This window comes from Heterodontus francisci, chromosome 3 (genome assembly GCF_036365525.1).
Source record: "Heterodontus francisci isolate sHetFra1 chromosome 3, sHetFra1.hap1, whole genome shotgun sequence".
NCBI classification, from domain to species: Eukaryota; Metazoa; Chordata; class Chondrichthyes; order Heterodontiformes; family Heterodontidae; genus Heterodontus; species Heterodontus francisci.
This window is the reverse complement of record NC_090373.1, coordinates 114,788,583-114,910,478: the sequence shown is the minus strand read 5'-3', so window position 1 is coordinate 114,910,478 and position 121,896 is coordinate 114,788,583. Positions and strand designations below refer to the sequence as shown.

Below are 121,896 nucleotides of genomic sequence, written 5' to 3'. Positions count from 1 at the left end.
TGAATGATGCTGAAACATGGATGATGGTCCCAATGCCTATACCTTGTTTCCCTCCCTCGCCTGCACAGTCGCAGCACCGCGTGCCGCCCCACAGCCTTTGTCCCAGCGCGCGGGGGCGGGGGGGGGAGGGGAGAGGAGACCGGACTGTTCCAAAATGAGAAAAGAAAGGGAGATCAGGAGATCGACAGCAAACTGTCCTTACACATTATCCTTAAATAATAGAGACATCAATGCATCGGGAATAATGGCAGTATAAGGTTAGAGTGCAGCTTGTGATTCAAAGCTCTCTCTGTCACGCCCCTCTCCGACAAACACCTCCCCGCCAGGCCGGTGGGTGTTGGTCCCTTCCACTGTCACTCTCGTGCTGCTGTCATGGCGCTCGCTCAGGGAGGCGGAAAGAAGAAAGTTTGTTATTACTATGACGGTAAGAGAGGAGGATGTGAAGGAGAGGAGGATGTGAAGGAGAGGAGGATGAGGGGCTCGGGATCCATCTCCCAGGATCGGCCAGAGCAGCTGCTGCTTTTCCAAGGTGGAATCTGCCCCGGGCCCGGGGCCTCCCCTCGTCATTGACACCCGGTCCCGGCCCAGGTCTGAGTTAGTCTTTGGGCAGGGGGAGAAGGGGGATGTCCCAGGTCTGAGTTAGTCTTTGAGAAGGGGGGCGTCCCAGGTCTGAGTTAGTGTTTGGGCAGGGGGAGAAGGGGGATGTCCCAGGTCTGAGTTAGTCTTTGGGCAGGGGGAGAAGGGGGATGTCCCAGGTCTGAGTTAGTCTTTGGGCAGGGGGAGAAGGGGGGTGTCCCAGGTCTGAGTTAGTCTTTGGGCAGGGGGAGAAGGGGGGTGTCCCAGGTCTGAGTTAGTCTTTGGGCAGGGGGAGAAGGGGGGTGTCCCAGGTCTGAGTTAGTCTTTGGGCAGGGGGAGAAGGGGGGTGTCCCAGGTCTGAGTTAGTCTTTGGGCAGGGGGAGAAGGGGGGTGTCCCAGGTCTGAGTTAGTGTTTGGGCAGGGGGAGAAGGGGGATGTCCCAGGTCTGAGTTAGTCTTTGGGCAGGGGGAGAAGGGGGGTGTCCCAGGTCTGAGTTAGTGTTTGGGCAGGGGGAGAAGGGGGGTGTCCCAGGTCTGAGTTAGTCTTTGAGAAGGGGGGCGTCCCAGGTCTGAGTTAGTGTTTGGGCAGGGGGAGAAGGGGGATGTCCCAGGTCTGAGTTAGTCTTTGGGCAGGGGGAGAAGGGGGATGTCCCAGGTCTGAGTTAGTCTTTGGGCAGGGGGAGAAGGGGGGTGTCCCAGGTCTGAGTTAGTCTTTGGGCAGGGGGAGAAGGGGGGTGTCCCAGGTCTGAGTTAGTCTTTGGGCAGGGGGAGAAGGGGGGTGTCCCAGGTCTGAGTTAGTCTTTGGGCAGGGGGAGAAGGGGGGTGTCCCAGGTCTGAGTTAGTCTTTGGGCAGGGGGAGAAGGGGGGTGTCCCAGGTCTGAGTTAGTCTTTGGGCAGGGGGAGAAGGGGGGTGTCCCAGGTCTGAGTTAGTCTTTGGGCAGGGGGAGAAGGGGGATGTCCCAGGTCTGAGTTAGTCTTTGAGAAGGGGGGCGTCCCAGGTCTGAGTTAGTGTTTGGGCAGGGGGAGAAGGGGGGTGTCCCACGTCTGAGTTAGTCTTTGGGCAGGGGGAGAAGGGGGGTGTCCCAGGTCTGAGTTAGTCTTTGAGCAGGGGGAGAAGGGGGGTGTCCCAGGTCTGAGTTAGTCTTTGAGAAGGGGGGCGTCCCAGGTCTGAGTTAGTCTTTGGGCAGGGGGAGAAGGGGGGTGTCCCAGGTCTGAGTTAGTCTTTGGGCAGGGGGAGAAGGGGGGTGTCCCAGGTCTGAGTTAGTCTTTGAGAAGGGGGGCGTCCCAGGTCTGAGTTAGTGTTTGGGCAGGGGGAGAAGGGGGATGTCCCAGGTCTGAGTTAGTCTTTGGGCAGGGGGAGAAGGGGGGTGTCCCAGGTCTGAGTTAGTCTTTGAGAAGGGGGGCGTCCCAGGTCTGAGTTAGTGTTTGGGCAGGGGGAGAAGGGGGATGTCCCAGGTCTGAGTTAGTCTTTGAGCAGGGGGAGAAGGGGGGTGTCCCAGGTCTGAGTTAGTCTTTGAGAAGGGGGGCGTCCCAGGTCTGAGTTAGTGTTTGGGCAGGGGGAGAAGGGGGATGTCCCAGGTCTGAGTTAGTCTTTGGGCAGGGGGAGAAGGGGGGTGTCCCAGGTCTGAGTTAGTCTTTGGGCAGGGGGAGAAGGGGGGTGTCCCAGGTCTGAGTTAGTCTTTGAGAAGGGGGGCGTCCCAGGTCTGAGTTAGTGTTTGGGCAGGGGGAGAAGGGGGATGTCCCAGGTCTGAGTTAGTCTTTGGGCAGGGGGAGAAGGGGGGTGTCCCAGGTCTGAGTTAGTCTTTGGGCAGGGGGAGAAGGGGGGCTTCCCAGGTCTGAGTTAGTCTTTGGGCAGTGGGAGAAGGGGGGCGTCCCAGGTCTGAGTTAGTCTTTGGGCAGGGGGAGAAGGGGGGCGTCCCAGGTCTGAGTTAGTCTTTGGGCAGGGGGAGAAGGGGGGCGTCCCAGGTCTGAGTTAGTCTTTGGGCAGGGGGAGAAGGGGGGCGTCCCAGGTCTGAGTTAGTCTTTGGGCAGGGGGAGAAGGGGGGCGTCCCAGGTCTGAGTTAGTCTTTGGGCAGGGGGAGAAGGGGGATGTCCCAGGTCTGAGTTAGTCTTTGGGCAGGGGGAGAAGGGGGGCGTCCCAGGTCTGAGTTAGTCTTTGGGCAGGGGGAGAAGGGGGGCGTCCCAGGTCTGAGTTAGTCTTTGGGCAGGGGGAGAAGGGGGGCATCCCAGGTCTGAGTTAGTCTTTGGGCAGGGGGAGAAGGGGGGCGTCCCAGGTCTGAGTTAGTCTTTGGGCAGGGGGAGAAGGGGGATGTCCCAGGTCTGAGTTAGTCTTTGGGCAAGGGGAGAAGGGGGGTGTCCCAGGTCTGAGTTCGTCTTTGAGAAGGGGGGCGTCCCAGGTCTGAGTTAGTGTTTGGGCAGGGGGAGAAGGGGGATGTCCCAGGTCTGAGTTAGTCTTTGGGCAGGGGGAGAAGGGGTGCGTCCCAGGTCTGAGTTAGTCTTTGGGCAAGGGGAGAAGGGGGGTGTCCCAGGTCTGAGTTAGTCTTTGGGCAGGGGGAGAAGGGGTGCGTCCCAGGTCTGAGTTAGTCTTTGGGCAAGGGGAGAAGGGGGATGTCCCAGGTCTGAGTTAGTCTTTGGACAGGGGGAGAAGGGGGGTGTCCCAGGTCTGAGTTCGTCTTTGGGCAGTGGGAGAAGGGGGGCGTCCCAGGTCTGAGTTAGTCTTTGGGCAGGGGGAGAAGGGGGGCGTCCCAGGTCTGAGTTAGTCTTTAGGCAGGGGGAGAAGGGGGGCGTCCCAGGTCTGAGTTAGTCTTTGGGCAAGGGGAGAAGGGGGGTGTCCCAGGTCTGAGTTAGTCTTTGGGCAGGGGGAGAAGGGGGGTGTCCCAGGTCTGAGTTAGTCTTTGAGAAGGGGGGCGTCCCAGGTCTGAGTTAGTGTTTGGGCAGGGGGAGAAGGGGGATGTCCCAGGTCTGAGTTAGTCTTTGGGCAGGGGGAGAAGGGGGGTGTCCCAGGTCTGAGTTAGTCTTTGGGCAGGGGGAGAAGGGGGGCTTCCCAGGTCTGAGTTAGTCTTTGGGCAGTGGGAGAAGGGGGGCGTCCCAGGTCTGAGTTAGTCTTTGGGCAGGGGGAGAAGGGGGGCGTCCCAGGTCTGAGTTAGTCTTTGGGCAGGGGGAGAAGGGGGGCGTCCCAGGTCTGAGTTAGTCTTTGGGCAGGGGGAGAAGGGGGGCGTCCCAGGTCTGAGTTAGTCTTTGGGCAGGGGGAGAAGGGGGGCGTCCCAGGTCTGAGTTAGTCTTTGGGCAGGGGGAGAAGGGGGATGTCCCAGGTCTGAGTTAGTCTTTGGGCAGGGGGAGAAGGGGGGCGTCCCAGGTCTGAGTTAGTCTTTGGGCAGGGGGAGAAGGGGGGCGTCCCAGGTCTGAGTTAGTCTTTGGGCAGGGGGAGAAGGGGGGCATCCCAGGTCTGAGTTAGTCTTTGGGCAGGGGGAGAAGGGGGGCGTCCCAGGTCTGAGTTAGTCTTTGGGCAGGGGGAGAAGGGGGATGTCCCAGGTCTGAGTTAGTCTTTGGGCAAGGGGAGAAGGGGGGTGTCCCAGGTCTGAGTTCGTCTTTGAGAAGGGGGGCGTCCCAGGTCTGAGTTAGTGTTTGGGCAGGGGGAGAAGGGGGATGTCCCAGGTCTGAGTTAGTCTTTGGGCAGGGGGAGAAGGGGTGCGTCCCAGGTCTGAGTTAGTCTTTGGGCAAGGGGAGAAGGGGGGTGTCCCAGGTCTGAGTTAGTCTTTGAGAAGGGGGGCGTCCCAGGTCTGAGTTAGTGTTTGGGCAGGGGGAGAAGGGGGATGTCCCAGGTCTGAGTTAGTCTTTGGGCAGGGGGAGAAGGGGGGTGTCCCAGGTCTGAGTTAGTCTTTGGGCAGTGGGAGAAGGGGGGCGTCCCAGGTCTGAGTTAGTCTTTGGGCAGGGGGAGAAGGGGGGCGTCCCAGGTCTGAGTTAGTCTTTAGGCAGGGGGAGAAGGGGGTCGTCCCAGGTCTGAGTTAGTCTTTGGGCAGGGGGAGAAGGGGGGTGTCCCAGGTCTGAGTTAGTCTTTGAGAAGGGGGTAGTCCCAGGTCTGAGTTAGTCTTTGGGCAGGGGGAGAAGGGGGGTGTCCCAGGTCTGAGTTAGTCTTTGGGCAGTGGGAGAAAGGGGATGTCCCAGGTCTGAGTTAGTCTGGGCAGGGGGAGAAGGGGGGTGTCCCAGGTCTGAGTTAGTCTTTGAGCAGGGGGAGAGGAGGGCGCCCTATTTCTGAGTTAGTCTTTGAGCAGGGGGAGAAGGGGGAGCGTCCCAAGTCTGAGTTAGTCTTTGGGCAGGGGGAGGGGTGGGTGTCCCAGGTCTGGGTTAGTCTTGGGGGAGGGGGAGGGTGTCCCAGGTCTGAGTTAGTCTTTGGGGAGGGGGAGGGTGTCCAAGGTCTGAGTTAGTCTTTGGGCAGTGGGAGGTGGAGGGTGTCCCAGGTCTGAGTTAGTCTTTGGGCAGGGGAAGGGGGAAGGTGTCCCAGGTCTGAGTTAGTCTTTGGGCAGGGGGAGGGTGTCCCAGGTCTGAGTTAGTCTTTGGGCAGTGGGAGGTGGAGGGTGTCCCAGGTCTGAGTTAGTCTTTGGGCAGGGGAAGGGGGAGGGTGTCCCAGGTCTGAGTTAGTCTTTGGGCAGGGGGAGGGTGTCCCAGGTCTGGGTTAGTCTTTGGGCAGGGGGAGGGTGTCCCAGGTCTGAGTTAGTCTTTGGGCAGGGGGAGGGGGAGGGTGTCCCAGCTCTGAGTTAGTCTTTGGGCAGGGGGAGGGGTGGGAGTCCCAGGTCTGAGTTAGTCTTTGAGCAGGGGTAGAGGGGTTGTCCCAGGTCTGAGTTAGTCTTTGAGTAGGGGTAGAGGGGTTGTCCCTGGTCTGAGTTAGTCTTTGAGCAGGCGTAGAGGGGTTGTCCCAGGTCAGAGTTAGTCTTTGGGCAGGGGGAGGGGTGGGTGTCCCAGGTCTGAGTTAGTCTTTGGGCAGGGGGAGGGGTGGGAGTCCCAGGTCTGAGTTAGTCTTTGAGCAGGGGTAGAGGGGTTGTCCCAGGTCTGAGTTAGTCTTTGAGCAGGGGTAGAGGGGTTGTCCCAGGTCTGAGTTAGTCTTTGAGCAGGGGGAGGGGGTGGGTGTCCCAGGTCAGAGTTAGTCTTTGGGCAGGGGGAGAGGGGGGTGTCCCAGGTCTGAGTTAGTCTTTGGGCAGTGGGAGGGGTGGGTATCCCAGGTCTGAGTTAGTCTTTGGGCAGGGGGAGGGGTGGGTGTCCCAGGTCTGAGTTAGTCTTTGAACAGGGGGACAGGAGGGTGTCCCAGGTCTGAGTTAGTCTTTGGGCAGGGGGAGAGGAGGGTGTCCCAGGTCTGAGTTAGTCTTTGAGCAGGGGGAGAGTGGGGTGTCCCAGGTCTGGGTTAGTCTTTGGGGAGGGGGTGGGTGTCCCAGGTCTGAATTAGTCTTTGGGCAGGGGGAGAAAGGGGATGTCCCAGGTCTGAGTTAGTCTTTGGGCAGGGGGAGAAGGGGGGTGTCCCAGGTCTGAGTTAGTCTTTGGGCAGGGGGAGAAAGGGGATGTCCCAGGTCTGAGTTAGTCTTTGGGCAGGGGGAGAAGGGGGGTGTCCCAGGTCTGAGTTAGTCTTTGAGCAGGGGGAGAAGGGGGGTGTCCCAGGTCTGAGTTAGTCTTTGAGAAGGGGGGCGTCCCAGGTCTGAGTTAGTCTGGGCAGGGGGAGAAGGGGGGTGTCCCAGGTCTGAGTTAGTCTTTGAGCAGGGGGAGAGGAGGGCGCCCTATTTCTGAGTTAGTCTTTGAGCAGGGGGAGAAGGGGGAGCGTCCCAAGTCTGAGTTAGTCTTTGGGCAGGGGGAGGGGTGGGTGTCCCAGGTCTGGGTTAGTCTTGGGGGAGGGGGAGGGTGTCCCAGGTCTGAGTTAGTCTTGGGGGAGGGGGAGGGTGTCCCAGGTCTGAGTTAGTCTTTGAGCGGGGGTAGAGGGGTTGTCCCAGGTCAGAGTTAGTCTTTGGGCAGGGGGAGGGGTGGGAGTCCCAGGTCTGAGTTAGTCTTTGAGCAGGGGTAGAGGGGTTGTCCCAGGTCTGAGTTAGTCTTTGAGCAGGGGGAGGGGGTGGGTGTCCCAGGTCAGAGTTAGTCTTTGGGCAGGGGGAGGGTGAGGGTGTCCCAGGTCTGAGAGTCTTTGGGCAGGGGGAGAGGGGGGTGTCACAGGTCTGAGGTAGTCTTTGGGCAGTGGGAGGGGTGGGTATCCCAGGTCTGAGTTAGTCTTTGGGCAGGGGGAGGGGTGGGTGTCCCAGGTCTGAGTTAGTCTTTGAACAGGGGGACAGGAGGGTGTCCCAGGTCTGAGTTAGTCTTTGGGCAGGGGGAGAGGAGGGTGTCCCAGGTCTGAGTTAGTCTTTGAGCAGGGGGAGAGTGGGGTGTCCCAGGTCTGGGTTAGTCTTTGAGCAGGGGGAGGGGGTGGGTGTCGCAGGTCTGAATTTGTCTTTGAGCAGGGGGAGGGGGTGGGTGTCCCAGGTCTGAGTTAGTCTTTGAGCAGGGGGAGGGGATGGGTGTCCCAGGTCTGAGTTAGTCTTTGAACAGGGGGACAGGAGGGTGTCCCAGGTCTGAGTTAGTCTTTGAGCAGGGGGAAGGGGTGGGTGTCCCAGGTCTGGGTTAGTCTTTGAGCAGGGGGAGGGGGTGGGTGTCGCAGGTCTGAATTTGTCTTTGAGCAGGGGGAGGGGGTGTGCGTCCCAGGTCTGAGTTAGTCTTTGAACAGGGGGACAGGAGGGTGTCCCAGGTCTGAGTTAGTCTTTGAGCAGGGGGAAGGGGTGGGTGTCCCAGATCTGAGTTAGTCTTTGAACGGAGGAGAGGAGGGCGTCTCAGGTCTGAGTTAGTCTTTGAGCAGAGGGAGACGGGGGTGCCCCAGGTCTGAGTTAGTCTTTGAGCAGAGGGAGACGGGGGTGTCCCAGGTCTGAGTTAGTCTTTGAGCAGAGGGAGACGGGAGTGTCCCAGGTCTGAGTTAGTCTTTGAGCAGAGGGAGACGGGGGTGTCCCAGGTCTGAGTTAGTCTTTGAGCAGAGGGAGACGGGGATGTCCTAGGTCTGAGTTAGTCTTTGAGCAAGGGGAGAGGGGGGTGCCCCAGGTCTGATGTAGTCTGGGCAAGGGGGTCCATGCACCATGGGAGGAACCATTTATCTCATTGCATCTCTGCTGATTTTGACACTTGGTCCCCTTTCCATATCTTGTTAAGTTTTGTCTTTCCAAGTATTTGTCCGTTTTTGTCTTATGAATCCTATCTACTCTGCCCCACTGATAGCCCATTCTGGATGGTGATGCTGACCACTGATGGCTGGTTATTATTCTGAGATTTTATGTCCTACCAACCTTTGGAGTGGGGAAGTTTCCTAAGTTTCAGTTCACTGTTGACTATTTTAAACTTATACTGTCAAGTTACTGATTCATCAAATATTAAAAATAGTTTTTCCTGACTTCATCAAAAGCCTTACATATTCTGAACATCTATCAGATTGCTCTTTTAATCTTCTTTGTCAAAAGCTGTTTCAGGAGCAAGCTGAAACAATTTTAACCCCCCAGGAGAGAGGCACTTCTTGAGAGCAGATTACTCACCTGCCACTTACATGCCTACTTCTGCTTTAACAGAGAAGGGTCAGTAGTTTAATTTTGCTAATGAGAATGCATGTCTTACATTAAGCCCGTTAAAATGTAATGGCTGTTCGGATTTCCCAGAACTGGTGAAACCCTGCAGTTGAAGTGAGCCAGTACTACTTGTAGGCCAAGAGGAGCAGGAGTGGGTTACCTTGGACTTTCAAGCTTACATGGCTCGGTGGACCTTCCTTCTGCCCTGGCATCTGCTGTGCCCCTTCTGTTGCAACCCAAGTTGAGTTGAGGTCACATTTCAGTAATCATTGATTTCTGTTGAAGATGTCTTTGAATGTACATCTGTGGGATATTGCAGCCAAATCTAATCGTGTCCTCTCAAATGCATGTGTACTTTTGTTTGGGGTTGTTTGTTGGGGGTCAGGAGCAGAAATACTAGTTGATATTTTTTCCCACTTTTCCCCTCCCCTGCCTTTTTAAGGCTGATAGAGCCGAATCTAGTGCTCTATTTTCCTGCCTAAGTACAGCCAAGTCTCGCAAACAGGAATCAGATTAGGGGATAAAGACAGAAAATGCTGGAAATAATCAGCAGGTCAAGCAGAATCAAAGAGAGGGAGAAAACTAACGTTTCAGGTCAATGACCTTTCATCAGAACTGGGAAAACTTAGAAATGTAATAGATTTTAAGCAAGCGAAAGGGAGAGGGTGGAAAAAGAACAAAAGGGTAAGTCTGTGATAGTGTGGAGAGATTAAATGACAGAAGAGTTGGTGATGCAGTGCCAAAGGGAGCGGTAATGGGAAGAATCTGTGTTTGATCTCCCCAGTGCGGGTGACTGCTTTGCGGAACACCTCCATTCAGTCTGCAAGCATGACCCAAGCTTCCATTTATCAGCTATTTTAATTCTCCATGTTGTTCTCGTGCTGCCCACGCTGTCCTCTGCCTCCTGCAGTGTTCCAATGGAGTTCAACATAAGGAACATATGAACAGGAATAGGCCATTCAGCCCATTGATCCTGCTGCACCTTTTAATACAATCATGGCTGATTATCCACTTCAATGCCTTTTTCCCCACACCATCCGCATATTCCTTCATGTCGTTGGTATTTTAAAAATCGATCAATCTCTGCTTTAAGCATACTCAATGACTGAGCTTCCACAGCCCTCTGGCGTAGAGAATTCCAAAGATTCACAGCCCTCTGAGTAAAGAAATTTCTCCTCATCTCTGTCCTAAGTGGCTTCCCCCTTATTTTGAAATTGTGTACCCTGGCTCTGGACTCTCCATCTAGGGGAAATATCTTACCTGCATTTACCCTATCTATCCCTTTAAGTATTTAGTAGGTTTCAGTGAGATCACCTTTCATTCTTCGAAACTCCAGAGAATACCGGCCCAATTCCCCCAATCTCTCTTCATAGGACAGTCCCATCATCCCAGGAACAAGTCTGGTGAACTTTGTTGCACTCCCTCTATGGCAATAATATCCTCCCTAAGGTAAGGGGACCGAAACTGCACAGTACTTGAGGTGCAGTCTAACCAAGGTTCTAAACAATTGAAGCAAGACTTCACTACTCCTGGACTCAAATCCTCTTGCAATAAAGGCTAACATACCATTAGCCTTCCTAATTGCTTGCTGCACCTGCATGTTAGCTTTCGGTGACTTATTAACGAGGACACCCAGGTTCATTTGATTTGATTTGATTTGATTTAGAGATACAGCACTGAAACAGGCCCTTCGGCCCACCGAGTCTGTGCCGACCATTAACCACCCATTTATACTAATCCTACACTAATCCCATATTCCTACCACATCCTCACCCGTCCCTATATTCCCCTACAACCTACACTAATGGCAATTTATAATGGCCAATTTACCTATCAACCTGCAAGTCTTTGGCATGTGGGAGGAAACCGGAGCACCCGGAGGAAACCCACGCAGACACAGGGAGAACTTGCAAAATCCACACAGGCAGTACCCAGAATTGAACCCGGGTCGCTGGAGCTGTGAGGCTGCGGTGCTAACCACTGCGCCACTGTGCCGCCCCAAACGATCTGGGGTGTCAATCAAATAATTTACCTTACCAATTCTTTTGGTCACTTTATGTGGACCACTGCACTGTGGTTTCAGTAGTTCACCCTGAAAAAGGTAGTAATACTAACACCTCATCCCCTGGTTGAAATGTTCGGGTCTTGGCATGCTTGTCTGCCCATTTCTTCATGGTTGTTTGAGAAGCTTTCAGGTGATCCTGAGGCACTTTGCAGGCTCTCGTGAGCTGCTCCCAGAACACGGATACATAAGCTAACCCAGAAGATTCTTCCCTCTGTTCTGAAAATTTTTCTTTAATTAGTTTTGGAGGACCTCTTACCTCATGTCCATAAACGAAATCAAAAGGACTAAAACCGGTAGACTCATTAGGTGAATCCCTAGTGGCAAACAAAAGAAATTGTAGCCCTTTGTCCCAAACATGGGGATATTCATGACAGTCTGCCCTTATCATCGTTTTCAGGGTATGATGTTACCATTCTAAAGCCCCTTGTGTCTGTAGGTGGTATGCTGAAGAATTTAACTGCATTATATCCAAATTATTCATAAATTCCTGGAAAATTTTAGACATAAAATTGGAACCTTGTTCACGTCCCCCGAACTCACAGCAGCTTTTGTATTTAGCATTACAGCTGCAGTCAGAGCTACAGCCTGATCTGTCGTACTCTCGTTCAGGGCCCCTTTCTCTGCATTGGCCTTGTGCACCCCAATGAATCCCATGGATTTAACCCACAACTTTCAGCTTTCTGTACAAAGATTACCTTGTGGTAATGGTAACTCTTAGGCTTTCGGACCTCACTTCTATGCTCAGCATCTTCCTTTCTGGCCTGAAGAGGAGAACCCTGGGTGTTCCCAGCTGTCCCTTCTTGTCCTCGGCTACTTGCCTTCCTTTCACCCTCCCACCTTCTATCCTTCTCAGGTTTGTGGGGGTGACGGACAAAGGGTTTGGTTTGTAAACAAGCTCATAATCATCAGTGACCTCAGCTGCCTGTCTGGTTGTTGAAACCTTCTGGTTCTCTACATGGGTTCTTACCAATGGAGGAAGTGAATTTTTAAATTCTTCCAGGAGAATTATTTTTCTAACATTCCCTATGTTGCCTCTAGCTTTAGAGCCTGCATCCAACGATCAAAGTTAATTTGCTTTACCCTCTCAAATTCTGTATAAGTCTGCCCAGGCTGTCTCCGGAGGTTCCGAAATTTCTGCAGGTAAGCTTCAGGGACTAACTCATAAGCAGCGAGAATATACTTTTTGGATTTGTACGTTTACACTTTCTAATTTCTTACCATTTAAGAAATACTTTGTACATCTGTTCCTCCTACCAAAGTGGATAACTTCACATTTTTCCACATTATATTCCTTCTGCCATGTTCTTGCCCATTCACTCAGCCTGTCCAAATCCCCTTGAAGCCGCTTTGCATCTTCCTCAACACACATTCCCACCTAGTTTTGTGTCATCTGCAAACTTGGAAATGTTACGTTTGATCCCCACATCCAGATCATTGATATAGATTGTGAACAGCTGAGGCCTGAGTACTGATCCTTGCTGTACCCCACTAGTCACGCGAGAATGTCACGTTTATTCCAACTCTCTTTTCTGCCTGTTAACCAATCCTTAATCCATCCCAGCATATTACCTCCTATCCCATGTGCTTTAATAGCCAACCTCCTGTGGGGGACTTTATCAAAAGCCTTCTGAAAATCCAAGTATACTACGTCCACTGACTCCCTTTTATCAATTCTGTTCATGACATCCTCAAAAAGACTCCCAACAGATTCGTCAAACATGATTTCCCATTCATAAATCCATGTTGATTATGCCCAATCTGATCATTATCCAATTGTCCATTTATCGCATCCTTTAGAATAGATTCTAGCATTTTCCCCGACTGCTAATGCAAGGCTAACAGGTCTATAGTTCACCGTTTTCTCTTTCCCTCTCCCTCCTTAAATAGTGGGGTGACATTTGCTACAGAATCTATAGAATTTTGGAAGATAATTACCACTGTATCCGCTATCTCCATTGCTACCTTTTTCACAGTGGCGCAGTGGTTAGCACCGCAGCCTCACAGCTCCAGCGACCCGGGTTCAATTCTGGGTACTGCCTGTGTGGAGTTTGCAAGTTCTCCCTGTGTCTGCGTGGGTTTTCGCCGGGTACTCCGGTTTCCTCCCACCTCCAAAAGACTTGCAGGTTGATAGGTAAATTGGCCATTATAAATTGCCCCTAGTGTAGGTAGGTGGTAGGGGAATATAGGGACAGGTGGGGATATGGTAGGAATATGGGATTAGTGTAGGATTAGTATAAATGGGAGGTTGATGGTCGGCACAGACTCGGTGGGCCGAAGGGCCTGTTTCAGTGCTGTATCTTTAAATAAATAATTAAATAAACACTCTGGGATGTAGAATATCAGCTCCTGGGGACTTATCAATCTTCAGTCCCATTAATTTCTCCAATTCAACCTTTTTACTAATAATTTCCTTCAGTTCCTCATTCTTCCTAGTCCTTTAGATCTCTTAATTCTGGGAGATTTCTTGTATCTTACTCAGTGTAGAGACACACAAAGTAATCATTTCGCTTCTCTGTCATTTCTCTGTTCCCCATTATAAATTCTCCTGACTTTGCCTGTAATGGACCTCCATTTGTCTTAGCCAAACATTTCCTTTTTACATACCTGTGGAAGCTTTTACAGTCCATTTTTATGTTTTTTGCTTGCTTACATTGTTACGACCCCAATGTCTAGGGGTCTTTTGTTGTCTTCACTTGGTCTTATTGTAACAGGGTTGAATTTTTGTGAATCCTTGTTCACAGTTTCTAATTATCAGGCAAATAACTGAGCACAAACAGGCTTTCTTTGGTTTAAAGCAGAAAGAGGAAATTTATTAAAACCTTAAAATGTAAACTCTAATATGGTTCACGCGTACGGATATACGATACACTCATGCTAGTATGCATATGCAACAAACGTAAAAGAAGGGACAGAAAAGATAAGTAGGACAGTTTGAGGCAATATCTTGTTACTGTTTCTCGAGCTCGCTGTAGTCCTTGATTGAAGAAATAGTTTTGCGTTTCGTTGGGGCCCAGTAATCTTAAAACTTTGTTCACGTGGCAAACCTTTCTCTCTTTGAGTTTCACATGTTTTCACAAGATTCAGTTTCATGGGAAGAGATGAAGGCAGGCAGATAGACAGGCAGGCAGAGGAGATCTTCTCAGTCCATGAGCACATGGCATTCTGAGTTCAAATCCCTTTGAGGGAAGTTCAAATTCAAAAACTCCAGCCAGCTAGTCATGTCACCAAAACTTGCCCGACCACTTCTGTATATAGGAGAAACATCTGCTGGATCCCCTTTGTTTCAGCATTGTCTGTTACTATGGAAATGTCTTTCCAGTCAGGGCTTGCAATTTAAGTTTTAATGCTGATGTGGTGAAATAATCAGTCTTGGCAGGTGGGGTTTGCCTGACAATATTCATATTCTATTTTCCCTTTCTTTAACAGTTTCTTGGTCCTCCTTTGCTGTTTTCTCTCATCCTCCCAATCTTCAGGTTTACTACTGTTTGTCAACTTTATAGGCCTTTTCTTATAATCTTATACAATCCTTAACTTCATTTGTTGACCACGGTTGACTGCCTTTTCTTATGGGTTTTTTGTGCCTTGAAGCAATGTATAGTTGCTATAATCTATGTAATAATTCTTTAAAAACTATCTATTGCCCATGCACTGTCATACTTTTTAATGTATTTTCCCAGTCTACCTCAGCCAATTTGCCCCTCATACCTTCATAATTTCCTTTGTTCAAATTTAACACCCTGGCTTCAGATTGAACAACTTCACTTTCAAATATAATGTAAAATTCTAACATATTATGGTCACTCATCCCTAAAGGTTCTTTTGCCTGTTAATTATTATTAATTAACCCTTTCTCATTACATAATACTAGATCTAAAATAGCCTGTTCTCTAGTTGGTTCCTCAACATCCTGCTCTCGAAAACCATCCCTAACACATTCCAGAAACATGTCCTCCACAGCATTAGTGCTTATTAGGTTTATACGCAGTCTATATGCAGATTGAAGTCAACCATGATTACTGTATTACCTATGCTACGTGCTTCTCTAATCTCCTGATTAATACCATGCCCCACACTACCACTACTGTTTGGTGGCCTATAAACAACTCCTACCAATGTTTCCTGCCCCTTGCTGTTTCTTAGCTGCACCCAAACAGATTCCACATTTTGTTCTTCCGATCTGAGATCCTCCCTTACTAATGTACTGATCGCATCCCTTCTTATCAGCACACCACCACCTCCTTTTCCTTTTTGCCTGTCCTTCCTAAATGTCGAATATCCTTGATTATTCAGTTCCCAGTCCTGGTCACACAGTAGCCACGTTTCCATAATGGCAGTTACATCATACCCATTTCCCTCTATTTGTGGCTTTAAATCATCTACCTTGTAGCAACTGCTGTGTGCATTCAGGTAGAGTGCCCTTAACCTTGTCGTCTTAACATTATTCTGCATTCAAAGTCTAGTTGATGCTCGCCTTTGTTTTGCCTGCCTTCTAATGTCGCTTGCTACTTTTCTACCTCCTGTTACCAGCTTTACTTCCTTCCAATTTGAGCTACCCCTCATGTTCTCATCTCCCTGAAAAGTTAGTTTGAACCCTCCCCAATAGCACTAGCAAATCTCCCTGCGAGAATATTAGCTCTGGTCCTGTTAAGGTGTAGCCCGCCCATCTTTTACAGATCCCACCTGACCCAATGCCTCAGAAATCTGATACCCTCCCTCATACACCAATTCTCCAACCCCATGTTCCATCGATCAATCAACCCTCCTATTCCTATGCTCACTCACATGTGGCACTGGGAGTAATCCGGAGATTACTGCTCTTGAGGTTCTGCTTGTTAATTTCCTTCCTAACTCCCTAAAATCTGCTTTCAGGACCTCATCCCTCTTCCTATATCTTTCATTGGAATCAATGTGGACCACGACCTGTGGCTGTTCACCCTCTCCTGGAAGAATGTCCTGTAGCTGCTCCATGACATCCTTGACCCTAGCACCAGGGAGGCAACACACTATCCTGGAGTCACATTTACTGCTGCATAAATGCCTGTCTGATCCCTTGACTATCGAATCCCCTATCACTATTGCTCTTCCACTCTTCTTTCTCCCTTCCAGTGTAGCTGAGCCATCCATCGTGCCACGGACTTTGCACTGGCTGCACTCTTCTGAGGAATCATTGCCCTCACCAGTATCCAAAATGGAAAACTGATTAGCAAGCACGGTAGACTCAGGGGACTCCTGCACTGCCTGGCAGTCACTCATTCCCTCTCTGCCTGCATGCTCCTAATCTGTGATGTGACCACTTCCCTAAACGTACTATCCACGTAGTCCTCCGCCTCGTGGTTACACAACAGTGACTCCAGTTACCGCTCAAGTCCCGAAACCTGGAGCTCAAGTTTCTGCAGCTGGTGGTACTTCCTGCAGATGTGTTTGTCTCGGACACATGGTGTGACCATGATTTTCCACATACTGCAGGATGTACATTATACTTGGCCAAGCTGGCCTGCCATACCGTAATTTTAAAAGCTTTTTATTACAATTCTCTTTGGCCTCCTTGTCTCATGAGACAATGGGTAAGCGCCTAGAGGTGGTCAGTGGTTTGTGGAGCAGCGCCTGGAGTGGCTATAAAGGCCAATTCCAGAGTGACAGATTCTTCCACAGGCGCTGCAGATAAAATTAGTTGTTGGGGCTGTTACACAGTTGGCTGTCTCTTTGTACTTCTGTCTTTTTTCCTGCCAACTGCTAAGTCTCTTCGACTCGCCTCTCCTAAGCCCCGCCTTTATGGCTGTCCGCCAGCTCTGGCAATCACTGGCAACTGACTCCCATGACTTGTGGTCAGTGTCACAGGTCTTCATGTTGCATTTGCAGACGTCTTTAAAGTGGAGACATGGACGGCTGGTGGGTCTGATACCAGTGACGAGCTCGCTGTACAATGCGTCCTTGGGGATCCTGCCATCTTCCATGCGGCTCACATGGCCAAGCGTTCTCAAGCGCTGCTGGCTCAATAGGGTGTATATGCTGGGGATGTTGGCCGCCTCGAGGACTTCTGTGTTGGAGATACGGTCCTGCCACCTGATGCCAAGGATTCTCTGGAGGCAGTGAAGATGGAATGAGTTGAGACGTTGCTCTTGGCTGATATTCATTGTCCAGGCCTCGCTGCCATAGAGCAAGGTACTGAGGACACAGGCTTGAAACACTCGGACTTTTGTGTTCTGTGTCAGTGCGCCATTTTCCAACATCCTTTTGGCCAGTCTGGACATAGCAGTGGACGCCTTTCCCATGCGCTTGTTGATTTCTACATTGAGAGACAGGCTACTGGTGATAGTTGAGCCTAGTTAGGTGAACTCTTGAACCACTTCCAGAGCGTGGTCGCCAATATTGATGGATGGAGCATTTCTGATGTCCTGTCCCATGATGTTTGTTTTCTTGAGGCTGATAGGCCAAATATTACAATTAGAATAAATAGAATAACTTACCAGGTACTCACCAATCAGCTTCTTCTCCTGTGCCAAAGTAACAGCCAGCTGCTGGAGTCTGTAAAAAGGTAGAGGAAAGAAAGAAAGGAGTACCTCCTTCACTGAGCTCAAAGCAGCACTGAGAAAGCCCTGTTTTTACACTTTCTGAAAAACAACTGATTCAAGCTTCTGAAAACCAGTTTAATCCAGCTCCTAAGTAACTAGCTGCAGCTGCTCCCAGATAGCTTGTATACCCCCGTTTTAAGGTTGGAATAAAACTTATCTTCTCTTAACTCAAGGAGTAAGTTTTAGTTCACTGCTAAATTGAAGAAAAAACTAGACTTTAGATAGAAATTAACCATTAAAACCCCTTCTCACCAGACTTGCCGGACTCAACCGCTCTAAGTTCTAAACAAGCTCAGGGAACAGCACGTCATCTTTCAATTAGGTGCCTTACAGTCTGCCAAACTGAACATTGAGTTTTAAAATTTCAGACCCTCATTTTGTTTCCTTTTTAATTTTGGTTTTATTCTTGTTTTTGCTTTTGGACGGCAGCTGTTCATTCTGCCATTCACTTCTCCAAACCCATCTTTTGCTTTACTTGTCCCATTTCTACTCCTTTTGACCTTACACTACCAACTCGTTTGCCATTTCATCTGTTCTGCCTTCCATCCTATCACAGACCTTCCCTTTTGTTCTTATTCCACCCTATCATCTTTCACTTGTTTAAAACCTATTAAATTTCTAACTTTTCCTGGTTCTGATGAAAAGTTATCGATCGGAAATGTTAACTCTGTTTCCCTCTCCACAAATGTAGCCAGGACTGCTGAGTATTTCCAGCATTTTCTGTTTTTATTTCAGATTTTCTGCATCTGCAGTATTTTGCTTTTGTATCAAATTAGCGACCTTCCTGATCTGCGTGGATTTGCTGCTCACTTAGAGTTCTGTTAAACTTGTATCGAACTTTGGTTACACCACTGTTGGCTCTGTCATGGTCTCTATATTACAAAATGGGTATAGTACATTGGATATAGCGTAGAAAAGATTTACAGGGATGGTACCAGAATGGAGACATTATAACTCAGCAAAGACTGAACAGGCTGGGCCTTTTTTCTCTAGATAGAGAAGCTGATACTACGTGTGGGGGAATCTAAAACTAGGGGTCATAAATACGATGGTCGCTGATAAATCAAATAAGGATTTCAGGGAAAATTTTTCTCAGTGGTGTGAATGTGAAATCTGCTAACACACGGAGTAGTTGAGGTGAATAGCATAGATGCATTTAAGGGGAAGCTCGATAAGTACAAAGTTAAATCAAAATTTACAAAAATGTGCAGTATCATTATTTTTGTTAACTGCATTCCTGAGTTTATTGTGGGGAGTGCTTCTTAAAATTAGTGAAGAAAATCAATTACAATCAAGGTAGATATAAAGTTACAGTACAGCCTAATTTAAAATGAATGCTTTTTGGTCAAATCTTAGTTGAGGTCAAATGCTTCCAAGTACTGCCTACATTGCAAAACTTAGTTTTAAATGAAAGTTTCCCTAAAACCAAAACAAGTTTTTCTTTAAAGAAAAATTCTTCCCTTTTTAAATCACAAGTACTACAAATCTAGTAACTGAATAGTGCCTTAATATTTGTACAAGTCTTGAGCACTTCTAATACTTTAACATTGGCAAAATCTTTTTCTGTGTTAATGCTTGAGACATTATAGGAATTGAAAATTTTACACTATAATGTGGTAAGGACAAAAACTGTGTCCAATAACAATTGAGTCAAATTGTGTAGAATTATTTTCTCTTGGATTTGTAATCAATGCAAAGAGTTATGTATTTTTCTCTGAAGTATTTTCTGCTGCAACATCACTCCAGAGCTGGATAGTTGAAATGTTTTACCTCCCAGAGAAAAAGCTGAATGAGATCAAAAAACCCAAAAAACTTACAATAAGAAAAAGCCATGCAGCTCATTCCTTCCACAGGCTGGTCAAGAATTTTCACTTTGGGTGCAATAGGCAATCTGGGTAAAAATTGCACAAGTTTTATAAAGATTTTATTGCTCAAGTTTCTGCTCAAACTCATTTGCATATCACCAAATCTAAAATCTCTGAACTAGTGCAATCAGTATTTTTTATAACTTTTTTAAAATTGCACTAAAGATATTCCTTGATATAGTTGAGTGGTAATACAGCTGAAAATAAATTTATCACAAAAATAAGTAATTTTAATCAGTGTCTAGTTCACCACCTGTATGTAAACTGATTTTAAATAATTGAAAATTACTTTAAAAAGAAAGCTGTGCAGTAACATTTACTAATTACATTGGTATACAGTAGTCAGCTTCTTAGTAAATTAAAATAATATTTAAAAGCTTTTAAAATGTGCCTATCTGTGCCCTCACTAAAAAAAGCAAGCTTGATTTTAAGAGGCTACTCGACCTGCAAACGAGTGCAATTAGTGGAAACATGCAATGGTGATTAATTCAGTTGTGGGATGGTGGGAATGCCGTTTTGTGGGTGGGGCTGGTGTCTGGTGCAATGTTTTTTAAACTAGTGCAAAAGATTGTAGGAACTCAATTTACGCTGGCATAATTTGCGTTTGGAATTCCTCAACTATTTTGCACTGCACTGAAAAAAAGCAGTTCAATCCCAGGCAGCTAAGTGTAATCAAGCCGATGATGGGGTTCTCACATTTATTTCATGTCCTGAGGAAAAAATCCCTTTGTTCTCCTCAGAGTAAACATGCAGAATTCTACAGGGATGGTACATATGTTGGTTCCAGTTTTTAATCCTGTATAGTTGCTTTCTGCAGTAACATTCGCGCCACACAAGTGCCAGGCAATGACCATCTCCAACAAGAGAGAATCTAACCATCTCTCCTTGACATTCAACGGCATTACCATCGCTGAATCCCCCACTATCAACATCCTAGGGGCTACCATTGACCAGAAACTGAACTGGAGTAGCCATATAAATACCGTGGCTACAAGAGCAGGTCAGAGGCTAGGAATCCTGAGGTGAGTAACTCACCTCCTGACTCCCCAAAGCCTGTCCACCATCTACAAGGCACAAGTCAGGAGTGTGATGGAATACTCTCCACTTGCCTGGATGGGTGCAGCTGCAACAACACTCAAGAAGCTCGACACCATCCAGGACAAAGCAGCCCGCTTGGCACCCCATCTACAAACATTCACTCCCTCCACCACCGACGCACAGTGGCAGCAGTGTGTACCATCTACAAGATGCACTGCAGCAATGCACCAAGGCTCCTTGGACAGCACCTTCCAAACCTGCAACCTCTACCAACTCGAAGGACAAGGGCAGCAAATACTTGGGAACACCACCACCTGCAAGTTCCTGTCCAAGTCACACACCATCCTGACTTGGAACTATATCGCCGTTCCTTCACTGTCGCTGGGTCAAAATCCTGGAAATCCCTTCCTAACAGCACTGTGGGTATACCTACCCCAAATGGTCTGCAGCGGTTCAAGAAGGCAGCTCACCACCGCCTTCTCAAGGGCAATTAGGGATGGGCAATAAATGCTGGCCTGGCCAGTGACGCCCACATCCCACGAATGAATAAAAAAAAAATGTCCTTAGTCACAGCAACCATTGTGTCTCAGAAGTATTTGATGATCTGTTTATCCTGTAACGCTCAACCCTATTCCTACCTAGATATTTATGCAGTTCCTTTTCACAAGCAGTTAATGACCACTGCATTAACTACTTTTGTTAGAAGTCTGTTCCATGTGTCCGTGGATTTCAGTAATGTGGAATCGTGGGCATCATCCCCTGTGAAATTCTGCCTGCCCCAGGTCTTTTTCATTTGGTTTATTTTCATGTTTCTTATCTGATTTCCCCACTTACTCCATCTGTTTTCCTGTTTTAATGTCTTCTGCAGATTTAGTTTATTTGCTTGTGTGTTTGTTCTTCTCATTGAGCTTCCAAGTTAAATTCCATGGTGCACAACGTTGATGTCCTGCCCACCTTGAGCTTTAAACCCCACATCCAGTCCGCTGCCAAAATTTCCTATTTCAAAGACATTACTCACCTCGATCCCTAATCATTCCAGTACCCTCCGAATCCACATCCCAAGTTCTCTGCACTAACTTATCCAGAACTCTGGTATCTACACTCTTATAAGTCCCACTCAGCCATCAGCCAATATATTAGTCTGGATTTTTCTCTCAGCAGTGAAGGAACAGTGTTTTTTGTTCATCTCGCTGACAACTGCCCACAGATTTCAAGGGTATGTCAACAGAGATTTCCTCTAATCCAGCATCTTTTAAGGTGTGGCACCCTCTACAGGGAAGCTGGGGCATGTGTGAATAGGGCGAGTAACAATGTGGCTCTTCAACCAATCAGAATGAAGAATCGTCACTGAGACATGCAAAGTTTAAACCAAGGAATATAAAGCAGGAAATATAAATTGGAATTAAATCATGTACAGAAACTGAAATAAAGATTAGGGTATACAGATGGGATTAAAGGAGAGAGAAAAAGTTCAAAACAAAATATATTAAAAAAAATTCTTTGACACTCATTTTCTTTATTTATTTAGAGATACAGCACTGAAACAGGCCCTTCGGCCCACCGAGTCTGTGCCAATTTATACTAACCACCCATTTATACTAATCCTACATTAACCCCATATTCTCTACCAAATCCCCACCATTCTCCTACCACCTACCTCACTAGGGGCAATTTACAATGGCCAATTTACCGATCAACCTACAAGTCTTTGGCTGTGGGAGGAAACAGGAGCACCTGGCGGAAACCCACGCAGACACAGGGAGAACTTGCAAACTCCGCACAGGCAGTACCCAGAACTGAACCCAGGTCGCTGGAGCTATTCTGAAAGAGTGAGACTCCACGCGCGTAAAATTAATTTTTCAGGGCAGAGAGGTTGTTAAGTAATTATCACTTATCATTTCGTTAAAAACTCACTTACTCCTGAATGCATCAGCTCTTACATTTTCAGTAATTTTTCGTGCGGAACTGGTGGACAAGTAGCCCAAGTTCATTTCTCTGCAGTCATTTCAATACCGAGTCCAACGACAAGGATTGCAATGACATATCCTATGAAGAGCCAGGATATCTCGGATAGCAACTTTTTGGTTTCCACATTTAATTGCGCACGTACATTCTCCGGAACATTCTCTCTGGACAAGCAGCCTGCTTGATTGGCATCCCATCCATCATCTTCAACATTCACTCCCTTCACCGACGCACCGCGACAGCAGTGTGTGCCATCTACAAGATGCACTGAGCAACTCACCAAGGCTCCTTCGACAGCACCTTCCAAACTCCCGACCTCTACCACCAAGAAAGACAAGGGCAGCAGATGCATGGGAACACCACCACCTGCTAGTTCCCCTCCAAGCCATACACCATCCTGACTTGGAACTATATCACCATTCCTTCACTGTCGCTGGGTGAAGATCCTGGAACTCCCTTCCTAATAGCACACTGTTGGTGTACCTACCTCCCAAGGACTGCAGCAGTTTAAGAAGGCAGTTCACCACCACCTTCTCGGACAATTAGGGATGGCAATAAGTGCTGGCCTGGCCAGCGACATCCACATCCCATGAACAAATATAAAAAAATACGCTGTCTGATTTCCTCTATTACAGTAAGTGCTGATAGTCTTGTTGCTCTCATTGCAAATTCTGGGCCATTGAATTCAAAATCTTTGTCTAGTTACAGATCCCTGCATGATTTTATACCTCAGAAACTTCCTCTAGTCCTATATTTCACCTTGTGCTGTCCACTTTTCTGAATCTGGGCCTATGTCTCCACCCTCTGATTTCTACTATCTGTCAGAGACTTTTATCATTACAGTTCTACGCTGGAAGTTTCTTCCTAAGCTCCTCCACCTTGCTGCATCTCTTGCCATCTTCGGAAGGCTCCTTTAATCTTAATTCTTAGTGCTTTTGACCACATGTTGAACCGCGTTCTCTAAAACACTCTCCAGGCCAGGAGGAGTGGGAGCGGTGCAGGATAAAACGCACAGTGGAAGCGCAGGCCCAGGAGCAGGAGGAGCAAGAGCAGAGTGGGATAAAAGATGTGGTGGCAGAACAGCCTCAAGACCAGGAGGAGCAAGAGCAGAACAGAATAAAAGGCATGGTGACAGAGTGGGCTTGTGGCCAGAAGGAACACAGGCAGAAATTGAAAGAGTGGGGAGTGCAGAGAAGGAGCAGCAGAACCCAAGGGAACTAAGATCAGTATAGAGGGTAAATATTGAGGTAAAGATCTAAGATAAGGAGCTAGAATAATTAAATCATGTTTTAAATCTAAAGTTTGTTCTCAAAGTCTTCAATTTTTCTTCTGATAAATTTAGTTAGTAATCCAAGAAACAGAGGCAGGACAGGGCACCTCAGTCCCGTGGAATGTACCTCCTGCTCCAGGTGGGAATTCCAGGATGCTTCTAGTGTCCTGGACAACCACGTGTGCAGGAACTGTCAGCTGGAGGAGTCCAGGCTCCGGGTTTGGAGCTTGAGCGGCAGCTGGAGTCACTCCACTGCATTCTGAAGGCTGAGAGTTTCATGGATAGAGGTTTCTAGAGGTGGTCACCCTGCAGCTTAAGCATGTGCAGACAGAGAGGGAAGGAGTGATCGCCAGACAGTCAGGCAGGTAGTGCAGGAGTCTCCTGAATGCATCAATTCTGAATACTGGTGGGGTGATGGCTCATCTGGGGAGTGCAGCCAGAGCCAAGTCCATGGCATTACAGCTGGCTCAGCTGTACAGGGGGTGCAGGAGTAAGATTGGGAAAGCAATAGTGATAGGGGATTCTATAGTTAGGGGGACAGACAGGCATTTCTGCGGCTACAGACATGATTCTAGAATCTTATGTTGCCCCCTTGTGCCAGGGTCAAGGGTGAGGTTGAATAACCAGGGGCTGCAGTCCATATCGGTGTCAATGACATAGGTAGAAAGAAGGAGGAAGTTCTGCAGGCAGCTTTTAGGGAGCTGATTAGAGATCAAAAAGGGGATCCATGCATAAAGACAGTAGGGATGGCTGAGATATTAAATGAGTACTTTGCATCTGTTTTTACCAAGGAAGAATATGCTGCCAAAGTTATAGTGAAGAATGAGGTAGTTGGTGTTAGAAAGGCTGGCTGTACTTAAAGTTGGTAAGTCACCAGGACCATTTGGGATACATCCAAGAATGCTGAGGAACTTAGGGTTGAAGTTGAGAAGGCACTGACCATAATCTTCCAATCCTTAGATATGAGCCCGGTGCCAGAGGACTGGAGAATTGCAAATGTTACATTCTTGTTCAGAAAACGGTGTAAGGGTAAGCCCAGAAACTATAGACCAGCCAGTTTAACCTCTGGTGGGAAAGATTTTAGAAACGATAATTCAAGACAAAATTAACAGTCACTTGGACAAGTGTAGATGAATTAAGGAAAACTAGCACAGATTTATTAAAGACAAATTGTATTTATCTAACTTGATTTGCGTTTTTGATGAGGTAACAGAGAGAGTTGATGAGGATAATGATTTTTTTGATGTATCTTAATGACCTAAACTTGGGCGTACAGGCCACAATTACAAAATTTGCAGATGACAGAAAACTTGTAAGTGTTGTGAACTGCCAGGATACTGTTAGACTCGAAGAGGACATAGACAGGCTGATGGAATGGGCAGACACGTGACAGATGAAATTTAATGCAGAGATGAGTAGTGATACATTTTAGTCAGAAGAATGAGGAGAGGCAACATAAAATAAAGGGTGCAGTTCTAAAGGGGTGAAGGAGCAGAGAGACTTAGGAGTATATGTGCACAAATTGCTGAAGGTGACAGGGCAGGTTGAGAAAGACGTACGGGATTCTGAGTTTTATAATTAGAGACATAGAGTTTAAAAGCAAGGAAGCTATTATGAACCTTTATAAAACTGGTTTGGCCTTAACTGGAGTATCATGTCCATTTCTGGGCACCACACTTTAGGGAAGGCTTTAGAGAGGGTGCAGAAAAGATTTACAAGAATGGCTCTAGAAATTAGGAACTTCAGTTACATGGATTAGTTGGAAAAGTTGGGATTGTGCTCCTTAGAGAAGAGACAGTTGAGAGGAGATTTGACTGAAGGGTTCAAAATCATGAGGGATCTAGACAGAGTAGATAGAGAGAAATTGTTCCCTTTGGCAGAAGGGTCAAGATCCAGAGGACACCAATTTAATGTAATTGACAGAAGAACCAAAGGCGACATGAGGAAAAAAAAACTTTTATACAGTGAGTGGTTAGAATTTGGAATGCATAGCATGAGAAGATGGTGGCAGTAGATACAATCGTGGCTTTCAGAAGGGAATTGGATAAGCACCTGAAGAGAGAAAATTTGCAAGGCTATGGGAAAAAGGTGGGGGAGTGGGACTGACTGAATTGCTCTTGCAAAGAGCCGACACGGACACAATGGACCGAATGGCCTTCTGTGCTGTAATTCTTTCTATGAATCTATGAAGTTTTGCTCATTTTTTTGAAGTGGTGGTGTATTTAATTCTGTCTGTTACAACCATGTCTGCAATGTCTTAAGTATTTTATGTTCTTCCACCATTATTATGAAATGACAGGTTGCATTTTTATGATGGTCATTTTCTATCTTGGTACGCATGTTCCAGAAAGGCAGAATGTTTGATTCTTGGAGTGCCTGCTTGAATGCTCACTTCAGTACAGCAAGTTGAGTAAGGCAGTGATCTGCAGTATTACACTATTTTGGCTTCATTAGCCATTTCATACATTACGAGGCTAGAATTGTTCTGGGTCTCTTCAGTCAGCTTGCCATCGCTTTTCCAATTTTGCTATGATCTGAACAGCCAACATAAAAATAAAATATTACTTATTATTTACCAAAACTCCTTAGGGGACAGTCTTTTCAGTGTATGCTCCCGAAATAAACAAACATACGGGGAGAATGGGGCTGTAGCTTTATATATTAAAATAAGCTGTTGAAAGGATAGATTGGTGTGGATTTTGGAAGGAATTGAAAGATTCTGTTAAAGTGTAGTGTCAATGTGAAGTTCTTCTTGTTCTTACGTGTCCCAGAAAGATTCATTTTTAATTCTCATTAGAGAATCCTTAGTTGAAGGGTTCACAGTAAAGCCTAGAACTAATTAGATTTTTTTAGATTAGAGATACAGCACTGAAACAGGCCCTTCGGCCCACCGAGTCTGTGCCGACCATCAACCACCCATTTATACTAATCCTACACTAATCCCATATTCCTACCAAACATCCCCACCTGTCCCTATATTTCCCTACCACCTACCTATACTAGTGACAATTTATAATGGCCAATTTACCTATCAACCTGCAAGTCTTTTGGCTTGTGGGAGGAAACCGGAGCACCCGGAGAAAACCCACGCAGACACAGGGAGAACTTGCAAACTCCACACAGGCAGTACCCAGAATCGAACCCGGGTCCCTGGAGCTGTGAGGCTGCAGTGCTAACCACTGCGCCACTGTGCCGCAATTGTACTCTAGGAGGGAGAGTCCTATAAACCTATGTGTGCTAGCTGCGAATGATTGCTGGTGTTTTTACACCAGGCTAAGCCAGTGCCTTCTCGTTGTAGGCAATTTTGGTACATTCAGCAAAACTATACGATGACTAATTTTAGGAACATGGTCTTCTGCCACTATGTAAAAAGGCTGAATTTGCTTTGATAAATATGGTAAGCAAAGCACACTTACTTTTGATAGAATGTTTAGTGTCCAACTGATATTTCAGTAAAATATAATGGGTGTGTGGATTGTTTTACACACATGCTCCATAGTTATTTTTCCACATCAAGCTTCATAAAGCACATCATTGGGTATGTGAAGGTTTTTGAAATATATGGGTTTTATCCTTCCAAACTTAGATTGTTTTTGTTAGAAGATTATTTTGAATGCAGTCACCTCATAATTCAAAGTTGTTTGCTTCAAATTATTTGGTGATACAGTTTTTTTTAGTGCAAAAAGTACTCTGAATTAACAGAAATAGAGCATAAAAGAGTGAGGTACTAGCGGTTTCAAGTTTCTTGATGGTGCTAGAATCAATTTAAGATAAATAAAGCATGCACAATAAGTGCATGTATAACATTAACATCCATTCACATAAGTGCACATCTTTTCCTGTAGCGCTCAATAAGTGGTGACATGGGAAATTAAAATTTCCTGGACATTCTGGAAGAATTGTTAAAGGGTTATACTTTGTCATAAACATTCATTAAAATTGAATTTTTGGGCAAGTAATAAGCTGTTTCACCATTTTGGATTGACCATAATCTTTTCTATTTTCCGCACACGCACAGAGTATTCCTCTAATTGTTTGATTTTTCTTTACTTTCCCCTTTTTGTAAATTTGAAGTTTTCTGAATAGGTAAAAGCAAATTTTCAACTAAAGTGCAGGTGATTCCTTTTTCTCGATTCGTGTTTCCACATGATTTATTCATTTATGTAGATTTCACAGTGAGCTATTAGTTTCTTTTTGTTGCACAATGTATTATTTAATTATAATGGCATATTGCCCATAGTGTAACTTATTGTTATTTGTAATATCAATGTTCAAGTAATAGCAATTGTACAAAAGTAATTACAGTTTAGAATGTACAACCAAATGTGTAATTGAATTTTATTTGTATGTGTTTAGATAGAAATTGGTTTTGGTTTTTCAATTACTACTTACTTAACAGAAATATTCATTTATCAGGTATTCACTTAAGTGGAACTGACAGTACTGATGATGTAGGTAAGTTTTTAGTTTTTGACCAAAAAACTGAAGAAAGCATTGAAATTTGTATGTTATACTAATCTGTAATTATTGTAATATTGTCACATGCAGCAAGCTGGTTCAAAACAAACCTGATTATTATTCTCCTTCACACAGTAATTCACAATATTTTCTTGAAATTATAAATGTAATGTTCATTAGTAAAAATGTAGAGACAAGGAAGTGCAGTACTTTTAGTACTTAGTACTTCCCTCCCCTCTCCCAATCAAAACAATTGGTAAGGAGAGGAAAAACCCTTGTTTGATGGAAAAGATTCGAAGATTTGTTTTTGTCTCTTGGTTGTGGCCTGCCATTTTGTATTATGCCAAGTAACTGCTCCAACATAAAGTAGCTCTCAGAAAAGTTCAATTTTGGCACGTCTTGCCACTGTTTAGTTTGGTTGGGAACATTTATGTTGCAGAGCAAAATGATTTTTTTTTAAATACAGGTACAGTATTCGTCTTTTCATTGACAATGCAAGACCAATGTAACTAGACTTGTGTTTTGTGCATACTTCAGCAATATGTGTTTTCTGACTGTTGAGGTATATTGTTCTGATGAACTAAACCTCAGTGTAACACTTTATTACACAGTTCACTCTTCTCAATACTGTGATTGATTGTTGATTACTTTTCCTCAGTCCATGCACTCTAAATTTATTTAGTTTATTTGGATTTTCATGTGACACCAATTCAACTGCATTTGACAATTCCAAGCAATCAAAATAAGCTTTGACCTGAGGAACAAGACCTGCTGAGTTTCTTCCTGCTTCCTCCTTTTGTAGTTTCTACACCTTTATATAGCTGATAGGGCTGGATGGAGGCTTATTCTGAGGCTTCTGTGAACACTGGACTTAAATTAATTACAAATGTTGGCCTCTGTTCTAAGAAATGTCGTATATACTTCTTGATTCCTCCCAATAATGACATGGTTGAGGTAGGACATTCAACCTTTAAGGAACCCATGTTTCATCAATTCAGTTCACTGCCTTGCTGATATATTCATAACAGATAAATGTATAATATGAAAAATTAATTGTTTTTGTCTTTTAATGAGGTGAGTGAAGCCCATGGGATTAACAGGGCAGTGGTAGCGTGGATACAAAATTGGCTAAGGGACAAAAAGCAGAATAGTGGTGAGCAATTGTTTTTTTTAGTCTGGAGGGAAGAATACAGTAGTGTCGTATTAGCACCACTACTCTTTTTGATAAATAATTAATGGACTTGGGAATCACAGAATAATACAGTGCAGAAGAGGCCCTTCGGCCCATCGAGTCTGCACCAATGCATTAAAACACCTGATCTGTCTACCTAATCCCATTTGCCAGCACTTGGCCCATAGCCTTGAATGTTATGATGTGGCAAGTGCTCATCCAGGTACTTTTTAAAGGATGTGAGGCAACCTGCCTCTACCACCCTCCCAGGCAGGGCATTCCAGACCGTCACCACCCTCTGGGTAAAAAAGTTCTTCCTCAAATCCCCCTTAAACCTCCCGCCCCTCACCTTAAACTTGTGACCCCTCGTAACTGACCCTTCAACTAAGGGGAACAGCTGCTCCCTATCCACCCTGTCCATGCCCCTCATAATCTTCTACACCTCGATCAGGTCACCCCTCAGTCTTCTCTGCTCCAGTGAAAACAACCCAAGCCTATCCAACCTCTCTTCATAGCTTAAATGTTCCATCCCAGGCAACATCCTGGTGAATCGCCTCTGCACACCCTCCAATGCAATCACATCCTTCCTATAATGTGGCGACCAGAATTACACACAGTACTCCAACTGTGGCCTTACCAAAGTTCTGTACAACTCCAACATGACCTCCCTGCTTTTGTAATCTATGCCTCGATTGATAAAGGCAAGTGTCCCATATACCTTTTTCACCACCCTATTTACCTGCCCTTCTGCCTTCAGAGATCTATGGACAAACACGCCACGGTCCCTTTGTTCCTCTGAACTTCCCAGTGTCAGGCCATTCATTGAATACTTCCGTGTCACATTACTCCTTCCAAAGTGTATCACCTCACACTTTTCAGGGTTAAATTCCATCTGCCACTTTTCTGCCCATTTGACCATCCTGTCTATATCTTCATGTAACCTAAGACACTCCACCTCACTGTTAACCACTCGACCAATCTTTGTGTCGTCCGCGAACTTACTGATCCTACCCCCCACATAGTCATCTATGTCGTTTCTATAAATGACAAACAATAGGGGACCCAGCACAGATCCCTGTGGTACGCCACTGGACACTGGCTTCCAGTCACTAAAACAGCCGTCTGTCATAACTCCTACAGCTAAGCCAATTTTGAATCCACCTTATCAAGTTATCTTGTATCCCATGTGCATTTGCTTTCTTGATAAGTCTCCCATGTGGGACCTTGTCAAAGGCTTTGCTGAAATCCATGTAAACTATATCAGCTGCACTACCCTCATCTACACACCTGGTCACACGCTCAGAAAATTCAATCAAATTTGTTAAACAGAGCATCCTTTCAAAATTTGCTGATGACATGATACCTGGAAGTGTAAACAGAATAGTAACAGACTTTGAGAAGATACAGATGGGCTGGTCAAATGGGCAGACATGTTCAGATGAAATTTATTGCAGAGATGTGTAAGGCGATGCATTTTGGTAGCCTTTCTCCATAGACATGCAAATATTTCCACTCGGGTATTTACCCAAGTCCCCTTTGAACATTATTCAGGAGCAGAGAGCAGGGTGTACATATACAAATCATTGAAAGTGGCAGGACAAGTTAAGAAAGCTTTTTGCTTCCTATTTAAAAAAACATGTAGGATCACTTGCTGCCGGGGGAGGTGGTGGAAGCAGGTACGATAGCAACGTTTAAGAGGCATCTTGACAAATATATGAATAGGATGGGAATAGAGGGATACGGTCCCCGGATGTGCAGAAGGTTTTAGTTTAGACAAGCATCAAGATCGGCGCAGGCTTGGAGGGCCGAATGGCCTGTTCCTGTGCTGTATTGTTCTTTGTTCTTTGATCCTTGGCTTTATAAAGAGAGGAGTGGAGCTAAACCTTGATGAATTCACTGGTTGGGACCCAGCTGGAGTATTATGTCCAGTTGTGGGCACCACACTTTAGGAAGGATATCAAGACCTCCGAAAGGGTGCAGAGGAAATTTGCTAGAATGGTATCAGGGATGTGCAACCTCACTGATGTGAGGAGAGTAAGGAAGCTAAGGTATATTTAGAACAGAAAAGGTTAATGTGAAATTTGGTAAAGGTGTTCAAAATTATAAAGTGAAGGAGAGACTATTTCTAGTGACAGAAGTGTCAATAAGCAGAAGACACAGGTTTAAGATGATTGGCAAAAGAACTAAAGGGGAGATGTGAATTTTCTTAACTCTGAGTTATGATCTGGATTGTATTGTCTAAAAAGGTGATGGCAGCAGATTCAATAATGTTCAAAGGGGACTTGGGTAAATACTTTAGCGGAAATATTTGCAGGTCTATGGGGAAAGGCTGCGGGAGAGGGACTAATTGGATCACTCGAAGGCATGATGTGTGAAATGGCATCTTTCTGTGCTGTATCATTCTATGAGGTATCTATGGGGGTTATTTTAATTTTTATTGCTGGTTGCAAAATTAGTGATGGTGAATCAGCAGCCTTTGCACCTGTCTCTGTTATGTTTTCCCAGTTATTATCTATGTCTGTCAGCCATGGCTTAGTTGGTAGCACTCTCGACTCTGAATCAAAAGGTTCTGGGTTCAAATCCCACTGCAGGACTTGAGCACAAAAATGTAGGTTGATACTCCAGTGCAGTACTGAAGGAGTGCTGCACTGTTGGAGGTGCCATCCTTTGGATGAGATGTTAAACTGAAGTCTCATCCGCTCTGTCAGGTAAACATAAAAGATCCTGTGGCACTATATCAAAGAAGAGCAGGAGAGTTATCCCTGGTGTCTTGACCAATATATACTCTGCAATCAATATCACACAAAACAGATTATCTGGTCATTATCACTTTGCTGTTTGTGGGAGCTTGCTGTGTGCAAAATGGCTGCCAGTTTCCTACATTACAACAGTGACTACACTTTAAAAGTACTTCATTGGTTGTAAAGTGTTTTGAGACATCTGGTGGTCATGAAAGTCCACCAGGGACTAATGCTCACAGCAGGTGTTGGTGGCCTATTTGTAGGCTACATCCATCAATTTTAATCGTAGATTCATAGCTCCTGAATTTACATTTCCTAAATGCTGCATTTTGCTGGGAGCACCTGAGTAGGGAATCAGCCTGATAGTGCAATCATTCTTCTTGGTTTTGGGTAATGTTTTTCCATTTCCAAGTTTTTAATTTATCTTTATAGATAATCCTCTATGTAAATGTTCATCTTACTGTTATATCATGAGACCCCCCTCACCCCCCTTTTAGTGCATTCCAACTGCATAATGAAAATCATTGAATCTAGAAAGTTTCGCATTTTGAACAAAGGAGGACAAAATAGAGAACTCAGTTGCAGTTGCTTTCTAATATCTCAAAAACAGTTGTGTTCCATAGAGTGTTCACACTCAAGGAGGTGATCTCTGCCTGATGCCACTCAGATGTATCTAATGCATACAAGCCACCTGGAATGGATGTTTGCAGAGCTCCACAGAAGAGATTTGTAAGGGGTAGGGGGTAATTATTTAACCAGAAAAGAAAAGTTGCAGAACATTAGGAGTGATTTTATCCATTTGGTGAGAAACAGATGGTACCAGTTGGGCTGGTGATTTAATACCCTGGAAGATAAAATAGAGAACTTCAGTGCAATTAGCTTCTAATATACTGATTAATTTTCTGCCAGATGGATGAGGTTAAAAATTACTTCCATTATCTTGGACCAGGATCAGTTCAGAGAACTCTGTTTCTCCGACTTTGGCCTCATGCATTACTTCGCCCTCCCAGCAACCCCCCACCCCACCCCCCCCACTTTGGCCTACTTTTGGCAGCTGCACCTATAGTTGTCCTGGCTGTATGCCCTGAAATTTCCTCTGTGAACTTCTCCACCTTTCCTCCTTTAACACCATCCTTAAAACCCGCCATGCTTTTAGTCATCCCTCACAATATCTCCTCCTTTTGCTCGGCATTGACTTTTGTCTAATTATACTTCTGCGAAGCATCTTGGGACATTTTGCTATGTTAAAGATGCTACCTAAATTCTAGTTGTAGTTTAAGTATTTATGAGTGATACTTGCTAGTGGCTGAAATAGGCCACTCTGTACCTTTAATATTAAGAGAGAAAATGTTTTCGGTATAAACCTTTGTTAAATCTGTAGACACTGAAATGTTAACCGTTTCTCATTTCAAGTGCAGAGGGGCCTAATGAGTATTTCCAGCATATCTGTTGTTATTTCTGACCCTTAGCATTTTCAGTTTTTCCTTTCACTTGTGTTTTTTTTAAAGTAGTTAATAGAAGGCTTTGTGACTTTAATTGAAGAGTCGAGATGATGGTATGAGAGTGAACCTTTTCTAATGTTTTTTAAATGCTTTCTAAATCTGAAGCTTAATTAAAGCTTCAAATTCACTTTTGTTTTATCTTTCCTGCTTAAGTTTGAATTTCCCCATTATTGGGGGAGCCAAAGGGCTAGATTTTACCTTAGGCGGATGGGAATTCGCTATCGACTTTTACGTCGGTGGTGAGCTGACTTCCGCCTAGCCTGGGGATCCGTCCCGTATTTTACTGGTCCCTGGGCATTAATTGTCCCGAGGCGGGACTTCCACCCGCTTGAGGGAGGAGGTCCCACCTCAGTGAGCTGCCAGCCAATCAGTGAGCCGGCAGCTCTTAGTCCCAGTAGTGCCACCAGGAGCGGTTGCCACTGCTGGGACTGCAGCCCAACCGATGCCATGGAGCCTAGAGATGAAGTAAGTAGGGCTTGCCTCACCAGGGGGATTGGTCCTTCCCTGGTGAAGCTGCAGTGGTCGTTTGGGGGGAGGGGCTGTCTTGGTTCCCGGGGGTGGGTTGGGAGGCGGGGGCGGCCCTCAATCGGGCACCTTGTGCCCAACTGCCATGGCACCCCCCCCCCGGGGTGCAGAAAGGTTGGCAGCTGTCGCTGGGTGGCCTTTCACATCCTCAGCACACCCGCTTGCCACGGGAAAATACCCGTGGAGGCGAGAATGGGCCCTTAAATGGCCGTTAGGTGGCCACTTGAGGGCCTTGATTGGCCTCAGGCAGGTGGGTCGCCCCCCCCCCCGCCTGACTGCTGAATGGGGTAGCGTGAAATTCAGCCCAATGTCTGGTCAACAAGTATTTGTTTCCTTTCTGGGATTGCTGTACTACAACTGAATAATCTTCAGTGAATTACAGCTATCATTAAAATCAAAATTGCAGTACACTTGAACTCCTTCATCATAATAACTTGGTAATCCAAGTTTTCACTTGAGCTGTATCACTTGATGGTAGCTATTGGGTGGGACAGTGTGTCCCTGTTACAATTTCATCGTGCATAGTGCAGAGTTTACGCTATAGTTTGGGGGGATCTTTTGTATTACTTCCAATTATTTTCCTCTCTTTAAGATAGTGACCTGTATGAGTACCCTGTCTAAATGACTATACTTCACAAGTTTAAACAGTGATTTTTTTCACTATTTATTAACCCTAAAGGGATCAAAGTGCAGCCTCACACCAGTATATTCAAGGCTGGGATAGGTAGATTTTTGATCTCTCGGGGAATCAAGGGATTTGGGAAGTGGTGTTGAGGCAGATCAGCCATGACCAGATTGAATGGCAGAGCATGCTTGAGGGGCCATACAGTCTACTTCTGTTGCAATTTCTTATGTTTTCAGTTTGTGCCCATCCAAGATCCACTTATGAACAGCTGTGGCTCAGTTGTCAGCACACTCACTTCTTGAGTCAGAGCATTGTGGACTTGGGCACTGATTCTAGATTGACGCTCCAGTGCAGTACTGCAGGAGTGTTGCATTCTTGGAGATGTTGTCTTTCGGATGAGACATTAAACCAAGGCGCGGTCTGTCCTCTTAGTTGGATGTAAAAGATCTCCTGGTACTAGTTTGAAGAAGAGCAGCGGTGTTCTCCTCTGTTTGCTGGCCAATGTTTATCTCTCAACCAACACCACAAAAGAAACAGATTATCTGGTCATTGCTGTTTGTGGGACCTTGCTACAAATGTAGAAATTGGTTGCTCTGTTACATTACAACAGTGACTACACTTCTAACTTACTTTGTTGGCTGTTAGCTGTTCGGGATTTCCTGAGGTCATAAAAGACTCTATTTATTTTATTTAGACATACAGCACTGAAACAGGCCCTTCGGCCCACCGAATCTGTGCCGACCATCAATCACCCATTTATACTAATCCTACATTAATCCCATATTCCTACCACATCCTCACCGTCCCTCAATTCCCCTACCACCTACCTATACTAGGGGCAATTTGTAATGGCCAATTTACCTATCAACCTGCAAGTCTTTGGCTGTGGGAGGAAACCGGAGCACCCGGCGAAAACCCACGCGGTCACAGGGAGAACTTGCAAACTCCACATAGGCAGTACCCGGAATCGAACCCATGTCACTGCAGCTGTGAGGCTGCGGTGCTAACCACTGCGCCACTGCCGCCCAAACGCAAGACTGTCTTGTATTACTGGGTAGTAATCAGTCGTGAGAACGTTAACTGACTACTTCGTTCTTTTTGTCCAATGGCATAATTGTAATGCCCTGCTTGCTCCCCCTCCTCTTCTCCCCCCCTTTCTTGACATGATTCATGTGTTCATTTGTCCTGTCTATATGAAATCACCTAGGTGCACTCACCAATCTATCACTGCATACAAATAACTATTTTTATACACATACGAGAGAGAGGGATAAAGAGAAAGAACCTTATTATGCCCATCAGGGAGTTCATGTTTTTAGATTAGATTAGAGATACAGCACTGAAACAGGCCCTTCGGCCCACCGAGTCTGTGCCGACCATCAACCACCCATTTATACTAATCCTACACTAATCCCATATTTCTACCACATCCCCACCTGTCCATATATTTCCCTACCACCTACCTATACTAGGGACAATTTATAATGGCCAATTTACCTACCAACCTGCAAGTCTTTTGGCATGTGGGAGGAAACCAGAGCACCCGGAGAAAACCCACGCAGACACAGGGAGAACTTGCAAACTCCACACAGGCAGTACCCAGAATTGAACCTGGGTCGCTGGAGCTGTGAGGCTGCGGCGCGAACCCAGTTCTCCCTGTGACCGCGTGGGTTTTCGCTGGGTGCTCCGGTTTCCTCCCACAGCCAGAGACTTGCAGGTTGATTGGTAAATTGGCCATTGTAAATTGCCCCTAGTGTAGGTAGGTGATAGGGAATATGGGATTACTGCAGGGTTAGTATAAATGGGTGGTTGTTGGTCGGCACAGACTCGATGGGCCGAAGGGCCTGTTTCAGTGCTGTATCTCTAAATAAATAAAATAAAATAAATAAAATGTAGTGATTTACCACTGAGCAGTCTGGGGAACTTTTCGGAATATGATTGTCAATGGAGAACAGAGATGTTCACTCAATTTTGGGGTTAGATTTCAGCCTCTATCTCAATCAGCTCCAGCCTCTCTGGGTTTTCCTTTTCTTGCTGTATCCTGATCTTTTAAATTTCTGCTTCTCTTTTTTCCTTTTCCTTGCACTGGTTCCTGCTTAATTTCCTAGTCAGGGAGAATTTTATTCCGTCTACTGTTGTATAATAATACATTGAGGGCATAATACGGAAATCAACTTAAAATGTCTCTTAATTGCTGCTGCATATGACCAGAGCTTAACCTTAATAAAGGGGATCTGTTTTGAGGTGGTCTTAGACTTCATGCAAATTCTTGGTTGTGACCATGGCCATGTAAAAGGACCTACAAAACCTTCACATATTTCCTCATTATTCCTCATATCTAATTTTTTAAAAGATATTGATAACCTTTAAATTAGGGACCTAATTTTTTTGTGGTGGTTCTAAGGTTGAGCTGTCGAAATATGATATTTCATAACTTTGCCTTGGCTCCTAGCAGTGCTGCTTTATGTGAATAGAAATTTTCTTTTATTAAAAAAATCCTAGAATTGAAAGATTTTTAAACAGTCTGCTCTGATAATTGAAAGGTTTTTCTGCTTAAAAACTTAAATCATCCAGTTATTGTCAATTTGATCGGCAAAATTCCTAATATCATAATTACTTTCATGCCCAGTACCATGCACTTTGGTTCTCGATATTTGCGGGTGGGGGTGGGGAGAGCTTCTGGTCAGAACCCAGAAATACAGATTTCCCTCAGGTCCCGCCAAATATAATGGCGGAACCTGATTACCAATTTTGGAATCTGTATCCTGGCTGGTTAGCAAGGTAGAGGGGGTTACGGGAATGCATTCCTGCTCCTCCTGGCCCACAAGCAGTGTTGGAAAGGCACGTACATCTATCCAATGGCCCTCACCTCCATTCTGCTGCTGGGTTTCCCAAGACTCATGAAACCCCGCCAGCCGGTATTAAAGCTGGAGCACAGATAAAACCTTAGTCATGCAGCTTTATTAAAATATTTAAATTAAACCTTCAAGTGGGCAAGTTCCAGGCTGCTTGGGTTTAGATTTGTAATTATTTAAAATTTCGACCTTCCACCTGACCCAAATGTAACTATTTTAGTGTTCACTTCCAATTTTGCAAAAAGTGCTTAAATTATAACATAGGAAAACAGGAATTTTGTGCTAAAAATGGAATGATAATTTGAATTAATTGACTTGAAGGAGCAGAGTACTGTATGTTGACTTCTATCATTATATAGAGGAACCAAAGCACTGTCTATATCTACCCATTTACTTCTGAATTCCAAGTACCCTGCAGTTTGTCAACATCCATTTGAAGTTGCATGTGACTCCCACCCAGTAAGGTGTACTTTCTTCCCCCATTCCTCCAGTCCCCTTGCCTGAATGCAAAAAATAATGAAAATTTGCCCCTTGTATTATGATTTTTGTTTTGAAAATCGCTGTTATGGAGCTCTAATTTGCAACTCCACTGATCTTAATGTTAAATTGTTTAGGCTTGACGAAGGTACTCTACTATAGTTGGAAATATTATTTGCTTTTATGTTGATTTTTTTAAAAATCTGGTGTCTCTCTATGTCCTTTACTTTTTGCAATGAGTTGTAGTTTCAGACTGTAATTAAATTATTTTAACAGGTACAACATTTGATAGTTTTAGCTAAAGGAAAAATCAGTTGCTTTTAAAAAAAATTACACCCCACCGTAAATATGCACACTATATTTCTCCTCATCCATAAATATAAACAATAGTGAAGACTTATGGAAGTCTTGTCAGCCTTGGTAGTATATAGAAATGAAAGCTGCTTGACTGATTTATTCTTGTGACTGCTGTTTTCTTGAATATATCATTGAATGTGGATTTCAAAGTGTTATGAGCTTCAGAGTCACAAAGAACTGCCGGTTGATATTTGAATTTGATATTTGATATTGAATCCTTTGCAGTCGTCTTTCTGAAATTTAGTAACCTATTGGATACTGTTTGTAAGCTAACATGGCTTCTCCTTTGTTCTCTGCATTGTTGTGTGTTGGAGTGTGTGATTGCAATTCTGAGGGAATACTTTAAAATATTTAATTTCTGGTGGAGTATGGTGAGAATGCTAAGTATCCTGCTTAATTTTCTTTTCCTGCTGGATAAATACTTGCAATATTTTATCTTTTATCATACTGAGAAGAATCTTAAAGACGCAAGCATTTTGTATTCTCATCTCCAAGAGCCCTTTAATGTAAGCTACAAAATAGTGCCGATTTTCTGTCCTTACAGAACTCAGTATTGAATTACCATAGAAGCATTGGTAATAACAACAGTGTGCATTTATATAGTACATTTAATATAGAGAAATGCTTCAGAGGAAGAAAGGAATGGACACTGAGTCTTAGAAGACTGTCGGGACAAGTGACTGAAAGCCTGATTAAAGAAGGGTTAGATTAGCTCAACATAATAGATAACTAGAAAGAAGCTCTAGGGTAAATGAACTGTTCGCATCAAGCCAAATGAACATGCAATAAATAAGGGGTATTAGCATCATTCAAATTTATCTGGACAAATTAAACAGTTTGACTAGGTTCAGTGGATGGATTTTAATGTGGATGAAAGTAAAATGTGTTGAAATCATAGGCTCAAGATGAAAAAATGTCTGTTAGCAATGTTGGAAAAGGTTTAGATATGGTTGTTAATCATTGACAGTTTCTGGTCAACGTGGAGCTTGACAGCTAGGCTAATTAAATACTGGAACAATTAGAAACCAAAATAAATTCTAATTGTATATGTATTATATATTCTTGCTAAAAACAGAGACATTTTGTCAAAGCTTTTCATCTTGCACTTATCAGGACAATTTGAAAGAATACCAAGGGAAGGGAAGCAACAAATCTATACTATGTGAGAAGAGTGCTAATTGGTTGGCAAGTGGACTCTGGTAGACGCGTTGCCATGGAGAATGCAGCAGTTTATGATGACTGACCGTTAACTGCCACGCTTTGTTTAAAATTTAAAACAGGCAGCTTGACTCTGATTGGTCAAGGCATTGCCCTGAGGAATGAACCAGCGAATGGATGTCACTTACTTTGTTTAGCTGAAACAGGTGCAATGTTTGTACATGTTCTTTCTGTCTACAAACAGGGCCTTGTTTGTTAATATGTAGCTTCCAGTATGAGCAAACTACGAGCCCGACTAACAATCTTAAATTGGTAGTCAGCATAATTCTTAGCACACTGAGGATTATTTAGCAAATGTTGTCCAATCGCGGAATCACATCTAATGTTGGGGACTATGTTTTGAGTTTTGCAAGCATGGGCTGGTTGGATACAGTCCGTACCTTGACGTCTTAATGGGCTCCATCCTGCGTTCAAATTCACCTTTCAAATGGAGCAGTCAAATGAGCTCCCTTTTCGTGACGTACTAGTTGAGAAATCTGCTAAGGGTCCTGAGCCATTTGCTCACCGTGCAGGCCTGATGCTGAAATCGGGTGAATCAAAGGCATCCTGCGTGAAAATGCTACACTGATCAGATCATCTCTTACTGTATATCGCGCAGACTTATGAACGGGCCTAATGCCTTTTGCAGTCTATCTCAGATTACCCTGGAAGGGTAATGTATCCCAAAAATTTGAGCAACAGGTGAAGCTAACTGTTACACGCTGCTACTATGCAGTAGCAACATGTGTAGTGTTCGCCACTAACAGGATGCTGCTGTCAAGCCAAAAAGATGTTCTGTCTATCTGTAATATATGAATTTCAATGCTAGTGTGATGCTAGGTATATAGGCTGTACGTCCCAAAGACTGGTGGATCGTATCAAACAACATGTCCCTTCCGCTGTTTGGGCAAGATACAGACTGTACCCAACCAGCCCGTGCTTGCAAAACTCAAAACACAGTGTCCAACATTAGATGTGATTCTGCGATTGGACAACATTTGCTAAATAACCCTCAGTGTGCTAAGAATTACGCTGACAGCCAATTTAAGATTGTCAGTAGGGCTCGCAGTGTGGTGCATTTGCGTGTACTGTACGCTACATACGAGTTAATACACGGGGCCTTGTTTGCAGACAGAAAGACTATGTACACACATTGCACCTGTTTCAGCTAAACAAAATAAGTGACAGCCATTCGCTGGTTCATTCCTCAAGGCAATGCCTTGACCAATCAGAGTCAAGCTGCCTGATTTAAATGTCAAACCAAGCTTGGCAGTTAACTGTCAGTCACCATAAATTGCTGCATTCACCATGGCAACGCCTCTACCAATCAGAGTCCATTTGCCAACCAATCAGCACTCTCTTCTCATATAGTATAAATTTGTTGCTTCCCTTACATTGGTAATTTTGCGGATTGTCCTAATGAGGGCAAGACAAAAAGCTTTGACAAAATGTCTCTGTTTTCAGCAATGCTCAAGTTCTGTACTACCAAACGACTATTATATTTATCGTCTGTGTAATGTTTTGGTTACCTTCAGAAGGTTGTTGATGAGATAAAGAAAAATGCTGAGGATGATTTGTTTTTGATAAATGAAACTCGAAGAGCTGAGCTTGCCTTCAGTGGAGAAAAGATGACAGAGTGGACAAGAACTAGGTTTTTAAAAAGCTGTGATAAAATGTAGATCTAACTAGGTTACTTAATTTTGTTTATGGTTGCATAACTAGGTGATACAAATATAAAGTAAATGAATTCTCAAGTGAGGCGAAAGATTAGAAATTTTTTTCCCATGTAGTATGGAATAGGCTTCCAGCCAAGTCAATTACTGCTGTGTTGATTAACACAATTAAAGTGGGTAGATATGATCAGAAATGGGAGAGAGCTGTGTATGCAAAGAGATGATTGAATGCTATAGGAATATAAATGCTCATGAGCTGCAGAGAATGAATAAGGCAATGAGGGTGGATACTCTGAAGTTTCATTTGATTATTATTTGAGGGGATAGGGAGAAACTTTACAGAACAGTGCCTCAGAGCTAGAATCCATGATGACCAGATTCTGACCAAAAATCTCTGAGAGCTTGTGCACCATTGAGTCCTTTCCTACAGCCCACTGAGATCACTACCCGTTGGATTCCACAGCGGATGGTGGGCTCAGATACATTTTACCAATATGTTGTGCTTTGGAAGGGCCTTAATGAACTGTGTGTCCTTTTATCCATGCTTTCTTCTTAGTAGAAATGAGTTAACTGAATTGTCTGAGCACCGAAAGGATAAAGTTGATAATTTATTAGTACTTTCTATTTGCCAGCCAAGAAGTATCATCCTCCATATATTATTTATATATTGTGTGGTTTGTAGAAAGTCTAGTGCAGAATAACATTAAGTAATATGAATTGAAGAGTAATTAGTCAAGGATGAATGACAATTGTCATGTTTTGTCCGTTTTATTACTAAACTGTTTCCAAGTAATTGTGCTGCCACCCATTGGTGTGGCATTACTCTATTATACTGCAGGATGAGTTGGCAGTGAGAAAACTGCTCAATCTCATGCACAATTGCTTTGAAGCTGCAAATGTGTCTGCCAGCATGCTAATCTCACTCATTTACAATTGATGCAGTTACATTTGTGCTTCTATAAATCTGATGAAAATTTTCTTTGCTACTGGGAAAGGCTTTCACTGACCAGCAATACTGAAAGCCAATACTGCATAAGGGTATCACTGCTTCTAACAGCAAGAGCATTCAGTAATTTGTACTGTCTTAGCAGGGAATTCAAGGTTCAAAGGGGGCTCCAGATTATTGTTCTTCAAGTTTTATTTAAATTAGGCTTTTGGGTTCAGGAAAAGCTTACTTAGAACTTTTACTTGTGGTTGTTCACCTCAGATCAGATAAGTTGGAAAGAATTTGCAATGATGTGAACCATTTGGTTTGTTAGGAGTGGGTTAGGTAAGTAGAAGGACATTTTGCTGTTCATGTAGTGTACATGGACTTCCAAAAGGCATTTGATACAATGCTGCACAACAGACTTGTGAGCAGTGTCATAGCTTTTGGAATAAAAGGGACAGTGGCAATGTGGGTATGAAATTGGTTGAGTAACAGGAAACAGAGTAGTGGTTCATGGATGTTCTTTTGGGCTGGAGGAAGGTTTGTAGTGGGGTTCCCCAGGGATCCATGTTGGGACCCTTGCTTTTCCTGATTATATATTAATGACCTAGACCTTAGTGTCCAGGCACAATTTCAAAGTTTGCAGATGATATGAAACTTGGAAGCATTGTGAATTGTGAGGAGGGTAGTGTAGTACCTCAAAAGGACATAGACAAGTTGGTGGAATGGGCAGACAGGTGGCAGATGAAGTGCAATGCAGAGAAATGTGAAGTGATTCATTTCGGTAGGAAGAACATGGAGACACAATATAAAATAAAGCGTACAGTTCTAAAGGGGGTGCAGGAGCATAGAGACCTGGGTTTATATGTGCATAAGTCATTAAAGGAGGCAGGACAGGTTGAGAAAGTGGTTAATAAAGCATAGAGTATGGCTTTATTAATAGCAGCATAGAGTACAAGAGCAAGGAAGTTATGTTGAACTTGTATGAGATACCAGATCGGCCTCAGCTGGAGTGTTGCATCCAATTCTGGGTGCCGCACTTGAGGAAAGATGTGAAGACATTGGAAATAGTGCAGGAAAGATTCACGAGAATGTTTCCAGGGAAGAGGAACTTCAGTTATGAAGATAGATTGGAGAAGTTGGGACTCTTTTCCTTGGCTGAGAGGAGATTTAATAAAGGTATTCAAAATCATGAGGGGTCTGGACAGATTAGATAGGGAGAAACTGTTCCCATTAGTGAAAGAACGGAGAACAAGAGGACACAGATTTAAAGTAATTTGCAAGAGCAACATGAGGGAAAAAATTTTCACGCAGTGAGTGGTTAGGGTCTGGAATGGACTGCCTGAGAGTGTGGTGGAGACAGGTTCAATCAAGGCCTTCAAAAGGGAATTAGACTGTTATCTGAAAAGAAAGAATGTGTAGGGTTACGGGGAGAAGGCGTGGGAATGGCATTAGGTGAATTGCTCATTCGCAGAGCTAGTGCCAACACAATGGGACGAATGTCCTCCTCCGATGCTGTAACAATTCTGTGATTCTCTCTTTACATACTTGTATGTGTAAAGCAGTTGAAGACTGGGCGATGCAAGTTTCCTTTTCTCCCCCTCAGCAGATTTTGTTTAATCAGTATAAAGGACATTAAGCAAAACCTAATGTACAATTTTGTTGACAAAGTTCAAATAAATTTTTTTGTTGTTGTTAAAACCAGTCTTCTCAATTAAAATGTGGAATCAGTGTTGTCCTCTTCCAAATTTGATTATAACCACGCTGATCAGTAGATTTTGTTTCAAATGAAACTTCAATCATTTGGTCATTCATTGTGACCTCCTTTGGCTTAGTAATGGATGTCATAGTTCATAAAATGAATTGGAAACCTCATTATGTAGTTGTTAAACTTAGCCACTCTTTTATCACTTTTTTCACCAAATATATACAATAAAATAGTTTGATTTGTACCTTTTTGGTATTGTCAAATGTACCTATGAGTTCCTTTTTCCACTTTGTGTTCAAATTCTGTGCAGTGACACATGTGTGATTTGCTGTTGATGTATATTGAGTCTTTGACAAATATAATTTTTAGTAATTTCTGAATAGTGTACTTTGGCACTGATTTTTCCATGACTTAGTTGTTGGGACTCAATTGATGAATAGTACCAAATATCTTGTTTATCTAAAGTCTATCGGCTGACTTTTAAAAATGCTTGCTTTGCTGTAGTTTTCCTTTTTGATTAATGAGCAGCTCATTTTCACTTTTACTAGGTGACATAGGGAACTACTATTATGGCCAGGGACATCCTATGAAACCACACCGAATCCGTATGACCCATAATCTGTTGTTGAATTATGGCTTGTACAGAAAGATGGAAATCTACGTAAGTTGGTCCTTGTATTTTATAAACCTGATCAATTTGGGGAGTGGTGAAAGAAAACTGGCAGTAATGTAACCAACTTATTCTTATTTTTCCATTAGCGGCCACACAAGGCCACAACTGAGGAGATGACAAAATACCACAGTGATGACTACATCAAATTTCTGCGGTCAATACGACCAGATAACATGTCAGATTACAGCAAACCGATGCAGAGATGTAAGAATGCAATTTAAATTGTATTGTACAATGCAGTCATATAGGACCAAAAATTTAGGATTTATGAACGCTCTACAGATGGGTAATCCTGGACTGAAGTGTTCACGATTACCTTTAGGAAATTGGACAGGTCATCCAATATTTGGTACAAGGGAGTCCACCGTTTGAACTTTGTCCCATCACTCATATGTTCAAATATATCTCATGCTGTGATAACAGCCTCTCCCTCTCTCTCTGCCAGTTGCATATCTGAAATGATTGTGTAACTTCAGTTCTGTTTCTGGTTGGTATGAAAAGACTATAAATGGTATTTTCCCTCAAATTACATAAGGATGCATGTAATTTTAAGCCCACCAATTTGTTGACATGTTAGTTTAAGGACAATTTGTTGTTATTGATTATGCAATCAATCAGGATCGACTGCAACCAATATGGTGGGTATGTTGAGTTTAATCAGAGTTTAAGATGGAATATAACACACTAGTTATACAGCAAAGCATATGACCGTGACAACCATGACTAGTTTTATAACTCCCTTCCATCTCATCTCTGGCCTTCAAACTAGCTTTCATTGGTTTCATTGTTTGTATTGTCCTGTTATTGTTTATTTATGCTCAGAGCTGTACATGAGGCCTGTTAATAAGCTGTTCATAGAGTCATAGAGTTATACAGCACAGATATAGGCCCTTCGACCCATCGTGTCTATGCCGGCCATCAAGCACCTATTTGTTTTTTCCCGCGCTTGACCCGTAGCCTTGTATGCTATGGCGTTTCAAGTGTTCATCTAAATACTTGTTAAATATTGTGAGGGTTCCTGCCTCTACCACCCCTTCGGGCACTGTGTTCCAGATTCCAACCACCCTCTGGGTGAAAAAAATTTTCCTCAGGTCCCCTCTAAACCTCCTGCCCCTTACCTTAAAACTATACCCCCTCCGCTAAGGGAAAATGTTTCTTCCTATCTATCCTATCAAAGCCCCTCATAATTTTGTATACCTCAATCATGTTCCCCCCTCAGCCTTCTCTGCTCTAAGGAAAACAACCCTAGCCTTTTCAGAAATAAAAACAAGAAATGCTGGAAATACTCAGCAGGTCAGGCAGCATCTGTGGCGAGAGAAGCAGAGTTAACGTTTCGGGTCAGTGACCCTTCTTCGGAACTGGCAAATATTAGAACTGTCAAAGGTTATAAGCAAGTAAAGCGGGGGTGGGGCAAGAGATAACGAAGGAGAAGGTGTAGATTGGACAAAGCCACAGAATAGCTGACCAAAAGGTCATGGAGCAAAGGCAAACAATATGTTAATGGTGTGTTGAAAGACAAAGCATTAGTACAGATAGGGTGTTAACGGACTGAAAATTGAACAGCAGCAAGTACAAACATGAAAAAAAAGTGGGTATGCAAACTGAACAAACGAAGATAAAATGAAATAAACATACAAAAAAATGTAAAAAAGAAAAAATAACTAAAAATGCAAGTAAAATGGGGGCCCGTCATGCTCTGAAATTATTGAACTCAATGTTCAGTCCGGCAGGCTGTAGTGTGCCTAATCGGTAAATGAGATGCTGTTCCTCGAGCTTGTGTTGATGTTCACTGGAACACTGCAGCAAGCCCAGGATAGAGATATGAGCATGAGAGCAGAACGCATCTTCCCCTCCCTTCCCCTGTCAGCATTCCGAAGGGATCGTTCCCTCCGCGACACCCTGGTCCACTCCTCCATTACCCCCACCTCCTCGTCCCCTTCCCATGGCACCGTCCCCTGCAATCGCAGGAGGTGTAATACCTGCCTATTTACCTCCTCTCTCACTATCCCAGGCCCCAAATACTCCTTTCAGTTGAAGCAGCGATTTACTTGTACTTCTTTCAATGTAGTATACTGTATTCGCTGCTCACAATGTGGTCTCCTCTACATTGGGGAGACCAAACGTAGACTGGGTGACCGCTTTACGGAACACCTCCGCTCAGTCCACAAGCAGGACCCTGAGCTTCTGGTTGCTTGCCATTTCAACACTCCCCGCTGCACTCATGCTCACATCTCTATCCTGGAATTGCTGCAGTGTTCCACTGAACATCAACGCAAGCTCGAGGAACAGCATCTTATTTACTGATTTGGCACACTACAGCCTGCCGGACTGAACATTGAGTTCAATAATTTCAGAGCATGACGGGCCCCCCATTTTACTTTCATCTTTAGTTATTTTTTATTTTTTACATTTTTTTTGTATGTTTATTTCATTTCATCTTAGTTTGTTCAGTTGGCTTACCCACTGTTTTTTTTCATGTTTGTACTTGCTGCTGTTCAATCTTCAGTCCGTTAACACCCTAGCTGTACTAATACTTTGTCTTTCAACACACCATTAACATACTGTTTGCCTTTGCTCCATGACCTTTTTGGTCAGCAATTCTGTGGCCTTGTCCAATCTACACCTTCTCCTTCGTTATCTCTTGCCCCACCCCCGCTTTACTTGCTTATAACCTTTGACATTTCTAATATTTGCCAGTTCCAAAGAAGGGTCACTGACCCGAAACATTAACTCTGCTTCTCTCTCCACAGATGCTGTCAGACCTGCTGAGTATTTCCAGCATTTCTTGTTTTTATTTCAAATTTCCAGCATCCGCAGTATTTTGCTTTTATCCTAGCCTTTTCAGTCTCTCTTCATAGCTGAAATGCTCCAGCCCAGGCAACATCCTGGTGAATCTCCTCTGCACCCTCTCCAGTGCAATCATATCCTTCCTATAGTGCGGTGACCATCATAACCTCCCTGCTCTTATACTCTGTGCCTCGGCTAATAAAGGCAAGTATCCCATATGCCTTCCGAACCACCTTATCTACCTGTGCTGCTGCCTTCAGTGATCTATGGACAAGTATACCAAGGTCCCTCTGTACTTCCTAGAGTCCGACCATCCATTGTATATTCCCTTGCCTTGTTAGTCCTCCCAAAATGCATCACCTCACACTTCTCAGGATTAAATTTCATTTGCTACTGCTCCGCCCATCTTACCTCATAACTGCTATCCAGACAGGTGGTCTAATTCCTTAGCAGACTATTGAACCATAGAATTGTTAATTGAAGTAACTTCTATTCTACTTTCACACTACATTTCAGCAAGCATCTTAATTAAGCAAGGTTAACAGAAAATCCTAAAACAGCCTTAGGTATGTTTGAAGTATGGTTGTTTAAGTATCTCCCCAGTTGCTCTCCCACTATTGCAGCAGCCTTGACTGACCATAGCCCCTTTCTGTTTAAGGTACAGCTGTCATCATCTAAGAATGATTATTCCACTAGCTTTGTTTCTAGAGAAATAAAACCTTAAACAGTTTCCAGTAAAACAAATCTTACAGGACTTACCTATTCCTTTACCTATTTCAAGCTGATCTTATAGGGGCAGCACAGTGGCGCAGCGACCCGGGTTCAATTCTGGGTACTGCCTGTGTGGAGTTTGCAAGTTCTCCCTGTGTCTGCGTGGGTTTCCTCTGGGTCATCCGGTTTCCTCCCACATGCCAAAGATTTGCAGGTTGGTAGGTTAATTGGCCATTATAAATTGCCCCTAGTATAGGTAGGTGGTAGGGAACTATAGGGACAGGTGGGGATGTGGTAGGAATATGGAATTAGTGTAGCATTAGTATAAATGGGTGGTTGATGATCGGCACAGACTCGGTGGGCCGAAGGGCCTGTTTCAGTGCTGTATCTCTAAACTAAACTATATATATATACATTGCTAAAAAAAGACATGCTGTCGAAGCTTCAGGCGGGATAGAGGGGGATGTAAAAGGGGAGTTGCATTACTGGTTAAGGAGAATATCACAGCTGTACTGCGGGAGGACACCTCAGAGAGGTCATGCAGCGAGGCAATATGGGTGTAGCTCAGGAATAGGAAGGGTGCCGTCACGATGTTGGGGGTTTACTACAGGCCTCCCAACAGCCAGCGGGAGATAGAGGAGCAGATATGTAGACAGATTTTGGAAAGACGTAAAGGTAACAGGGTTGTGGTGGTGGGTGATTTTAACTTCCCCAATATTGACTGGGACACACTTAGTGCTAGGGGCTTGGATGGGGCAGAATTTGTGAGGAGCATCCAGGAGGGCTTCTTGAAACAGTATGTAGATAGTCCAACTAGGGATGGGGCCATTCTGGACCTGGTATTGGGAAATGAGCCCGGCCAGGTGGTCGAAGTTTCAGTGGGGGAGCATTTCGGGAGCAGTGACCATAATTCCATATGTTTGAAGGTACTTGTGGATAAGGATAAGAGTAGTCCTCGAGTGAAGGTGCTAAATTGGGGGAAGGCTAATTATTACAATATTAGGCAAGAACTGAAGAATTTAGATTGGGGGCGGCTGTTTGAGGGTAAATCAACATCTGACATGTGGGAGTCTTTCAAACGTCAGCTGATTAGAATCCAGGACCAGCATGTTCCTGTGAGGAAGAAAGACAAGTTTGGCAAGTTTCGGGAAGCTTGGATAACACGGGATATTGTGAGCCTAGTCAAAAAGAAAAAGGAAGCATTTGTAAGGGCTGGAAGGCTAGGAACAGATGAAGCACTTGAGGAATATAAAGACAGTAGAAAGGAACTTAAGCAAGGAGTTAGGAGGGCTAAAAGGGGTCATGAAAAGTCATTGGCAAACAGGATTAAGGAAAATCCCAAGGCTTTTTATACATATATAAAGAGCAAGAGGGTAACCAGGGAAAGGGTTGGCCCACTCAAGGACAGAGATGGGAATCTATGCGTGGAGCCAGAGGAAATGGGTGAGGTGCTAAATGAGTACTTTGCATCAGTATTCACCAAGGAGAAGGACTTGGTGGATGATGAGCCTAGGGAAGGGAGTGCAGATAGTCTCAGTCATCTCATTATCAAAAAGGAGGAGGTGTTGGGTGTCTTGCAAAGCATTAAGGTAGATAAGTCCCCAGGGCCTGATGGGATCTACCCTAGAATACTGAGGGAGGCAAGGGAAGAAATTGCTGGGGCCTTGACAGAAATCTTTGCATCCTCATTGGCTACAGGTGAGGTCCCAGAGGGCTGGAGAATAGCCAATGTTGTTCCTTTGTTTAAGAAGGGTGGTAAGGATAATCCAGGAAATTATAGGCCAGTGAGCCTTACGTCAGTGGTAGGGAAACTATTAGAGAGGATTCTTCGGGACAGGATTTACTCCCATTTGGAAACAAACGAACTTATTAGCGAGAGACAGCATGGTTTTGTGAAGGGGAGGTCGTGTCTTACTAATTTGATTGAGTTTTTTGAGGAAGTGACAAAGATGATTGATGAAGGAAGGGCAGTGGATGTTGTCTATATGGACTTCAGTAAAGCCTTTGACAAGGTCCCGCATGGCAGACTGGTGCAAAAGGTGAAGTCACACGGGATCAGAGGTGAGCTGGCAAGATGGATACAGAACTGGCTCAGTCACAGAAGACAGAGGGTAACAGTGGATGGGTGTTTTTCTGAATGGAGGGATGTGACTAGTGGTGTTCCGCAGGAATCAGTGCTGGGACCTTTGCTCTTTGTAGTATATATAAATGATTTGGAGGAAAATGTAGCTTGTCTGATTAGTAAGTTTGCGGACGACACAAAGGTTGGTGGAGTTGCGGATAATGATGAGGATTGTCAGAGGATACAGCAGGATATAGATCGGTTGGAGACTTGGGCGGAGAAATGGCAGATGGAGTTTAATCCGGACAAATGTGAGGTAATGCATTTTGGAAGGTCTAATGCAGGTGGGAGGCATAAAGTAAATGGCAGAACCCTTAGGAGTATTGACAGGCAGAGAGATCTGGGCGTACAGGTTCAAAGGTCACTGAAAGTGGCAACGCAGGTGGATAAGGTAGTCAAGAAGGCATACGGCATGCTTGCCTTCATCGGTCGGGGCATAGAGTATAAAAATTGGCAAGTCATGTTGCAGCTGTACAGAACCTTAGTTAGGCCACACTTAGAATATTGCGTGCAATTCTGGTCGCCACACTACCAGAAGGACGTGGAGGCTTTGGAGAGGGTACAGAGGAGGTTTACCAGGATGTTGCCTGGTCTGGAGGGCATTAGCTATGAGGAGAGGTTGGAAAAACTCGGATTGTTTTCACTGGAACGACGGAGGTGGAGGGGCGACATGATAGAAGCTTACAAAGTTATGAGCGGCATGGACAGAGTGGATAGTCAGAAGCTTTTTCCCAGGGTGGAAGAGTCAGTTACTAGGGGACATAGGTTTAAGGTGCGAGGGGCAAAGTTTAGAGGGGATGTGCGAGGCAAGTATTTTACACAGAGGGTGGTGAGTGCCTGGAACTTGCTGCCAGGGGAGGTGGTGGAAGCAGATACGATAGCGACGTTTAAGAGACATCTTGACAAATATATGAATAGGAAGGGAATAGAGGGATATGCGCCCCGGAAGTGCAGAAGGTGTTAGTTTAGGCAGGCATCAAGATCGGCGCAGGCTTGGAGGGCTGAATGGCCTGTTCCTGTGCTGTTCTGGTCTTTGTTCTTTGTCGAAGCTTTTCACCTTGCACTCATCAGGACAACGTATGAATGACAAATTTCAAAGGAAGCAGCAGCATGAGGAAAAGGTTGCTGATTGGTTAGCAAGTTGACTCTAATTGGTCGAGGAGCTGCCATGGAGGAAAGCACCAGGAACTAAGTCCCCATGCTATTGCTCTTTTCAAATATAAGATGCAACACCTGGACATGTTCCTTTTGTCTGCAGAGGGCAGGTTCTAGCGTATGAATATATGTAGCTTCTAGCAAGCCATGTTATGAGCCTGACCGATAATAAATTGGTTGTTAGTGTAGTTCTTAGCATGCTCGGGATCGTCCAGCGTATGCTGTCCAATCAATAGGGTCTTAAAAGAAGTGACTCCTGAGATAGCAGATGCATTGGTTTTAATTTTCCAAAATTCCCGAGATTCGGGGAAGGTTCCATTAGATTGGAAAATAGCCAATGTAATTCCTTTATTCAGAAAGGGAGGGAGACAAAAAGCGTGAAACTGCAGGCCAGTTAGCTGAACATCTGTCTCAGGGAAAATGTTAGAAGCTATTATTAAAGACATTATAGAGGGCACTTAGAAAAATTCAAGGTAATCAGGCAGAATCGACATGGTTTTGTGAAAGGGAAATCATGTTGAACCAATTTATTGGAGTTCTTTGAAGAAGTAACACGTGCTGTGGATGAAGGGAAACTGGTGGATGTACTGTACTTCGATTTCCGGAAGACATTTAATAAGGTGCCACATCAAAGGTTATTGCAAAAAATAAGAGCTCATGGTGTAGGGATAACATAATTGCATGGATAAAAGATTGGCTAGCTAACAGGAAACAGAGAGTAGGCATAAATGGGTCATTTTCTGGTTGGCAAGATATATCTTGGGTGTGCTGCAAGGATCAGTGCTGGGCCTCAACTTTTTACAATTTGTATAAATTCTTGGATGAAGGGATCGATGATATGGTTGCTAAATTTGCTGGTGACACAGGTAGGAAAGTAAGTTATGAAGAGGACATAAGGAGGCTACAAAGGGATATAGATAGGTTAAGTGAGTGGGCAAAGATCTGGCAAATAGAGTATAATGTGGGAAAATGTGAAATGGTCCATTTTGGCAGGAAGAATAAAAAAGCATATTATTTAAATGGTGAGAGATTGCAGAGCTCTGAGATGCAGAGGGATCTGGGTGTCCTCGTGCATGAATAGCAGAAGGTTAGCATGCAGGTTCAGCAAGTAATTAGGAAAACTAATAGAATGTTATAGTTTATTGCGAGGGGAATTGAATACAAAAGTAGGGAGGTTATGGTTCAGTTATACGAGGCATTGGTGAGACCACATCTGGAGTACTGTTTACAGTATTGGTCTCGCTATTTAAGGAAGGATGGAAATGAGTTGGAAGCAGTTCAGAGATGATTTACCAGACTAATACCTGGAATGGGCAGGTTGTCTAATGAGAAAAGGTGGACAGGCTAGACTTGTATCTGCTGCAGTTTAGGACAGTAAGAGGTGACTTGGTTGAAACCCCCGGAGGGGTCTGGACAGGGTGGATGTGGAAAGGATGTTTCCCCTTGTGGGAGAATCTGGAACTAGGGGTCATTATTTAAAAATAAGGGATTGCCTATTTAAGACAGAGATGAGGAGAAATTCTTTTCTCAGAGGTTCAGGAGTCTTTGGAACTCTATTCCTCAAAAGGCAGTGAAAGCAGAGTCTTTAAATATTTTTAAGGCAAAGCTAGATAGATTTTTGATGAGGGTGTGAAAGGTTCTTGGCGGTAGGTGGGATTGTTGAGCCGAGGTGACAATCAGATCATCCATGATCTTATTGAATGGCGGAGCAGGCTTAAGGGGCCGAGTGGCCTATTCCTCCTAATTTGTATGTTTGTACGTTACCTGGTTTGGCCTACATGTGCCTCCGGATCCACAACAATGTGGTTGACTCTTAACTGCCCTCTGAATTTGCCTCGCAAGCCACTCAGTTGTCAAGGGCAATTGGGGATGGGCAACAAATTCTCACCTTGCCAGTAATGCCCACATCCCATGAAAGTTTATAAAAACAAAGTAGTGGGAACAATATGGACTGATGATTTGAGTGTGCCCATATATCAAGGCTTATTGTTTGAAAAATAGATTTTAATGTGTTCAGAAATCTTCTGTCTTAATAAACCCAGTGCCAGGTGCTGTCTCTTTCAAAAATTATACCAAACAAATCCAGTGTATTAATCCTTAATTTTAATATTTGCTGGAGTTGCACGTAAGATTTTTAAATTCTTTTTATTTCTACAGTTAATGTTGGAGAAGATTGTCCTGTATTTGATGGAATGTTTGAATTTTGTCAATTATCAACAGGAGGTTCAGTGGGTGAGTTATTGTAGGATTTCTGGGCATGCATTTTTGCATTGACAGCTATTTACCTGACATCACGTTTTTATGTAATTTATTGAAAATTTTATTGCAAGTACAATTTTATACTGAGTAAGCCGAAAGAATTTCCATGTTCCTCTTCCACATAGCTGCAGCAGTAAAACTCAATCGGCAACAGACTGACATCGCAGTCAATTGGGCTGGAGGTCTTCATCATGCCAAGAAGTCAGAGGCATCAGGTTTTTGTTATGTCAATGATATTGTTCTCGCCATTCTTGAATTGCTGAAGTAAGTACAGCAGCTGTTGTCTTTTTAATGAGAATAACTGACTTTGTTTGGCTTATTCTGTAGAACTACAGTGTTGTCCCAGTGTACAAATAATCAGTAAACTTTCTGTGTCGTAAAATTGCTTAAGGGAGAATTAAGTTTAAATTGGCACAATCTTAAATTTTCCAAAGAAGGTACCTGTACAATATTTTAGACTTTTAATATTGCTAGGTAGAGGCATAAAATTATGTAGAAATACAACATGAAACAGGTCACTTGGCACACCCAATCTGTGCTGGTGTTTATCTTTCCCACATCCTTGTTTCTGTATCCCTACTGTACCAATATCCCTTTGCAACTTCCTTTGGTCTTCACAGTTATTTACTGTGCCTCCCTCTAACCTTATATCTGAATCATTGACAACCTGTCCCAAAATAATACCCCATGGAACACTGCTACCCACTTCTAATTACTGAGAACTGCCCTTAAGTACTAGTCTGTGTCTTCCTTCGAACCAGTTTTTAACTCAGTTTGTTCCTTTTGCGCTATTTCCATGCCCTTAATCTTCTCCAATATTTTCCTGTGTGGCACCTTGTCAAAGGCTTTCTGAAAGTTCATGGACACCACATCCACTGCATTTTATCCATTCACCATATCCTCTTAAAAGAGCTTTATCTTTAGAGTCATAGCATTATACAGCACAGGAACAGTCCCTTCGGCCCATCGTGTCTGTGCCAGCCATCAAGTACCTCTCTATTGTAAACCCATTTTCCAGCACTTGGCCCATGGCCTTGTATGCTATGGCGATTCAAGTGCTCATCTAAATACTTCTTAAATGTTATGAGGGTTCCTGCCTCTACCAACCCTTCAGGTAGTGTGTTCCAGATTCCAACCACCCTCTGGGTGAAAATTATTTTTTCTCAAATCCCCTCTAAACCTCCTGCCCCTTACCTTAAGTCTATGCCCCTTGGTTATCATAAGGTCATAAGAACTAGGAGCAAGAGTAGGCAATTCAGCTCCTCGAACCTGCTCTGCCATTCAATACGATCATGGCTGATCTCATCTAGGCCTCAACTCCACTTTCTTGCCCGTTCTCCATAACCCTTCAACCCTTTACTAATTAAAAATCTGTCTATCTCCTCCTTATATTTACTCAATGTCCCAGCATCCACCGCGCTGTGGGGTAGTGAATTCCACAGACTCATGACCCTTTGAGAGAAATAATTTCTCCTCATCTCTGTTTTAAATCTGCTACTCCTTATCCTAAAACTATGACCTCTCGTTCTAGATTGCCCCACAAGAGGAAACATCCTCTCTACATCTACTTTGTCAATCCCCTTAATCATCTTATATACCTCAATTAGATCTCCTCTCATTCTTCTAAAATCTAGAGAGTAAAGGCCTAAACTGCACAACCTCTTTTCATAAGACAAACCCCTCATCCCTGGAATGATTGACACCTCCACTAAGGGAAAAAGTTTCTTCCTATCTATCCTATCAATGTCCCTTATAATTTTGTATAGCTCAATCAGGTCCCTCCTCCGCCTTCTCTGATCTAAGGAAAAGAACCCTAACCTATCCAGTCTCTCTTCATAGCTGAAATGCTCCAGCCCAGGCAACATCCTGGTGAATCTCCTCTGCACCCTCTCCAGTGCAATCACATCCTTCCTCTAGTGTGGTGACCAGAATTGTACGCAGTACTCCAGCTGTGGCCTAACTAGTGTTTTATACAGCTCCATCATAACCTCCCTGCTCTTAATTTCTATGCCTCAGCTAATAAAGGCAAGTATCCCATATGCCTACCTAACCACCTTATCTATCTGTACTGTTGCCTTCAGTGATCTATGGACAAGTACACCAAGGTCCCTCTGACCCTCTGTGTTTCCTAGAGTCCTAACGTCCATTGTATATTCCCTTGCCTTGTTAGTCCTCCAAAAATGCATCACCTCACACTACTCAGGATTAAATTCCATTTGCAACTGCTCCACCCATCTTACCAGCCCATCTATATCGTTCTGTAATCTAATGCTTTCCTCCTCACTATTTACGACACCACCAATTTTCGTGTCACCTGCAAACTTAGTGATCATGCCTCCTATATTCGCCTCCTAAATCATTAATGTACGCTACAAACAGCAAGGGTCCCAGCACCGATCCCTGCAGTACACCACTAGTCACAGGCTTCCACTCGCAAAAACAACCTTGGGCCATCACCCTCTGCCTCCTGCCACTAAGCCAATTTTGGATCCAATTTGCCAAATTGCCCTGGATCCCAATGGCTGTTAGCTTCTTAACCAATCTCCCATGCGGGACCTTATCAAACGCTTTGTCAAATGTGACCTTCCTTTCTGAAGTCCATGTTGACTGCTTTTAATTATTTCCCTTCATCTAGATATTTAGTAATTTCTTCATCTTTAATGATTCTAAAATTTTCCCTACCCCAAATTTTGAACTAATTAGTTTGTAATTACTCAGGTTAGCTTTGTGACCTATTTTGGAAAATGGTATTACATTGCCTATTCTCTTTTTTTTTTCCTATTCGTTCTTGGGATGTGAATGTCGCTGGCTAGGCCAGCATTTATTGCCCTCAGGCAGGTGGTAGTGGGCTGCCTTCTTGAACCGTTGCAGTTCATGTGGTGTAGCTACATCCATAGTGCTGTTAAGAGGGGAATTCCAGATTTTGACCCAGCAACAGTGAAGGAACAATGATATAGTTCCAAGTCAGGATAGTGTGTGACTTGGGGAGCTTGCAGATGGTGGTGTTCCCATTAGTCTGCTGCCCTTGTCCTACTAGGTGGTAGAGATCGCAGGTTTAGAAGGTGCTGTTGAAGGAGTCTTGGTAAGTTGCTGCAGTGCATCTTGTAGATAGTACACACTGCAGCGACTTTGCACCAGTGGTGGAGGGAGTGAATGTTTAAGGTGGTGGATGGGGTGCTGATCAGGCAGGCAACTTTGTCTTGGATGGTATCAAGCTGCTTGAGTTTTGGAGCTGCACCCATCCAGGCAAGTGGAGAGTATTCCATCACACTCCTGACTTGTGCCTTTTAGATGGTGGCCAGGCTTTGGTGAGTCAGAACGTGAGTTACTCGCCACAGAATCCCCAACCTTTGACCTACTGTTGTAGCCACAGTATTTATATGGCTGGTCCAGTTACGTTTCTGGTCAATTGGCAACCCCAGGATGTTGATAGTGGGGGAATTCAGCGATGGAAATGTTGTTGAACATCAAGGGAAGATGGTTAGGTTCTCTCTTGTTGGAGATGGTCATTGCCTCGCACTTATGTGGCACGAATGTTATTTGCCTCTTATCAGCCCAAGCCTGATTGTTGTCGTGGTCATGCTGCATGCTAGCATCAACTACTTCAGTATCTGATGAGTTGCAAATAGTACTGAACACTATGTAATCCTCAGTGAACATCCCCACTCCTGGCTTTATGTTGGAGGGAAGGTTCTTGATGAAGCAGCTGAAAGTGGATGGGCTTCGGACACACCCCTGAGGAGCTCATGTAGCGATGTCTTGGGGTTGAGATGATTGGCCTCCAACAGGCACACCATCTTCCTTTGTGTTAGGTATGACTCCAATTGGTGGAGTGTTTTTCCTCTGATTCCCATTGATTTTAATTTTGCTAGGGGCTCCTTGATGCCACATTTGGTCATATCTTGCCTTGATGTCAAGGACAGTCATTCTCACCTCCACCTCTGAAATTCAACTCTTTCGTCCATTTTTATACTAAGGCTGTAATGAGGTCTGGAGCCGAGTGGCCCTGGCAGAATCCAAATTTGAGCATTAGTGAGCAGGTTGTTGCTGAGTAAGTGCCACTTGATAGAACTGTCGACGACACCTTCCATCACTTTGCTTATGATTGAGAATTGACTGTTGAGGCTGTAATTGGCCATGTTGGATTTGTCCTGCCTTTTGTGGACAGGACATACCTGGGCAATTTTCTCCTTTGTCGGATAGATGCCAGTATAGTCAATGAACTGAAATAGCTTGGCTTGGCCTGGCTAATTCTGGAGCACAAATCTTCAGTACTGCAACTGGTGTGTTGTCAGAGCCCCAAGTCTTTGCTGTATCCAGTGCCTTCAGCTGTTTCTTGATATCACGTGGAGTGAACTGAATTGTCTGAAGACTGGCATCTATGATGGTGGGGACCTCAGGAGGATGCCGAGATGGATCATCTACTTGGCACGTATGAATGAAGATGGTCATAAGTGTTTCAGCCTTGTCTTTTGTACTGACGTGCCAGGCTTCCCCCATCATTGAAGATCAGATGTTTGTGGAGCCCTCTCCTTAATTGTCCACCACCATTCACGACTGGATGTGGCAGGACTGCAGAGCTTTGGTCAGATCCACTGGTTGTGGGATCACTTAGTTCTGTCTGTCGTATGCTGCGTCTGCTGTTTAGCATGCATGTAGACCTGTGTTGTAGCTTCACCACGTTGGCAGTTCATTTTTAGATATATCTGCTGCTGCTCCTGACATGCTCTCCGACACTCTTCATTGAACCAAGGTTGGTCCCCTGGCTTGATGGTAGTGATAGAGTGAAGGATATGCCAGGCCATGAGAGTACAAATTGTGGTTGATTGCAATTCTGCTGCTGCTGATGGTCCACAACGTCACATGGATGCCCAGTTTTGAGCTACTAGATCGGTTCTGAATTTAGCACAGTGGTAGTGTCACACAACACAATGGAGGGTATCCTCAGTGTGAAGACGGGACTTTGTCTCCACAAGAACTGTGCAGTGGTCACTCTGACCAATACTGTCATGGACAGATGCATTTGCAGCAGATAGATTGGAGAGGATGTGGTCAAGTAGATTTTACCCTCTTGTTGGTTCTCTCATTACCTGCCGCAGGCCCCGTCTGGCAGATATATCTTTCAGGATTCGAGCAGCTCGGTCAGTAGTGGTGCTACCGAGCCACTCTCAGTGATGGGTATTGAGGTCCGCCACCCAGATTACATTCTGTGCCCTTGCCACCCTCAATGCTTTTTCCAAGTGATGTTCAGCTTGGAGGAGCGCTGATTCATCAGCTGAGGGGGTGCAGTAGATGGTAATTAGCAGGAGGTTTCCTTGCCTGTGTTTGACCTGATGCTATGAGACTTCATCAGGTCCGGAGTTGATGTTGTGGACTCCCATGGCCACTGCCTCCTGAATTTATGCCACTGTGCTGCCACCTCTGGTGATGGATTATGATAGAGGAGTTTGCGACATTGGTTGTAAGGTATGATTTGGTGAGTATGACTATTTCAGGCTATTGCTTTACTCGTCTGTGGGACAGCTCTCCCAATTTTGACACAAGTCCCCAGATGTTAGTGAGGAGGACTTCATAGGGTCGACTGGGTAGGTAATGCCTTTGTCATTTCTGGTGCTTAGTCCGATGCTGGGTGGTCCATCTGGTTTTACTTTTATTCAAATTTTCTGTAGTGGTTTGATATAATTGAGTGGCTTGCTAGGCCATTTCAGAGGGCGGTTAAGAGTCAACCACATTCCTGTGGGTCTGGAGTTATGTGTAGGCCAAATCGGGCAAGGATGGCAGCTTTCCTCCCCTAAAGGGCATTAGTGAACCAGATTTTTTTTTTTTACAATAATCCAGTAGTTTCATGATCATTATTAATGAGACTAGCATTTCATTCCAGATTTATTAATTAAATTTAAATTCCCCCAGCTGCCTTGGTGTGAATTGAACTCATGTCTCAGGAGTATTATGGGCCTCTGGATCACTAGTCCAGTAGCATTACCACTCTGCTACTGTTCCCTCAAGACAACTTCTAGGGCCTCTAGCTTTCTACCCCTAACACCCACTTCACCAGCCTCCCTCAGGTCCCAGCCCTTAGTGCTCCTTTATCTTAAATAACATCTTCAGTACTTTTCTTGCTGATATTTCTCATCTCACTTTTAATCAGTTCACAATTTACCTCCACCCCAATATCCTTTTCTTTTGTGAGCATTGAAACAAAGTACTTGTTGAATATCCTTGCCAATTTTTGTTTATCTTTTCTCGGGTCCTGCCTCATATTTAACAATTCTCTTTTTACTAATGTATCTGTATAATACTTTGCTGTTCTTTCTAATATTGTGAGATTCTGTCTTTATATTCCCTCTTTGCTGCTCTTATCCTGCTCTCATCCTTTTTCTTTATCTTTTCATATTCACTCATTTTTATAATCTATAGATCCCTTAGGCCCTCTTCAATTTTAGTTTGTTTCTAACCTCTTTATTTATTCGCAGCATCCTGAAATTTGAAGTCGTCTCCTTTTTTAATGGTATGTATTTATTCTGCAGCTTTTCAATCTTTTTAAAACTGTCCCATTGATAATCTGCAAACCTGTGTGTCAATTTCTCTTTTTGTATCACCTCGGCTAGCTCACTCCTCATCTTTCCAAAATCTTCCCTATTCCAATCTGATGACCTTATTGTACTAACCTTTCCCATTCCTTTTAGTTCTTTAACTGTATCATCATATGACTACTCCCGAGGTGCTCACCCACATTTAACTCCCCTATCTGATCTATTTTGTTACTCATAACTAGACCTAGCAATGCTTCTCCCTTCATAGGCATCTGAATATACTGCTTGAAGAAGTACATATTTTAGAAATTCCATTCCATTTGCTCTGTTTAGTCCCTCTGTCTTAATTGAGTAAGTAGTTAAAACCTTTTAGGACAATAATTTGTTCCTACTCTTCCTAATGTGTCTACTTATTTCCCTCCCGACAATGATCGGGGAGTCATAGTACAGCCTAAGTAATGTAACAATCTCTTTTATTAATCTTTGACCTCTAACTATATTGACCCTCTACCTTATTTTTGTGTACATCACTTCAGTGTTGAAATGCTGCACTGTTAGAGTTGGTGTCTTTCAGATGTGATGTAAAATCTGTCTGCCCTCCTATGTGGACATAAAAGATCCCATGGCACTATCTGGAGGCTCGGGCAGCATTTATTTCTGAACCAACATCTAAAGCAGATGATATAAGAGCAAAATACTGCAGATGCTGGAAATCTGAAATAAAAACAGAAACTGCTGAAAATAAATGCCATGGATGCTGCCAGACCTGCTATTTTCAGCATTTTCTATTTTTATCTAAAGTAAATGATCGATCCACTTATTTCCTTGCTGTTTGTGGGAACATGCTGTGAACAAATTGACTGGCTCATTTCCCTACACGACAACAGTGACTACAGTTCAACAGTACTTCATTGGCTGTAAAGCACTTTGGGACCTCCTGAAGTCATGAAATGCACTATTTAAATTCAAGTTTGTTTTTCCCCCTTTTACCAGTTCTGTTCATACCATGTATTCCTTCAGCAATATTGCCATTTCTATCTTACCTATTCTGTTTCTGCTAAAAATATTATAATCCAATATGTTTAGTTTCCACTCTGTAAAGTTTGCAGTCAAATTTCTGTTGGTGCCATTAAATCTAGTTGCTTCTAATTTCCCTGGTTTATTTTCCACTTTTTAATACATGCACTTCATCGTTTTATTATTCATTTCCTTTTTTGTCCAAGCTCACACCTCATTCCTATATTTCAGTCGTTTCCTTGTTCAGAACACTGTTTATGTTGATCTGATTTTCTGCCACTCATCCCTTTATTTCTTTCGTGTACAATTCTTTTTGCTGTGTTCTCTATTTGTATATTAACCTCATCTAATTCTACATTCCTTAATTGTCTTTTCAAATTGCTTTTATTTTCCCTACTCCCTTTCGAGTTTAAGTGACTCTTCACTTTCCTCTTTATGCATTTTGCAATTTTTCTTTGAGTCCCTTTCTGCTCAAATATAGCCTATCTTTTTAACAATAGCTCCCAGTTTTCCCCAGAGCTGGTGTAAGTAACTCCATAAATTGGAAATCCTTTTCCTGACATTGCCTTTTTAGGCACGTGTTGACCTCCCTCAATTACTGTGCATTCCTATTATAGCTCATGATTGGGAACGTAATGCAGAGATCACCACCCTTTTCCCAAATCTGCTTCTTAATAACCTAACTCTGCCCACCCCTCCATTTTCAGGGTTTAGGGCCCTTCCTTCCTTGTAATGTTAACTCACATGTGGACAACAATGAGTGGCTGCTGTGGTTCCCCTTCCACAATCTTTTCCAGTCATTTTGGAGTGCTCCTTACGCTAGCATCCGGAAGTAACAAAGTGTCAGGGACTCTCTCTGGACTGTAAAAAATAGTGTCCACCCTCTATCAAGTCTCCCATTACTACAGCATTCCTAACTAAATTACTAATTTAGATTTAGACTAATTTAGAGAAGATACTGAGGGATAGGATCTATTCCCATTTGGAAGAAAATGGGCTGATCAGTGATAGGCAACATGGTTTTGTGCAGGGAAGGTCATGTCTTACCAACTTAATAGAATTCTTTGAGGAAGTGACAAAGTTGATTGATGAGGGAAGGGCTGTAGATGTCATATACATGGACTTCAGTAAGGCGTTTGATAAGGTTCCCCATGGTAGGCTGATGGAGAAAGTGAAGGCGCATGGGGTCCAAGGTGTACTAGCTAGATGGATAAAGAACTGGCTGGGCAACAGGAGACAGAGGGTAGTAGTGGAAGGGAGTTTCTCAAAATGGAGACGTGTGACCAGTGGTGTTCCACAGGGATCCGTGCTGGGACCACTGTTGTTTGTGATATACATAAATGATTTGGAGGAAAGTATAGGTGGTCTGATTAGCAAGTTTGCAGACACTAAGATTAGTGGAGTAGCAGATAGTGAAGGGGACTGTCAGAGAATACAGCAGAATATAGATAGATTGGAGAGTTGGGCAGAGAAATGGCAGATTGAGTTCAATCAGGGTAAATGCGAGGTGATGCATTTTGGAAGATCCAATTCAAGAGTGAACTATACAGTAAATGGAAAAGTCCTGGGGAAAATTGATGTACAGAGAGATTTGGGTGTTCAGGTCCATTGTTCCCTGAAGGTGGCAACGCAGGTCAATCGAGTGGTCAAGAAGGCATACGGCACGCTTTCCTTCATCGGACGGGGTATTGAGTACAAGAGTTGGCAGGTCATGTTACAGTTGTATAGGACTTTGGTTCGGCCACATTTGGAATACTGCGTGCAGTTCTGGTCGCCACATTACCAAAAGGATGTGGATGCTTTGGAGAGGGTGCAGAGGAGGTTCACCAGGATGTTGCCTGGTATGGAGGGCGCTAGCTATGAAGAGAGGGTTGAGTAGACTAGGATTATTTTCATTAGAAAGGCGGAGGTTGAGGGGGGACCTGATTGAGGTGTACAAAATCATGAGAGGTATAGACAGACAGGGTGGATAGCAAGAAGCTTTTTCCCAGAGTGGGGGATTCAAATACTAGGGGTCACGAGTTCAAAGTGAGAGGGGAAAAGTTTAGGGGGGATATGCGTGGAAAGTTCTTTACGCAGAGGGTGGTGGGTGCCTGGAACGCGTTGCCAGCGGAGGTGGTAGATGCGAACATGATAGCGTCTTTTAAGATGTATCTAGACAGATACATGAATGGGCAGGAAGCAAAGAGATACAGACCCTTGGAAAATAGGCGACATGTTTAGGTAGAGGATCTGGATCGGCGCAGGCTTGGAGGGCCGAAGGGCCTGTTCCTGTGCTGTAATTTTCTTTGTTCTTCTTTGTTCTTTGTAATCATCTCTGCCAAATTAACTTTTTTGGGGCCATCATAGTCCATTTGATGGTCCTGTGCAGAGTCCTCATCCACCACACAGGACGACAGTGGTTCAAACCTGTTGCAGTGAGTAATTTGCTCTGGGCATTCCTGCCACAGCCTTTTCATTCCCCTGACCTATGGGTAGTTGCCACTCCTTCCTGTATCATATCTATCAACAGGTTGACTTCCCTGTAAAATTCATGTTTCAGAAACCTCTCTCCCTGCCTGATGTCAGTTCTGAGATCTTGAGCTTGTTGTCACCTCCGAGGCTACCTTTCTTAGAATCATAGAATGATACAGCAAAGAAGGAGGCCATTTTCCTATCATGCCTTAGCAGGTTCTTTGAAAGAGCTAGCCAATTAGTACTACTCATTTTCTTTCCAAAGCCCAGCAAATGTTTGCTTTTCGAGTATTTATCCAATTCCCTTTTGGAATTTATTATAACATACGAATTAAGAGCAGGAGTAGACGCCTCGAGCCTGATCCGCCATTCAATAAGTTCATGGCTGAACTGATTACTCCACATTTCCACCTACCCCCGATAACCTTCCACCCCCTTGCTTATCAAGAATCTATCTACCTCTGCCTTACAAATATTCAAAGACTCTGCTTCCATTGCCTTTTGAGGAAGAGAATTCCAAAGACTCACGACCCTCAGAGAAAAAAATTCTCCTCATCTCTGTCTTAAATGGGTGACCCCTTATTTTTAAACAGTGACCCCTAGTTTGAGATTCTCTCACAAGGGGAAACAACCTTTCCACATCCACCCTGTCAAGATCCCTCAGGGCCTTACATGTTTCAATCAAGTCGTCTCATACTCTTCTAAATTCCAGCGGATGCAAGCCTACCCTGTCCAATCTTTTCTCGTAAGACAGGTCACCCATTCCAGGTATTAGTTTAATAAACCTTCTCTGTACTGCCTCCAATGCATTTACATCCTTCCTAAAATAAGGAGACCAGTACTGTACACAGTACTGCAGATGTGGTCTCATCAATGCCCTGTATAGCTGAAGTATAACCTCCCTACTTTTGTATTCAATTCCCCTCGCAATAAACGATAACAAAATAAATAAACTTTCACTCAGAATATAAAAAGGAATGGAGCAGAAAAAGAAACAAAATACGTCCGGTTTCGGTTTTAAAAAAAAAAGAGAAAAAAATAGGTAAATTGGCCATTGTAAATTGCCCCTAGTGTAGGGAGGAGGTAGGGGAATTGAGGGGATTACTGTAGGGTTAGTATAAATGGGTGGTTCTTGGTTGGCACAGACTCGGTGGGCCTAAGGGCCTGTTTCAGTGCTGTATCTCTAAATAAATAAACAAACTATAACATTCTAATAGCTTTCCTAATTACGTGCTGTACCTGCATACTAACCTTTTGCGATTCATGCACTAGGACTCCCAGATCCCTCTGCATCTCAGAGCTCTGCAATCTCTCACCATTTAGATAATATGCTTTTTATTCTTCCTGCCAAAGTGGACAATTTCATACTTTCCCACATTATACTCCATTTGCCAGGTCTTTGCCCACTCACTTAACCTATCTATATCCCTTTGTAGCCTCCTTATGTCCTCTTCACAAGTTACTTTCCTATCTATCTTTGTGTCATCAGCAAATTTAGCATTCATACCTTCGGTCCCTTCATCTAAGTCATTTATATAAATTGTAAAAAGTTGAGGTCCCAGCACAGATCCCTGTGGCATACCACTCAATACACCTTGCCAACCAGAAAATTACCCATTTATGCTTACTCTCTGTTTCCTGTTAGCTAACCAATCTTCTCTCCCTGCCAATATATTACCCCCTACACCATGAGCTTTTATTTTCCGCAATAACCTTTGATGTGGCACCTTATCGAATGCCTTCTGGAAATCTAAGTACAGTGCATCCACCTACTTTTACCACCCTTTCAGGCAGCGCATTCCAAATCATCATAATTCGGTGTGTAAAACTTCACTTCTTGCTATAAATATTGTACTCAAGTTTTAATTTTGTATTCTTTATCCAGTTAACTTTCAGTTAAACTACTCTGCTGCACTTTCCACCCAACCACCGTCATGGTCTTTGATTATAAATGAGTTTCAGCTGCTCAGTCAGACCAATTATACAATAGATTAATTAACCTAACCAGTTACCTGTTTAATGCCAACTCTCTACCAGTTAGACACATTTCTATTTACAGTTCTGTTAGAGGTAAAAAAAAAACAACAAAGAACACAAAAGGGGAAGGAGGTGAAATTCATCTTTGGGGCTGCAAAAAGAGCTGTCCATTCTGCACTCTGCCTGATATTCCTTTGCATTGAAAGGATAGGACTTGTGTATAACACAGATTTCTGCTGCCTTTTTGTGCCCGCACTGAAGTTAAATTTCACTCTCGATATTCTAAGCTACTTACTACTGAAGTCCCACTCTAGCCAAATATCTTGTGGAAGTACTGTTTTTACTCCGTTTCCACCTCATTCTGTTAATCGTTCACTTTGTGGTATGCTCTCTTCTCGACCTGGCATCCTAGGAGACATTTTGATATAGCAAAATCCCCATCAGTGATATGAGGAAAATATGAACGGAGAAGAACTGCAGGGGAAATTCTACACCAAGCACATATTCACAGAATTCCAGCTGTTTTAAAGTACAAGACAGTAATGCAGAATATTGTTTCGGCTAAAATAAAACCATATTCATAGACTCCCTCCTAAATGACAGTGTCCCATTTGAACACTTTATTTATAGCAAGCACAGTCCTAAAGAGATTTTCTATTTCCACAGATATCATCAGAGAGTTTTGTATATTGACATTGACATCCACCATGGAGATGGTGTGGAAGAGGCTTTTTATACAACAGACCGTGTGATGACGGTTTCATTCCATAAATATGGTGAATATTTCCCTGGCACAGGTGATCTTCGGGTGAGTGTTTCAGTACAAAAGAAGTTCAGAAGTACAAGCTTCAATATCAAAACTAAATTATTTTAATAACTTTAGACGACCAAATGCCTGAAAGTGGCCTCCTAGTCTGAAAAGCATGAAAGCATTGTGCATGGTTAGGATTCACAACTGAATAGGAGGTTATATTTGTCAGTGTGAATACACTGTTTGGTTCAGGCCTTAGGACAAGTGCCGATAATTGCCTGTTTCCTGTCTTTCAAACATGACATTAATTTATAGAAAATGTTTGCCATTTTTTGTTCTAAACAATAACCTGCAAAAATCTACAAAAATAAGTACAAACAGGAGCAAACTGCTGAGAAACTTTGTTTATAGTACAGTCTGATTTTGTTGTTCTGATCTTTGCAAATTATTGACTTGATTCTAAAGAAATAGCAAGTTAATAGGCACTCGAAACAACTGAGCAAGCTTCTTAGTTTTGTTCCATGTAATGCCAAAACAAACGTGGTAGGATTAATTTATAAAATGTACCACAGTTTTAGCAATGATTTACGTAATAGCCTTATCTCTTCACTGTGTGTGGAATTGTTGCCTTGATTTGGGTTACTGGCCAGATGTCTTAGATTGCAATCTGCATACAGTCATGATGGCCCAGCAGGTTATGTTGTAGTGATGTATTCTGCCAGATGGTGAAACTGTATAGCAGCTGGTATTTTTTTTTCCCCTTTTTAAAAACAAAGATACTCAATTGTATGAGGACACTTGCATCCTGGCAGCTTGGAAATGTTGTGAATTTGAGTTCAAGATCTGAAAGACATTATTCTAACCTGATGTGACTACCGAGTACCTTCATTAGTCAATGATTACAACCCTTTTAAATAAACGATTTAACTTAGGGATGTCTGGAGAGCGATGGGCAATAGTTTTGGTTTGACCTCTGGAATGTGATAAGATTGTCCAAATTCATTCACGTAAGACATAACAATCAACAGGGTATCAACGTGTATTTGGAGTTCCAGTAATCCAGAGACAAAGCTTGTAGTGCAGGTTGGAAACCCAAGGAAAAATTAAGTGACAATCTAAAGACACAAATATATCTGAAAACACAGTCTCAAGGTGTAGATGTTCCATGCACTAAAAATAATGTTTGTGCAGTATTCAATAATTACTGTGCCTCAAAATTGGCTTTGAATTCATATTTTCTTTATCTCGTATCTATAGGATATAGGTGCAGGGAAAGGTAAATATTATGCTGTTAACTTTCCACTGCGCGATGGAATTGATGATGAATCTTATGAGCTGATATTCAAGCCAGTATGTATTTTTAATTTTCTTTTACTCATTTAGTAATTATTTAAACTTGACTGTTAGTGATTTTGAGAAATATGCTATTCAGTATGAAGTGCTGCCAGTTTTATTAAATTATTCTTTATTATTGTCAAAACAAATAAGGCCATCTTACCTTTGGCTCACTTTTTAATGCAGATTTTGACCAAGGTAATGGAAATGTACCAGCCCAGTGCAGTTGTACTGCAGTGTGGAGCTGATTCTTTGTCAGGGGACAGACTTGGATGTTTCAATCTCACGCTAAAAGGTATAAGCAAGTGCATCATCATGTGTCATAGTGAATTCTGTTACATTATTGAGAAACTTGTAGTATTCTGATAGTTGGGGCTGAAGTCAATTATTACTGTTTGTTAAATAGGTCATGCTAAATGTGTGGAATTCATGAAGACCTTCAACTTACCCTTATTGATGCTTGGAGGTGGAGGCTACACAATTCGCAATGTTGCTCGCTGCTGGACATATGAAACTGCTGTAGCATTGGATACAGAGATTCCAAATGGTAATCATTTGATACAAAAAAGTTTTACTAGTTCTCACTGAAAACCATCAGCCTTTAAGTACATAAGCAAACTTTCTGCTCAGTGATTCCCACAGAATTCCTACTAGTTTCAGACCAGTATTTTTAATGTACCACCTATACAAAATCCTTTTCAGATGGTTTGCATTTGTTTGAGTTGTACGCCCTATAGATTGACTGACTTCTACTAGCTTGATCAGAAGATTACATATTTTGTCACTTGTACCGGGATAAAATATAAGTGAAATGAATGTAGACAGGATTCTTAGTCATTAATCAGGGCTTGAATTTCAACAGAGTTCTCCCAATCTCTTACTCTTACTGTTCAGTCAACTGGCAGAATCCCTAGAGAAATGACATAAATGCCCATTTTTATCCATTTACATAATTTCTCTGGGGGTTTCCCTGATGTCATGCCACAAAACTTGCACAGAACTCTTTTGGCAAATAAGTTACATTGCTTAATGATTTTGATTGTACTGTAGGGTATTACACCGACTTAAGTAATTGGGCTTCTGAGTTCAGTTTTAAGAAAACTGTACATTTAGGTCCTAGGGAAAGAACATTGCTATTGCATCTGGCTAGTGCACAAAGTATTAGGTAGAATTTATAACACAGAAACAGGCCATTTGGCCCAAACAGTCTATGCCTGTGTTTATGCTCTGCACATGCAACTTCCTGTTCTGTTTACTCCATCTCACCTTTCAACATATCCTCTAGTCCTTTTACCCTCATGTATTTATCTAACTTACCCTTAAATGCATCAACCACTTATCAAGCTCGACATTCTCATCACACTCTGTAAAGAAGTTTCTCCTAAATTCCTTATTGGATTTATTAGTGAACATCTTGTATTTATGGCCCTTAGTTTTGGACTCCCGTTAGGGTAGATATAGAGATGATGTTTCTACTTATCAATGCCCTTAATAATTTTGAAGACCTCTATCAGGCCACTTCTCAGCCTTCTGTTTTCTAGAGAAAAACGCCCCAGCCTGTCCTGTCATTCCTCATAGTTGTATTCTCTCAGTTCTAGTAGCATCCTTGTGAATCTTTTTTTTTTAACTTTCTCCAGTGCTTCTATATCCTTTATGTAATATGGAGACATGAACTGTACACAACACTGTAAGTGTGGTCTAACCAAGGATCTATACAAATTTAGCACTACTTCTGTGCTTTTGAATTCTGTTCCTCTAGTAGCATGCATTGTGAAAAAGACCATTCTTTTGATGAGTTACTTAGGTGCAAATAGGATGGACTAACAATGTTGTTTTACCATATATTTTTGACATCATCATGGTCCTAAACTTACATTGCTTATTTTACTAACTTAGAGTTACCATACAATGACTATTTTGAGTACTTCGGGCCAGATTTTAAACTGCACATCAGTCCTTCCAATATGACGAACCAGAACACTCTGGAATATATGGAAAAGATTAAGTAAGTACTGTGAATTTATTTACAGGTCATAAACATACAATCCTGCCTGATCTAGCACCTACAAGTGTAAAAAGCTTCTGATTTATGCGTAAAGCTATGGCTTTTAAAATTGTAAATGAATAGCCTTACCCTGCATGTTCTAATCAACTTGCTGTTTAATCCTGATTCCTTTGCATTGTATAGGAATTCAGGCTCAGCCTGAACTCTGCAGATTCTTCTTTAATTTGTTTGGATTCCGTCATCTGTTTCCTATCTCCACCACTGTGAATTACTATTTCTGTTGTGAATCCAATTCTCATAAGTATGGTTCTGATTCATATTACAACATTTAATACTTACTGTAAAATACCAGTGTTAAATATCCTATAGCAACAACATATAATTATATAGTGCCTTTAACATAATGAAACGTCCCAAGGCGCTTTGCATGAACATTATAAAGCGAAGAATGACACCAAGCTACAAAAGGAAATATTAGGTCAGATGACCTACAGCTTGGCCAAAGAGGTAGGTTTTAAGGAGTGTCTTAAAGGAGGAAAGCGACATGCAGAGGCCAAGAGGTGTAGGAAAGGTATTCCAAAGCTTGGAGCCTAGGCAGCTGAAGGCGCGATTATCAGTGGTGGAGCAATTAAAGTCAGAGGCCAGAATTAGAGGAGCGCAGACATCGTAGAATGTTGTGGGGCTGGAGGGGATGACAGATCTAGGGAGGGGAGTAGCCATGGAGCATGGAGGGTTTTGAAAGCAACAATGAGAATTTTAAAATCAAGACTTTGCTTGATCAGGAACCAAAGTAGGTCAGCAGGCACAGGTGTGATAGGGAAACGGGACTTGGTGCGAGTTAAATATAAAGTACAGGGAGCTATTTCTTTACATATTTAGTAAAATGGGAGCAATCCGAGCAGCGACAAAGAATGCATTACTAAAGGTGTCTGAGTTTGGGTTTTGCCTTAGATATTTCGAGTAAAGTGGTGCTGGTGGCTTCTTTAAGTGGTCTGAGCATCTTGCGTCCCTGTAATGTCCAATAATGAACTATTGCATATTGCACGAAACAATAGTGTATCCCCTTGCGGGTATCTTCCTTTTACAAGTGGTCCCAGCTATAGGTCATCTGACCTAGTATTTACTTTTGTAGCTTGGTGGTCCCACACATGCCTTTCCAATCTTTTCAAATGTGAAGTGAGAAAATACTTGGCGATACCAAGTATTAATTGCTATGACTAGGCTCACTTAGTACAACTTAGTACAACTGGGCGGCGCAGTGGTTAGCACCGCAGCCTCACAGCTCCAGCGACCTGGGTTCAATTCTGGGTACTGCCTGTGTGGAGTTTGCAAGTTCTCCCTGTGTCTGCGTGGGTTTCCTCCGGGTGCTCTGGTTTCCTCCCACAAGCCAAAGACTTGCAGGTTGATAGGTAAATTGGCCATTGGCAATTGTCCCTAGTATAGGTAGGTGGTAGGGAAATATAGACAGGTGGGGATGTGGTAGGAATATGGAATTAGTGTAGGATTAGTATAAATGGGTGGTTGATGGTCGGCACAGACTCGGTGGGCCGAAGGGCCTGTTTCAGTGCTGTATCTCTAATCTAATCTTATCTTTGTGTAATACGAATTAATGAACAGGTTACACTTCCCCACATTAAACATTTTTCTACATTAAAGGTGCCAAGTAAATGCAAGTTGTTGTTGTTGAGTCACCTTACTTGACTTAGAATCTAGATGGACAGCTGGAAGTTATGCTATGAGTGGAATTTAATTCACTCTATGCACCGGGTTTAGAGGCGAGGAGAGCATAAAATTGCGTGGGATGGTGGTGGAGGGGTTCCTGCCACCATCCCACCTCCGTCAAAATTTAGTCCGGGGCGGGGCGGCCTGTGAACGGCCTTCCTGCCCTGCTGCCAATTCGCTGCATGGGAAGCACAGTACGAAAAACCTTGCAGCTGCTTCTCGGCCCGGTGGGGGGGTGTCCTGATTAGTGCCTGAATGAGGGACCCAGTGTCGGGAAGAGGGGGGTGCCCGCTGTGGTCCAGTTAAGTGCCTGACTGGCACTAGGTTCGGCGGGCCTTCCCTAGAAGAGGCGACGTGGGATCTCAGTGTCTGTTTCCCCTGGCATTGAGACTCCCGCCCCCACTCAATGAATCCTTGTGAGACTAGTGAAAGTTGTCCTGCGCCCTTTTTTTTAGTTAAAGACGGACTCGGTGAATGTGCTTGTCCCTAATTCATCTCTGGTAACAAGCAGGACGATGGACTGATGCCAGACAATCCCTGCCAAGTGCCAGGGACCTGGGCCCTCCCAAACACAATAAACACAAGGGCTGGAATTTTGCATTGGGTGGGAAGTCCCGCCCACTGGCCAAAAAGTCAGGGGTGAACCCGCCTTCACTGGGCCTGGGAGCCACGCTATGATTTTACATGGCCCAGGACCTTAATTGATCTTGTGTGGGGCTTCCGCCCCTCTGAGGGCCAATCAGCGGGCCAGCAGCTCTCAGTCCCAGCAGCGCCACTGGCAGTGATGGCCACTACTGGGACTGCAGCCAGGGAGTGGAGCAAGAGGGACGCCGGCCCCAGAAAAAGGTAAGTTTGTGGGGCCTCGTCGGGGGTCAGTTGAGGGGGTTGGGGGGAGGCAGTGAATGTATTTCAGTGGGGGCAGTTGGGCAGTGATGGGGGCCTTCCATGGGACACAGGGTGCCCGATCAGGAGGGCCCTCTCCCCCAGCCTGCAAGAAGGCCACTAGGTGTTACTGGGTGGCCTCCTGGAGTCCTGAGCCACCCACCCACTGCTCATAATATATCAGCAGCAGCGGGAGGAGGCCCTTAAGTGGCAATTAATTGGCCACTTAAGGGCCTTAATTGGCCTGGAGCAAGCAAGCCATTTCACGCTGCCCCTCGTAAAATTGCTTTCAGGTTGGGAAGGCAACGGGAACGGCACTCTGCACTTTCCACTCAGTTTTTCAGTCTTTGGGAAACAATTTCAGCAACTAACACATTAGCATTTTAATCATCTTTACTTTCAGCATGCTTTTTTAAACTTGTGTGAATACTTTGCTTTAAAAACCAAAAATAGATGAAACTTTTTTCTGAATCTTTTCTGTGGGGTTATGGTCAAAAGATCTTGAAACATGGCAGAATTGCAAGTGTTAATGACTTCATGTATGATATGGCCATGTAGCAACTATGTATAGGGAAAGTGTATGTATATTTTTAAGTAAGTATAATTCTCTATTTAATCAAGAATTGCTGCTCCTGAGCTCAAATGATTTAACATGCACTTAGAACACTTAAAATCTGAGGTGGACAGTACTTCAAGCTCAAAAATAAATATTCAACTTACCACATTGGCATAAAACCAGTAATGTGATACCACCTAATTTTCATTTCCACTTAATTCAATGGAAATTAAAATTGGGGTAATTTCTATAATGGGCAGTATATCTACACTACCTGTTGCACCCAATGGCAGTTTGAAAGTTTACCTTGCTGACTGGAGATGTTCATTTTACGCATGCATGAAACCCTTTCGGTTTTATTATAAAATATTCATGTGTGTATTCCAATTCCATTGTTTTGCTGCCTATGCCATGCCATTTTAATTTTAGATGCAAGTTTTCCCCATTCTATTTAAACTTGTATAATTGTTCTTGGAAAGAAGTTTTAGTGCAATTTGACCTGTCTTTTCACAGATTGCGTTTATTTGAAAACTTACGTATGCTGCCTCATGCTCCTGGTGTTCAGATGCAGGCTATTCCAGAGGATGCTATTCAAGAAAACAGTGAAGAAGAGGAGGAGGAGGATCCTGACAAACGAATTTCAAGTTAGTGGTAGTATACTGCTATTTCATAACACTAATTTTAATATCGAAAAATTTTTATAGAATGTGTAAACAAACAAAAATTGATGAGCCCAAGATGCAGGGGGTACTATAAGATCAATTTTAAGGAGGGCCTGAAAGAAAGAGGGAGGTCAAAAGGCAGAGAAGTCTAGGGAGGAAATTCCAGAACTTTGGACCTAGATTGCTGAAGGCATGACCTCTGTTGATGGGGTGAATGGAGTCAGGGATGCACAAGAGACCTGAGTTGGAGGAATGCAATGGTTTTGGAGGGTTGTAACGCTGGAGGAGGTTATAGATAGGGAAGGATATCTATCACAACCAGAAATCATTTTTATATAAATATGTTTGTATAATCTGTTATTGCCACTGCACATATATAAATGTTTTACGCTGTTTTTCTAGAATTAGTTGCTTAGAACCAGTATGCAATGTAAAAGTATTTAGACTCATGAGAGAAATCCAGTGGTAGTAAAAAAAAGGTAACTATTGATATAATGTCAGAATTTGATTGCTGCTTATCATAAATTACTGAAAAATATAAGTACTACAGTGTAGTTTCCCCGAAATGAAACATATCATGTGGTTTGGTACGGAACCATCTTCTTTGGCCTCCTTATCTCGAGAGACAATGGATAAGCGCCTGGAGGTGGTCAGTGGTTTGTGAAGCAGCGCCTGGAGTGGCTATAAAGGCCAATTCTAGAGTGACAGGCTCTTCCACAGGTGCTGCAGAGAAATTTGTTTGTCGGGGCTGTTACACAGTTGGCTCTCCCCTTGCGCCTCTGTCTTTTTTCCTGCCAACTACTAAGTCTCTTCGACTCGCCACACTTTAGCCCCATCTTTATGGCTGCCCGCCAGCTCTGGCGAACGCTGGCAACTGACTCCCACGACTTGTGATCAATGCCACAGGATTTCATGTCGCATTTGCAGACGTCTTTAAAGCGGAGACATGGATGGCCGGTGGGTCTGATACCAGTGGCGAGCTCACTGTACAATGTGTCTTTGGGGATCCTGCCATCTTCCATGCGGCTCACATGGCCAAGCCATCTCAAGCGCCGCTGACTCAGTAGTGTGTATAAGCTGGGGATGTTGGCCGCCTCGAGGCCTTCTGTGTTGGAGATACGGTCCTGCCACCTGATGCCAAGTATTCTCCGGAGGCAGCGAAGATGGAATGAATTGAGACGTTGTCCAGGCCTCGCTGCCATAGAGCAAGGTACTGAGGACACAGGCCTGATACACTCGGACTTTTGTGTTCGTGTCAGTGTGCCATTTTCCCACACTCTCTTGGCCAGTCTGGACATAGCAGTGGAAGCCTTACCCATGCGCTTGTTGATTTCTGCATCTAGAGACAGGTTACTGGTAATAGTTGAGCCTAGGTAGGTGAACTCTTGAACCACTTCCAGAGCGTGGTCGCCAATATTGATGGATGGAGCATTTTTGACGTCTTGCCCCATGATGTTCGTTTTCTCGAGGCTGATGGTTGGGCCAAATTCATTGCAGGCAGCCGCAAACCTGTCGATGAGACTCTGCAGGCACTCTTCAGTGTGAGATGTTAAAGCAGCATCGTCAGCAAAGAGGAGTTCCCTGATGAGGACTTTCCGTACTTTGGACTTCGCTCTTAGACGGGCAAGGTTGAACAACCTGCCCCCTGATCTTGTGTGGAGGAAAATTCCTTCTTCAGAGGACTTGAACCATATATACTGGAAAGGCACCAACTTTTGTGTGAAATAAGCTAATCTCTGCTTCGGGTTGCTCCATTTGGCCAATCAGGCTACAGAGAGGAAAAATTATTTAAGGGTCCTGCCTTCTTCCATTGGTGTTTACTGAAGTATCAGGTACATTGTTTAGGTGTCAGCCATGGCTCAGTTGGTAGTTCGCTCATCTGAATCAGAAGGTTGTGGGTTCAAGTCCCAGTTCAGGACTTGAGCACAAAAATCAAGACTGACACTCCAGTGTAGTACTGAGGGAGTGCTGTACTGTTGGAGGAGCATTTGTTGCCCGTCCCTAATTGCCGTTGACAACTGAGTGGCTTGCTAGGCCATTTCAGAGGGCAGTTAAGAGTCACCCACATTGCAGTGGGTCTGGAGTCATATGTAGGCCAGACCAGGTAAAGATGGCAGATTTCCCTCCCTAAAGGACATCAGTGAACCAGATGGGTTTTCATGAGAATCAATGATAGTTTCATGGCACCATTAGTGAGACCAGCTTTCAAGCCTGGATTTTTATTAATTAATTGAATTTAATTTCCACCGGCTGCTGTGGTGGGATTTGAGCCTGTGTCCCCAGGGCATTAGCCTGGGCTTTTGGATTACTTGTTCAGTGACATTACCACTATGCCACTGCCTTCCCTGGAAAAGATCCCTTGGGCACTGTTTTGAAGAAGAGCAAGGGAGTTATCCCCAGTATCCTGGCCAATATTTATCCTTCAATCAACATCACAAAAACAGATGATTTGGTCATTATCACATTGTTATTTGTTTGCGTTTCCTGCATTACAATAGTGACTACTCTTCGAAAGTACTTCATTGGCTAGAAAACACTTTGAGACATCCAGTGATCATGAAAGGTGCTATTTAAATGCAAGTCTTTTTGTATGAGAAGCTGGAATGGACTCAATTGGCTGAATGGCCACCTTCTGTGCTGTAAATGACTTTGACTCTAAATTGCAAAAATTAAGGCCTATGGTATTAAAAGTAAATTGGCTCTATAAATAGAGGAATGATTCAAAGATGAAAACAAACAAAATGCAAATTTCTTGGTTTAGCAAATTATAAGTAGTGGATGTCCCAGTAGTCTGTGCTGGGACCTCCTACAAATTCATAAATGATTTGAACAAGAGCAAAGTTTGCTAGGCGGAGTGATAAGTGCAACAACCAAACTATCATTTTAGCTGATCTAAGGCCAGTTGGGTTAGCTATGTGTTCAAGCAACTTTTATAAATCTGCAGATGCTTTATTTTAAAAATACATTTAATCATTAAACCATATCACTCCTTTTAACTAGTAATAGAGTAATTTTAGGCAAGAATAAGTGTGAAACGATATGGGGAGAAGTGGAAAATATGTGAATATAACAAGCTGAATTGATGGTCAAAAATGTGTCTGCCTTCAGACACTCTAATTTGTGGCTTGTGACATAAAGCAATATGGTTTATTTCCACATTAAATGGACTTGCTGTATCATCAGAAAGGTATTTTTTTAAAATTGAGATTTGATTGTTTTACAGCATTTCTTTCTGTATACTAAAATGTTGTACTTTTAAGGCAGTTAAAGCTCAGTGGTAGCAACCTCTTCCTTGTGAGTCAGAAAATTCTAGAGACTTGAGTACAAAATCTAGGCTGATACTCTAATGCGGTACTGTGGGAGTGCTACACTGTTAAAGGTGGTGTCTTCTGCTTGAGGTATTAAACTGAGGCCCTGTCTGCCCTTTCAGGTTGAAGTAAAAAATTCCAGGACAATATTTTTAAGAAGAACAGGACAGTTCTATCTGTTGTCCTGAACAATATTTATTCCTGAACCAACACTGCTAAAACAGATTATCTGATTAGAACATTACAGTGCAGTACAGGCCCTTCGGCCCTCGATGTTGCGCCGACCTGTGAAACCATCTGACCTACACTATTCCATTTTCATCCATATGTCTATCCAATGACCACTTAAATGCCCTTAAAGTTGGCGAGTCTACTACTGTTGCAGGCAGGGCGTTCCACGCCCCTACTACTCTCTGAGTAAAGAAACTACCTCTAACATCTGTCCTATATCTATCACCCCTCAACTTAAAGCTATGTCCCCTCGTGTTTGCCATCACCATCCGAGGAAAAAGACTCTCACTATCCACCCTATCTAACCCTCTGATTATCTTATATGTCTCTATTAAGTCACCTCTCCTCCTCCTTCTCTCCAACGAAAACAACCTCAAGTCCCTCAGTCTTTCCTCGTAAGACCTTCCCTCCATACCAGGCAACATCCTAGTAAATCTCCTCTGCACCCTTTCCATAGCTTCCACATCCTTCCTATAATGCGGTGACCAGAACTGCACGCAATACTCCAGGTGCGGTCTCACCAGAGTTTTGTACAGCTGCAGCATGACCTCATGGCTCCGAAACTCGATCCTCCTACTAATAAAAGCTAACACACCATATGCCTTCTTAACAGCCCTATTAACCTGGGTAGCAACCTTCAAGGATTTATGCACCTGGACACCAAGATCTCTCTGTTCATCTACACTACCAAGAATCTTCTCATTAGCCCAGTACTCTGCATTCCTGTTACTCCTTCCAAAGTGAATCACCTCGCACTTTTCCGCATTAAACTCCATTTGCCATCTCTCAGCCCAGCTCTGCAGCCTATCTATGTCCCTCTGTACCCTACAACATCCTTCGGCACTATCCACAACTCCACCGACCTTCGTGTCATCCGCAAATTTACTAACCCACCCTTCTACACCCTCTTCCAGGTCATTTATAAAAATGACAAACAGCAGTGGCCCCAAAACAGATCCTTGCGGTACACCACTAGTAACTAAACTCCAGGATGAACATTTGCCATCAACCACCACCCTCTGTCTTCTTTCAGCTAGCCAATTTCTGATCCAAAGCTCTAAATCACCTTCAACCCCATACTTCTGTATTTTCTGCAATAGCCTACCGTGGGGAACCTTATCAAACGCCTTACTGAAATCCATATACACCACATCCACTGCTTTACCCTCATCTACCTGTTTGGTCACCTTCTCGAAAAACTCAATAAGGTTTGTGAGGCACGACCTACCCGTCATAAAACCATGCTGACTATCGCTAATGAACTTATTCTTTTCAAGATGATTATAAATCCTGTCTCTTATAACCTTTTCCAACATTTTACATACAACCGAAGTAAGGCTCACAGGTCTGTAATTATCAGGGCTGTCTCTACTCCCCTTCTTGAACAAGGGGACAACATTTGCTATCCTCCAGTCTTCCGGCACTATTCCTGTCGACAATAACGACATAAAGATCAAGGACAAAGGCTCTGCAATCTCCTCCCTAGCTTCCCAGAGAATCCTAGGATAAATCCCATCTGGCCCAGGGGACTTATCTATTTTCACACTTTCCAAAATTGATAACACCTCCTCCTTGTGAACCTCAATCCCATCTAGCCTAGTAGCCTGAATCTCAGTATTCTCCTCGACAACATTTTCTTTCTCTACTGTAAATACTGACGCAAAATATTCATTTAACACTTCCCCTACCTCCTCCTGATTCCACACACAACTTCCCACTACTATCCTTGATTGGCCCTAATCTAACTCTAGTCATTCTTTTATTCCTGATATACCTATAGAAAGCCTTAGGGTTTTCCCTGATCCTATCCGCCAATGACTTCTCGTGTCCTCTCCTTGCTCGTCTTAGCTCTCCCTTTAGATCCTTCCTGGCTAGCTTGTAACTCTCAAGCGCCCTAACTGAGCCTTCACGTCTCATCCTAACATAAGCCTTCTTCTTCCTCTTGACAAGCGCTTCAACTTCTTTAGTAAACCACGGCTCCCTCGCTCGACAACTTCCTCCCTGCCTCACAGGTACATACTTATCAAGGACATGCAGTAGCTGCTCCTTGAATAAGCTCCACATTTCGATTGTTCCCATCCCCTGCAGTTTCCTTCCCCATCCTACGCATCCTAAATCTTGCCTAAATCTTGATTGTTATCTCATTGTTGTTTGTGGGATCTTGCTATATGAAAATGAGTTAACAAAGTTAGCATTGGTCCTATAGAAAGTGAGTCTGGGAATTAGTAAGGGAAATAAAGAGATGGCAGATGAACTGAACAGGTATTTTACATCGGTCTTCACTATAGAGGATACAAGTAACATTCCAGAAATAGTTGTAAATCAGGAAATGGAAGGGAGGGAGGTACTCAAGAAAATTACAATCACCAGGGAAATGGTACTGAGGAAATTGTTGGAGCTGCAGGCTGACAAGTCCCTGAGTCCCGTTGCATTTCATCCTAGGGGCCTAAAGGAAGTGGCTGGTAAGATAGTTGATGCGTTGGTTTTAATTTTCCAAAATTCCCTAGATTCGGGGAAGGTTCCTTTAGATTGGAAAATAGCCAATGCAATGCCTTTATTCGAAAAGGGAAGGAGACAGAATGCAGGAAACTACAGGCCAGTTAGCTTGACATCTGTCTTAGGGAAAATATTAGGAGCTATTATTGAAGAAGTTATAGCAGCGCACTTAGAAAAATTCAAGGTAATCAGGCAGAGTCAACATGGTTTTGTGAAAGGGAAATCATTATTGGAATTCTTTGAAGAAGTAACGTGCTGTGGGTAAAGGGGAACCGGTGGATAACCTGTACTTAGATTTCCGGAAGGCATTTGATAAGGTACCACATTAAAGGTTATTGCGGAAAATAAAAGCTCATAGTGTAGGGGGTAACATATTGGCATGGATAGAAGATTGGTTAGCTAACAAGAAACAGAGAGTAGGCATAAAGGGGTCATTTTCTGGTTGGCAAGATGTAACGAGTGGTGTGCTGCAGGGATTAGTACTGGGGCCTCAACCTTTTACAATTTATATAAATGACTCGGATGAAGGGACCGAAGGAAGGTATGGTTGCTAAATTTGCCGATGACACAAAGATAGTTAGGAAAATAAGTTGTGAAGACATAAGGAGGCTTCAAAGGGGTATAGATGGGTTATGTGAGTGGGCAAAGATCTGGCAAATAAAGTACAATGTGGGAAAATGTAATATTGTCAATTTTGGCAGGAAGAATAAAAAAGAAGCATATTAGTTAAATGGTTAGATATTGCAGAACTCTGAGATACAGAGGGATCTGGATGTCCTAGTGCATGAATTGCAAAAGGTTAGTATGCAGGTTCAGCAAGTAATTAGGAAAGCTAATAGAATGTTATTGTTTATTGTGAGGGGAATTGAATGCAAAAGTAGGGAGGTTATGCTTCTGCTATACAGGGCATTGGTGAGACTACATCTGCAGTACTGTGTACAGTAATGGTCTCCTTATTTAAGGAAGGTTGTAAATGCATTGGAAGCAGTTCAGAGAAGGTTTACTAGACTAATACCTGGAATGGGCGGTTTGTCTTATGAGGAAAGGTTGGACAGGCTAGGCTTGTATCCTCTGGAGTTTAGAAGAGTAAGAGGTGACTTGATTGAAACATATACGATCCTGAGGGGTCTTGACAGGGTGGATGTGGGAAGGATGTTTCCTCTTGTGGGAGAATCTAGAACTAGGGGTCACTATTTAAAAATAAGGGGTCGCCCAGATGAGGAGAAATTTTTGCTCTCAGAGTCGTGAGTCTTTGGAACTCTGTTACTCAAAAGGCAGTGGAAGTAAAGTCTTTAAATATTTTTAAGGTAGAGGTAGATAGATTCTTGATAAGCAAGGGGATGAAAGGTTATCAGGGTTAGGCAGGAATGTGGAGTTGAGGTGACAATCAGATCAGCCGTGATCTTATTGAATGGTGGAGCAGGCTCGAGGGACCAAGTGGCCTACTCCTCCTCCTAATTTGTATGTTTGTATGTAAAATAGGCTGCCACATTACAGCAGTGATTACACTTTAAATATACTTCAGAGTATTTTAGGACATCCTGAGGTCATGAAAGACAGTATATAAATGCAAGTCTGTCTGTCTGTTTGTCTTCCTTTACATCCATGCATATATATGTAATTGTTTATATGCAAGCATTCTAAACTTCTGAATATAAAGCAGGGACCTTTCCAAATGATTTATTTGCTTCGTTGCAGTTCGTGCTTCTGATAAGCGAATAGCCTGTGATGAGGAATTTTCAGACTCTGAAGATGAAGGGGAAGGTGGTAGACGAAATATTGCAAATCATAAAAGTACCAAGCGAGCAAGAATAGAAGAAAAGAAGGAACCAGAAGAGAGAAAAAATGGTGAGTGCACTATAGAACCATAGAAAAATTATGGCACAGAAGGAGGCCATTCAGCCCGTCGAGTCCATGCCGGCTGAAAAAACTAGCTACCTAATAGAATCCCACCTTCCAGCAAGTAACAGCATTCACCACCATTGCGCCACTGAAATTGACAGGAACTTCAGTAGTCTGCACATGCGAAGAATAATATAGAAATCCAGAAGCTGTTGCCAGTAATTCAGCACTCCTCCAGAGGGAATGCTATTGAGATCCCCCAAGAGTATAATCCCTAAGCAATCTGAATTGACAAAAAAATTCAACTTTTACTCTATTTAGTCTTGAAATAGTTACACCTTGGTGAATGAGATGCCACTGGGTTTTTAATGGTGTACTAAGTTCACAATTACAGCTAAACATCCTCACTGGCCCTGAAAAACTTATTTTATATTTGTGGAATGTCAAATTTCTCTATGATAAAAACCACATTTTTAATTTTTTTTAATGTTTTATATTTTAGCTTCTATCTTTATCCAATCATTTGGTATTTCACTATCTGAAAACTTAACTGAAAAATGAAGGAGAATTAGACCTTTTAACTTTCTAGTTTGCTCTGTATGTGAATACTACAGTGTGATTGGCTGTTTATCCTTCTTGCTGATATCACTGCTGCTGGACTCTTGGAGATCTCCTTGACTTGGGACTTCCCGAGGGACATCCATGCCACAGAGATTGCTAGATTTTTATGGAGAGCTGTTTTTGAAGTCAGCGGCGAGCCCCATTGCTTCACTGCTGACTGCAAAATCCAGCGCTATATAGATGAACTGAAAGCATCAATTATCTGCTGCAGTCTGATTGCATGGCAGGCAAAATGTGCATATTAGGAGTTCTGAAAGATGCTAAAGTTAGTTTAATATAGTAATGGTCAGAAGAACTTTGGTGTGGTTATAAGAATGGTTGCACATGGAGGGGGAAGGATTTGAGTGTTGTACAATATACTTGTCTTTAAAAGTGACTTATGACATTTGCACACAGGCTTTGCATTGTCAGAAGTTTTTGATATAAATCCAATAAACTTGCATTTAGTCAGTAATACCTTGGGAAGACTGGATTTTCCATATAGATGCATATTTTGTTTTCATATACTGTACCTAACTTTTGATTGGTTCAGTAAGGTACAAAGAGCAGCAAAAGCGATCATTCTATTTAACAAAATAAAGAGGAAGAAGCTACAACTTAGAATTTGGAGGAATGGCTGAACTGGAAAAATTCCTTCCTTTAGGAATATGAGATGAAAGGCTGCAACATTTTCAAAAAACGAGGAACTTGGTTAAACACTTGAAAGGAAGTTGTAGCTTGGAGTTCTAGACTTGTGAAAGTTTGTTTCCAGTAGTTGGTGAATCAGTGACCATTGAGCATAGACTCAGGTTTATCACACAGGAATACTTTATCACAAGTGACTGTTGAGGCAGACACTATATAGTCCTGTTGAAATGGGAATTGGACAATTACTTGAAAACGAGGAATGTAAAAGAATACTGAAAGGGCAGGTAAATGGCATAGAATATATAGATCCAGATGATTAGGTGCATTAGCATGAAGGCTGAATCACCACCTGTACTGTAAATTCCATGATTCATTGGTAGAATTGATGGATTGTTTTCAAAATCTGTTCATTGGGAAAATAAGGAGAAGAGGAAGTATAAAGTTGGATCTGGGACATTATTAAATGGATAGGTTGCATTGTTGTCATGGTTAGACCATTGGTGTTGAAGGTATTTTATTTTGAATAATGTAACCTCAATTCCAGAAGTATTGAAATGAATAGAGCAGTTTTTTGGAAGTCCGCATATAACTCGGAGAATGCTGTTATCCTGTGGAGGAAAATCACTTGGTACACTGTCCTTTAAATACACTGCAGTCCATTTCAACTCATCTTGCTCTCTCTCCTGAGTTCACTGCCCTCTTATCCTCTATAAATCTCCTCCTCCCATGTAAACTCCCCAACCCAGATTCATGGTCACCCCTTTTACCTTGCCATCTCATGTGGTCTTGCTAGTCCCATCGTGTCAATCACATAAGGCCATCTCTGATCACTTCCTTATAATACAGTCCACTCATATCCCCCATCCACACCCCAACCCTACCTCCTCCTGTATCCACCCCTGGAAAAAAACTATCTGCCAATTCACTTAAAGCTGCACTTTCAAAATCCCAGTTGTCCAGCCTTTGGCCCTCTGTTTGCCCTAACATTTCTGCAGCTACTGATTTGCTCAACCGCACCATCACCTCCACCTTTGATGCCAGTACGGCCCTCATCTCTGTTCCATCAAGTCCAAGGAGCACAAACTTGAAAGGATATAGTGGACAACTGATTTAGCCATACACCATCAGATCTGGCTGACCCACATAAAGCACTATCGGGTCCTGCTGCTGTCTGCTAAAACTGCTCAGTATTCCAGAATCATCCTGGAATGCAAAGATAACGCCTGGCTTCTTTTCTTTACTGAAAACCATCGTCTTGTACACCTCTCCTCTGTCTCTTCCACCCTCACCTCCAATAAGAAGTGCAAAGAGCTCATGGACTTCTTTCTCACTAAGACTAAGACCATTCGATCAGCTGCCTCTGCCATATCCCCCCTACTATTAGCCCACCAGGCCAAAATTCCTCTAAAGCTCCCCCCGAACTTGCATCTTTCCCTAGTTTCTTTCCCATCTCCTCTCATGCACCTTACAAGCTCATCTTGTGCATGAAATCTGGCTCCTGGTCCCCATGTTAGCTGATAATATTAACAGTTCTCTCTCTTCAGGTGTTGTCCCTCTCTCCTCTAAACTTGCCATCATCACTACTCTCAAGAAAAAAACCTTTGACCCTACCATCCTTGCAAACTACTGCCCCATCTTCAACCTCCCTTTCCTCTCCAAAGTCCTTGAACATGTTGCCACCTCCCAAATCTGTGCCCATCTTTCACAGAACTCCATATTTGAATCCATCCAATCAGGTTTTGCCCCTGCCACAGTACAGAAATGGCTCTCATCAAAGTGACAAATGACATCCTATGTGATGGTGACAAAGATAAACTATCCCTCTTCTCCTTCCCAACCTGTGAGCAGCCTCTGACATGGTTGACCGCACCATCCTTCTCCAACACCTCTCCACTGTTGGTTGTCCAGTTGGAACTGGTCTTGCCTGCTTCCATTCTTATCTATTTAATCGTAACCAGAGTATCACTTGCAAGGGCTTCTCTTCCAGCTCCTGCACTGTTACCTCTGGTCCCCTGTGGATCTATCCTTGGCCCCCTCGTATTTCTCATCTACATGCTGCACCTGGACGACATCATCCAAAAGCCCAGCATTAGTTTTCACATGTACGCTGACGACACCCAGCTTTACCTCACCGCCACCTCTCTCCACTCTTGCTAAATTATCAGACTGCTTATCTGACAGCCAGTGCTGGATGAGTAGAAATTTCCTCCAATTAAATATTGGGAAGACTGAAGCAAATGTTTTTGGTCCCTGCTCTAAACTCCACACCATGGCTACCAACTCTGTACCTCTCCCTTGCAATAATGAGACTAAACCAGACTGTTCGCAACCCCTCCCTATATCTGTAATCATCTCTAGCCCCACAACCCTCCAAGATATCTGTGCTCATCTAATTTTGGCCCCTTGAGCATCCTCAATTTTAATTGCTCCACCATTGGTGGCTGTGCCTTCAGTTGTCTAGGCCCTAAACTCTGGAATTCCCTCCACAAACCTCTCTGCCTCGCTTTCCTCCTTTAAGATGTTCCTTAAAACCTATCTTTTTGACCCAACTTTTGGTCATCTGCCCTAATATCACCTTATGTGGCTTGGTATCATATAATGCTCCTGTGACGCACTTTGGGATGTTTTATTACATTAAATTTGCTTTGTAGATATAAGTTGTTGGAAATCAGATGATGCTTCAGTAGTGTGTTGTATGTAAGGCCTCATTCTGGTTCTGACCTCATTTTTATTCCTCCTGCTGTGAGAGCAGATCATTGCTGTACCTTGCATCATAAAAAAGAGTGAATAGCCATTCACTGATTTTCTGCTTGCTCTGAAAAACTGTATTGATTTACTGTACGAAGGATGATTGCAAAATTCAATTTGTATAAGAAGGTTGAACTTTAATCAAAGAATGAGGAAGACCATATGGTAGCAAATGTAACACATTTTCTTTCAGAAAAATCATGGCTTGGCAACTGTGGATGGAAATTAAAAACTAGTGTTTGGTGCTGGTTAAAGTACCAGATCACGAAGAGGAACATATTTAAATTGCCTTTTCTTCTGTGAATTCCTCTTTATTGCTAATCAACCTAATAATGACTGAACTGTTTGCAGATGCTGACGAGGAAGACAAAGCGAAAGACAGTACAGAGAAAACTGATATAAAAGGGTAAGCTAAATTGCTATCTACATAATATTTTAAATTAGTCACGTTGTTCACTAAAGGTGACAACGTAATAAGCAAGTACACCTAACCAGAAATTAAATTAAAAACAGAAAGTGTTGGAAATACTCAGCAGGTCTGGCAGCATCTGTGGAGAGAGAAACAGAGTTAACCTTTTCAAACCTAGGCCCAGTTGTCATCGGTTTGGAGTTAATACTAAAACCTGCTGAACAGCATTGAATAATTAGAAGTTAATTTTACATGGTGTGAACTCTTGAGACATTTGGCTATAAATCGCAGCTAAGTAATAATACAACTTTGGGAGTAGGGGTCATGGGGAAACCCATGCTTCTAACTTCTAACCATTACTCAGCTTCCTTGACTGGAAGATTCACATGTTCGGATGGTGTTATAACCGAATCATGTTGAGCTGTAATGCAGTCCACTGTTACATAGCCGGCTGACACTCACTTTTGAGATTCATACTTGAATAATGGTCACTTGGCCGAGGTACCAGAGGGCATAACCTAGTAAGAGTCAGTGCCTTTAGGGATGGAGGGTAAAACATTTAGAGGGAAATATGTTGTAAAAAAAAATATAGTCCCCATGTTCATTCTTTTCTGCATTAAAATGGCCATTGTATTGTGCAGTGCTTGCATTTATGGTACTGTAACAAAAATCACCAATTCTACTTTTTTCCTTAGGATCAAGACTGAGCAACCCAGCAACACATGAACATTTGGAGTCCTTTTGTGTAGCAACTGAAGGTCACATCTTAAAAAAAACAGTTACGCTTTGAGAGACTGCAGATTTTTTGTACTATTTCAAATGGGCCGCATATTTATTTCAAAACTGGACATCTGTATTTCAGTTTTTTTGTGATATTCTAAGCAACGGAAGTACAAACAGTCCTAATTATGAAGCTGACAGAATGGTTTAGTTTTGACAACCACCCTACCATGTTGCAAATAATAGTATTTGTAAGTAAGGCTGTTTTTCTTTTTTTAATTAAAATGTTTTGCTTTTAAATGTGCATTTTGTTACTTGTTGAAAACTGGTTTTACAACTTTTACAAATATTTGTAATTAAATGATGTTATATGACCAAATACTGCATGAGTGTCTGTCATATTGAAAGAAACTTTCGTCTACACTATATAATAAATGTTGGAAGTACCACAGTGATGCTTTTCAGTTTTTGCACTTTGCTGCTATCTTCATTGCTAATTATTAAGCTGGCTACTTTCAGCAACAATATCAGAAGAGCATTTTGTTTATAAGCAGCAGTTTCAAGCTGAACAGCCACCTGCTTTATCAGCAGACTGCTTTTAGGTGTTAGACTGTTAGCCTAAACTTGTAATTGCGAATGAAAAGGATGTTAGAATTCTGTTTTGTGTGTGACTAAGGAGACTGGTACTGATACAAGGACCATTTTCAGCTATCTGTGCTGGAAAATCATCTGACAAGAAGAGTATTGGCTATCCCAGTGCTTTTTCTTAAACTACATTGTACTGCCATGTTGCGGGGAAGAGAAGTAGTTCAAAGCACTTTATGCTGTTTGGTTGTTGCTCCTTCACAAACTGAAATCTCTTGCCCACTTAGATCATCACCTCTCCCAGAAATGTTGGTCTCTGGATATCAAACCTAAGTGGCCTACATGATCTGTCAGGAGCCCGCTGTTTTACTTTGGGTCGAGTAATAGTAGGGCAGGTTTGTATTTGGGGATAGGTCAATATGGTTGTGTATTTTTATTGTGAAGTAAATATAATCTCATTTAGTGTGGTGCCTTACTGTATTGCTTTTGAAAGTTTTTGAGCTGGATTTTGCTGTGGCAATACAAAAGCTGCATTATACTATCTTGCATTCTGACCCACCATTTAAATACATTAAATGGTGTGAAGTTGCTGTACTTACATCAAAAGATACGGATTAAACTCATCAGAAGGAGATGAGGTATGTCCATTCCATTGTCGGTACCGTTTTAATGGTGTGATAAGTCTTAATTACTCCCAAGCTCTCTGGCGCTCAAACTTTTACCAATGTGGAGTCTCATCCCTTCAGCTTGTCGAGATTTTAAAATAAAGAACTTTTTCTACTTTTATTTTCTGTCTCATCTTTCTCACTCTAATCTTTTTCCCTCTTAATTTCACTTTCTGTATCTGATTTGACATTTAACTGTCCTAACTGACACTCCCTGCTTCAGATTCCTGGTTCATTGATTTTTGAATCGGATTCATTAATGGGACACACAGTTGCTTGCCTATTCACACAGAGCCCAGATGCCCTTTGGTGCTGGCTCTTTGGATGGCTAGCTGACAGCAACTTGCCGTGTAAGAGCCCGCAGAAAGTCTATGGGCAAGTGCAAGTCTAATGAATGGCACCACCATTCACCGCTCAGCAAAATCTGCCCAATGTTTTTAGATGAACAAAAAGAGGTTTTTGGTGTGGCATCTTCAGAGTTAGGAGTATTACCATTATTTAAAAATGGTTGCAGTTGTACATATTTTTGCATTACTTTACCTTGGGTTTATTGGAAACAAGTCCTCTATTTTATTATAATGTAACTAAACCTTGATAAAGTTGCCTGATATAAATTCAGTTCATAGCAATAGAAATTTATACTCATGTTCTATTTTAGTTTAAAATGTTAAAATTATTTGCTTTCTTTCACAACAATTCTATAGGAGATTCCTCTTGAGGAATGAGGTAAGGAACAATTGTTCTTGAAAAAAAAAGGTTTGTTTAATTGTACACTGTCTTGAAATAAGTATTCCAAAATGATGTGAAATAGGAACATAGGAGCAGGAGTAGGCCATTCAGCCCATTGAGCCTGCTCCACCATTCAATACAATCATGGCTGATCATCCACTTCAATGCCTTTTTCCTACACTATCCCCATATCCCTTTATGTCATTGGTATTTAGAAATCTGTCAATCTCTGCTTTAAACATACTGAATGATTGAACTTCCACAGCCCTCTGGGGTAGAGAATTCCAAAGATTCACAACCCTCTGAGTAAAGAAATTTCTCCTCATCTCGGTCCTAAGTGGCTTCCCTCTTATTTTGAAATTGTGTACCCTGGTTCTGGACTCTCCAACGAGGGGAAATATCTTATCTGCATCTACCCCATCTATCCCTTTTAAGTATTTAGTAGTTTTCAATGAGATCACCTTTCATTCTTTGAAACTCAGTAATATCCTCCCTAAGGCAAGGGGACCAAAACTGCACACAGTACTCCAGGTGCAGTCTAACCAAGGTTCGATACAATTGAAGCAAGACTTCACTACTCCTGTACTCACATCCTCTTGCGATAAAGACTAACATACCATTAGCCTTCCTAATTGCTTGCTGCACCTGCATGTTAGCTTTCAGTGACTTACTGACGAGGACACCCAGGTTCCTTTGTACATCTACACTTTCTAATCTCTTACCATTTAAGAAATACTGTGCACATCTGTTCCTCCTAACAAAGTGGATAACTTCACATTTTTCCACATTATATTCCTTCTGCCATATTCTTGCCCATTCACTTAGCCTGTTCAAATCCCCTTGAAGCCACTTTGCATCTTCCTCAACACACATTCTCACCTAGTTTTGTGTCATCTGCGAACTTGGAAATATTACGTTTGGTCCCCACATCCAAATCATTTAAATATTGTGAACACCTGGGGCCCAAGTACTGATCCTTGCTGTACCCCACTAGTCACAACTTGCCAATGCGAGAATGTCCCGTTTATTCCTACTCTCTGTTTTCTGCCTGTTAACCAATCCTTAATCCATGCCAGTATATTACCTCCTATCCCATGTGCTTTAATTTCGCTAACCAACCTCCTGTAGGAAACTTTATCAAAATCCTTCTGAAAATCTAAGTATACTACATCCATTGACTCCCCTTTATCAATTGTTAGTAACGTCCTAAAAAAACTCCAACAGGATCGTCAAACATGATTTCCCATTCATAAATCCATGTTGACTGCCCAATCAGATAATTATTATCCAAGTGTCCATTTATCACATCCTTTAGAATAGATTCTAGCATTTTCCCTACTACTAATGTAAGGCTAGCAGGCCTGTAGTTCCCTGCTTTCTCTCTCCCTCCTTAAATAGTGGGGTGACATTTGCTACCTTCCAATCTGCAGGAACCGTTCCAGAATCTATAGAATTTTGGAAGATCATCACCAATGTACCCATTATCTCTATACCTACCTCTTTCAACACTTTGGGATGTAGAATATCAGGTCCCGGGGACTCATCAACCTTCAGCTCCATTAATTTCTCCAATACAAGCTTCTTATACTAATTTTTCTTCAATTCCTCATTCTCCCTAGTTCCTTGGATCTCTGGGAGATTTTTTGTATCTTCCTCAGTGAAGACAGGCACAATGTAATCAGGATGTAGGAAAGGTTGAGGTATGTTGTCAGGGCAAAGTAGGAAATCTACTTGTTTGATGTCTGGCATGATGGAGTGCTCCACTAAAAATACTCTTATCAAGTAATTTCATCAAGAGCTGATGAAACTCTGCCACTAGCTGAGTTTCAAGTATGGATCTTAATAGAAATTTAGTACTAACATTCCCACTACCTAAAAAGTTTAACAATCCTGAGTGATTCAGAATTCTAAATATCAAATCTGCAGTTATTAAAAATGATTGGGGAAAATGAAATTCATTTAGCATTCCATTTGTGTTGCATGTGCCAATACTGCACATATCTATAGTCCCTTGAGGATATAAAATGTGATTACCAGAGAACAAGGAGTGCAAGCAGTGTTGGGTCATTAATATTGTAGTGACTAGACTGAATGCCTTCAGTACATTCTCATTACATCTACATTATATATTGGAAATACTTCACTGTACACAGGCCTAAGAAATAAAACTCACTTTTTCTCTTGCTGGTTCCAATTAAAGTGATTGATTTCTGATCCATGTCTTTCAAATTGCTCAGTGAAAACACCATTTGGTTTTGTGTTTGGGAATATCTGCACTGTGCAAAATTGAAAGTGCAACAGTCATATGAGATGTACAACTAAAAAGCTTTTGAACCAACCTTCAGTAGCTAACTGATGTAGTTAGGATTAGCACTTCCCAGAAACGCTACATACTTTTTACTTCTTGAACCATTATAATTTTAGGAAAGATTAAGAAATCGTTACCAAAGTTCAGCGAAGACAACTAGAAAATTTGGTACTGCAGAGAAGGAATAAAGTTGACATTCTATTCTGGATGACAAATACCAGTTGCTGTCAAATCAAAATCACTAAGTACAGTACTGGAATTTATTTGAAATTGATTCTGCAGATGTAGATTTGAAGCCGCTCACAAAGCCGTGTCTGATGTGAATCAACAAGAAAATTAAACTAAAATAACATACATGTTAAATGTTAGATCTTTATTTTGATCAGTGGGCATCTGATGTGTGAAAATGCATTATCATATTTAAATATCTCCAAATAAAGTTAGTGAAAAATTTACAATTGCAGTATTTCTTCAATTATAATCATGGGAGATTTTAACTGTCCTGAAAGAGCTTGGGATAAGACAAAACTTAATGATCAAAATGGGGCAAGTTTTGTATTATGTCTCCAGAACTCCTCCTTTTCTGCTTAATTTGTTCCAAAGAACTGGCTGGCCTGGCAAGGCTGTATTTATTGCCTCTGAACTGTTTTTGCCTCAAGAAGGTGGTGCCAGAGGACTGAAGTATTGCAAATTTTACACCTTGTTTAAAAAAGGGTGTAAGGATAGGCCAAGCAACTATAGGCCTGTCAGTTTAACCTTGTGGTGGGAAAGCTTTTAGAAATGATAATCTGGGACAAAATTAATAGTCACTTGGACAAATGTGGATTAATTAAGAAAAGCCAGTGCAGATTTGCTAAGGGCAAATTGTGCTTAACTAACTTCATTGAGATTTTTTGATGAGGGTAATGTGGTTGATGTGGTGTACATGGACTTCTGAAAGACTTTTGATAAGGTACCACATAACAACCTTGTCAGCAAAGTTAAAGCCTATGAAATAAGGACAGTGGCAGCATGGATACAAAGTTGGTTGATGACAGGAAACAGAGCAGTGGTGACTGGTATACAGTAGGGTTCCCCAGGGGTCAGTACGAGGATCCTTGCTTTTCTTGATCTATATTAATAACCTAGACTTGAGATTGCAGGGCACAATTTCAAAATTTGCAGATGACACACAACTTGGAAGTATTGTGAACCGTGAGGAGGATAGTCATGGGCTTCAAGAGGACATAAACAGGCTAATGGAATGGAAGGACACATGGCAGATAAAATTTAATGCAGACAAATGTGAAGTGGTTCATTTTAGTAGGGATAATGAGAAGAGGCAGTATGAAATTAAGGATACAACTCTAAAGCAGGTGCAGGAGCAGAGAGATCTGGGGTATATGTGCACAAAATCATTGAAGGTGGCAGGGCAGGTTGAGAAAGTGGTTAATAAGGCAAATGGGATCCTGGGTTTTATAGAGGCATAGAATACAACAGCAAGGGAGTTATGGTGAACCTTCATAAAACACTTGTTTGGCCTCAACTGGAGTATTGTGTCCAATTCTGGGCACTGCACTTTAGGAAAGATGTGAAAGCATAAGAGGATGCAAAAAAGATTTGAGAATGGTTCTGAGGATAAGGGACTTCAGTTACTTGGATAGATTGGAGAAGCTGGGGCTGTTCTTAGAGAAGAGAAGGTTGGGAGGAGATTTGATAGAGGTATTCAAAGTCATGAGGGGTCTGGACAGAGTAAATAAGGAGAAACTGTTCCCATTGGTAGAAGGATCGAGAACCAGAGGATACTGATTTAAGTTGAATGGCAAAAGAACCAAAGGCAACAGAAGGAAAAGTTTTTATTGCAGCGTGTGGTTAAAATCCGGAATGTGCTGCCTGAGTGTGGCGGAGGCAGATTCTATTGTGGCTTTCAAAAGGGAATTAAATAATTATCTGAATAGAAAATTTACAGGGCTATGGGGAAAAGGTGGGGGAGGAGCTGAGTTGCTCTCGCAGAGAGCTGGCACAGATAGAAAGGGCCAAATGGTCTCCTGTGCTGTAACCAGTCTATGATTCTCTGGTTTGTGCAATTGGATGTATTGGCAGATCACTTCAGATAGCACTAAGATTCAACCATGCTGTGTGAATTTGAGTCATATATAGGCCAGACTGGTTTTGGGTGACATGCTGCTTTCCATAAAGGGTTTTTATAATCTGGCAGCTTTCATGTTCATTTTCTGATGCGAGTCCACAATTGCTAGATTTATTGAATTCAATTTCACAACATCCCATGAAAACTAACGCAGAAGGATTGGTGGAGAATGTTCAAAACCTAATTAGGGGACAAGTACAACACCTTTAAAGGATTAATGCTGAGCTTGTCAGACAAATGTATACTTAAAATTAGCAAATGAGATTAAATAGGATTAACAAATTAAAGATGAATTAAAGACCTGTACAAATTTTACAGGAGGAAAGGGATTTGGTGGGTTGAATATAGGAACGTGCAAAAGCACATTAAAAAGATGATCAGAAGGTCAAGAGCAACCAAGAAAAAATGCATAGCTGCTGAGGCAAAATGGAACACTAAAAATTTATTTCAGTACTACAAAATGGGAGGATAGTCAAAGCAAAGTTCAGAACCATAAATGTTGCAAATTTTCTCAAAATTAAGAGGCACCAAAGAAAGACTTGCGTTCATGTAGCGTCTTTCATGATCTCGGAACATCCCAAAGTGTTTTAGTCAAGAAAGTACTTTTGAAGTATCGTCACTTGTTAATCTAGCAAACATGGCATCCAATTTGCACATAATGAGATCCCACAAACAGTAATGAGCTAGTTGCAGGTAGTTTTGGGGTGGTTAAAATTAACGACTTTATTCTTTCATCTGACACTAACACATTAGATAAAGGAGGCAGTTTTATACCAGTCATAATTAATCCTAAAACCTTGATTGAGTTACATGAGTTCTATATGTATTCAATTGTGTATGCCTTGATTGAATGGAGCTTTAATAATGTAGATGTAAAATCCATAATTATAATGTATTGCCTGTGTATAATGTATTGCACAAAAAAAATGCGAATCCTGACAGCCTTCAGCAAGCCGAGCGAACAACCAGTTTTTGTACAAATTTCATATTGTCTATGTCAGCACAAAGGGTTGATAACTACAGTGAATAGAACTTTTCACAGCTGCTGGCAGGTATCCTATCACCTCAAGTCCCAATTAAAATAGGCTAGCAACTGACAGCATAAGGTCTGAGCCAATCATCAGGCCAACCACAAGGTGGCCTGATGGTCAGAAAGGGTTAAAAGTCAGGGTCCACAATGTCTCAGTGCGCAGAGAACAAGAAGATTCCCAGAAGTGAAACCACAGAAGTAGAAGAACGCCAGCATGTGATGTGGAGAGAACAAAAGAACCACTAGATCAGATAGACTGAGATCGTCTTCGCGTCGCCTGTGACTAAAACTCAATTGGAAAGCGCAAACGTGGACCTGTAAAGTCGCTACCTGAATTTTCTTAAGCATAATTCATTATTTATTATTTTCCTGAATTACACCACCAAAGTATCCTGTTGCCATATTGGTCACGGTCTTGTTGGGACAAGAGTTAAGAGTAAGACTCAAAAAAGAGATCTCACATATAATTATCAGATAATCTGTTTTAGTGGTGTTGTTTGAGGGTTAAATATTGGTCAGGATACTGAGGAGAACACCCTTCCCCTTAAAATCTTTTATGTCCAATTGAATGGTCAGACAGGGCCTTAGTTGAACATCTCATCCAAAAGATGGTACCACTGTCTCTACTGCATTGGAGTATTAGCCAAGATTTTTGTGCTAAGTCTCTGGAGTAGGAAGCACAGCATAAAAAATATTCTAAATGATTACCTCTTCCAAATATTCATTGGTGAAGACATGGGCAACATACTCTGCCCAAACAGTTGAAGGTTGGCATCCTTCCATCTACGAAAGATGATGGACATGCAGAAAACAATCCATTTAAGTGGTGTGTCTTCTCTTGGTGCACCTTGGCTGTGAAGGCCAATCTTCAAGACGTTCTGCCACAAATGCCGCACATGAAGCTGCCAAGTGACACTGAGTTGTTTTTGATGTTGGCGTCTGTACAGCCAAGCTGCTGTAGCAACTGGTCGCCATGGTAGTGCACACCAGTCCACAGGATGCGTTGCCATTTTTATCTTTTGCTAGTGAAACAGTCAACCAAAGCAAAATTAATGACTGATATAAATAAGATGGAAGTTCAAGACTGGCTTAAAGGATTGAATGCAATTAAATGAAGACTAGAGAGGAAATGTATACGGCATTGACGAAAGTTGTAAGGGAGTCCCTAGGCACTGGAGTGGTATCAATAGTTTGGAAACAGGCTAATGAGCTTGTATTCAAAAAAGGTGCCAAAACCAACACAGGCAACCATAGCCTGATGTGTAACATTGTAATGCTTAGGCATTTTTCTTTTGCCTTTTGATATTCTACTATAAGTAATATCAGCCCTCCTTTTCATGTGTGGGATAAGCTTAAAACTTGTGAAAAAGCCTATATTCCTTCGCTCTATGTAATTAAACTGAAAATGCCCACCAGCTTTGTCCCCTACAATCAAATAATGGTAAAGAACGCCCTCTTGTGGAACATAATTATCATCACATCTAGTTCTTCCAGTTTTGATGCTTGTAACAACAATTTGCATTTATATAGCATCTTTAACACAGCAAAACATTCTAAGACACTTCAAAAAAGTGTAATCAGATAAAAATGGACATCAAGCCAAAGGAAGAGATTGTGGGCATGCTCATCAAAAGCTTGTCACAGAGGTAAATTTAAAGGTGGAGAGCGGAGTGTTTTATGGAGCAAGTTCCAGAGAGTAGGTCTAGACAGATTTAGGCATGGCCATCAATTGTGAGGCAGACAGGATGATGCAGATGGGGCTCGAGTTGTAGAAAGAGTTTGTGGGGGGGGGGGGTGTGGTTGCGGGCTGTGATGGGAGTTGTCGGGTTGGAGGAGATTACAGAGATGGAGAGGTGAAAGGTGAAGAATGTATTCAAACTTAAGGATGAGAATTTTAAATTGCAAATGTGGGGGACCAGGAGACGATGTATGCAAGGAAGGACAGAAGTGATGAGTGAGCAGGACCTGGTAGCGAGATGGAATACAGACAGCAGACATTTAAATGTTTGAAGTTTATGGAGTGTGGAGGATGTGAGGGTGGCCAGGAGAGTTTTGAAATATTTGAGTCTGGATGTAGTAAAGACATGAGGATTTCAGGAGCAGTTGAGCTGAGGGAGGGGCAGAAGCGACATGTTATGGAGGTGGAAGTAGACAGTATACTCAGAGTCATCATAGGAAGGGGCATCGCAGAGGCCATGGCCACTGGAGGGATCAATGATGAGGGTATCCTTGAAATGAAGATGACATGGAGTTGGAAGCTGAGCTGCTGTCAAGTAGGATTCTCGAGCAATCTGGTTGAACCTGAGACACTGACTGGTAAGAGAGATGGAATCAGTGGCAAGAGTCCAGAGCTTTTGGTAGGGGCTGAAGACCTTGGTTTTCCATAAGTTTAACTGGAAGAAATGACATTTTATCCAAGACTGCATGTCTGGCAACAACCAGGCAGTGGAGAGGTTGAGCTACAACAACAACTACGACTACTACTAATTATATTTATAATAGCACCTCTTACCTAATAAAACATCCCAAGGCGCTTCACAGGAGCATTATAAAACAAAATATATCACTGAGCCACATAGAGAGATATTAGAAATAAAAACAAGAAATGCTGGAAATACTCAGCATCTGTGGAGAGAGAAGCAGAGTTAATGTTTCAGGTCAGTGACCCTTTCATCAGAACTGGCGCAGGCTAGAAATGTAATAGGTTTTAAGCAAGTAAAGCGGGGGTGGGGCAAGAGATAACAAAAGAGAAGATGTTGATAGGACAGGGTCAGAGAGAATAACTGACCAGAAGGTCATGGAGCAAAGGCAAATGGTATGTTAATGGTGTGCTGAAAGACAAAGCATTAGTACAGAGAGGGTATTAATTGACAGAAAACTAAACAAACTAAAATAAAATAAACACATAAAAAAGGAAAAAGTAAAAAATAACTGCTCTGAAATTATTGAACTCAATGTTCAATCCGGCAGGCTGTAGCATGCTTAATCGGTAAATGAGGTGCTGTTCCTCTGCCATTTCTGCCACCTCCAGCGTGCTGCCACTACCAAATGCATTTTGCCCTCCCCTCCCCTGTCACCGTTCTGAAGGGATCGTTCCCTCTGCGGCACCCTGGTCCACTCCTCCATTACCCCCACCACCTTGTCCCCTTCCTACGACACCTTCCCCTGCAATCGCAGGAGGTGTAATACCTACCCATTTAACTCCTCTCTCCTCACTATCCAAGGCTCCAAACACTCCTTTCAGGTGAAGCTGCGACTTACTTGTACTTCTTTCAATTTAGTATACTGTATTAGCTGCTCACAATGTGGTCTCCTCTACATTGGGGAGTCCAAACGCAGACTGGGTGACTGCTTTGCGGAACACCTCCGCTCAGTCCAAAAGCATAACCCTGAGCTTCCAGTTGCTTGCCATTTCAACACTCCCCCCTGCTCTCATGCTCACATCTCTGTCCTGGGATTGCTGCAGTGCTCTAGTGAACATCAATGCAAGTTCGAGGAACAGCACCTCATTTACCGATTAGGCACACTACAGCCTACCGGACTGAACATTGAGTTCAATAATTACAGAGCATGACGCCCCCCCCCCCCTTTTTATTTTTAGTTTTTTCTCTTTTTTCCTTTTTCTTTTTTATTTATTTTTTATTTTTTATGTGTTTATTTTATTTTAGTTTGTTCAGTTTTCTGTCAATTAACACCCTCTCTGTACTAACGCTTTGTCTTCACATACCATTAACATACCGTTTGCCCTTGCTCCATGACCTTCTGGTCAGTTATTGTCTGTGACCTTGTCCTATCAACATCTCTTTTGTTATCTTTTGCCCCACTCCTGCTTTACTTGCTTAAAACCTATTACATTTCTAGCCTGTGCCAGTTCTGATGAAAGGTCACTGACCTGAAATGTTAATTCTGCTTCTCTCTCCGTAGATGCTGCCAGACCTGCTGAGTATTTCCAGCATTTCTTGTTTTTATTTCCGAATTTCCAGCATCTGCAGTATTTTGCTCTTATTATAGAGAGATATTAGGTCAGATGACCAAAATCTTGGTCAAAGTGATAGGTTTTAAGGAATGCTTTAAAGTAAGAAAGCGAGGTAAAGAGGCAGAGAGGGGTAGGGAAGGTATTCCAGAGGTGGCTGTCATCAGCATACATGTGGAAACTGACATGATGTTGCCAAGGGACTACATGTAGATGAGAAAGAACGTGGGATCTATGACAGATCCTTGGAGGACTTCAGACATAACGGTGTAAGGGTGGGAAGAGAAGCCTTTGCTGAAGATGCTCTGGCTAAGTTAGGATTATTAAGAAAGGAACCAAGTGAGGGCAGTCTCACTGAAATGGACAATGGAGGACAAGCATTGGAGGAGGATGATCTGCTCTGTTATGTCAGTCTGCAGCCTATCGGCACAAAATTCAGATCTGTCGCATCTTCCTCTGGATTTTCTTTCCACCCACTGAAAGGTTTAGAATGTGTTTATAATGTTCAAACCTACCTCTTGGCCTCTGACCTCATATAATTTCCACATGGCAGTCTGAACACCAATTACAATCAACAGAATAAACCACAAATGCAAAGACTACTGTAAACATAAGTTACCATGAAATTGCAGCACAATTAAGTGCTGATTTCACAAATATGGACCTGGAAATCAGTACCAGTAACAGCTGATACAGAAAGCTATAAAGCACATTGTTATCAGCAGCCATCTACTCAACTGAGGAAAGGCTGGCTGATAAGGAACTGTCCATTCATTTTGTCTTCAGAACTCGTGACTTCAGCAAGGCAGATCCTTGTAGACTATACTCTTTAGTTCCCTCCACTCTTTGGTCGGCAAGAAGATCAGTTGTGTGGCAATCAGATACAGATTTTTCTTTTGCACTGCTGTTTCTTGGTGTCTTGGTGGGGACTTAGGTAAAAGATTGCTTCTGATTGATCATGAGATGTGGCAATTAGTAGCATTATAATGTGTTCCACACAAACATCCTATTTCATGCCAGCAGAGTGGGTATGCTTCACAAATATTTGGGAGAACTGCCCTATAATGAAGGATTAGTTTTTTTATGCTGAAAGTATTTCTCTAACAGTTACCTGCGGTTCCACAGCCTGTTTCTAGATTTAATTTTAAAGTATCAAAATATAATATGGGAGAATAAATCACCTAAAAAAGCAAGGTGCATCAACCTGTTTTTTTTTTTCCTCTCCACTGATGCCGGCTGATTCACTGTGCATTTCCAGCATTTTCTGTTTAATTTGTTTCATTGTGGCCATTTTATTTCAAGATTGCCGGTAAATGTTTTCTTTTTTACATTAAAATAATGGTGTTCACCGATTGCTGAGAGGACCACAATCCCATGCAGTATCATGTTAGAATGGAACCCTATGGCAAGATACACAAGATAAACCAGTACTTGTCAGTAACACATCATAGAGTGACAGATTTGTGTCCCACATGGTGGGGCTAATTTTGACTTTGTACGTTAGTGTATAACAGGCGATAGCGAACCAACAATCCCCTTCGCAGCTCTTCTGATTTTCATTTCCACTGACTTTGTGTAGACCCAGTACCTGTCCTGCTTAGGATTCTTCAGTGGCTTCTGCAGTGGCAAGTGAAAGGTATGAGTTAAAACAATTTTAAAAGCACCTATTCGTAGTGCCAAGAAGAGCACAAGTGCTTCCTGACTCTACAGGAATCACAGCTACCCCCACCCCCACCCCTTGCCCCAACCTGGTACCCCACTCCACTGTCCTCCCAAGACTTACCTGAGGGCTGCTGTCAGAGTCGCAGTGGACTGATAGTCATGTTCACCACTGAGCTCTCTGGGGTTGCTCAGTAAGCAGCTGCAGCTTGCAGGTTGAATATAAATGAGATCCGAGGCCCAAGTTCAATCGGCCCTCGGGCCTACTAGTTCCAATGCAGAAATTGTTCTCTCCGCCCAGTTTGCATTGACCAGCCGACGCTAAGCAATTTCTACCTCTGTACTGATAAACTGATCCTGCAATCCCTCAAATGGTGAATGCCATATCATAGTTCTGTGGGCCTGAAGAGAGGCCAAGCTGAGGTAATCCTCCATATGCCCAGAGAGAAAGTGTGCTTCCTTCATGAATCTTCTATTGTAAAATCGAAAGATGGAAAATATACAGCAATATTGTTCTTTTGCTGATAGCTGCAACCAACCAAAACTTAAGATAAATGTATTGGAGTCACTGACAATATTGCATTCAAAACTGATTTGTTTTGTACAATATCCATGAATGCACTTAGCCTATTAAATGCATGATAAAGCATCCTAGAGTTGTTAAGCTGTGTGTTTCTCACAAGTTCAGCAACTTGTTTTCCTCATCTTGTAGATGAATTATCAGGAAAAGGATACTCCACTTATTTATTTATTTTTTCTAAATCCATTATATCCTGTATAAATTCTCCCTTAACACAATTTTAATTAACATTTCAGCTATTAATTGCATTTTAATTAAACTTTAACATGATAGTGTAACTCCAATTTTAATTAAACTTTCAGATTTTACATTAACTCTTTTAATTAAAGCTTTTGTTATTAGACACACACAAAACACAACATTGCCTAATGTGTGATGTTAAATATTTTAGTGTAATTGGCACTGTTAGGTGTCAGGATTAATGGATTACTGGTGATTAATAAACTGTAGTTTCTCTCAACTCTCTCTGTGCTTGTTCCACTGTGATTTGTCAAATTGGAGTTAGCAATAACAAAATTGACTTTAAATCTGAAAAATGGTGGAAAGAATAATATGAAATATGGAAGTTCGAATCTTGTAAAACAGACTTGAAGCTAGTTAAAGGAGATGCACACAAAAGCTGGATATTTGTTTTCTTTTAACTCCAGTGCAGACACCAAGTACTTAGACCCTGATTTCAGAAGTACAAATTATGTCAACATTTTTATGGCATGAAATATATAACATACATGAGAATCAAGGCCACAAAATTGGGTTCTGTAGCACTGCTGGTGTTGGTGCTGTGGGAACCCGGAGTTCTAAAAATGACGGCAAATCTGCTTCTGGCATGTCCGCATGGTTTGCCATGCTTGGAAGGGCACCATTGTAGGCGTAGTATGTGTGTACTGGAAGCAGGGAGAGAGAACAGATTATGTTGTCACTCACCATCAAAAGCTGATGTGGCACCCAGCCTGCCAATTTGGATCTCGCTTATATACGCTCTCGGTTGACAACGTGCTCAGCTGCATATCATCTGTAACTTGCACTTCATGCCAGATTGCAGGATGAGGGTTAAATGGGATTTGAGAAGGTGCATAAAGCATGAACATTCCATCACCTTGGATGTTCTTGGTGACGCCAGTTGCAACAGCCTCAGTCACTGCCATGCCAACAATGCACAGCACCATCCCCTCCAAGGGGCTCAGAAAATGTAGACACTTCTGTCCCCTGCTGGTTCTCTGCTGCTCCCTTCGGTTACATACGAGCTTGTGAGGCTTTCGGAAGCGATAAGTCTGGGTGAGGGTGAGGTGGAGCATGTGAATGTTAGGCATCAGTCATGATTGCTAGAGATTGCTGATAGGTGAGTGATGGTGGAGTGATGCATTGAGCAGTTTGTGAGGTTAGTTATGTGGTGGATAGAAAATGGCATTTGATGATTCATTCACTAACCTTGACCACTCATTGAACTTTTTGCGGCACTGCAGCCAGATCCCGGGGGTGCCGCTCCTTGAATTAACCTCCATAGCTACCTGCTCCTATTTCCTTGAGGACTTTCTGGCCCCCTGTGGAAGCATGACCTTCCTGCTCCTGGACTAAGGCCTCTAGCGCCGCATCAGAGAACCTGGAAGCCCTCTCGCTGGTCTACTGCTTCATTGGTACTCTTATTCCTTCTCTGAAACACTGGTTGGTCCTGCCTTAATGCACCTCCCCTGTAAGAAGTACAGGCTAGCTATTAGTCGTGCTAACCATGCACAAATCTGGGACCCCAATTGAGCATGCAGCCACTCAGCCGCACGTTTAGCATTGGATTGCACACCACAATCATGCTGATAAGCAGGCAGAATAAAATTTGCCCGCTGCTTGCATCACCTTGATCTGACCTGGGGTAATCATGCATCGTGATCCTTTTACAATTTGATTTTTATGCTCAAAAACTGGCACCATTGAATTATGAGCTCCAACAGGGGTCATAGATTTATAGTAATTGGTAGAAGGATTAGAGACGAGTTGAGGATTTTTTTTTCACCCAGAGGTTTGTGGGGTATCTGGAACACATCGCTTGAACGCCTGGTAGAAACTCACATCACATTTTAAAAAACACTTGGATATGGACTTTAAGTGGTGTAACCTACAGGGCTATGGACCAACAGCTGGAAAGTGAGATTAGGCTGGATACCTCTTTCTCTGCTGGCACAGACACAATGGGCTGAATGGCCTGCTTCTGTGCCATAAATTTCTATGATTCTATTGTTTTTCTCATTGCTCATGCTCAGAAGTGAAGGAATGTTGGGGGTGCATCATCTGATGACTTTGGAAATTGTCACCAGAAAAGGGATTTTTTTTTTCAGTGCCAAAGCTCTGCAAAGCCAAATTCACCCCAACTGTTCAGAAATGAATTGGCATTACGATGGCTTTTAAAGAAATCTTACATTTTTAGGTTATAACATATTTAGGGAAATGGAATTTCACCTATCTATAAAATCTAATATAAAATAATGGACAGTTGTTGAGTAAGCAACCACAATGCTATAATAGTTGAGAATTTAGGAATAATAATCCAATAAAATGTCTCCTACTAAACACTTTACCGCCAGTTACAGATAAGAAGTCGACAAAAAATGACAAATTAAAACTTCGTGAAATAACGCCAGAAATTTGTGACGGTAAAAGCGGAATAAAGAAACAGGTTTTTCAATCGTTACTAGATATAGATTTTCCAGTCATTCGCTTCTTTCTGACACTGAAATTGGCGGCTTTGTCGATTCAAAACTTTCTGCCAGGTCGACAATTTAAGCCAATGATTTGCTACATTTTCTATTTTTCATCAAATACCTACACCCCCAAATGGCAACCGGGATGAAAGTAGCAGGAGGAACCATAGCAACAAGAGCAACCTAAAACAAGGTTCATGTCTGCTTAGAGGAAGTTGGTCTAAATATACTCTTCATACAAGGAAGAAAATAATTTCACAGAAGTCTCTGACTTTAGTAAGTTAATCTTCGCATTATGTTTTATTTAAGCTACTCACTAAATTAAAAGAAGTTTTTGGAGTGATGCTCTGCCATATTTATGCTAACCTACTGACATTGTGGAAAAATACATTTGGGTGCCACTTATAACACTTTTACAATTTTGGTTGTAAATCAAGTATACCGGTAGACTAATTGACCGGCATTTTCTATCCTCCCCCATTGATTGGACCACATCTCCTATGTGGTGAAGCTTTCTTTCATTCCCCTTGATGCCCTGGGCCCTGATCATGGAGGGAATTTTATGCTCTCTCCTGCAGCAGGTTTAGAGGTGGGGATAGCATAACATCGGGTGGAATGGTGGCAGGGATAGGGAGTGGTTTCCTGCCACCATCCCACCTCCACCAAAATTTAGCCCGGGGCAGGAAGTTCTGGATGGCCTTCCGGCCCCACTGCCAGTTGAGGCCCTTAACTGGGCAATTAGCCTCCAATTAAGGGCCTCTTCCCGTCACAGCTGCAATTAAGTCATGCAGCGGGCGACCCTGTCGCCACACGGGAAGTATGGCATGAAAAACCATGCGCGCTGCTTCCCAGCTCCAGTGGGGGGCGTGGGGGTGGGGTGGTGGTGGGGAAGACCCTCGTTAAAAGGCACTTAGTGCCTCAACAATGGACCTGGCATCTGGAAGGGGGCTCATTGAACCCCCTGCCCTTACTGCCAACACCCATCCCTCCCTCCTCCATGACCCCCACCGCGCGAGGCCCCTCCTGCCCTGACCTACCTGAGGCCTGGTTGCAGTGACAATCCTCTGCCTCTGGTAGTGCACCTGCAGTAGCAACCACTTTCTCTGCAGTGGCGCTGCAGCTGCCGGCTTCTGATTGGCCGGCAGCTCTGCAAGGACGGGATTTCTGGCGAAGGGGTCCTTGATCCTGTAGAAGGCCCGTTGCTGTCCACTCAAGTGCCTGATTGGCGCTAAATTCAGCTGGCCTTCTGGGGAAGTGGCAATGTGGAGATCTTGGCATTGGTTTCTCCAGGCATTGAGACCCCTGCCGTCAGGATTAAATTCCTCTCCATAATTCTATCCTGAGGTGGTCTTTAACAGATAAGGAGCAGGGACCCAGCCTCTGCTGGGAAGTTGAGCTAATTTAGACATGAAGACTAGCTGTGGCAGAAACTCTCTCTTACTCTTACTCGAAAGAATGTTTTCACAGATTCCTTTTCCAATTTTGGCCCAATGCTGCCTCAGTTGGGGTGAGGGGCCATCTAAGGTGGTGGAAAGCCTTGGCCATAACATTAATTTACTCTATTATTGGAAAAGGGTCCGATTAATCATTCTCCTCTTGAATACCTCCAGACTTGACCATTCCAACACACTCCTAGCCAGACTCCCACATTTCACCATTCATAAACCTGAGGTCATTCAAAACTCTGCTGCCTGTGTCCTTACTCGCACTAATTTCCATTCACCCATAATACCTATGCTTGCTGACCTACATTAGCTCCCAATTAAACACTACCTTGATTTAAAAATTCCCATTCTTGTTTTCAAATCCCTCCATAGCTTCACCCAAGCCTAGCTCTATAATCTCTTCCAGCCCCACAACCCTCTGAAATATTTCTCCAATTCTGGCCTCTTGAGCATCCCCAGTCTTAATTATTCCACCATGCATGGCTGTGCCTTCAGCTGCTAAGGTTCTAAGCTCTGGAATTCCCTCCCTAAACTTCTTTGCCTCTTGACTTCTCTTTGCTCCTTTAAGGTGCTCCTTAAAACCTACCCTTTTGACCAAGCTTTTCATCATCTTATGTGGCTCGGTGTCAAATTTTGTTTTATAACACTCCTAAGCAGCACTTTGAGATGTTTTATTATATTGGCAATGTGTAATGAGACAGGATTAATTAATGATCTCATAGTAAGGGATCCTCTTAGGAAGAGTGATCATAACATGATAGTTTGAAAGGGAGAAACTTGGGTCTGAAACTAGTGTCTTAAACTTAGACAATTATAAAGGCATGAAGACAGAGCTGGCTAAAGTGGACTGAGAAAACAGGTTAGAAGGTAGATGTTAGAGAAGCAGTGACAGACATTTAGGGAGATATTTCATAATTCTCAACAAAGATATATTCCATTGAAAAAGACTCTACAGGAAGGATGAACCATCTGTGGCTAACTAAGGAAGTTAAGGATGGTATCAAATTGAAAAAAAAGGTGTACAATTCTGTCAAGATTAGTGGTAGGCCAGAAGATTGGGAACATTTTAGAAACTAGCAAAGGATGACAAAAAAGGAGAAATTAGAATATGAGAGTAAACTAGCACAAAATATAAAAACAGACGGTAAGAGATTCTACAAGTATATAAAAAGGAAGAGAATAGCTAAAGTAAACATTGGTTCCTTAGAGAATGAGACTGGGGAATTAATAATGGGAAACAAGGAAATGGCAGAAACTTTGAGCAAATAGTTTGTATCTGTCTTCGCAGCAGGCGGTACTAAAAGCATCCCAATAAATCAGGGGGTAAAAGGGAGAGAGGAACTTAAAATAATCACTATCACTCGAGAAGAAGTACTAGGAAAACGAGTGAGACTAAAGGCTGACAAGTCTCCTGGACCTGATGTCCTGCATCCGAGGGTCTTAAAAGAAGTGGCTGCAGAGATAATGGATGCATTGGTTGTAATCTTCCAAAATTCCCTAGAAATTCTGTAAAGGTTACAGCAGATTGGAAAAGCACAAATGTAACACCCTATTCAAGAAAGCAGGGTGACAGAAAGCTGGAAAATATAGGCCAGTTAATCTAACATTGACCGTGTCCAACCCAATTCCCGCACTTCTGTCCTCACCCCTTCCCTTCCCTACCAGAACATAGACAGGGTTCCCCTTGTCCTCACTTTCCATCCACCCCCCCCCCACCACCGAGCCTCCACAACCAAAAGATCATCCTCAGGCATTTCTGCCACCTCCAGCATGATGCCACCGCCAAATACATCTTCCCACCCCTCCCCTGTCAGCATTCCGAAGGGATTGTTCCCTCTGCAACACCCTGGTCCACTCCTCCATCAGCCACGACACCTTGTCTCCTTCCCACAGCGCGTTCTCTTAAAATCGCAAGAGGTGTAACACCTGCCCTTTTACCTCCTCTCTCCTCACCATCTAAGGCCCCAGACAGTCTTTCCAGATGAAGCAAAGATTTACTTGTACTTCTTTCAAGTTAATATACTGCAATTACTGCTCACAATGCGGTCTCCTCTACACTGGGGAGACCAAACACCAATTGGGTGACCGCTTTGCAGAACTGCTCAGACCGCAAGCATGACCCCCAAGCTTCCGGTTGCTTGCCATTTTAATTCACCACCCTGCTCTCACGCCTACATTTCTGTCCTTGGCCTGCTGCAGTGAAGCTTAATGCAAGCTCGAGAAACAGCACCTCATCTTCCGATTACGTACTTTACAGCCTTCCAGACGCAACATTCTGTTCAACAATTTCAGACCATTTTGATCGTTCTTTTTTAACCATGAGCTGGTCTTAAACTTGATTTTCATGTTTTTCCTTTCAGAGAGTACTGTTCATTATTCTGCCATTAACACTCTCTCTGGACAAATGCTTTGTCCTTTACTACAACTGTTACCATTCCCTTTGCCTTTTGTTTCATGACATAGTCATAGAGTCATTTACAGCATAGAAGGAGGCCATTCAGCCCATCGAGTCCATAACAGCTCTTCATAGAGTAATTTAGTCAGTCCCATTCACCTGCTCTATCCCCATAGCCCTGCAAGTTTATTTCTTTATCTTGTCCATCCAATTTCCTTTTGAAATCATTGATTATCTCTGCCCCCACCGCCCTCGTAAGCAGAGAGTTCCAGGTCATTACCACTTCCAGCATCCACAGTATTTTGTTTCACTATAGCCTAACATCTGTCATTGGGAAAATGCTGGAATCCATCATTAAGGAATCAGTAGCAGGGCATTTAGAAAATCACAATACAATCAAGCAGAATCAACATGGCTTTATAAAAGGGAAATTCTGTTTGACAAATTTATTCAAGTTCCTTGAGGATGTAACGAGCAGGGTGGATTACATTTGGATTTCCAAAAGGAATTTAACAAATTGCCACATAAAAGGTTAGTACACAAGAATAGAGTTCATGGTGTTGGGGGTAATATATTAGCATGAATAGAGGATTGACTAACTAACAGGAAACAGAGAGTCAAGATAAATTAGTTATTCTCAGTTTGGCAAACTGTAACTAGTGCGGTGCCACAGGGATTAGCACTATGGCCTCAACATTTACAATCTATATTAATGATTTGGATGACGGGCCGAGTATAATGTAGCCAGATTTGCTGACGATATAAAGGTAAGTTGGAAATTAAATTGTGAGGAGGACACAGAGAGTCTGCAAATGGATATAGATAGGTTAAGAGGGTGGGAAAAAAATTGGCAGATGGAGGATAATTTGGGAAAATATAAGGTTATCCACTTCGGTAGGAAGAATGGAAAAGCAAAATATTATTTGAATGGAGAAAGACTACATAATACTGTGGTTCAGAAGGATCAGGTGGATCTATCGTGCAGATACAGCAACTAATTAGGAAGCTGAATGGAATGTTGGCCTTTTTTGCAAGGGGGATGGAGTATAAAAGTAGGGAAGTCTTGCGACAACTACACAGGGCATTGGTGAGACCACACCTAGAGTACTGCATACAGTTTTGGTCTCCTTATTTAACGAGGGATATACTTGTATTGGAAGCTGTTCAGAGAAGGTTCACTCGGCTGATTCCTGGGATGAAGAGATTGTCTTATGAGGAAAGGTTGTGAAGGTTGGGCCTATAATCATTGGAGTTTAGAAGAATGAGCTCTGATTTTATTGAAACATCTGAGATTCTGAAGGAGCTTGACAGGTAGATGCTGAGAGAATTTTTCCCTCATGGGGGAATCTAGAACTAGTGGACACAGTTTCAGAATAAGGAGTCTCCCATTTAAGATGGAAATGAGGAGGAATTTCTTCTCTCAGAGGGTTGTTAAACTTTGGAATTCTCTACTCCAGAGAGCAGTGGAGGCTGGGTCATTGAATGTATTCAAGGCTGAACGAGACAAATTTTTGATCTACAAGGGAGTCAAGAGTTATGGGGGGCAGGCAGGAAAGTGGAGTTGAGGCCAAGGTCAGATCAGCCATGAACCTATTGATTGGCGGAGCAGGCTCGAATGGGCAAATGGCCTATTCCTGCTTGTATTTCTTATGTTCTTATTAAAGACACTATATAGACATAAGTTATTGTTAACTTTAGTAATTCAGCAAATGCCAAATAGTTATGTGCAAGACATGATTGGAGTTAGAAGTCACACTAAGAGCAGGATTTAGTCTGTACCTATGTAGTACCGTCAATATAAGTAATTCTATTTTAATTCATCCACATCTGCAGTGAACATACTATCTAAACACTAGAAACACTCAAAACATTTAGAATTCCAGAATTGTAAGATGGTGTAAGCAAGATTTTCTCATCCTAACGCAGAGATTAGGTGCTTCATGTGGTACTCTGTATGAGGTCCAATAGCACTATCCACCAGGACCAGCTGAGTTTGAGAGCCTGCTGCTTTAGTACCACGTCACTTGTGTACTATGCTCATTTTTATGCATTATTATATAAGTATTTCAGTAAATTAATTAAAGTATGTACAATCTTTGATAATATGATTTAAAAAAGAAAAGTAATGGAATAATCACACTTAGTAACAGCACATAAATAGATGAACGCCCTTTCTATTTATTACTATAAAAGGTCCCAAGCTCTCAGCAGATTAAATCTTTGCGTTTTCAAGGGCAGAGCAAAGCGGATGGACTGTAAGTCAATTTTTTTTTTATTTGTTAATGGGATGTGAGCATCTCTGGGAATGTCAACATTTATTGTCAATCCCTAAATGCCCTTGAGAATATTACTTGCCACCTATCAGCCCAAGCCTGAATTTTGACTCGGTTTTGCTGCATGATAGCACAGACTTCTTCAGTATCTGAAGAGTAGTGAATGGTGCTAAACACTGTGCAATCATCAGCGAACATTACCACTTCTGACCTTATGGTTGTCGTGCTAGGCCCCCACTGGCCAAGAATGAGGCACATTAAGTTTGTCATGAACTTTGATTTTAAATTGTTACTGGAGTGAAGAAGACGTATTAAACAGATCAGCTGTGACTGGAAAAGACAGTTGCATATTAACAGACAATGTTTGGAAGGACAAAGCAGCCTTTTCCTGACATTCAACCCACAATGGACTTTTGATCACCAGACGTTGAAGATGGAGAAGCTCGCATTCCAGGTTGACTGCTAAGATGGCCGAATGCACAAATGAACATGGTCAAACCAGCTAGTTACATGATCAACCTGCTGGGCAACTTGAGTTTTCTGAATTTGTACAAAGTTTGGACAGAAAGCTGTTTGCTCCTGGACTGAGAAGATCTCTCTCCTGTCTGCTCCCATCTCTTTCTCACAAGCCTCTGACTCCACTGAAGACACATGAACCCCAAGAGAGAAAAGTCTCTGACAACGAACAAGGTTTAAGAAGAATACTGGGCCCCCCAACGAAAAGCAAGATTTACCTACAATCAAGGACTCCACAGTGAGCTCGAAGGACCATAACAACAACTCTTCAGATATTGCCTCAACCTTCTCTACTTTAATTTTCTTCTGCTCTTTTCTGTCTCTATTTGCATGTGTGTATCGCGTATGTATGCTAGCGTTGGGCATGCCGTGTATCTGTAGGTGTTAACCGAATTAGAGTTTAAGTTTAATAAATTTCAACTTTTCTTCTTTAAACCTGAGAAAACCTGTTGTGCTCATTTCTTTGCCTTATAATTGGAAAGCAGTGAAAAAGGATTCACCAAAGGGGAGCTGAAAACACTGTGTGTTTAAAAATTAAACCCTGTTACAGTAAGACCAGATGAAGGCTAAAAGGGACCCCTAGACATCTTTCTCACCTGGTCCTAATATGGTGGCGGGGAGGTCATTGATGAAGCAGCTAAAGATGGCTGGGCTTTGGACAAGACCCTGAGGAACTCCTTTGACGATGTCCTGGGACTGAGATGATTGACCTTCAACAACCACAACCACCTTCCTTTGTGCTAGGTATGACTCTAACCGGTGGAGAGTTTTCCCCATGTTTTGCTGGGTCTCCTTGATGCTACACTCGGTTAAATGCTCCTTGATCTCAAGGCAGTCACTCTCACCGCACCTCTGGGGTTCAGCTCTTGTGTCCAGGTTTGGACCAAGGCTGTAATGAGGTCTGTTGCTGACTGGCCCTGGTAGAACCCTAAGTGAGCATCGGTGAACAGAATATTGCTGAATAAGTGCACCTGATAGCATTGTCAATAACACCTCCAGGCTGTTGGGGTGGCAATTAGCCAAATTGGATTTTTGCTGCTTTTGTGGGCATGACATCGCTGGGCAATTTTCCACATTCTCGAGTAGAAGCCAGTTTTGTAGCTGTACCAGACCAGCTTGGCTGGGTTGTGGCTAGTTCTGGAGTACAAGTCTTCAGTACTACAGCAGGGATGTCATCAGAACCCAGTGCCTTCAGTTGTTTCTTGATATGACATTGAGTGAATCAAATTGGCTGAAGTCTGGCATCTGTGATGCTGCGGACCTCAGGAGGAGGCTGAGATGGATCATCCATGCGGCACTTCTGGCTGAAGGTTGAAAATGTTTCAGCTTTGTCTTTTGCACTGACGTGCTGGTCTCCCCAATCATTGAGGATGGGGATGTTTTTGGAGCCTCCTCCTCCATTTAATTGTTGTTTAATTGTCTACCACCATTCATGACTGGATGTGGCAGGACTGCAGAGCTTTGATCTGATCCGTTCGTTATGGGATTGCTTTGTTCTATTTTTTATTTAGAGATACAGCACTGAAACAGGCCCTTTGGCCCACCGAGTCTGTGCCGACCAACAACCACCCATTTATACTAATCCGACAGTAACACCATATTCCCTACCACCTACCTACACTAGGGGCAATTTGCAATGGCCAATTTACCTATCACCTGCAAGTCTTTGGCTGTGGGAGGAAACCGGAGCACCCGGCAAAAACCCACACACTCACAGGGCGAACTTGCAAACTCCGCACAGGCAGTACCCAGAATTGAACCCGGGTCCCTGGAGTTGTGAGACTGCGGTGCTAACCACTGCACCACTGTGCCACCCTAGCTTGCTGCTTCCACTGTTTGGCATGCAAGTAGTCCTGTGTTGTAGCTTCACCAGGTTGGCACCTCATTTTTAGGTATGTCTAGTGCTGCTCCTGGCATGCCCTCCTTCACTCTTCTTTGAACCAGGGTTGATCCCCTAGCTTACCTGGCAGAGGGGAGCGGAGCGGACCTGAGAGGAATCGGCATCGGAGAGGGAGAGGATAAATCCAGCCAGAGGCTCGAAGCCCGCACTTACCTGGAAGAGTGGAGTGGAGCGGACCTGGGAGGAATCAGCATCGGAGAGGGAGAGGATAAATCTAGCCTGAGGTTCGAGGCCCACATTTACCTGGAAGAGTGGAGCAGCCCTGGGAGGAATCGGCATCGGAGAGGGAGAGGATAAATCCAGCCTGAGGTTTGAGGCCCACATTTACCTGGAAGAGCGGACCTGGGAGGAATCGGCATCGGAAAGGGAGAGGATAAATCCAGCCTGAGGTTCGAGGCCCGCACTTACCTGGAAGAGCAGAGCGGAGCGGACCAGGGAGGATAAATACAGACACAGTCCAGAGTATTTGAAAAAAAGCATCAACAGTGACATCACAGGAAAGCTGCAAAGTGATTGGTTGGTGAGTAACTGCTGTTAGGGAATAGTTCTAAATAGCTGGCTTAGTAACTAAGGTAAGAAAGGTCTACAGTTTATTTTCATATATAGTAAGTAGTGTTTTTTAGGGAGTTCTGTAGTAATGAGGACCAGGGAAGAAGGGCCCTAGAGTAATTGATATTATTTGATATTAAGCATCTTCCAAAAGGTTTAATTTAAAGGGTTAAGTCATGGCAGGAGAGCTTAAAGCCATGGTGTGCTCCTCATGCTCGATGTGGGAAGCTGGGAACAATTCCAGTGCCCGGGACCAGAATGTGTGTAGGAAGTGTCTCCAGCTGCAGCTCCTGGAAACCCGGGTTTCAGAGCTGGAGCGGCGGCTGGGGATACTGTGGAGCATCTGCGAGGCGGGGAGTATCGTGAATAGTACGTATAGAGAGGTGGTCACACCGCAGGCTCAGATTCCACAGGCAGGAAGGGAATGGGTGACCACCAGGCAAAGCAAGAGGACTGGGCAGGCAGTGCAGGAATCTCCTGTGGCTATTCCCCTGCAAAACAGGTATATTGCTTTGGATACTGTTGGGGGGAAATGGCCTCTCGTGGGAAAGCAGCAGCAGCTCAATTCGTTGCACCATGGTTGGCTCTGCTGCACAGGGGAGGATTAAAAAGTGTGGGAATGCAATAGTTATAGGGAATTCAATTGTAAGGGGAATAGATAGGCGTTTCTGTGGCCGCAAACGAGACTCCAGGATGGCATGTTACCTCCCTGGTGCTAGGGTCAAGGTTGTCTCCGAGCGGTTACAGGACATTCTGAAAGGGGTGGGTGAACAGCCAGTGGTCATGGTACACATTGGTACAAACAATGTACGTAAAAAAAAGGATGAGGTCCCAAAAGCAGAATATAGGGAGTTAGGAAGTAAGTTGAAAAGTAGGACCTCAAAGCTAGTGATCTCAGGATTACTACCAGTGCCATGTGTTAGTCAGAGTAGAAATAGCAAGATATATCGGATGAATACGTGGCTGAAGAGATGGTGTGAGGGGGAGGGTTTTAAATTCCTGGGACATTGGGACCAGTTCTGGGGGAGGTGGGACCAGTACAAACTGGACAGGTTACACCTGGGCAGGACTGGACTGATGTCCTCGGGGGAGTATTTGCTAGAGTGGTTGGGGAGGATTTAAACTAAAATGGCAGGGGGATGGGAACCTTTGCAAGGAGTCAGAGGAGAGGGGATCAAAGACAAGAACAAAAGACAGTAAGGGGAATAAGAAAAGTGATAGGCAGAGAAATCAAGGGCTAGATTCAAACAGGGCCACAGTGAAAAATAATGGGAAAGGGACAAGTAATGTTAAAAAGACAAGCCTTAAGGCTTTGTGCCTTAATGCGCGGAGCATTCGCAATAAAGTGGATGAATTAATCGCGCAAATAGAGGTAAACGGGTATGATATAGTCGGGATAACGGAGACATGGCTGCAGGGTGACCAGGGATGGGAAATGAACATCTGGGGGTATTCAGTATTTAGGAAGGACAGACAAAAAGCAAACGGCGGTGGAGTTGCATTGCTGGTTAAAGAGGAAATTAATGCAATAGTGAGGAAGGATATTAGCTCTGACGATGTAGAGTCTGTATGAGTAAAGCTGAGAAACACTAAGGGGCAGAAAACGTTAGTGGGGGTTGTATATAGACCCCCAAACTGTAGTGGTGATGTTGGGAATGGCATTAACAGGAAATTAGAGACGCCTGCAATAAAGGAACATCTGTAATTATGGGTGAATATAATTTGTATATAGATTGGGCAAATCAAATTAGTCACAGTGCTGTAGAGGAGGAATTCATGGAGTGTATACAGGATGGTTTTCTGGACCAACTAGAGAACAGGCCATCCTAGACTGGGTATTGTGTAATGAGAGAGGAATAATTGACAATCTAGTTGTGCGAGACCCCTTGGGGATGAGCGACCATAATATGATAGAATTCTTCATCAAGATGGAGAGTGACGTAGCTGTTTCTGACACTAGGGTCCTGAATCTTAATAAAGGAAACTACGAAGGTATGAGGCGCAAGTTGGCTATGATGGATTGGGAAACGTTACTTAACGGGATGACGGTGGATAGGCAATGGCAAACATTCAAAGAGCGCATGGATGAACTGCAACAACTGTTTATTCCTGTCTGGCCCAAAAGTAAAACGGGAAAGGTAGCCAAACCATGGCTTACAAGTGAAATTAGAAATAGCATTAGATAAATAGCACTAGGAAGAGGCATACAAATTCGCCAGAAAAAACAACAGACCTGAGGACTGGGAGCAGTTTAGAATTCAGCAAAAGAGGACCAAGGGATTGATTAAGATAGGGAAAATAGAGTACGAGAGTAAGCTTGCAGGGAACATAAAAACTGACTGTAAAAGTTTCTATGGATATGTGAAGAGAAAAAGATTGGTGAAGACAAATGTAGGTCCCTCACAGTAAGAAACAGGGGAATTTATTATGGGAAACAAAGAAATGGCTGACCAACTAAATGCATACTTTGGTTCTGTCTTCACAAAGGAGGACACAAATATCATACCAGAAATGATGGGGAACAGAGGGTTTTGTGAGAGAGAGGAACTGAAGGAAACCAGTATTAATAGAGAAATGGTATTGGGGAAATTGATGGGATTGAAGGCCGATAAATCCCCAGGGCCTGATAATCTACATCCCAGAGTACTTAAGGAAGTGGCCCTAGAAATATTGGATGCATTGGCGGTCATCTTCCAAAATTCTATAGACTCTGGAACAGTTCCTACAGATTGAAGGGTAGCTAATGTAACCCCACTATTTAAAAAGGGAGGTAGAGAGAAAGCAGGGAATTATAGACCAGTCAGCCTGACGTCAGTAGTGGGGAAAATTCTAGAGACCATTATCAAAGATTTTATAACAGAGCACTTGGAAAACAGTGGTAGAATCGGACAGAGTCAGCATGGATTTACGAAAGGGAAATCATGCTTGACAAATCGACTAGAATTCTTCGAGGATGTAACTAGTAGAGTTGATAAGGGGGAGCCAGTGGATGTGGTTTATTTGGACTTTCAGAAGGCTTTCAACAAAGTCCCACATAAGAGATTAGCATGTAAAATTAAAGTGCATGGGATTGGGGGTAGTGTATTGCAATCGATAGAAAATTTGCTGGCAGACAGGAAACAAAGAGTAGGAATAAACGGGTCTTTTTCCGAATGGCAGGCAGTGACTAGTGGGGTACCGCAGGGATCGGTGCTAGGACCACAGCTATTCACAATATACATTAATGATTTAGATGAGGGAACTAAATGTAATATCTGCAGATGACACAAAATTGGTTGGGAGGGTGAGTTGTGAGGAGGATGCAGAGAGGCTTCAGGGTGATTTGGACAAGTTGAGTGAGTGGGCAAATGCATGGCAGATGCAGTATAATGTGGATAAATATGAGGTTATCCACTTTGGTAGCAAAAACAGGAAGGCAGATTATTATCTGAACGTCTATAAACTGAGAGAGGGGAATTTGCAACGAGACCTGGGTGTTCTCATACACCAGTCGCTGAAGGTAAGCATGCAGGTGCAACAGGTGGTAAAAAAGGCAAATGGTATGTTGGTCTTCATAGCGAGAGGATTTGAGTACAGAAGCAGGGATGTCTTGCTACAATTATACAGAGCCTTGGTGAGGCCACATCTGGAATATTGTGTGCAGTTTTGGTCTCCTTATCTGAGGAAGGTTGTTCTTGCTAAAGAGGGAGTGCAGCAAAGGTTTACCAGACTGATTCCTGGAATGGCGGGACTGACGTATGAGGAGAGATTGAGCCGGTTAGGATTATATTCGCTGGAGTTCAGAAGAGTGAGGGGGGATCTCATAGAAATCTATAAAATTCTAACAGGACTTGACAGGGTAGATGCAGGAAGCCTGTTCCCAATGGTGGGGGAGTCCAGAACCAGGGGTCATAGTCTAAGGATACAGGGTAAACCTTTCAGGACTGAGATGAGGAGAAATTACTTCACCCAGAGGGTGGTGAGCCTGTGGAATTCACTGCCACAGAAAGCTTTTGAGGCGAAAACATTGTATGTTTTCAAGAAGGAGTTAGATATAGCTTTTGGGGCGAAAGGGATCAAAGGATATGGGGAGAAAGTGGGAACAGGTTACTGAGTTGGATGCTAGCCATGATCATAATGAATGGCGGAGCAGGCTCGAAGGATCGAATGGCCTACTCCTGCTCCTATTTTCTCTGTTTCTAGGTTTAAGGGTAATGGTATAGTGAGGGATATGCTGGGCCATGTGGTTACACATTCTGGTTGAATACAATGATGGCCCACAGCGCCTCATGGATGCCCAGTTTTAAGCTACTAGATCTGTTCTGAATTTATCCCATTTATCACAGTGTTACTGCCACACAACATAATGAAGGGCATCCTCAGTGTGAAGATGGGACTTCATCTCCACAAGGACTGTGTGGTGATCACTTATCAATGCTGTCATGGATCGATGTATCTGTGACAGGCAGATTGGTGAGGGTGGGGTCAAGTAGGTTTTTCCCTCTTGCTGATTCTCAGCAGGAGGTTTTCTTCTCCATGTTTGGCCTGATGACATGAGATGTCATGGGGTCTAGAGTTAATGTTGATGACTCCCAGGGTCACACCCTCCCAGATGGATACCATGTGCCACCACTCTAATGGGTCTGTCCTGACGGTGGGTCAGGACATATCCAGAGATGGTGATTTAGGAATCTGGGACATTGGTTATAATGTATGATTCAGTGAGTATGATTATGTCAGGCTGTTGTTTGACTAATTTGTGGAACAACTCTCCCAGTTTTGGCACAAGTTCCCAGAGATTAGTGAGGAGGACTTTGCAGGGTCGACCAGGCATGGTGTGTCTTTGCTCTTTCTTGTGCCTGGGCAAGGTAGTGTAGTGGTAATTTTATGGAGATAGTATTCATGAGGTCCTACTTAATGCTCTGATGACATGAGTTAACTCCCACCATGGTAGCTGGGGGAATTTGAATTTAATTAATAAATTGGAATAAAAAGCTCCTATCAGTAATGATGACATGAAACTTCTGGATTGTCATACAAACCCATTTGGTTAACTAATGTTGTTTAGGGAAGGAAATCGGCTAGCCTAAATGTAACTCCAGAACCATAACAATGGGGTGGACTCGTAACTGGCCTCTGAAATGGCCTATCAAGTCACTCAGTTGTTTCAAACCGCAACAGTGGTGAAAATAGTGCTTGCTGAGAGAATAACCAAATCTACTTTCTCATTTTTGAGCTATTTCGTTTAAAGTTAATTTAGCTCAGTTCACCTAATAGATCTGTATGTTTACCAGTAAATGGGTAGTCTATGCAGGTTAGGAAAGGCCTTGATTCAATCCTGGTCCGTGCTGAGTTATTTGTTCTTAGTCAAGGTAGTGTTAGGAGAAGTTAATTGGCTTCAGCGCCCCTGAGTACGGGAAGGACAAATTGGCAAAGGTTTGTGTTGGAAGTTTGGTCATTGGATGAAGATATAAGCCTCCTCATGATGCCTCCTTAGCTAAGAAAACTGTCAAGACTCACACATCTATAATGATCACTTGGGCAAGGCACCAGAAGATGGAGCCTATGGAAACCATACTTGAAAAAGGAAGGAGATGAGAATTAGCAAGGGAAAAAAATGCTAAAATAGAAATATTTTCTTGATGTAATACTATTTCCTGCCAGCAGATAGTGGTGCTGCACTATTAATAACAATCTGTGAACTTCTTCCACACAGTGCAAAAGCACCATCTGACTTATCTTCTAGTCTTGCTTCATTAACGGGGAATGTTATGCAGCACTCATTTAACTCATTCAAGTGTACACACAGAAGGAATTAAATGAATAGCTGTTTCTAACCAATGAGTGTCCACTTCTCCAATCTGAAAGGATTTTTTTGTTATTTAATGTGCCATCTATCCTTCCACACCCTCTTGAGCTACTCAATTATTAGCTGAACAATACTTAATTTGTGAGGAAGTTATCGAACTACACTATGAAATAGTAAAGGACTCTTGGTAAATTTATGAAAAATTAGACATATATATATAGATATATGCATATATATCTATATATATATAAATATTGATGGAGATTCTTTATCAGCTGAGTGATTTGAAAAACATTTAAAATAACCATCACCATCACCTGCATAGGATCCTGACAAAATAAGTCATGAACTAGTTTTTTTTAAAACTTTCATGGGATGTGGGTGTCACTGGAAAGGCCAGCATTTGTTGCCCATCTCTAATTGTCCTTGACAACCAAGTGGCTTGCTAGGCCATTTCAGGGGGCAGTTCAGAGTTCACACATTGCTGTGGGCCTGGAGCCCCACGTAGGCTAGACCAGGTAAAGACAGCAGATTTCCTTCCCCAAAGGAAATAAATGAACCAGATGGGTTTTTATGACCCCAGATCCTCAGGATATTAGCATGGCCTTCTGGATTACTAGTTCAGTGACATTATTACTATGCCACCGTCTCCTCTCTCCACCACTTTACCCTCAGATGGTGGGGTAGTCTCCGATTATCACATAGAAATAATATTTCATCGAATCATGGAATCGTACGGCACACATGAGGCTATTTGGCCCATTGTGCCCATGCCAGCTCTTTGAAAGAGCTGTCCAATTAGTCCCACAATGCTGCTCTTTCCCCACACCCCTACTATTTTAGGCATTTGTTCAATTCTCTTTTGAAAACTAGTCTTGAACCTGCTTCCACCACCCTGCCAGGCAGTGCATTCCAGATCATAGCGACTTTCTGCAAAAAAAAATTAACTTCATCACCCTTCTGGTTCTTTTGCCAACTACCTTTAATCTGTGTCCTCTGGTTACTGACTGGCCTGCCAGTGTAAACAGTTTCTCCCTGTGCACTCTATCAAAACCCCTCATAATTTTGACTTGAATGTGGAGGAAGGGAAAGAAGCCTGTGGAGCTCTCCTACTAAACTTGAAATCCTTCCACAATAATACCTTCAGAGCAGCACTATGCATTTCATTTGACTCAAACACACTATCAAGATGTACTACAATTAAACACACAGCAGGTGGCACATGCTGATAACGGTCTTTGTGATAAGGTCAGTGTAGTACTAGTATATTGTAATGAAACTGGTATAATGCCAAAACATAAAACTGGTACTACTCAGTAAAGTGCATTATGATGTGTTTTATGTTGCAAAAAAGCACATTAATCTGTTGGGTGAGGAGGAAACCTGTCGGTTACTGAATAACTCCCCCATTGTCATGTTAATCCACACGCTGCCACTTGGAAGTGCACCCAGGTGCTCTTCATTTATTCAAATTAAAAATAAAACAACACCTTTAGCTACATTTACTTGAAAAATCAAATAAATACTCTGATTTTAATTGGGGGCTATGGACAACTGTCAGGCTTACCTTACGTGGTGAACTCTCAAACTTCATTTCAGTAAGCTAGGCCTGACTCCCACCTAAAGCCAACACCAATTATATTAAAATAAAAGCAAAATACTGCAGATGCTGGAAATCTGAAGTCCGCAGTATTTTGCTTTTATTTTAATGCTTAATTCACTACCACTTCTCTTCCAGGAATGCCTACCTTGAAGAAGTTCTGCCCTTCTCTCCGACAGGATTTCCGTTTCATTTTTACCTTGTTCATCTTCATTGCTTTCTGTTTTCCTCCTGGTGTTTGATAAGGTGTCTACCAAAACTCATTTTCACAGTCACATCTCCTTCTTCAGTGGCTCTGACTTATTCCACGTGTATTTCAACTGAAGTTCCATCCTTCATGTTTTGAATCCACCCAGGATTACAGGTATCTCTGAGAAATACAACATTCTTTGGACTGCTGCTCTCGCCACATCCTGAGATCCACACTCAATGCCATGTGCCACCACATGCATTCACTCGACCTCACTCTCCAGAAGCACCGTTTCACCTTATCTCAAAGCTGTTCTGCTCCACAGTTTCATTTCATTCTTCAACTTATCTGATGCATTAACAAAAAACTTTTATTCCTTTCAGATGTTAAGGAATGAAAGCTCCAGCACCTGATGGGGAATAACGCCCCTCCAGATCCTTAATCCCCTTCACATCCCTCTGACCCCATCCCTTCTGATCTGACTGACCCCTTGCCGAGTATTCACTATACCCTCTGACCTTCCTCTCTCTGATGCTGAACGATCCATACTCAACAATGGCTCAGTTTTATCCCTTTATCCCTCAACGAAATTTGCGCTTGGCATGATGTTGAGCTCTTCTTCCGTCACCTCCGGGCTCCCTGCTTTGATCAGGAGTCCTCGCCCGACCAGCAGATCCATTCACCCACCTCCAGCATTCTCCCTCCACCTGGACCCCTCCCTCTGGCCTCTTACCTGCTCTTGTCCTTTTCAATGAGAACTGTCAGCAAGACATTGGCTGTCTCAATTTCTCCGCTCCCCTCACTCACTCTAACCTGTCTCCCTCTGAACTTGCTGCACTCAGTTCTCCCAGGTCTAACCCAGACATTGTGATCAAACCTGCTGACAAGGGTGGTGCTGTTGTTGTCTGGCGTACCAACCTCTACCTTGAAGAGACTGAGCACCAACTCTCAGATATTTCTTCTTACATCCGCCTGGACCATGACTCTATCGCCGAAAATTAAACCACTATCTACAGGACTGTTACTGACCTCATCTCCTCTGGAGATCTTCCGTCTACAGCTTCCAACCTCAGAGACCCGCAACCTCGGACAGCCCACTTACACCTCCTTCCTAAAATCCACAAACAAGACTGTCCTGGTAAACCCATCATTTCAGCCTGTTCCTGCCCCACTGACCTTATTTCTTCCTATCTTGACTCGATCTTTTCTCCCCTGGTCCAGTCGCTTCCCACCTACATCCGTGACTCTTCTGACGCCCTATATCATTTTGACAATTTCCAGTTTCCCGGCCCTAACCGCCTCCTCTTCACAATGGACGGCCAATCTCTCTGCAGCTCCAGCCCCCACCAGGATAGTCTGAGGGCTCTCCGCTTGTTCCTTGAACAGAGGCCCAACCAGTCCCCATCCACCAACACCCTCCTCCGCCTGGCTGAACTTGTTCTCGCGTTGAACAACTTCTCCTTCAACTCCACTCACTTCCTTCAAATCAAAGGTGTTGCTATGGGTACCTGCATGGGTCCTAGTTATGCCTGTCTTTTTGTGCGGTATGTCGAACATTCCTTGTTCCAGTCCTACTCAGGACCCCTCCCCCAACTCTTTTTCTGGTATATTGATGATTATATCGGTGCTGTTTCCTGCTCCCACTCCGAACTTGAAAACTTTATCAACTTTGCTTCCAATTTCCACCCTTCTCTCACCTTTACATGGTCCATCTCCCGACACTTTCCTTCCCTTCCTTGACTTCTCTGTCTCCATCTCTGGGGATAGAATATCCACTAATATTCATTATAAGCCCACCGACTCCCACAGCTACCTCGAATACACTTCCTCACACCCTGCTTCCTATAAGGACTCCATTCCATTCTCCCAATTTCTCCATCTCCAATGCATCTGCTCTGCTGATGCAACCTTCCATGACAGCGCTTCCAATACGTGTTCCATTTTCCTCAACAGAGGATTCCCCTCCACTGTGGTTTACAGGGCCCTCAACCGTGTCCGACACATTTCCCGCACTTCTGCCCTCACCCCTCCCCCTCCCTCCCAGAACCATGACAGGGCTCCTGTTGTCCTCACTTTCCACCCCACCAGCCTACACAGCTAAAGGATCATCCTCCGCCATTTCCGCCACCTCCAGCGTGATGCCACTACCAAACGCATCTTCCCCTCTCTTCCCCTCCCCGTCAGCATTCCGAAAGGATCGTTCCCTCTGCGACACTCTGGTCCATTCCTCCATTACCCCTCACACCTCGTCCCCTTCCCATGGCACCTTCCCATGCAATCGCAAGAGGTGTAATACCTGCCCTTTTACCTCCTCTCTCCTAACTCTATCCAAAGCCCCAAACACTCGTTTCAGGTGAAGCAGCGAATTACTTGTACTTCTTTCAATTTAGTATACTGTATTCGCTGCTCACAATGCAGTCACCTCTACACTGGGGAGACCAAACGCAGATTGGGTGACCACTTTGCGGAACACCACTGCTCAGTCTGAAAACAGGAGCCCGAGCTTCCGGGCGCTTGTGATTTCAACACAACCCCCTGCTCTCATGCCCACATCTCTGTCCTTGGCCTGCCGCAGTGTTCCAGTGAACATCAACCCAAGCTTAAGGAACAGCACCTTATTTTCCGATTAGGCATGTGACAGCCTACCGAACAGAACATTGAGTACAATAATTTCAGAGCAAGACTGGCCCTTTTTATCTTATTTTGTTTTGTTCCTTTTTTTTTACCATGTGCCTGCCTACTTTTTTTTCATGTTTGTGCTTTTGGCTAGGGCTGCACGTTATTCTGTCATTAACACTCCCTCTGCACTAATGCTTTGTCTTTCATCACACCATTAGCACACTCTCTTTGCCTTTGTCCCATGACCTTGTCAGTTAATCTCTCTGGCCCTCTATCCTTTCACACATCTTCCCCTTTGTTCTCTTTCCCACCCACCCCCACTTTACTTCTTTGAAACCTATTACGTTTCTAACTTTTGCCAGTTCTGATGTAAGGTCACTGACCTGAAGCGTTAACTCTGCTTTTCTCTTTACAGATGTTGCCAGACCTGCTGAGCTTTTCCAATATCAATTATTTTCCACTGGTGAGTAGGAGCTAGCAAGTATGGCCTCCGT

The 121,896-nt window shown here is 43.1% G+C and overlaps 1 protein-coding gene across 2 annotated transcripts; it reads left to right on the top strand.

Moving 5' to 3' along the window:
* The first annotated feature begins 329 nt into the window (after positions 1–329).
* Positions 330–86,159, top strand: LOC137359901 (histone deacetylase 2). 2 transcript variants are annotated; one of them, XM_068025556.1, is made up of 15 exons: positions 347–424; positions 27,377–27,415; positions 43,726–43,838; positions 43,937–44,054; positions 52,783–52,857; positions 53,010–53,148; positions 65,532–65,673; positions 66,874–66,966; positions 67,138–67,246; positions 67,358–67,498; positions 68,848–68,956; positions 72,630–72,760; positions 80,512–80,661; positions 85,003–85,057; positions 85,756–86,159. In XM_068025556.1, the coding sequence occupies exons 1-15, from the start codon at positions 373–375 to the stop codon at positions 85,784–85,786; spliced, it is 1,497 nt and encodes a 498-aa protein (XP_067881657.1). In that variant the 5' UTR covers positions 347–372; the 3' UTR covers positions 85,787–86,159. The 2 variants fall into 2 exon arrangements, with proteins under 2 accessions (XP_067881658.1, XP_067881657.1); XM_068025557.1 differs by lacking the exon at positions 27,377–27,415 and having other exon boundaries at positions 330–424.
* The last annotated feature ends 35,737 nt before the right edge of the window (positions 86,160–121,896 follow it).

Bases quoted from the DNA above. Each gene is read 5' to 3' on its own strand.
- LOC137359901 (XM_068025556.1), top strand. From the start codon at position 373: ATGGCGCTCGCTCAGGGAGGCGGAAAGAAGAAAGTTTGTTATTACTAT. The intron at 27,416-43,725 runs GTAAGTTTTTAG...CACTTTTACTAG, and splicing joins TGACAGTACTGATGATGTAG to GTGACATAGGGAACTACTAT. The intron at 72,761-80,511 runs GTTAGTGGTAGT...GCTTCGTTGCAG, and splicing joins TCCTGACAAACGAATTTCAA to TTCGTGCTTCTGATAAGCGA.